Source organism: Apium graveolens, chromosome 3, assembly GCF_009905375.1.
Source record: "Apium graveolens cultivar Ventura chromosome 3, ASM990537v1, whole genome shotgun sequence".
Classification (NCBI taxonomy): Eukaryota; Viridiplantae; Streptophyta; class Magnoliopsida; order Apiales; family Apiaceae; genus Apium; species Apium graveolens.
This window is the reverse complement of record NC_133649.1, coordinates 112,308,005-112,452,183: the sequence shown is the minus strand read 5'-3', so window position 1 is coordinate 112,452,183 and position 144,179 is coordinate 112,308,005. Positions and strand designations below refer to the sequence as shown.

Genomic DNA, 144,179 nt, shown 5'->3' with positions numbered 1-144,179 from the left:
TTAATCCATCAGAGTTGACAGTATCAGGACTTAGACTATCAGGATTTACTGTATCAGAATTTGAGTCTTCATTTTCAAATCTCAGTTGATCATGGTCAATGAAATCTTCAAGACCAGTAATCTTTTTGTCATCAAAAGAGACATTGATAGATTCCATGACCACTCTTGTTCTCAAATTATAGACTCTGAAGGCTTTTGTGGAAAGTGGATATCCAACAAAGATTCCTTCATCAGCTTTTAGATCAAACTTTGATAGCTGTTCAGGATGAGTCTTGAGAACAAAACACTTGCATCCAAATACATGAAAATATTTCAGATTTGGCTTCTTTTTCTTCACCATCTCATATGGTGTTTTTCCATGCTTATTAATGAGTGTTGCATTTTGAGTAAAACAAGCAGTCTGCACAGCTTCAGCCGAGAAATAGGTTGGAAGCTTTGCTTCTTCAAGCATTGTACGTGCAGCTTCAATGAGAGTTCTATTCTTCCTTTCAACAACTCCATTTTGCTGTGGAGTTCTAGGAGCAGAAAATTTCTGCTTTATTCCATGGCTTTTGTAGAACTCTTCCATTATCAAATTTTTGAACTCAGTGCCATTATCACTCCTTAAAACTTTCACATAATCTTTGACCATTTTATCCAGATGTTTGATATGATCAATCAAGGTTGATGCAGTTTCACTTTTTGTATGCAAGAAATACACCCATGTGTATCTGGTGAACTCATCCACTATGACCAACGCATACTTCTTCTTTGCAATAGACATGACATTTACTGGACCAAATAGATCAACATGTATTAGATGATAAGGCTCAAGAATTGATGATTCAGTCTTGCTCTTGAATGAAGATTTTCTTTGTTTGGCTTTCTGACATGAATCACAAAGACCATCAGGAGCAAATACTGTGTTTGGCAATCCTCTCACAAGATCTTTCTTGACAGTTCATTTATATTGTTGAAATTTAAATGAGAGAATTTCTTATGCCAATTCCAGCTTTCTTCAATTGATGCTATACTCATTAGACAGATTGCAGAACCATCAGTACTTGTTGAAAGCTTAGCTTCATAAATGTTACCACGCCTGTATCCTTTCAGAACAACTTTGCCTTTAGATTTACTCACAATTTCACAGTGTTCTTCAAAGAAATCAACATGATAACCTCTGTCACAGATTTGACTTATACTCAGTAGGTTGTTTTTATGTCCTGAGACTAGAGCTACTTGTTTAATTATGACATTTCCAAGATTGATATTGCCATATCCCAATGTTTTTCCAATGTTGCCATCTCCATAAGAAACACTTGGGCCAGCTTTCTCCACAAAGTCTGATAGCAGGGCCTTATTTCCAGTCATATGTCCTGAACATCCACTGTCCAGAACTAGAATATTTTTCCTGTTGCCCTGCAATCACAAAGACCACTAATTATTAATTTTAAGGACCCAGACTTGCTTGGATCCTTTGGCCTTATTAAGTTTGTTAACATTTGCAGCGGATTTAGCATCAGAGTTTATGTTAATATTTTTCTTATCAGAACTTACACTATCAGACTTTGAATCAGAATTTACACTAGAAGGAACAATGGAAACTTTCTTCAAAGAAGGTTTTATTTGATAATAATCATAGTACAAACTATGATATTCCTTACAAGTATAAATGGAATGCCATAAACTACCACAATGAAAACAAGGATTTTGTGGTTTGTATCTAACAGACTGACTCTTAACTCCTGATTTTGAAGGTAAGGAGTTAATATTCTTATTCTTCCTGTAAAAAGAAGCCAGATGGTTAGAACTTCCACAGTTATGACATGTTTTCCTAGGAGCATCAGGGACAGGTTTATAATCATTGCTTTTATTCACACCTTCCTTTCCATTCCTATTTTTCCTAGGTGATTTTACCTTGTTTGCATTCTTGACATCTTTCAACTTATGCTTAAGCTGCTTCTTTGTCATTAAGCCTATGTTCACTTCAGCTGTCTTTTCCTGTTTTAGTTTGTCAGAAGTTGATTCCTTTGTAACTTCTGATTTTTCATTTTCAGACTTTACAGTTACAAACTTAATAGGTTTTAACTTTGGCTTTTGCTTATCAACATACTTAATTTCTTCTGTTCCTTTATCTTTCTTATCTTCTCCATAACCTAAGCCCTCTTTCCAGTTTCCACTACTTAGCAAATTTTGAGTTGTTTTGCCAGAGTTAGTCCAAGTCCTGATAATCTCTCTTTCCTTTTCTAACTCAGTTTTTAGAGATTCATTTAATTTTAGCACTTCATTCCTAACATAAAAAACATCATCTCTATCCTTCTGAGTTTGATGGAACATGACTAACTCTTTTTCTAAGAAATCATTTCTTTTCTTAAATGCAAGATTTTCAGAAGTTAATCTTTCACATGTTAAAGTTTGATCTCTGTAGCTAACAAATATGGTTTTAAGATATCTTCTCAACTCATTAATATCATCAGTATGAAAAGCATAAGTAGTCTGAGGTACCTTTGTTTCAGCAGCTTCAGAACTGCTCTCAGCACTTTCTTTATCAGCATTTGCCATCAATGCATAGTTTTCCTCACTTTTAGAGTCTGAGGTGTCTGTCCAGCTTTTCTGCTTTGTGACAAGAGCCTTGCCTTTGTCACCCTTTACCTTCTTGCAGTCAGGAGATATGTGGCCTTTCTCACCACAGTTATAGCATTTAACATTGGTGTAATCTCCTCTGTCAGACTTTCCTCCTCTGCCTTCAGATCTTCTGAAATTTTTCTTATCAGAACTTATGCCTTTCCTGGAAAACTTCTTTCCCTTCCTGAACTTCCTGTATGCAATCTTTGTGATTCCTTTCACCATAAGAGCACACAGCTTCATCATCTCCTCATCAGCATCAGTCTCAGGCAAGCTTTCAGAATCTGAGTCATCATCACTCTCAGAACTTGATGACTCAGTATCAGACTTTATGAAAAGAACTTTACCCTTGTCTTTCTTTGAGGAAGCTGCTTTGGGGAATTCTTCTTCAGCCTTAAGAGCAACTGTCCTTGACTTTCCTCCTTTCCTCTTGCTTCTTTGTTCCATCTCCAGCTCATGAGTCTTGAGCATTCCATAGATTTCGTCAAGAGTTGTTTCATCAAGATTGTAGTTGTCTCTTATTGTCGTTGCCTTCAAATCCCAACATTCAGGAAGAGCTAACAGGAACTTAAGGTTTGAATCTTCAAGATCATACTCTTTATCAACCAATGACAAATCATTCAAAAGTTTGACAAATCTATCATATAAATCATTCAATGACTCATTAGTCTTTGAGTCAAAGTGTTCATACTCTTGAGTGAGTATTGTCTTCCTGTTCTTCTTAATTGTGTCAGTTCCCTGACACCTTGTTTCCAGAGCATTCCATATCTCCTTAGCAGTCTTGCAGTTGATTACCCTGTTTGACATTACATTATCAATGGCACTATGCAGTAAGTGTCGTACCTTAGCATCCTTAGCAATTGATGCTATGTCTTCAGCAGTATAATCACTCTTCTCCTTTGGTACGGTCTTTGCTGCTTCACCTGCAACTGCAACAGCGAGTTTGGTTGGTTTGTGAGGGCCTTCCTTGATTCTATCAAGGTATTTTGGATCTGTTGCTTCCAGGAACATGGTCATCCTTACCTTCCATATGGGATATTCAGATGGTCTCAGTATGGGAACTCTGATGGTCTCATATCGACTCTGAATTTGTGTCTTTGGTGGTTCCTCAGTTTTGGTAGGCTTAGTTGGAGTTTCTGTGTCCGACATGATTGTGTTTGGATCTTTAACTGTATGTATGTTAACAGATAGGCTCTGATACCAATTTTTAGGTCACACACACACTGTAGAGGGGGTGAATACAGTGTATAGTACACTCAAATCGAACTTTAAGAACTTAAGTAACAGAAAACAAACTTTATTGAAACAATAAACTCTGTTACAGTATGGAACTGTTACCTCTCAGTGATGAACAAATATCACGAGAGCTGCTAGGGTTACAATGAATAATCTTTTCTAATAATGATAACACTTATAGTGTAAACCCTATATCTGTGTTTATATACTACACAGTTACAAGATAATCGCTAATTGATATGGAATATAATTCTGCTTCCTAAAATATATCAATCAGATATCTTTTCTTCCAAGTATTCCATTCTTTACAGAATTCCTTCTTCATGCATATCTCTTCTTAAGTTTATCTTGATCTTCTTTCCTTTAATCAGCTACTTTCCTTATCTAATTATCCTTCAGCACTTAAGTTCTGATATCTATCTTCTGACGATTATCTCCTGATAACATATGTACTGATATCCTTAAGTCCTGACTTCCAGTATAAGTACTGATCAACAGTTAAGTACTGATTTATCCTGTTCAAGTAAGATCTGAAAGCTAAACATAAAACATATTAGCCATGACATTATCAAATATATCTAACATTAAATAAAATTAGTTGGTAAAATTAATTATGAAACGGAAAATGCGAATAAAATAAAATACGAATAAAAATACAAGTAATGATAGTAATTAACCGAATCGGAGTTTGGGATTTGTGGATTGGTTGTAATTGGATTGTTGTTGTGAATTTGACGTTGATTTGATTTCGACGGGTAGGCCGATAAACAAAGGAAACGATGCCCGATTTTCGGAAAATTAATTCCGAAAATACGGAGACGTAACCCACAATTATCGGAGATGTCGAACGAGAATAAATATATATATATATATATAAAGTTATATTATACGAAACCAAATTACGTGTTGTGATGAAATATTTCATAAATACTCGATTACCCTTTTTTCAAAATGACGAGTATACGAATTTTCTGAAAATAAACATCGAACCGAGTTTTGAGGATGTGAACCATAATTGCTATGTGTATTTCAGTAATACATATAAATATGAGTTGGGCCATGAAATTGTAAGGGTAGGATAGGATAGTGGTGTCATGTTAAGCGAAATAATTATCTGAATTAGGGTATTTCGACCCTATAGGTCCAAGTCGGAAGGCCCGAGACGTGACGTTGGACTAGGAATGACGTGACGTGACGTGAAGTTAGAGAAATTTCCGCTGCCAGAGGTTGAAAAAGGTAGAAGAATATGACAAGAGCATTAGTACCAAGGTATTTACACTTGTATTCTAGTTGTTGCGAGTTGTAGAAGGTTAGATTCTTGTTTCATACCATAAACTGTAAACGATCCGGATTCAAGGGGTTAATTGAATATTCTTTTGTTTTATGTAAAGATTGTGTAGTGACACCAAATCTTGACCCCGGATTTGGGTTGTTACAGTAGTTGTCAGAACTTGATCATCAGTATTTGAAGTATCAGCATTTGTGATCAACAAAGGAACATCCTGATCTGTAGGCTTCTATCCTTCCTTATTCCTCCCTTACATAGCAGATCTATTAGAGTTCTTTCTACCAGACATTCTCTGATGAGAACTTGTCTGTTGAGTGGGAATTCTGCTCAGCTGCTTCCCTTGACTTTAACCTCTACTCTTTTCAGAGTTTCCCTGGTCATCTCCATGATCATCCTTTTTCTTCAGTGTTTGGCTTGGTGAGCATTTGGACTTAACTACCTTCTCCCCCTTTTTGGCATCATCTGTCAGGAGTAGAGAAAGAAGGAGTTTCACTGAAGATTGGATCTCATTTAACTGAGTCTGTTAAGCAACTTGATTTTGTAATACCTCATCCAGTTGGGCCTACTGCTTGGTTTGAACAAGCTCAATAGCATCCACTTTTTCTTGAATTGGTCTGATAAACCTCTTCTTGTCTAGTTTGTGCATCATGTCTAGCTTATCAGCTGTTTTCTGAAGTTTATCAACCTTTGCATGAGTCTTGGAGTGTTGACCTTGTAGATTTCTTATACTAAGAGCAGTGACCTTTAGTTGATGCTTGAAGTCAGAACTTGTCAGCAACTCATCAGCTTTTGAGACATGTTCTGTCAGAACATGCGGGCTGGGAATAAAATTAGTATCATTCCATTTATATATCCACTCATCCCCTTTAAAGGTTTCCTCCCATGAAACCGGAGCAGCCTCTTCCTCAAACTGAAATAATGCCTCTTTTCCTGTAGGCACTAGAGTGTTTACTGGAGCTGACTCTCTAGAACTTGCTAGAATCTCCTCATCTTCAGATAACACCAAGGTGTGTAGGGCTGTAGGAGACTCTGAATCAGCTTTGTCTAAATTCTGATCTTCAGTTCCAAGATCAAGAATTGGTGTTGTTGGTATCTCAGGCTGTAAAATTGGAGAAGTGACAGGAGTTGGCTATTTTGTAGTTGGAGTTTCCAGATATAGAACAGTAGGTATATTCAAATTATGAATATCTATTTCAGGACTTGTCTCTTGTTCTTCAACATCATCTGTAGCTTTGATTGGAGAGTGAGGTGGAGAAATCACAGATTCTTGTACAGATTCTGATCTGTGGACTTCAGGAATTTCAGATTCCTGAATCAGAACTTCTTCAGCTGCTGGCAGGGCTTCAATCACAATAGGTTCTGATGAGATCAGAGATTCCTGATCCCCTTCCTCAGCATCTTCAGTATCCTCAGATTGAGTTTGTGCAATATGCACACCTGCTCTTGTCTTCCTCAATTTTGATTTTCTAGATGGAGGGGTGACATGATCTGTATCAGAATATGAAGACCTCTTTCTTTTCTGAATGCCACAGGCTTCAGCTGCTTTCTCCTTCTGAAGAGTTGACTCTTCAGCTTCTTTTGTCACATGTTCTGATGCAGGAACCTGGACCTGTTCTTCCTCATCTGATTCATCTCAGAATCAGCCTTCTCTTTCTCCTTAGTTGAGATTGAGGAATATATTTAGCTCTTGAGGTTTTGGGTATGGAGGATGTGTCAGATTTTATAACTAGCACCTTTTGAGAAGTACCAAAGGTTGGTTTGGTTTTTGATTTGGGTCTGGACTGTGAAGTGCTGATAACAGGTGCTGATGTTGGTGGTTGTGAGGTAGACTGTGGTTGTTGAGTAGTGGATGGTTGTGATGGTGCTACATCAGGGAATATGGCTGTGTAAGTGTCTAGGATAGTGTTGACTAAGAACTGTTTGACTGATTGGGGTATTTGGAGAGGTCTTAGTACTTTCTTCTTGTTATCAGTAGATAACAAGTCAGTAAATTCCCTTTTATGTAACTTAAAAGGTTCCATTAGGTCACTGAACACTTGTGGCTTATCAGAACAACAATGACTATAAATTAATTGACAGAACCTAGCAAAATATACTACATTTGCATCTTCCTTCATTCTGTCACCAATATAGCCTAACACAGCAGATGCATAATCAAATTGAGTCTGATTAAGAAGTGCATACCCTATTTGTTGACTCATGATTGGAATGGCATCGAAATTGGAGCATTTGTTAGCAAAAGTATTTATGATGCAATCAAAGAAGAAGCTCCATTCCCTCCTGATGTAAGGCCTCTTCAACTATCCTAGCTTGGACAAGCTTTTCTCATATCCCAAGCTTACCATCATGTTCTGAAGAATAGATTCTCCAGGTGCTGAGTTGTAAGTGCAGTTTTCAGGAAGATGAAGAGCCTGCCTCACTGTAGTAAGAGTTAACATATACTCATCTTCTCCTGATGAGAAGATGATGCTTGGAGATCCAGTTTCACCTCCATCATCATAGATTCTAGTCTTCCAGAACTCTAACACTTGTTTACCAGAGATTGCTTGAGGTTGGGTCAGAGCATACCCAATCTCACTGTGAGCCAAGAAATCCTGAACAAAGTGAAGTTCTGAAGGAGCTTCATCCTTGTTCAAGATAGAAGAGTAGTTGTTTGGGACAAACTTAGCTCCATTAATAATAACATCCTTTGGTGCCATTCCTGTTGAAAAATCAAGTGAAAATTTTGTATTTGCAAAGTGTTTGATAAAATGCCTGTAAGAGAACGTCAGAAAATAAGAGTGTAAGAAAATAAGAGAGAGAGAGAGAGAATAGAGTAAAAGAGTGGGTAAAAGATTGTATAATCTTTTATCTCTGATATTTATACTCTGCACATGGTAACATCTCTTTTGAATTAGAATCGGCAGTTTTTACACTTGGCAGCGTGTAATCAGTTAAAACATAAATAGTGGGCATGGTAAACATGCAGTAATTATTGCACACCTACATATACCAAAACCAACACGCAACCCACTAACAAATAATTATGACTATTTTAATCTCACCTAATTATTTTTCTGAGAAATATAACCGTTACAGTAAATACCAAAAATAAGTCAAGTAAATAAATAATGCCTCGCAAGCATCAGGATTTGCATCAGAACTTGACTAGTTTCAGAATTTAACGATCATCAGAACATGGCTTCTGTACTCAAAAAGTGAATGACTGTTTTTGTGTTTTTTCACACAAATACTGACTGATTTCTTCAGAGTTTAATCATCAGAACATAATCAGAACTTGTCCTCAAAATTTATGCAAATAATACTTAACTGTTTATCAGAAACAACTTCATCACCACAGTAATTTTCATCATTCATATGGAGTAATAGTATGTGTATGTGCAAATGATCAGATAAAAATTAAAGTTTGATAAACTTCAGTATATCTTAGAAATAAGGCATAACTAAGAAAAATGCTTAAAATCTATCTTGAATTGTGAAGTCTACTGTAGAATAAAGTTATGCAAGAATCCACCTCAACTGTTTCTGCTTATTTTATGCATCTTTTGAAATTCATTTGACAAAGGCTTCTTAGTGTAAATGAGTTACAATTGCCATCAGAATTAATGCTGTTATCAGAATATTTCTCCAGTAATCAGAGAATGTGAAAAGTCACCAAGAAAAATTAATTTGCTTTTCTAATGCATATTACTTAATACCAGCAATGCACTTGGATCTTTCCTTTCACATATTTACTCTAGATCTCAATGGAGTACCTGATTTCAATTTTTCTTTTCTTTTATTTTCTTCAGATAAGTGAGGCTTATCAAGCATGTAGTTCATCTTTAAGATTTACTGACATCAGAATTTGACAGATAAGAAGCAATAATCTAGTTTGTGACTTAGTAATAAGATACAGGAAGTAAATTTGACTAAGATCAAAATTAGAATTTGCTTGTGTTATTGATTTCCACATAAATAACTAATTCAAACATATGATACATAGTTTGTTAAAGACTACTAAGTCTGCATCTAACAAAATAATCCTCATTGGATTGAATAGTCACAGAACATTCAAAACACTTCCAGAGTTTATAGAATCACATCAGATAATAAGCAGTGTTTAATATGTTACAATTTAAGCACATATTACATTGAGATAAGAAAATCTGTAAAAACTGATCATAAAGTCTGATGTATGAGAAGAAAAACTAAACAGATTTTGAGAAAGAACCTAAAACCATTCCAAGTTCATTTACCAGTCTTGTAAAAGTAGCTTCACATAGTGGTTTTGTGAAGATATCTGCTAGTTGTTGATCTGTTGGAACAAAATGCAATTCCACTGTACCTTCCATCATATGTCGCCTTATGAAATGGTACCTAACGCTGATGTGCTTTGTCATTGAGTGTTGAACTGGATTTCCTGTCATAGCAATAGCACTTTGATTATCACAGTAAATGGGTATTTTAGAAAGTTCTAACCCGTAGTCCAGTAACTGATTCTTCATCTATAGAATATGTGCACAACAGCTTCCTGCAGCAATATATTCTGCTTCTGCAGTTGATGTGGAAATTGATTTCTGTTTCTTGCTAAACCAAGAAACCAATTTGCCTCCAAGAAATTGGCAGCTTCCACTAGTGCTTTTCCTGTCTATTTTGCATCCTGCAAAATCTGCATCTGAGTAACCTATTAGCTTAAAATCTGATTCCCTAGGATACAACAATCCTAGATCAGCTGTACCCTTGAGGTACTTGAAAATCCTTTTCACAACTATTAGATGAGGTTCTCTTGGATCAGCCTGAAATCTTGTACAAAGACAGGTAGCATACATGATATCTGGTCTACTTGTAGTTAAATAGAGTAAAGAGCCAATCATACCTCTATAGTTAGTAATATCTACTGATGCTCCTGTATCTTTATCAAACTTGGTGGCAGTGGCCATGGGAGTTGATGTAGTAGAACTGTCTTGCATTCTAAATTTCTTGAGTAGATTTCTGGTGTACTTGGATTGACTGATAAAAGTACCTTCTTCAGTTTGTTTGACTTGAAGTCCCAAAAAATAACTCAACTCTCCCATCATACTCATTTGATATTTTGACTGCATTAACTTGGAAAATCTTTCACAAAGTTTTGTATTTATAGAGCCAAAGATAATATCATCAATATATATCTATACCAAAAGTAAGTTCTTTCCATGGCTGAGGTAGAATAAAGTCTTGTCAATTGTGCCTCTTTGAATAAAGTCTCATACCATGCTCTAGGAGCTTACTTAAGGCCATAAAGTGCTTTGTCAAGCCTGTATACATGATTTGGAAATTTTGGATCTACAAAGCCTGGAGGTTGTTCAACATATACCTCTTCTTCCAAATATCCATTAAGAAAAGCACTTTTCACATCCATTTGAAAGACTTTAAACTTCTTGTGAGCAGCATAAGCCAAAAAGATTCGTATGGCTTCCAATCTAGCAACTGGAGAAAATGTTTTCTCATAGTCAATACCCTCCTGTTGAGACTAACCTTTAGCATCTAGCCTTGCTTTGTTTCTTGTAATTATGTTATCACTGTCAATTTTATTTCTGAACACCCATTTTGTACCAACAATTGATCTGTCCTTTGGTCTTGGTACTAGGGTCCAGACTTTATTTCTTTTAAATTTATTTAACTCTTCATGCATTGCTTACACCCAATCAGCATCTTGAAGAGCTTCTTCCACTTTCTTTGGTTCAGTCTGAGATAGAAAGGAATGATAGAGACATTCATTTGTTGTTGCTGTTCTAGTTCTGACACTTGCTTCAGGATCTCCAATTATTAAGTCAGGTGTGTGTGATTTAGTCCACTTCCTTGCAGATGGAAGTTGATCTCTAGAACTGGATCCTCCCCCATGATCCATGATGTCTCCATCAGCATTTTCTGATGCTAGCCCTGAAGTTATGCTCTCTGAGATTCCAGAATTTGAGTTGGATCCTTCAGGAATTGAAGAATTAGTGTTTCCAGAATTGTCAGAATTTGGCTCATCAGATTTGATGAATCAGAACTTGAAGAGCCAGTGACTGGTTCTGATGTTTCTTGAGAGTCTTGAGATGTAATATGATCATCATCTTGCTCCCCCTGAACATGTGCACTTTCCTTTGGAGCAGTTACCAAAATTTCAATGACATCAGAATTTAATCCGTCAGAACTTATAGGATCAGAAATTAGGTCATCAGAATTTACAAAATCAGAATTTACATCTTCATTTTCAAATCTCAGCTGATCATGATCATTAAAATCTTCAAGTCCAGTAATCTTTTGATCATCAAAAGATACATTGATAGATTCCATGACAACCCTTATTCTTAAATTGTAGACTCTGAAGGCTTTTGTGGAAAGTGGATATCCAACAAAAATTCCTTCATCAGTTTTTAGATCAAATTTTGACAGCTGTTCAGGATGAGTCTTATGAATAAAACACTTGCATCCAAATACATGAAAGTATTTCAGATTTGGCTTCTTTTTCTTCACCATCTCATATGGTGTTTTTCCATGCTTGTTTATGAGTGTAGCATTCTGTGTAAAATAAGCAGTCTGCATAGCTTCAGCCCAAAAATAGGTTGGTAGGTTTGCTTCAGCAAGCATAGTTCATGCAGCTTCAATAAGAGTCATGTTCTTTCTTTCTACAACTCCATTCTGCTGTGGAGTTCCAGGTGCAGAAAAATCCTGCTTTATTCCTTGCTCTTTGCAGAACTCTTCCATGATTGAATTCTTGAACTCAGTGCCATTATCACTTCATATTATTTTAACAGAATCTTTGACTAACTTATCCAACTGTCTGACATGATCAGTTAGAGTGGATGCTGTTTCATTCTTCTTGTGCAAGAAATACACCTAAGTGTATCTTGTGAACTCATCCACTATAACCATGGCATATTTCTTCTTTGCAATAGACATGACATTGACTGGACCAAATAGATCAATATGCAGTAAGTGATAAGGCTCAAGAATCGAGGATTCAGTTTTGCTCTTGAACAAAGATTTTTTTTGTTTTGCCTTTTTACATGAGTCATAAAGACCATCAGGAGGAAATATTGATTTCGGAAGTCCTCTCACAAGATCTTTCTTCACTAGCTCATTTATGTTGTTGAAATTTAAATAAGAGAGTCTCTTGTACCAATTCCAGCTTTCTTCAATTGATGCTCTGCTTAACAGACAGATTGCAGAACCATCAAAATTTGTTGAAAGTCTGGCTTCATATATGTTACCATGCCTGTAACCTTTCAGAACCACTTTACCTGTAGAATTACTTACAACTTCACAGTGTTCTTCAGAGAAATCTACATGATAACCTCTGTCTCAGATTTGACTCACACTTAGCAGATTGTGTTTAAGTCCTGAGAAAAGAGCTACTGATTCAATTATGACATTCCCAAGATTGATATTGCCATATCCCAGAGTCTTTCCCATGTTGCCATCTGTATAAGAAACTCCTGGTCCAGCTTTCTCCATAAAGTCTGATAGCAGGGCTTTATTTCCAGTCATATGTCTTGAACATCCACTGTCCAGAACCATGATGTTTTTCCTGTTGCCCTGCAAACACAAAGACCACTATTGATTAGTTTTAAGGACCCAGACTTGTTTGGATCCTTTGGCCTTGTTAAGTTTGTTAGCATTTGCAGTGGATTTAGTTTCAGAGTTGATGCTAACATGCTTTTTATCAGACTTTATATCAGACTTTGCATCAGAATTTACACTAGAAGGAATTACACTAATTTTCTTCAAAGAAGGTTTTATTTCATAATAATCATGGTACAAACTATGATATTCCTTACAAGTATAAATAGAATGCCATAAACTACCACAATGAAAACAAGGATTTTGTGGTTTAAACCTAACATAATGACTCTTAACTCCTGATCTAGGAGGTAAAGAGTTTATATCTTTATTTTTCCTGCAAAAAGAAGCAAGATGGTTAGAGTTTCCACAATTATAGCATTTCTTTCTAGGAGCATTAGGAACAGGCATATAATTATTACTTTTATTCACATCTTCCTTTTCATTCCTATTTTTCCTAGCTTCCGTTACCTTGTTCACATTTTTAATCTCTTTCAGCTTATACTTAAGCTGCTTCTTTGTCATTAAGCCAATGTTTACCAAAGCTGGTTTATCCTGTTTTAATTTGTCAAAAGTTGACTTTTCTTTGACTTCTGTTTTAGAGTCTTTCATCTCTTCAGAATCAGACATAACAGTTTTTGCAACAAATTTAACAGGATTTACCTTTGGCTTTTCAGTCTATTTGATATCAATTGGCTTAATTGGCAAAGTCCCTTTCTCACTTTTACCATATTTATAACCTAACCCCTCTTTCCAATTTCCACTACTTAGAATATTATGAGTTGTTCTGCCTGAGTTAGTCCAAGTCCTAATGATTTCTCTTTCTTTCTCTAATTCAATTTTTAGATAATTATTTTGTTTAAGCAATTCATTCTTAACATACACAGCATTATCTCTCTCTTTCTGAATAGTGTTCATCTTGACTAACTCTTCTTCAAGATAGCTATTTCTGTTTTTGTACTTTAGATTTTCAGATTTTAATCTTTCATTCTCTAAAGTCTGATCTCTATAGCTAATATAAATATTTTTCAAAAATAATCTCAGCTCAGTAATATATTCTGTATCAAAAGCAAGAGTTGATAGAGGTACCTTTAGTTCAGCAGCATCAGAATTGCTATCAGCATTTGCCATTAAGGCATATTGCACCTCTTCTTCAGATTCTGAAGTGTCTGCCCAGTTTTTCTACTTTGTGATAAGTGTCTGTCGTTTGTCACCTTTTCCTTTCTTGCAATTAGGAGAGATGTGGCCTCTTTCACCACAATTGTAGCATTTGACATTTAAGTTGTCCCCTCTGTTAGACTTTCCTCCTTTGCCTTCAGTCTTTCTGAACCCTTTCTTGTCAGAACTTCCACCTTTCCTGGAAAACTTCTTACCCTTTCTGAATTTCTTGTAAGCTATTTTTGTGATACCCTTCACCATAAGAGCACACAGTTGCATCATCTCTGCATCAACATCCACTTCAGATAAATTTTCAGGTTCTGAATCATCATCATCAGAATCTGATGACTCTGAATCAGACTGTATGATGAGAGCCTTTCATTTTGCCTTCCTAGAGACAATTGGCTTTTCTTCAGTCTTTAAAGCAACTGTCTTAGACTTCCCTCCATGCCTCTTCTTTCTTTTTTCCATCTCAAGTTCATAAGTCTTGAGCATCCCATAGATTTCATTAAAAGACATATCAGCAAGTTCATAGTTGTCTCTTATTGTAGTAGCTTTCAAATCCCACTTCTCAGGATGAGCTAGTAGGAATTTCAGATTTGAATCTTCTGGATCATATTCCTTATCCACTAGTGACAGATCATTCAACAACTTTATGAATCTGTCGTATATATCGGTTAATGACTCATCAGATTTTGAGTCAAAGTGCTCATACTCCTGTGTGAGTATTGTCTTCCTGTTCTTTTTGATGGCATTGGTTCCTTGATATCTCACTTCCAATGCATCCCAGATTTCTTTTATAGTCTTGCATCCAATCACCCTGTTTGACATGACATTGTCAAGTGCACTATGAAGCAAGTGTCTTACTTTTGCATCCTTGCCTAGTGAAGAGATGTCTTTAGTGGTAAGTTCTCTCTTTTTTTTGGGAATCATCTTCTGTGGGTCATTCCCAACTGCAACAAAAAGCTTTGTGGGCTTGTGTGGACCATCATAAATTCTGTCTAAATATTCTGGATCTGTAGCTTCCAGAAACATGGCCATCTTCACACTCCATACAGGGTACTCAGACACCCTGAGCATAGGAACCCTGCCGGTTTCATATCTACTGGTGTTTTGAATGGGTTGAACCTTTGCAGGTTCTTGAGGGTCTCATGTTTTTGATTGATCAGACATGATTGATTATTTGTTTGGATCTTAACTGTTTGTAAGCTTAACAGATTGGCTCTGATACCACTTGTTATGCGTCAATGATACTATCAAAGGTGGTTGAATATAGTATCTACAATCAATTCGACTATAAACACAAGTATGTAACAGAAAATAAGTTTATTCAATATATCAAACTCTGTTACAATAGGTTTAATCTACTCTCTCAGTGATGTATGATATCACTAAGAGCTGCTAGGGTTACAATGAATAATATTCTCGTGAATGATAACACTTATAGTGTAAACCCTAATCTGTGTTTATATACTACACAGTTATAAGATATCTCCTAATTGATATGATATGTTCTGTTTCCTAAAATACATCAATCAGAGATTATCTACTGTAGTCCTTTAGTTGTATAACTCTCCAAGCATATCTTCTTTTGTTTAATCCAGATCCTCTCATGTAAATCGACCGCTTTTCATCCCTGAAGTGTATCCACACTTAAATTCTGATGTAAGTCCTGATGGCTAAGTTCTGTTAACTTCCTGTCTTCAGTAAGTTCTGATTTCCAGTTAAGTTCTGATAGTAAGTTCTGAAACTAAACAAATCAGATTAGACATGACATCACAAATATATCTAACAAGACACACCAATTCGATTAAGCAGTTCCAAGTCACACAACCTTTCCTCAAAAATAGTTTTGGACAGCATCTTCGAGCCACTAGCCTTTGCATGTACCGGAGATGACTCTTGTGAAGCATAACTGGAGACTTCAGATTCAAGCTTTCCCACTTGACAATATTTAGAACCAGAGGCGCCAGTGTTTGGGGTTTGGTGAGCGGCAGAGCGCGATCGGGTGTTGTGGGTGTTTTGTCGAGCCATTGGGTAGGTGAAAGAGAAGGAATTAGGGTAAAGAAAGATTGGGTATAGAGAGATGTAGGGTTGAAAGAGTATGAAAAGAGAATAAAAGAAATGAACAAATGTATTTAAAGAAAAAAAGTTAAAGAGACGGAAGTTGAAAAGGAGATGAAAAGAGAGTACAAATAGAGATGAGATGCACTCAAAAACCAGCAGACATGCATGAGAAATGAGGAGAGAGGGAAGTGATAAGTCATATCAAGAGATATGCAAAATCTCTTTACATGCAACGCGGTAAAATACGCCAAAATAAAATAAATAAAAACACGCAACCAGAAAACATTCTCAAATTAAATAAAAAGAAAGAAAATAAAAAAAATAACAAACGAACTAAAAAACAAGAAATGAATATAACTAAAAACACAGAAAAATCACAAGGAACACATACCTAATTCGCGACGCATTAAACAAAAACGATCCTCAACCAACGGTTTAGTATGTATGCACGTTGTCTCTCAGTTGATATATAAATAAGCTCAATATTACCCTTAGAAACATTATCTCGTGGAAAATGGTGACGAACGTCAATATGCTTAGTACGAGAAAGTATGATAGGATTTTTAGAAATATTAATTACAGAGGTATTATCACAATAAATAGGAATATTTGAGTAAGAAATACCAAAATCCTGCAATGTTTGTTGCATCCACAAAATCTGAGCACAACAACTACCAACTGATATGTATTCACCTTCTGCAGTAGAAAGAGCTACATATGTTTGCTTTTTACTATGCCATGCAACCAAACAATCATCTAAAAATTCACAAGCACCACTTGTGCTTTTTCCAATCAACCTGTGACCCTGCATAGTTAGCATCTGAAAAACCGATTAAATCAAAGGAAGAGGAGTTTGGATAAAACAATCACAAGTCACTCGTACCTTTTAAATATTTAAAAATATGTTTAACGACATTTAAATGAGATTTTTTAGGTTGAGACTGAAAACGAGCACACAAGCATATACTATACATAATGTCTGGGCGAGAGGCAGTTAAATACAAAAGAGATCCGATCATACCTCAAAATTTAGTGACATCTACATGTGTACCTTGTTCATCTTTAGTGAGCTTAACTGAAGTACTCATAGGTGTAGCCTTTGGAGTAACATGTCCAAGAGAAAATCTTTTGAGTAGATCATTAATGTATTTGCCTTGGTGAATAAAAAATTCTGCAGAAGACTGATTAATATGCAATCCTAGAAAGTACTGTAGTTCACCCATTAAACTCATATCAAATTCCTTATATATGCAGTTAGAAAATCACATACACAAAGATTCATTAGTAGATCCAAACACAATATCATCCACATAAAACTGAACTAAAAGAAAATGATCACGTTTATAAAAAATGAAAAGAGTAGGATCGAGTGTACCACGAGTGAAACCATTGTTTACAAGAAACTGATTGAGACGTTCATACCAACACCGAGGAGACTGTCTCAATCTATAGACATATTTCTTAAGCCTATAAACATAGTTAGGATACTTTTCATGAAAAAAACCTGGAGGCTGCTTGACGTTTACTTCTTCTTTGAGATAGCCATTTAGAAAAGTGCTCTTGACGTCCATTTGATAAATCTTGAACTTCTTGTGAGCTGCAAAAGCCATGAGAATGCGTTTGAGCTACTGCAGCATAAGTCTCGTCGTAATCGATTCCTTCCTGTTAATTATATCCTTGTGCAACCAATCGAGTTTTGTTTCAAATAATGTTGCCATCCTCATCCTTTTTATTCTTGAAAACCCAATGAGTACCAATGACTTTAGCATCATTGGGAGGTGGGACGAGTTCTCAAATATTAAAACGTTCAAACTGATTCAGTTTTTCCTGCATTGCAACTGACCAATGTTACTCTACAACAGCTTCTTGAGCATTCTTGGGTTCGAAATCAGCAACAAAAGCACATAAAGCACATAAATTGTGAAGCCTGCTTCAAGTTGAGATTCCTTGATCTAAATCTATAAGAAGATTATCTGGAAGATGATTCTTCACAGTTCTGGAAGACTTTGGAAGATGAATATTACTCATTTATTCTTCATTAGAATTGTTTTCCTTGAAATTAATGGGAGTTGTCTCATTCAAAAGAGACTGTCTCATTTCCGCTTGTGAAGATTTATCTGATGAAGAAGAAGTGAATTCTCTTGTGAGATTATCAGGAGTCTTTGGGGAACCAGAAGAATTATCCGAACCTTGAAGAGAATCTGGTGAATCACCAGAAGATCGAGATGAACTGGGAGAATTTGACTGCATATCTTGTCTGAAGGAGACTGACTCTTTTGAGAAAGAGACTGTCTCATTTGAGAATGAGACGATAGATCAACAACATCTTCTTCAGTTTGAGAAATATTATGAGTAGATTCATTGAAGGCAATGTTGATAGATTCTTCTACTTTGTGCTTGATTGATTTACAGACACGATAATCCTTGCTTGTAGTAGAATACTCCAAGAAAATTCCTATTTTCGACCGTGGATCGAACTTACCTCGATTATTCTGAGTATCTAAAATGAAATATTTTGAACCAAAAACTCGTAAATAACTGATGTTAAGAGTCTTTTAATTAAGCAATTCATAGGGAGTTTTAAGAATTATAAGACGAATAAGCACTATATTTAAAGCATAACATGAAGTGTGCACCGCCTCAGCTCAAGATTTCCGTGGTAGCTTACTCTCATAAAGTAGAGTTCTAGCTATTTCCTGTAGAGTCTTGTATTTATGTTCAACAACTTCGTTTTGTTGAGGAGTACGAGGAGCTGAGAATTCAGGAGTAATCCTTCTTGATTTGCAGAAGGTTATGAAGTCTTTATCGAATTCACCTCCGTGGTCTCTATGAATTGTTTTGAGTTTAAAAGAATACTTGATCTCAAGATTAGTAATAAGATCTTTAAACTTAACAAATACTTCATCTTTAGTACGTAAGAATAATACCCAAGTAAAATGAGAATATTCATCATGACAAATACATAATTCTTACCACCAAGACTTACATATCATTCAGGACCAAAAAGATCAAGATGAAGTAACTGCAAAGGGTCAATTGTAGATACTCTATTCTTAGCAATAAAGGAAGTTTTCACCTATTTATCAAGTTGACATGTCGAGCAAGGTTCCACCTTTTTGTAAATAAGCTTTGGTAGACCTCGTACCAGACCATGAGATGATATCTTTCGAAGCAAATCCATGTGTACATAACCAAGAAGTCTATGCCAGAGATTCTGTTATTGTTATGACCGGCATTTTGTGTAATATTATTTGAGAACTTTGTATAATATTTAAATCGAATATAAATATACCTATTTGATTGTACACTTGTGTGAATAGAGTTGCTGCATTATAAATTGCTTTATTCAGAATATGAATTTTTCAAAGCGATAGTTTTATTAATTGCTCCTATTTTTGATTTATAAAGATTATTCTTTACCATGGAAAATTATCTTTTAAAAATTATTTCATTCACAAATTTCAAAAGTGATCTCATAAAATTTCTAAAAATCCAAGTTATTTTATGGTATAGATTTTATAATTTTTGAACTTTTATTTTATTTTATAAAAATAGATCTTTGAAAATTAGTTGTTAAGTAATTAGAAAATTACATGAATATCCTTGCATGCAAATACCCTCCCATTCAACTAAAGGGCTAAAAAGACAATTCCAACCCCACTCACTCTCATTCTACTAGCCAATTTACCACTTTGTCCTTGCATGCAAATTTACCTAACTCTAGCTAGAAGGTTACTTTGGTCATTTGCTAAACCCACTCACTTTTGGTTAAAACAAAGGCATAAAAACAAAACACAAGTATCATAGCACTCCATTTTTCACTCCACCATTCCACCACTCACCTCGCCTCCCTCCCCTCCCTCTCGGCTCCTCCCTCTCGGCCTCTTGGCCGAAGCCCTACCCCTCCCCTTTTTCTTCCTTCTTCATTCAAACACCTAACTTCCATTCAAGTAAATGTTACTTCCTATATCTTGATCATATGTAATCCAAAGAGTTTTGAGTGAAAAGTTTATGTTTTGATCTTGCATGTCATAGTTTTAGTTGGAACTCAAAGTACAACTTGATTCTCATGGATTTAAGGTTGTATTATTGAGGGAACTACAAGGAATGGTGAAATGCCAAGTCAAGAGAGTGAAGCACTTGTTTTAATGGTCATTTCCCTTCCATTTCATTCGGCTATGACCATAAGGGAGCCGAATGAATGGTTCTTGATGGTGTTTTGTTGCCTTGTTTCATTTTTGTATGTTTTGTGATAATAACAAGAATTTTGTAGTATAAACTTGATAAAACCCTTTACATGCTAAGTGATCATTTAGTATTAGTCTATGTTAGGCTTGCATGTTGATTTTATGATAAAAATTATTGTGGAAATCATATTGTTTTGGCTTGAACATTCGAAGGCATGCATGCATGTAAACAACTCTTGATTTTTGGAAGTTTTTGATCATTGGATTGATAATTGTTAGTAGGCTTTAATTTCAGTTTAGTTAAGGTATTAATCTTGATTTGTGCTCCTTGATATGTGATGTTAATTCGTATATATTTATAAAGAAGATATAACTTGTTGTTTTCAAAACTTGATGACTTGTAATTAGTGTAGTATGTTAACTTTTGTTTTACTATGTTGCACCTTAGATACGGATGATCTCCAATAAGTCAATATTGAGTGTAGGAGAGTTAGTTCAGTACATCACCTTGGTTGAGGTTTGGTTTGGGTTTTTGGTTGTTGTTGGTTGGATTTGTCAAGTAAGAATTTTGGTGAAAGGAGAGTATTAGTTTCTGCAGAAAATCAGTTTGGTACCCTGAGGTTTAGAGTGAGATTTGACCTTGTCATTGTTCTGCACTTTGAGGCCCAAGTCACCAGAAGCTAGCAATAGGAGTATACAATAGATTTTAGGCATTTGTTGGAGGTTTGTAAGACGTTTGGTTAGGTGCACGAGTAGAAACACCAAATCTGTCCAGCAGGGTACAGTTTTGTTGTAACTTAGAAATGGGAAGTTTTGACCATGTCATAGGTAGGCCCTCATTAGGCCCTGTTGGGCCTTAGTTAGAGGGAGTGTCAGAGGAGTTTTTCCAGCCATAGTTCATAGGATTTGAGTTAGAATCATGTGTCATAGGTTAGTTCAAATCAGGACCCTTTTCTGCCCAGAAAATTAGGGGAAGCGTAGACTTTAAGCTTAGGCCTAGGGAGGCCCAAGCTAGGCCCTTGAGCCACATCAGGTTTGGGAGTTGGATTATGATCAGGAGAGTCTAGTGTAAAAGTTTTGGAGGTAAACTTGAAGTGTAAGAGTATCAAATGCACCCAAGAAATCTTAGATGTAATTCTGAAATTTACCATAATGAGCACATTCACTTACCGCATAGTTTTAGAGCACTTAGGAGTGAAGTTTGGTTGACCACCATAGTTGCAAGATAGCATAAAGTCATTAGAGTGAAAGGCCCAAGTTAGGGTCAATCGGAATTGGATGGTTTAGTAAAGGCACATCGAGTTAGGAGGCCAAAATTTGGAGATTTTGTCTAGTTTAGCGACCAAGTGACTTAAGTAAGTGGAGCGAGATCATCCAAGCGTAGTGTTGCAATATGGTGTGTGTGATATTATTTGGTACTTAAATATGGTATGTGAGCATATGTGGATATGTTTACTATTATGATTATAAGGTGATTGTAAATTGTGTGTATATAGGCCTAAGTGCCATTATGTTTAAATTTTGATTTACAAATAGGTTGAGTTGGTAAGAATGTATTATAATGAGGTTATTATTATTTATGTAGGATCTCGAGACGAGGGTAGACTTTCCATTAAGGTCGAGTAAAGCTTCCAGTTGCTCCTACCTGCCAGTCAAGTCCAGCCTTTCTCAAGGTAAGTGATTCAACCTGCCTCTTTCATTTACACTGCAAGTGTATGATAACTAGTTCATATATATGATGCAAGTATTTTAATTAACCATGATATTCATGAACCAAGTGGTTTCGAATCTATATCCGTAGTATATGAAAATGACATGAACCCTCAAGCATTTATTTCAAGTAGTCTAACTTTACTTGAAGATTGCTATGCAAGTAAATCCAAAGTCCTATCATGCTAGTATACCAAAGTAATTATGATGTTGAACCATGTGCAAGCTATACCCAGTAACCTTGTCTTGATACCTAAAAGTCAGTTCTTCCTTAAAGATTGTTCATAATTGTTTGATAACCCTATCCTTACCCTAAAACATGATACTCTATTGTACCTTGAGCTGATGCTCACTTTTTCTATATTTTAATACCTAAATCTTATCTGGAACCATTAATGATCACTTTATTTATACTTTAATACCTATGTCTTATCTGGAGCTACTACCTTGGACCTAGTTTGACCTTCTTCCTTCATACTATCCGATAACCTTGCTAAATCTCACTATCAAAATCCTTGTATATAGAAACCTTGCAATTCCCTTGATGAAGTATAGTCTAGTTGATCATGGCCTTGAAATTTAGTGGACCTTTTCCCTGTGCTTCAAAGTTGATCTAGAACCCTTGATAAAGATGCTCACTGTTTAAGAAATTAACCGTCACTTGGCATCAGTTTTTAAAATAAAAAGTTAAAATTTGGATTTCCAGTCCCAAAGGGGGACAAATATTTTCTTTAAATAGTGGATCTGGACTGAGACGCTAATTTGTAGGCTTAAAAGTTGCCTAGGGATCCCATTAATGTTCAAGAACCCAGCAAGGTTCGGGATTACTTCGCGGCTGATCACCGACGGTAATCCGTAGCGTCATAAAATGATTTTTGATAAAGAAATGGTTTGAATGGTTTTGTTACAAATAAATGATGCCATCACTCAAAAGTTTATCTCTTGCTATTATTAGCTCTACCTTCACATTGTTATTCTTATATTTCGATTTATGTTTTGTATTGTATTGTATAGCACTTGTTGAGCATTTGACTCACTACTTGCTTTCACCCTGATATTTCAGCTAGCAGTTATGGTTAGATTCAAGCAGATAGCGCGTAAGACTTGTGATGCCGATGCATATGTTCGAGCTCAGGTAGATTATTGATCGTTTTGTGTGAGGACTCGATATTAGAAATCAGGTTGAAATAGTTAATAATGTTGGGCTGTTCCCAACCCTAAACTGTAAGATCTTGGATTCAGTTGTATTTACTTTCTTTTTCTAACTATTGTAATAATTTGTATAATATATTGTTAAGTCGGGGCGTGACAGTTATTCTTGAACAGAAGCATGACATATTTCTTCATACTGTTCATTAAAGTCTAAGATAAAGATATTTCCTTTTCTTTTGGCAACTAATGCAAACTCGTTAACTTTAGTACCAATATAACATAAATCTTTATCAAAATTAACCTTATGACTAGCATCAATAAGTTGACTTACACTAACCATATTATATTTCAAACCATCAACTAAATAAACATTAGAAATAGCAAACCTGTCATTACCAATGGTGCCTTTTCCAATGATACAAATGGTGTTACAGTCATCAAGTGTAATTAGACCTCCCTCTTTAGCTACAAGTGAGAGAAACTTGGAGTTATCACCAGTCATATGGAGAGAGTATCCACTATCGATTATCCATTTATTATGGGTTACATGGACCTTCAAGCAAACCTGCAAAAATTGCTTTATCTCTTAGGTACCCATTTAACCTTGGGTCCTTGTTTGCTAGTATCATAGATCTTATATAAGTGTCTATCTGATTTCTTAATCCACATATGAACAACATTAACAGATGCATGGGCAAATTTATATCTAGAAGACGTTTAATAAGATGAGTTAGTAAAGTGGCCCTTGATACCACATAATCTTGATTCAGAAGTAGTGTGACCAGGTTTACCACAATCTCAACATTTTTCATATGACATCTTGTACTTTATTAGAGTCCACTTGTAAACTCTTTGAAAAGCACGCTTCTTGACTGATTCACATCCTATACCTTCTTTATTGAGAGAAGATTTTTGTTCAACAAGAAGAGCATTCAGAGTTGCTTCTCCATGAAAACACTTTGCTAAATCCTTTTATAGCTGAGTGGCTTTTTGCTTTAGTTCAGGAACCAAAGGGTCAGAAATATTGTCTTTTTTGACAGTTTCTGGATCAACAGAAGCTGACTCTTTCTTCAATGCTTCAAGACAGACATCTTTCATTTCGATCTCATTCTTGAGATACTCATTTTCTTCGGTCAATTTAGATATCTTATCAACTAAATATTGATTTTCAGCAGCCAATATTTCATCCTTCATAGGATCATCCATTTCACCGAGAACTTCACTTAATGCTTATTTTAAATAAGCATTCTTTTCTTTTAGCTTTCTATTGTGAGCCTGCAAGGTTAGTACATTTGAAGATATATTTGAATGTTACCATATGGAAAATTATGTACCTCATCGTTGTCACTAGAGCTGTCTCCTAGTCCACCAAAGCATAGTTGAGCAACTTCATCATCTGAGTCTATCTCCATATCAAAATCATCATCACTCCAAGTAAGAAATGCTTTTTAAAATGGCCCTTTTTCCCGCATTTGAAGCATGAATCCTTGCTTGAATTAGTCTTGTTTTCTTTTCTGGAATTGGACTTGAAATCCTTCTTTGGAAACTGAGATTACATAGTGTTATGGATAAAAAACCAAGGTATTACTTGCTGTATTTAATACTAAGATTCGGGAGCTCAAGGCCTTTAATGGCTGCTCTCGTGTTTCGTGACTCAATCTGCCTTTACGAGATGCCTACGTATCTCTGTGAATTAGAGAATCAAGCCAAAAAACGTAGTTCTGATTGGTAGGGGTGAGACCCCTTATATAAATGTTGGGAGTCCTTGAATTGGACTTGGTATAGGAGACTTGGTGGGCAAGTCTCATAATTAGAATGGACTTTGGAGTCCTAGATAGTAGGAAACTGATTCCTTATCCTTTTAGGTCCCCTTGAGGCTAATCTCCAAGGATTTATATCCTTATCGGGACTCTTTTCAACATCTGATTTGTCCCTTATTAATTAATTACGAAATTAATTAATAATCAGGGCTTTTGGGCCTTTTTTATTCCATCAGGCCTGATCTGGTCCATCAGGCTTAACCTTTCTGGTCTGAGTATCATATATCTTTTTATTGGGCCTGGCAGCCCACAGTTTGTACAATTAATGCAGTATTTAATTATACAAACATAATTTATTTATCCCTATCATTTGCCCCCCAACTTTTGGGAAACATTGATTAGGTTTCGCAGAAGTTAAGTCTATTGGTTCCCTTACAGGGTCTCGTTTTTCCGTAAAGTGTGGAGCGACCTACACATTTACAACGAATTTTTCCTTTTATTCAGGAATTATCTTAATTTCCAGGAATTTTTCCCTTATTTCCGGGATTTTTCCCTTATTTTCTGGAATTTTTCCCTAATTTTCTGGGATTTTCCCTAATTTTCTGGAATTTTTCCCTAATTTTCTGGAATTTTCCCTAATTTTCTGGAATTTTCTGGGATTTTTCCTTATTTTCTGGAATTTTCCCTAATTTTCTGGGATTTTTCCTTATTTTCTGGAATTTTCCCTAATTTTTCCTTATTTTCTGGAATTTTCAAATTTCCAGCCCTTTTTTCGACCAGGATCCAGGTCGAAATTTCGACCAGGATCCTAGTCGAAAAATGGGGCCAGCCTTGTCATCCTGGTCGAAGGAATTCGACTAGGATCCACGACCTGGAATTCGACCAGGATCCTAGTCGAAATTTCGACCTGGATCTAGGACCTGGAATTCGACCAGGATCCTAGTCGAAAATTCGAACTGGATCGAGGTCGAAAATTCAACCCCCCCTTTTTCTTTTCTTTTTTTTTATGAGCCTATCGACTAGGATTTCGACTAGGATTCTAGTCGATATTTCGACCTGAATCCTGTTCGAAAATTCTTTGGTTTTCTTGCTTCCTGGTCGAAGGATTTCGACTAGGATCCACGACCTGGAATTCGACCAGGATCCTAGTCGAACTTCGACCTGGGTTTTTAATCCCTATTTTTTGAAAGATGCTTGGTTTTATTCGACCTCATTCCTGGTCGAAACTTCGACCTCAATTCAGTTCCTTTATTCCAGCTATTTTCGGGTGTCTGCTCGAAAGATTTCGGGCAGGATTCACGACCTGGAATTCGACCTGGATTCTGGTCTTTTTTGCCCGCTATTTTCGGGTGTCTGCTCGAAAGATTTCGGGCAGGATTCACGACCTGGATTTCGACCTGGATTCTGGTCTTTTTTACCCGCTATTTTCGGGTGTCTGCTCGAAAGATTTCGGGCAGGATTCACGACCTGGATTTCGACCTGGATTCTGGTCTTTTTTACCCGCTATTTTCGGGTGTCTGCTCGAAAGATTTCGGGCAGGATTCACGACCTGGATTTCGACCTGGATTCTGGTCTTTTTTACCCGCTATTTTCGGGTGTCTGCTCGAAAGATTTCGGGCAGGATTCACGACCTGGATTTCGACCTGGATTCTGGTCTTTTTTACCCGCTATTTTCGGGTGTCTGCTCGAAAGATTTCGGGCAGGATTCACGACCTGGATTTCGACCTGGTTCCTGGTCTTCCACTAGCCTTCTTTATTTAGCTTTAATTTAGGGTATTTGTATTTTCCAAATCCTAATTGGATTTGGGCCTAGCCTTTTTTGTTGGGCCTTATTAAATTTTTCTGAGCCTCTATTATTTGGGCTTTTCCAAATCTTATTGGGCCTATTTTATTGGGCCTTTTCAAATCTTACTGGGCCTCTTTTATTGGGCCTTTTCAAATCTTATTGGGCCTCTTTTATTGATCTGGGCTTAATACACCCTGTTAAGAATGCTCTAGAATTCCTTGGAATATTCTGGAATATTCTTTTTTCTGGGCTTTTTCTTATGGGCTTTTGTCCTCAATGGGCTTTTCGTCCCTTCAACTTCCTTTTCCTCTTATATAAAGGAATGAGGAAAGGCTATTACTCCTCACTTTCTCATTTCTTAGTTTTCTTCTTCACCTTCCTGCTAAGATTCTCAGAGGAATAACAGCAAGTCGGAGCTCAAAGCCTTTTTTCAGGAGTGCTTCTTCAGGTAAGATTCCTCCCTTTGCTTTTCATTATTTTTCCATTGTGTGCCATTTTAAGATAGCCTATTTACGTGCCTCATACTTTTTTTCAGATGGCTGACAAAAGAATGACTCGTTTGGCCAAGATGAACGTGGCTAGAAAGTCCAATGATTTTCCTATTCGATCGAGGTATACTTCCTTAATCGACATGATCAACACTCGAGGGGACGAGTATCCGTCTGATGCGCATCTGGACGCGCACGATCATATCAGTGCTTTACGGGATCCCAAGGAGCTGGAATAGTTGAGCAGCTGCTTCAAAATCAAGGAGCCTTTTAAGCTGGTTCTTGCGGGTCCGGCCGACAGGGCCTGTCAGTGGAAGAAGGACGCGCTATGCGTCTATAGGGATACTCTGAGGGCAGGTATTAGACTCCCTTTTCATCCATTCATTACTTTGCTACTGGCTGATGTGGGCATCAGCCCTTGCCAACTTCCCCCTAATTCCTGGAGGTTGATTCTGTGTTATCTGTCGCAATGCGCCAAGCACAACGTCCCCACATCTGTTGCTGTCTTCAGGAAGATTTTTCAATTTAAAAACAGCCCAGATAAAAGTCCGGGTTGGGTTTCTATCAACCAGCGCCCCACTATCCCCCATATGGTAAATGGGAAGTCCATCCCTGACAACAACTTGGGGTGGAAGAAAGATTTTTTGTTTGTTATTTGGGAAGGTGGAGATTGGGGCTCCCTGTTTCGATCATCCTTTGGGATGGCCGTAGACGGGAGCCCGAATGACATAACTTTGTCTGAGGAGGAAGCTAGAGGTTTCAACCTCCTTACGCAAGACAACGGCACTTCCCATTGTTGGGACCTTATCCGGGAGACCGTCCTGGTAGAACGCGGCCTTTCGCCCGTTAATAAGAAAAGTAAGTTCCCTTTCTTATCTCCTTTATTTCCTGCACTTTTATTTCATTGATTTTCAACTGACTTTGTTTCTCGCAGTGGCTGAGAAGATTGAGGAGGCTACCAAGCCGAAGGACCTGGAGACAACCAGGATGAAGAGGGCCGGGAAGATCTTTAAGGACCCTCGACTGGGTGACCGCTTCCCGGAGTTCCTTCTTCAGGCGACGGAGCCAGATGAGGAAGGCCCCAGCCAAGTTCTGCGCACCAAGCAGAGGCCAGGTGCCTACTTTCAACCTGCTTGGGGGATCCGGGGCAAGGACTCAATTGTGGGCAGCACGGCCCTGTCCAAGGAATGGTCTAAGCATTCCATTTCCCCGGTGGATTATCAAGATTTTGTCCTCCAACAGGACTTGGAGGGGAATGAGCTGTTTGGAGCCCAAGCTCTGGCGACGGTATGTACTTTACTTATGCTTTTTGCAATTCTCTTTTCTTTCTTTTCTAAACCTTTGCTGTTTTCTCCTGCAGGCTAACGCCCATTTTCAAGGGGCTATTCACCAAGCCAAGGCTTGGAAGGTTGGCCTGGAAGATGCCAACAAGAAGTTGGAGGAGGCCAATCAAAAAATTGAGGCCCTTGAAGCTCAATTGGCCTCTTCCACTTCTGACCTGGAGATGGCCCGGGCTGAGAATGTCATCTTGAAGGCGCAGAAGGAAAAAGCCTTTGATGGCTGGATGGACACTCAAGAATTCAAAGACTTGATGGTGGAGCATGACGCCCTTCTTCATCCTGTTAGCTATAAGGAAGGCTGGGACGCTGCTGTGGAGGCCATCCAGGATGAGTTTCCCGAGGTCCTTGAGCAGTTGCCCTTTCCTTGCCCAGTACGGGTTCCAGAGCTTGGAGGTGTTACTGAAAAGCTTGCTGGTATGATCAAGGATGGAGAGGAGGAAGATTCCCCCGAGGAGGAATTCGAGCCTGTTGCTAAGAAGGCCAGGGTGGAAGAATCTCCCAAAGCAGCGCCTCAACAGCCATCATCTTCTGCCGAGGGAACTTCTACAGGGACTTCGGAGGGGACGCCCGAGACGTCCGAAGAAACGACTGAAACTTCCGAAGAGACTTCGGATAGTGGTTCTGAGGAATCTCATCCTTCCAAGGCCTAGCTTTTTATATATCTTCTTTTTGAACTTTATTTGTATCAGAACTTGTTACCCTTCGGGGTTATGTTTTATACGTTGCTTTTCTTGCCTTTTTCTGTTTTATCTTTACCATCTTAATATGCATTTGAACCTTAAACATCCTTAGATAGAAATAATTTCAAACTCTTTAATATGAAGTCTGGTTTTCCAAAACCTTACATAGCATGGGTTCGACCCTAATCAACAATAACTAGACAATGTAAATTCTACTGGAATATAAAATCCTATGCAAGCAAAGCTTCAAGGTGCTTTTAAACCTACTTGTCAATGACAAGTGAGAATCATACTTCTCCAATCTTACACATAGTAAACCTTCAGGTTTTGTGCGTGCCAGGTCCTCGGGACTTCAAAACCTTCCATAGTTTCCAGCTTGTAGGTTCCTCTACCCTGAACGCTCTTGACTCTGTACGGCCCTTCCCAATTTGGGGCAAGCTTTCCTTTCTGTCCAACACCAGAAGCCTCTATTTTTCTCAAGACTAGATCTCCTTGTTTAAAAAATCTCTCTTTAACCCTTAGGTTGTAATAGAATGAAGCCTTTTTCTGATATTCTACTATCTTTGCATGTGCCTCATCTCGCACTTCATCAATTAGATCCAGGGCTAACCTCTGCCCTTCCTCATTTTCTACAACATTGAAAGTCTGAATCCTTGGAGAGGAATGCGATATCTCCACGGGAACTACTGCTTCTGCCCCATATGCCAACATGAAAGGAGTTGCTCCTGTCGTGACTCTACAGGTGGTCCTATAGGCCCATAATATTGGAAGTATCTCATCCACCCAATTATTTCTTGACTTCTCGATCCTCTTTTTTAGTCCATCCAGGATTATCCGATTTGCTACCTCTGCTTGCCCATTGGCTTGCGGGTGAGCCACAGAGGTGAATCGTAACTCAATTTCATTTTCTTCACAATACTTCTTGAATTCCTCATTGTTGAATTGTGTTCCATTGTCAGTGACGAGGATACGGGGAATTCCATATCGGCACATAATGTTTTCCCACAGGAATTGTGCAACCTGCTTAGTTGTGATTTTGGCCAAGGGTTTGGCTTCGATCCACGTGGTGAAATAATCAATGGCTACAATCAGAAATTTCCTTTGTGCCGTGGCCATAGGAAAAGGCCCTAGAATATCCATCCCCCACATGGCAAAGGGAATAGGTGAGTTGATAGAGGTCAGCATCTCGGGGGGTTGTCTAACAACTGGTGCATGCTTCTGACAGCGATCACACTTCTTCACATATTCTTTGGCATCAGCCATCATTTCTGGCCAATAGAAGCCTAAACGAGTTATCTTATGAGCCAAGGCCCTGCCCCCCAAGTGTTGCCCATAAATACCTCCATGCACTTCTTCAAGAGCTAAGCGTGCCTCATCGGGCCTGAGACACCTCAGGTAAGGAACCACGAAAGATCTTTTATATAGAATCCCCTCTATCAAAGAGTACCTTAGTGCTCGAACAGTTAACTTCCGTGCCTCAATTGCATCGCTTGGCAACCAACCGGTTTGAATGTGAGCCTTGATGGGATCAATCCATGACGTCCCCAAGCCTACGGGAGCCACAAGCTTAACATCTATGCTTCGTGTTTTTAAAACACGGAAGTACACACTTCCTGAACTTTCTTCAATCTCAGATGAAGCAAACTTTGATAGCGCATCTGCTTTAGCATTTTCTTCCCTTGGAATGTGTTCAACATGGCATTCATTAAATTGGGTCATCACAGCCCTTACTAGGCGAACATACTTAGCCATCGTATCATCCCTTGCCTCAAATTCTCCCTTTACCTGGGATATGATCAGCTTCGAGTCTCCACGGACCTTTAAGTTTTTGACTCTAAGTGTCCCAGCTAGGCCAAGGCCAGCAATCAGGGCTTCATACTCTGCCTCATTGTTTGTTGTTGGGAAGTCTAGCTTCATGGCATACTCAATTAAGAATCCATCAGGGCTTTGCAAAACCAACCCTGCTCCACTGGAATTTGTTTTTGATGCTCCATCAAAATAGAGAACCCAATATTCTTTCTCCTTGTCCCCATTGTCGACTCCCTTGTCTTGAGGTATGGTATCTTCCTGCCCCCCGACTTCTTGGTTGGGTATGGTACATTCCACCAGGAAGTCAGCTAGTGCCTGGGCTTTTATGGCCGTACGTGGCTTATACTTGAGATCGAACTCTCCCAACTCTATTGCCCACTTAATCAGTCTCCCACTTGCCTTGGGACTGTGAATGATATTTCTCAGTGGCTGATTTGTTAGCACTTCAATTTGGTGAGCTTGAAAATAAGGACGCAGCTTTCTTGAAGCCATTACCAAGGCTAAAGCGAATTTCTCAATGGCTGAATAATTCAACTCAGCACCATGCAAAATTTTGCTGACATAGTATACGGGTTTCTGGACTTTCAGTTCCTCCTTAACCAACACGGCGCTCAAGGCGCTCTCTGAAACAGCCAAGTACAAAAATAAAACTTCATTCAGAACTGGCTTGGCCAACAATGGGGCCTGGCCCATATACTTCTTTAACTCTTCAAATGCCTTCTGATTTTCCTCATTCCATACAAAGTCTTTGATGTTCTTCAGTGACTTGAAAAATGACAAGCACTTGTCTCCTGACTTGGAGATGAATCGTCCTAACGCAGCAACCCTTCCTGTGAGCTTCTGAACATCCTTGACAGTTTTGGGGGGTTCCATATCCAGGATCGCCTTTATTTTATCGGGATTTGCCTCAATTCCCCTCTTCGAGACCATCAATCCCAAGAACTTTCCAGATCCTACGCCGAAAGCACACTTCGTCGGATTCAACATCATCTTGTGGTACCTCAGGACCTCAAAAGCTTCCCTTAAATGGGCTATATGATCAGTCTTTACTAGACTCTTGACTAACATGTCATCAACATAGACTTCCATAGTCTTACCAATAAGATCCTTAAAAATTCTATTCACCAACCTTTGATAGGTGGCTCCTGCATTCTTGAGACCAAACGCCATAACAAGATAACAATAAACACCAAAGTCAGTGATAAATGATACCTTTGGAATGTCATTCTTATGCATTTTGATCTGGTTGTATCCGCTAAACCCATCCATGAAACTCAGCATCTCATGTCCAGCGGTAGCATTAATCAAAGTATCAATTCTGGGCAGCGGAAAACAGTCTTTGGGGCATGCATCATTCAGATCGGTGAAGTCTATACACATCCTCCACTTTCCATTAGCCTTCTTCACCATTACAGGGTTTGCTAACCACTCCGGAAATTGAATCTCCTCAATGAAACCAGCCTCTAAGAGCTTTTCCACTTCCTGCTTTATAGCCTCTTGTCTTTCCGGGGCAAAATTTCTTTTCTTTTGTTTCACTGTCTTCCGGCTTGGATCCACGTTTAACTTGTGAGTAATTAACTCCGGGTCTATGCCTGGCATATCAGTTGCTGACCATGCAAACACATCACTATTTTCTTGCAAAAATTTCACTAACTTCCCTCTAAGGGGCTCCTCTAATGTGGCTCCAATGAAAGTCATCCTCTCAGGATTCTTGGGATCTAAAGGAACCGAAACCAATTCTTCTGCTGGCCTTCCTCTATTCTCATCATTTTCTCGAACATCCATATCTTCAATAGGAAGAACCTGCCCCCCGACTCCATCTGCCCTCAAAGAGGCCACATAACAGCTTCTAGCCATTTTTTGATCTCCTCTCTCTTCTCCAATCCCGTTTCGGGTGGGAAACTTCATGACTGAATGGTAGGAAGAGGGGACTGCCTTGAAGGCATGTATCCCTGTTCTCCCCATGATAGCATTATAAGTTGAACTAGCCTTTACCACCACGAAATCCAGCATCTGAGTCGCTTGCCTTGGCTCCGTACCTATGGTGGTTGGCAATTTAATTATCCCTTGCACAGGACATTCTACTCCAGCAAATCCATATATCGGCATGTCGGTTGGTGTCAACTGGGAGTCGTTATACCCCATCCTTAGAAAGGTGTCGTGAAGCAAGATATCCACAGAAGCACCATTATCCACAAGGACCCTCTTAACCGGGCTATTTCCTATTATCGGCGTTATGACCAGCGGGTCGTCATGAGGAAACTTCACACCCTCTAGGTCGGAATCATCAAAAGCCAATGTTACTTCTGTCCTGGCCCTCTTCGGGGCTTCTCCGACAATATGCATAACCTCTCTAGTATATGCCTTTCTGGAATTTTTGGACAATCCAGCAGCAGTTGGACCTCCAAAGATCGTGTTTATCACAGGCCCTCGAGGTTTCGGCCCTCCATAAATGGTGTTTATAACTGGTCCTCTAGGTTGGGGATTCCGCCCCTGATCATCTTGGTCCCTCCTACGATCTTCAAAGTTCTTCCTTCCATTATTATTTCTGTCCCCTCCATCTCCAGTATACTTGTTCAATCTTCCTTTTCGAATCAAAAACTCAATTTCATCTTTCAACTGCCTACACTCATCGGTGTCATGGCCAACATCTTTGTGAAACCTGCAATACTTGCCCTTATCTAGCTTGGCGGGATCAGCCTTCAAGGGCTTAGGCCAGCGAATATCTCTATCTTTCTCAATCTCCATCAAAATCTGACTTCTGGGAGCATTCAGCTTAGCGTATTCAGTGAACTTTTGCCCAGGTCCTCCCTTCTTGGGGGTTGAATCAGGGTTTTGTTCGGTTCTAGGATATTTGTCCTTAGCGATATACTCCAAATCAGTTTTTCGTTTCTTGCCTCCAGTGGGCTCATTACTTACTACGGTCTTCCTCATACTTTCTTCAACCTTGATATACTTCCCTGCCCTCTCTTGGAGCTGCAACATGCTCTCAGGGGGTCGTTTGGCCAAAGACATCTTAAAAAACTCATCCCTAGTTCCTTGTTGCAGTGCTATCATGGCTACCTTATCATCAAGGTCTGGGACTTTTAAAGCCTCCTTTGTAAAACGATTCAGGTAATCTCTTAAGGATTCCTTAGCTCCCTGCACAAGACTCATAAGAGATGCTGAACTTTTCTCATGGACTCTTCCACTGATGAATTGCTTAATAAAAGCCTGACTTAATTCTCTGAATGATCCAATAGAATTCGGGGGTAGGCGACTGTACCATCTTTGAGCCATACCCGACAGGGTTTGAGGAAAGGCCCGACATTTTATAGCATCGTTCACGGGTTGCAGCAGCAGTGCATTAGAGAATGTCCTAACATGATTAGCGGGGTCTCCCGTGCCATCATAGGCTTTGATAGTGGGCATCTTGAATTTCCTTGAGATATGGGCATTCATTATCTCTTCTGTGAAGGGTGGAGTTGGATCATCAGGATCTCCAAGGGGAAGGAGATTGCTTGGATCAGTTCTTGGGACAGCAGCCCTTCTTCTTACCGGACCATCCAGGTCTATGATAGGAGGAGGATTTCTCCCCCTAGGTGGTATGTGGGTTCTGGTGGCTTGGTGAGCCTCCAAGTCACGCCTCAGCCTTTAGATTTCAGCCTCATGAGCCCTGATCTTTTCCTGCACTTCTTGGGGATTCGCCCCTGGGGTGCTTTGGGGGCGTTGCCTTCCATCGGCCATTGGCTCTTTTCCAGGACGCCTCCTTCTCGGGGCCACTTCATCATCCGAAGATTCGGAGTCTCTCTCAGTGTATGGACCAGAAAATTCCCGATCCTCAGGGATAGGATCCAAACCTCGTATATAGGGGGCGACCGCCCTCGTGCTTCACTTCGCCCAGCATATCCGCTTCCTCCAACCTCAGGGTGAAGGGGCATCCCATAAGGGGGGTTAGTAGTAACAACAGTTGAATATTCATACCCGACGGGTCGAGAATTCACAGGTATATGTACTTGTTGAACTTGAGGATTCGTACCTTGAATAGTCGGGGGAGTTGTCCCTTGTGGCTGAGGTTGAGTTGCCCCTGTCTGGGCTTCCCCCTGAGTAGATGCATAAGTTGAATGGGGAGGAACCTCCACGGTTGATGAAATCACCTGGGTTGTCCCTGATGGTGTTCCCTCCTCTAGAGTGCTGGTTGTTCTCCGTGTTCTCGCCATGGTTGTTGTTCCGTGTATTCCCACAGACGGCGCCAAATGTTATGGATAAAAAACCAAGGTATTACTTGCTGTATTTAATACTAAGATTCGGGAGCTCAAGGCCTTTAATGGCTGCTCTCGTGTTTCGTGACTCAATCTGCCTTTACGAGATGCCTACGTATCTCTGTGAATTAGAGAATCAAGCCAAAAAACGTAGTTCTGATTGGTGGGGGTGAGACCCCTTATATAAATGTTGGGAGTCCTTGAATTGGACTTGGTATAGGAGACTTGGTGGGCAAGTCTCATAATTAGAATGGACTTTGGAGTCCTAGATAGTAGGAAACTGATTCCTTATCCTTTTAGGTCCCCTTGAGGCTAATCTCCAAGGATTTATATCCTTATCGGGACTCTTTTCAACATCTGATTTGTCCCTTATTAATTAATTATGAAATTAATTAATAATCAGGGCTTTTGGGCCTTTTTTATTCCATCAGGCCTGATCTGGTCCATCAGGCTTAACCTTTCTGGTCTGAGTATCATATATCTTTTTATTGGGCCTGGCAGCCCACAGTTTGTACAATTAATGCAGTATTTAATTATACAAACATAATTTATTTATCCCTATCACATAGGTTTCTTTGATGTATTACTTTTAGCAAGAAATTTATGGAACTTCTTGGTCAGGAGTGCGATTTCCTCATCTGAATAATCATGAGATTCATCTGCATCTGCATTAAGTGCCAATGTCTTTTCCCAAGGGACATCATCTTCTTCATCATATTTGCGAAGCTGATTCTTGAATTCTTCCAGTTCACTGAAGAGAGTAAGAGTGTCCATAGTATAAAGAAGAGTTGAATCATACGGTATGGTGATCTTAGGAGCAAATTTCTTTGGCATAACCCTGAGAACTTTCTGATTGATTTCGGATTACAGAATAGTCCTTTCCAGAAGAGATATAAAATTCATCAAGGTCAAGAACCTTCCTTGAGCATCTTTGACACTTTCATCTCTTTCCAACCTGAAAGTGTTTTTCCTAAATCCAATCATGTATGATGAGTTAGGAAGAACTTTCTTGTATTCCTATTTGATTTCATTAATATTAATAAAAGACTTGTTTTGGTTTTATTATGGGCTTTATCTATTTAAAGTGTTTTAAATAAGATGCTCCATAGTTTAGAGTAAAGTATCTAGAATTATAATGAGATTATAATAGTGAGATCTAGAAGATGATAACTCTAGACTTAAACAGTTCCTGATCATAGGATAACTAATCGGATGTTAGTGGATCTGCAAAGATTGATACATACTATGCTTGCTCCCTTCAGGAGGATGTCTGTTCTCATAGGCATTTGTATGGTGACACTATAGCTAGTATGTAGGTGCTTATTAAGGAATAAGTTCACTAAACATGACTCGATAAGTTGAACAACTAATGGAGATTACTCACGTGTCAATAGTTATTCACTGAGTGATAGTTGTACAAGTGTCTTTAGACTTGAGATCGTTAAAGTTATCTTGTATATAATGAACTGTGCTTTGGTTTAGTCCTTAGTCTCAAGGACATCCATTAGGTCTATTCTGGGCATAGGAATTTGTGTATAAAGATAGTTAACGTCAATAGAGGATCTACCCCTTCCAGTATAGGAAGAGAATATCCTATGTTATTCTTAGTATGCGAGTTCTGAAATCTATGGCTAGAGTGTATGAAATTAGAAAGGAGTTTCTAATTTGCATTGATATGAACTTTGGATTATGAATAAGAAGTCATATGATTAAATTTGATAGGCCTGACACGAGATCCATGCCTAGTATTTAATCGGGATATTGTAAGGGTAGAAGGAATTCATTGTACGGTAACTAGTCACTGACAAGTTCTTGGTATTATAAGCAGTGAATTCATATTATCCGGATAGTCGCGATATGTTGAGAAGCATCACTCACGATGTAGAATTAATATAATTAATCAGTTAATTATATTTAGTGAATTTTAGTATTCATTTAAATAATTAATAAAAGTTTATTATTATTTATTTCTACTATATATATAAATATATATTATAAAACCCTAGGAGAGACCTATAAATAGAATGATATGGCTCATTCTAAACATATACATGGTTTTGTGAAAACCCTAGCCTCCATCTTCTTCCTCTCTCTCTCTCTCTCTCCCAAAAACTCCATTTTTATAAAAGCTTGGTTTTATAAAAAGCTTCATCGAAGAAGATCATTCTTGGTGGATACCGGTAGAGTGTTTCACACACTGAGGAGCAACTGCTAGCAACCATAATTATAAAGCTTCGATTTTCAAGGTATGGTTACGATTCCTCCGTTTTTCTGCTCACCCGTAAATTCCTTCATTGGCATCAGAGCTAGGTTTTGCATATAGAGATTCATATAAAAAAAATTCAGATTTTTTTATGCATGTATGGATTTGTTACGATTTTTGCAAGTTTATTTAGATTTAATTATGAATTAATTCGAAATAATTTTTGCATAAGACCTTGACTACTGATCTGGGTTCTACAAGTGTTGTAGATCATCTAGGTTTTTTTTTCATAATTTTGTGATGTGTAGATTATTTGTTATGAATTTTTTAAAATTGTTTTAATTAAAATTCATGAAATAATTATGCATGTGAATAATTATGATTAAAATTTGCACAAGGACCCATGGCTGATTTGATAATTTTCTGCTACTTCCTGATTTAAAAAATTATATTATTTTGATTTTTAAAAATTTATTAATTAAATGTTAATTAATTTATTAATAATAGAATTAAAATAATAAAATATTAATAAAGGTTATTAAGTGAGGGAGTAAAGAAAGGGGGTTACTCCTCTTTTTTTTTATAACAGCAGTAAGCAAACAAACGGACAAACGGCTGAGAAGAAAGAAAACAAAATAAAAAAAATTCTGCAAGGTCGGCTGTGCCAGGCGCGTGTAGCGCACGCGGGGTTGGGGGGGTCGCACATTCCGTGAATGCATTACACACTGTTGCGTATTTACGGAATGCGTTACACACTTAAAAGGCTCAATAGTGTTGTAACGCATTACCGGAATGCGTTACAGCCCCTGTAACGCGTTCCTGTAATGCGTTACAGCCCGTCTGTCCACATTAAATTTGATTTTTTGGGAGTTTCGTAACTCCGTTTTGGGCGTGCAATATATCGTTGGATTCGTTTTTTCGAGACGGATCTAATGGGGTGGTCAAATATTTTTTATATAAAAGTTTTGAACTGTTTATATTCCCGAAAGTGTTTTAAAGCATGTTTTAATTGTTTTAATTGCTTTTAAATGCTATAATAAATCCATACATCATTATATCAATGTGTGACATGATATTACTTGCATGATTACTTGTTTATTTATTTTTATATATGAGATATATACCTATGTTTACCATGCGATGATAGATTTAGGTGAACTTAAATCAAAATAAGGCGTGCTCTAGAAAATCTAGAATATGAATCGTTTCTTGTCTTAACAATAATAATATGAATAATCATGAGATTATTGTGTTTATGAAACACGTAATTAAATATGAATTTTTAATTTTGAGAGAAAGGATGATTCTCTCAAAAGCAGATTTCGATATGTAAGAAAGGGGTATTAAGTGACGCCTCTTGACAATGCTCCCCCGATTTGGGAATCATCTGATTATCGATTATTGATTTGAAATATTTAATTTAAAAGGAAGAATCTCTTTATAATATGATTATGATTGTAACATAATATAATCCCTCTAAAATTAAATAATATCAAGTAGTAATTGGCCAATGACACAACGAGCTTGTGTCGGTCAAAGCCTTCCAACATGGTAGAAAGTAGTTCTTATTTTTAAATCATTATCGTTTCGTGCTACAGCCGAGGGCTTTGATTTCAAAATAAGAAATACTTGTCTATTACATAGAGATGTGTACATTGAATTAGAATCTAAAGGTCTTTACGTGCTGTAGCCGTGGACCATTGGAGACTGATTCAATTGTACGAAATGTTGGGTTAGACTTGACTTAGAATATTGAGTCTGTCATGCTACAGCCGTGACTCAATTATTCAAGAGGCTAAAGTTTTATTAGGAAATAACATAAGATGTAATTGACAAGAGTTGTCTGCCTATTGAACATCACATGACATTTCGTGCTACAGCCGAGGTTGTATGATGGAATGTAGGATCCCTATTCCCACTAGCATTATGAATGCTTAATTTTTCACTTAAGGGGGTTGTATAAATTAGATAAACTAGTGGGAGCCACTTATGAATAAAGACCTGATTCATATAGTGTTTTGAAATGAAATTGAATATTTTCTAAGTGTTGTTATGTGTTCATCATTTACTGATTTACTATATACGTTATGTCTTCTGCACTATCACTCCGGAGCATACTAGATGCTCACAAGTTTACTGGTCCTAATTTTGCTGACTGGCTTCGAAACTTGAGAATTATTCTCAGGGTTGAGAAGCTGGAATATGTGCTTGACTCACCTAAGCCTGCTGAACCTGCTAATGATGCACATAATGATGAACATGTTGTGTATCGTAAGTGGATAGATGATGCAAATGTTGCTCAATGTATCATGCTAGCTTCCATGAACATTGAGCTATAGAAGCAACATGAGCATATGGATGCTCATACTATCCTAGCACATCTACAAGAGTTGTATGATGTGGCAGGAAGGACAGCTTGATATGAGATATCGAAGGAGCTGTTCGATTGTAGGATGTCTGAGGGATCATCTATGAATGACCATGTACTTAAGATGATCAATTTGATTGAACGTCTTGGACAACTTGGTTTTGCCATAGATGGGGAGCTGAGCCAAGACTTGGTCTTGCAATCACTTCCGGGTTCGTTCTCGCAGTTTGTTATGAACTTTCACATGAATAAGCTGGATTTCAGCCTGGCTGAACTCCATAACATGTTGAAGACTGCAGAATCGAATTTTCCCTCTAAGAAGAGCTCTATTCTTCTAATTGGTGTAGGTTCCAATCCTAAGAAAAGGAAGAAGAACCCTTCCAAGAAGAAGAAAGTAGGTGAGAAAAAGCCTGTTCCACCAAAAGCTGAAGACCCCAAGAGTAAAGCTGTTTGCTTCCACTGTAATAAGGTGGGGCACTGGAAAAGGAACTGCAAGGTTTACCTTGCAGAATTGAAGAAGAAGAAAGGTAGTGAGACTACCACTTCTGTTTCAGGTATGTTCATGATTTAAGTGAATATGTCATTAAATCAAATTTCTACTTGGGTATTAGATACCGCCTGTGGTTCTCACATTTGTAATTCGTTGGAGGGACTAAGGAGAAGTAGGACTCTTGAGGAAGAGGGGGTAATTCTACGGATGGGAAATGGAGCAAGAGTTGTTGCTGAAGCTGTAGGATCATTTCATTTACATATGCCTACAGGCAAGACTATTGTTTTAAATAATTATTATTTTGTTCCCTCGATTGTGAGGAATATTATTTCTATTCCCATGTTAGACTTGGCTGGATTTTCGTTTGTTATTCAGAATAATAAATGTTCAATTCTTAGAGATAACGTTCTTTATGGAAGTGGTATTTTAAATAATGGTCTGTATGTGTGTGACGTAGAGCATAATTTACTACAAATTGAACGTACTAATAAAAGAAAAAGGGATGATGAAAATCTCACCTTTTTTGTGGCACTGCAGACTTGGTCATATTAGTGAAAATAGACTGCGGACATTGCATAAGGAAGGGTTACTTGACCCCTTTGATTTTGAATCATATCCTACATGCGAGTCTTGTCTATTGTGTAAAATGACCAAATCTCCATTTAGTGGACATGGAGAGAGGGCTGCGGATTTGCTAGGATTGGTACACACAGATATATGTGGACCAATGTCTATGCAAGCCATGGGTGGATATTTATACTTCATTACATTCATAGATGATCGATCTAGATTTGGATATGTGTATTTGATGAAACACAAGTCTGAAGCCTTTGAAAAGTTTAAAGAATATAAGCATGAAGTGGAGAAACAAACCAAACATAGTATTATAACTCTTCGATCAGATCGAGGTGGTGAATACTTGAATGGGGAGTTTCTAGATTATCTCAAAGAAAATGGTATAGTCTCCCAGTGGACTCCTCCATATACTCCACAGTTGAATGGGGTATCTGAAAGGAGAAATCGAACTTTGTTAGACATGGTTCGGTCCATGATGAGCTATACGAATCTTCCAGTATTCCTGTGGGGTTATGCATTGGAAACCTCAGCATATTTACTGAATAAGGTGCCTTCCAAATCTGTTCCTCAAACTTCATATGAGATATGGAAAGAAAGGAAACCGAGTCTTAAACACGTTAAGATTTGGGGATGTCCAGCTTATGTCAAGAAAGTTGACCTAGATAAGCTGAAATCTCGATCCGTAAAATGTAGTTTTATGGAATATCCTAAAGAGACTTTATGGTATTACTTTTACACCGATCATAGAGTGTTTGTCTCCAGACATGCTACCTTCTTGGAAAAGCAGTTTATCCTTGAAGGAAACAGTGGGAGCAAAATTGAACTTGATGAAGTTCAAGAAGCACAAACTACTACGGTTTAAGTGGAAACACCTATTCAGACTGAACAACCTTCTGTGGAACAGCCCATTCGTAGGTCAGGGAGAGTGTCTCGCCAACGTGAGAGGTATTATGGCCTTGTCATTGAGATGACAATGAGTTATCAATCATTGATGATGACGACCCTATGACCTATAATGAGGCTATGATTAGTGTTGACTCAGAGAAGTGGCAAAATGCCATGAAATCCAAAATGGAATCTATGTATACCAACCAAGTATGGACTTTGGTTGAAGCACCTGAGGGTATGAAGCCTATTGAGTGCAAATGGGTATACAAAAGAAAGATTGGAGCAGATGACCAGGTGGAGACCTATAAGGCCAGGCTCGTGGAAAAAGGATTCAGACAAAGGCAAGGGATTGACTTTGATGAAACTTTTTCGCCTGTAGCCTTGTTAAAATCAATTTGGATTTTGCTTGCGATTGTTGCTTACTACGACTATGAGATCTGGTAAATGGACGTGAAAATGGCCTTCCTCAATGGGAAACTTGAAGAGGAAGTGTATATGACATATCCAGAGGGTTTTCTTTCCAAGGGAAATGAACACCTAGTGTGTAAGCTGCTGCGAACCATATATGGTTTAAAGCAAGCTTCTCGTAGATGGAACATCCATTTTGATGAGACAATCAAAGAGTTTGGTTTTATCAAAAACATAGATGAACCATATGTCTACAAGAAGGTTAGTGGGAGCACGGTAACATTTCTTGTATTATATGTGGATGACATACTTCTTATAGGAAATGATATACCGATGCTGCAATCAGTCAAAGTGTGGCTATCGAAGAACTTCACTATGAAGGACTTGGGAGAAGCATCCTACATTCTCGATATGAAGATCTATAGAGATAGATCTAGAAGAATGATAGGTCTTACCCAGGGTACATACATCCAGAAAGTGCTTAAAAGGTTTAGCATGGAAAACTCCAAAAGAGGTCTCATACCGATGAGCCATGGAGTATCCCTTTCCGAAAAGATGTCTCCTAAGACACCTGAGGAAAGAGAGCGTATAAGTATGATTCCTTATGCTTTAACAATAGGATCTATCATGTACACGATGTTATGTACTAGGCCTGATGTTGCTTATTCAATTAGCGTGACGAGCAAATATCAGTCCAATCCAGGTGAAGACCACTGGAAAGCAGTGAAGAACATCCTTAAGTACTTGCGAAGGACTAAGGATATTTTTCTTGTTTTTGGTGGTGGATCTGAGTTGAAAATAGAGGGTTATACTAACTCTAGTTTTCAATTAGAAAGTGATGATAGCAAATCCATGTCAGGGTACGTGTTTACTCTGAATGGTGGTGCGATTAGTTGGAAGAGTTCCAAACAGTCTACAACAGCTGACTCCACAGCGGGAGCAGAATATATAGCTGCAAGTGAGGCTGCAAAAGAAGCCGTTTGGATGAGGAAATTTGTTTCTGAGTTGGGAGTTGTTCCTAGCATTGAGGAGCCTATTGTGTTGTATTGTGATAACAACGCAGCAATAACACAAGCCAAGGAACCTAGGTCTCATAAAAATTCCAAACATGTTTTGTGACGCTTTCATTTGATTAAGGAAATCATTGAAAGAGGAGATGTCAAGATTGAGAGAGTTGACACACATAACAACGTAGCAGACCCACTCACAAAGTCAGTATCTCAGATTTACTTTGATCGTCATAAAGAGAAGATGGGTGTTAGATACCAGGGTGATTGGCTTTAGTTCAAGTGGGAGATTGAAAGTGTTTGTCCTAAATCCAATCATGTATGATGAGTTAGGAAGAACTTTCTTGTATTCCTATTTGATTTCATTGATATTAATAAAAGACTTGTTTTGGTTCTATTATGGGCTTTATCTATTTAAAGTGTTTTAAATAAGATGCTCCATAGTTTAAAGTAAAGCTTCTAGAATTATAATAAGATTATAATAGTGAGATCTAGAAGATGATAACTCTAGACTTAAACAGTTCCTGATGATAGGATAACTAATCGGATGTCAGTGGATCTGCAAAGATTGGTACATACTATGCTTGCTCCCTTCAGGAGGATGTCTGTTCTCATAGGCATTTGTGTGGTGACACTATAGCTAGTATGTAGGTGGTTATTAGGGAATAAGTTCACTGAACATGACTCGATAAGTTGAACAACTAATGGAGATTACCCACGTGTCAATAGTTATTTACTGAGTGATAGTTGTACAAGTGTCCTTAGACTTGAGATCGTTAAAGTTATCTTGTATATAATAAAATTGTGCTTTGGTTTAGTCCTTAGTCTCAAGGACATCCATTAGGTCTATTCTGGGCATAGGGATTTGTGTATAGAGATAGCTAACGTTAATAGAGGATCTACCCCTTCCAGTATAGGAAGAGAATATCCTATGTTATTCTTAGTATGCGAGTTTTGGAATCTCTAGCCAGAGTGTATGAAATTAGAAAGGAGTTTCTAATTTGCATTGATATGAAATTTGCATTGAATAAGAAATCATATGATTAAATTTGATAGGCCTGACACGAGATCCATGCCTTGTATTTAATTGGGATATTGTAAGGGTAGAAGGAATTCATTGTACGGTAACTAGTCACTGACAGGTTCTTGGTATTCTAAGCAGTGAATTCATATTATCCGGATAGTCGCGATATGTTGAGAAGCATCACTCACGATGTAGAATAAATATAATTAATCAGTTAATTATATTTAGTGAATTTTAGTATTCATGAAATAATTAATAAAAGTTTATTATTATTTATTTCTACTACCGTCAATATATTGAACCTACAGGGTCACGCCATAAATGAATATTTTCTTTGATAAAATAATGAGAGAGAGAGAATAATTTTTTAAATAGTTAAGAAAAAGAAATAATGATTAAAATAGTTTGAATTATTATTAAAGCATTTTATAAAGATAAAATGTGGGGCTAATATATATATAATGATATATTATAAAACCCTAGGAGAGCCCTATAAATAGAATGAGATGGCTCATTCTAAACATATACTTGGTTTTGTGAAAACCCTAGCCTCCATCTTCTTCCTCTCTCTCTCTCTCCCAAAAACTCCATTTTTATAAAAGCTTGGTTTTATAAAAAGCTTCATCGAAGAAGATCATTCTTGGTGGATACCGGTAGAGTGCTTCACACACTGAGGAGCAACTGATGGCAACCATAATTATAAAGCTTCGATTTTCAAGGTATGGTTACGATTCCTCCGTTTTTCTGATTTATGCATTTTTCTATATTTGCGATACATAGTTTTTATGGAATAATTATTATATCACGCTTCCGCTCACCCGTAAATTCCTTCAAAACCTTCATAATCACTCATTAGCATACTAAGTTTGATTTCACGTACCATGGATATACCTTCATGGCTGACTTTTATAGTATCCCAAATTTGTTTAGCCATGGTATAAGCTGATACTTTACGCAACTCAGTAGCCACCATTTCACTTAGAAGTGAATTCATAGCTTTAGCATTAAAATTCATAGAATTGAGTTCTTCAGGAGAAAGTTCCTTGAGAGACATGGGCTTGCCATCTTTCATTGGGACTATAAAGCCATTTTTGTGACGCCCTCCAAACCCGAGTAAGAAGTTTGGGGTTCGCCACACACACACGCACACAGTATAAACCTGCTTATGAAAATAAAATATGCAATGGCCGAACTTACTATAACCATGGATCGTAACAGATTAAAGTATTCACACAAGCCACAACCTTATTTACATTACAAACATACCAAATCCTAATTAGTTTAACTTATATATGAAAATTAAACATTCTTACAAACTTTCAAACTCAAAACTAAAACAAAAGGCTTCAGCTAGCTTATTCCGTCTCAACCTAGAATCATAGATCGCACACTTTTTTGGGGATCCTCGCTACCAACAATTTCCTTTTTAACTGGAAAAGAACATAAACAGATTCGCAAGAGTGAGTTAACTAGCTCAGCAAGTCACAGTGACCATACTGAGATTAAAAAATGATCAAATGAAATGATTTAAGGAATTAAGTTTCTTGTTAAGCAATGATTAGAATTGGATATTAATTTTTATATTAAAAACCAAGGTTAGGCTGTTGATCAGTCACGCACTAACCCAAGCAAGGAACATAGCTCTGCTCTATATACTGGATCCAAGACACACATTGGCCTAATACGACCATGAATCTGGTCCACATTAAAAAACAATCCAATTCTATAACAATAACAGAATAAACAATATAAATCAATAAATAAAATCATAAACAACATTCGTCTCAAAGCATAAGGTGATTTATAACACCATAAAGGTATAACAAGATGTGTACAAGGATTGGCTTCCAATACTATAAAAGAATCATATAATAGAAGAATAAAGGTTTGTTAGTCTCTTAACAATATAACAAGAATTACAGAAGGGGGGTTGAATGGAATTCTTGAAACTTTTTCTTGAATAAAAATTGTTCTAAATCAATTATAAATATCAGTGTGAATTGATTAGCAGAATGCGGAATAAGCACTTGAAATGAATCAAAACACAATTAATTAAAAACAAGAGTCTTTAAAAACATTCTGGTGGATTTGAATGATTCCACCGGAGATATATAATATATATCGAGAGAACTCTGTGTGCAAAAAGCTCACACCTGCTTACAAATGAACAACTAAGAATATAGAGAAATACTGAGAATTCAGCTTACAAATGCTTCTCTCTTGGTTGCTTAGTTTTTTTAGTTCGTTATTTTATTTGCTGCTTCTTGGTTTATATATCACCAAAATTAAAAAGCAATAAGACAAGATAATAAAACAAAAACTATCGAGTCTATTACAATGCTACTTCATTACTCTATTCCAGCATCTTTGAATATCTGCATACACATTATGTTGTCACTGTCAACATATATTTGAATTCTTTATCCGTCGGGTTCATGATCTTCCGTCGAGTTAATGATCATCCGTCGGGATGTTGATCATCCGTCGAATTCATTGTTGTTTATCCGTCGGGTAGCAATCAGGCACTAGACTTCATTTCATTTATGCATAATTACAAGACATTATCTATCTACAATTAATCAACCTATTCTGCATATCTAGTTAAAGTCAACATGACTTAAGTCCTACTACAGATTCTAAATAATATGTATGCAGAAATGTGCTACACACTTATTGTTACATAAGCTACTCACTCGATGGATAATAAATCATCATCCGTCGGGACTATAATCCTTATCCGTCGAGTGCTACATTTTCACTAAGTAAAATCTACAAAGGTGTTTTGTTAATGAAATCATCAAGTTCACAACATATACACAACAATCTCCCCCAATTTATGTTTACTGGAATTGTAGCCATAAATTAAGAGATACTTGATGATAACAAAACACCCTAAAAATACAACTTTAAAAGTAGATAGATAAAACTGTAAAGTGCTTCAAATAACAAAATGTACAAAGTTTTGCTCACAGTCATTTTCAAGATGCTCCTCTAGCCTGAGCAGATTTATCTAGTTCCTTGAAGGTCTGGATCTCTTTCCAAGCTTTCTGTTGTTTTCTTCAATCTGATTTGGAGCTGCTTGTGGAATTCCAGTTCATCAGATTCTGAGAGATTTAGCTTTTCTTGCATTTCCAAGAGAGTCTCATTGCTAGAGATGCTCAGTTGGTCTTCTAATCTGGAAAGTCTTCTCACTCCTTTGTCATCCATGAACTTCATCAGCCAGTAGGGCCTTAGATGCACTCTTCTCCCTGTGTAAGGGATAATTAGAGTCTTTGGGAGTGCATCTTTAGCTCTAACACTCCTTAGTTCTTCAATCTTCTTTAGAACCAATCTTCTTGTAGTAACATTGAACCCAAAGTTCTTCTTGAAAGATGAATAAACCTTAATCAGTACAGCTTGGCTTTCGTGAAGGATCCTGTGAAGTGGCCATTGAATCTCCTTTCATCCCTTGTACTTGAAAACTAGCATTTCAGGTAGGTTTCTGTATGCATCAATCCCTCTTACTTCTTCTAGTTCATCTAGATAGAGATTTAGATCAGAGAATTCCTTGATGTCACACAAGTACATGTAATCTCCCTTATTGACTTTATATTGAGCTTTGACTAAAGATTTGGATTTGAGAGGTGACAACTTCACTTTCTTGATTGCTCTTGACTTTATTCTCTTTGGCTTGTTAAGGATTTGCAAATTAAAGTCGGGAATTGGTATGTTCTCCCATTCTATTGGTTCATCCTTAGGCACAATAGGTTCACCATAAATGTTCCTGTAAGGATCCACCACCTTGATATCTTCAAATACCACAGAGGGTTTTGATGCTTGAGTTGTTGTTTGAGTGCATTCCTTGGGAAACTGATTCTCCAATTCCTTATCAACAATGTCCAGTTTCTTTTTGGTTCTTTTAGCCAATTCCTTGATTCTTGGAGATTTCTTCTGTTCTTGTTGAACTTGCTTCTATGGGTCTTGAGATTCAGTGATTCCAGATGGCTAAGAAGGAATCTGTTGTGTTGGTTTCACAGCTTGTAGCTTGGCCAAGATAGCAGTTTGCTCTTTCTTTTGCTTAGCCTTTTTGGCATCTAGAATAGCTTGCTTCTTTTCTTGCTTCAATCTTGCCTTTTCTTCTCTCTTTGCTTGAGCAAATTGAGGATGTCAAGCAACCACACAGATTTCTTTCCCATTCCTGAAAACTTTAACAATTCTTTTTTTTAAAGCTGAATCAACAGGATCCAATTGTTAGTCCCTAAACAATATAACAAGAATTACAGAAGGGTGGTTGAATGGAATTCTTGAAACTTTTTCTTGAATAAAAATTGTTCTAACTCAATTATATATATATATATATATATTAGTGTGAATTGATTAGAAGAATTCAGAATAATCACTAGAAATGAATCAAAACATAAGTAATTAAAAACAAGAGTCTTTAAAAACTTTCTGGTGGATTTGAATGATTCCACCAGAGATATATAATATATATCGAGAGAACTCTGTGTGCAAAAAGCTCACAGCTGCTTACAAATTAACAACTAAGAATACAGAGAAATACTGAGAATTCGGCTTACAAATATTTATCTCTTGGTTGCTTAGTTTTTTTTAGTTAGTTGTTCTATTTGCTGCTTCTTGGTTTATATATCACCAAGATTACAAAGCAATAAGACAAGATAATAAAACAAAAACTATCGAGTCTATTACAATGCTACTTTATTACTCTATTACAGCATCTTTGAATATCTTCATAATAGCATGGAAATGGCAATGCTTCTTTGTTCTCGAAAACCCAGTTGAATAGGCTACCACATTCCATTTACATATACTCGACGCATGTGATTATGTTGTCACTGTCAACATATATTTGAATTCTTTATCCGTCGGGTTCATGATCATCCGTCGAGTTAATGATCATCCGCCGGGTTGTTGACCATCCGTCGAATTCATTATTGTTTATCCGTCGGGTAGCAATCAGGCACTAGACTTCATTTCATTTATGCAGAATTACAAGACATCATCTATGTACAATTAATCAACCTATTCTGCATATCTACTTAAAGTCAACATGATATAAGTACTACTACAGATTCTAAACAATGTGTATGCAGAAATGTGCTACACACTTATTGTTACATAAGCTACTCACTCGATGGATAATAAATCATCATCCGTCGGGACTATATTGAGTCATCCGTCGGGACTATAATCCTTATCCGTCGAGTGCTACATTTTCACTAAGTAAAATCTACCAAGGTGTTTTGTTAATGAAATCATCAAGTTCACAACATATACACAACAATCTCCCCCAATTTATGTTTACTGGAATTATAGCCATAAATTAAGAGATACTTGATGATAACAAAACACCCTAAAAATACAACTTTAAAAGTAGATAGATAAAACTGTAAAGTGCTTCAAATAACAAAATGTACAAAGTTTTGCTCACAGTCATTTTCAAGATGCTCCTCTAGCCTGAGCAGATTTATCTAGTTCCTTGAAGTTCTGGATCTCTTTCCAAGCTTTCTGTTGTTTTCTTCAATCTGATTTGGAGCTGCTTGTGGAATTCCAGTTCATCAGATTCTGAGAGATTTAGCTTTTCTTGCATTTCCAAGAGAGTCTCATTGCTAGAGATGCTCAGTTGGTCTTCTAATCTGGAAAGTCTTCTCACTCCTTTGTCATCCATGAACTTCATCAGCCAGTAGGGCCTTAGATGCACTCTTCTCCCTGTGTAAGGGATAATTAGAGTCTTTGGGAGTGCATCTTTAGCTCTAACACTCCTTAGTTCTTCAATCTTCTTTAGAACCAATCTTCTTGTAGTAACATTGAACCCAAAGTTCTTCTTGAAAGATGAATAAACCTTAATCAGTACAGCTTGGCTTTCGTGAAGGATCCTGTGAAGTGGTCATTGAATCTCCTTTCATCCCTTGTACTTGAAAACTAGCCTTTCAGGTAGGTTTCTGTATGCATCAATCCCTCTTACTTCTTCTAGTTCATCTAGATAGAGATTTAGATCAGAGAATTCCTTGATGTCACACAAGTACATGTAATCTCCCTTATTGACTTTATATTGAGCTTTGACTAAAGATTTGGATTTGAGAGGTGACAACTTCACTTTCTTGATTGCTCTTGACTTTATTCTCTTTGGCTTGTTAAGGATTTGCAAATTGAAGTCAGGAATTGGTATTTTCTCCCATTCTATTGGTTTATCCTTAGGCACAATAGGTTCACCATAAATGTTCCTGTAAGGATCCACCACCTTGATATCTTCAAATACCACAGAGGGTTTTGATGCTTGAGTTGTTGTTTGAGTGCATTCCTTGGGAAACTGATTCTCCAATTCCTTATCAACAATGTCCAGTTTCTTTTTGGTTCTTTTAGCCAATTCCTTGATTCTTGGAGATTTCTTCTGTTCTTGTTGAACTTGCTTCTGTGGGTCTTCAGATTCAGTGATTCCAGATGGCTGAGAAGGAATCTGTTGTGTTGGTTTCACAGCTTGTAGCTTGGCCAAGATAGCAGTTTGCTCTTTCTTTTGCTTAGCCTTTTTGGCATCTAGAATAGCTTGCTTCTTTTCTTACTTCATTCTTGCCTTTTCTTCTCTCTTTGCTTGAGCAAATTGAGGATGTCAAGCAACCGCACAGATTTCTTTCCCATTCCTGAAAACTTTAACAATTCTTTTTTTTAAAGCTGAATCAACAGGATCCAATTGTTAGTCCCTAAACAATATAACAAGAATTACAGAAGGGTGGTTGAATGGAATTCTTGAAACTTTTTCTTGAATAAAAATTGTTCTAACTCAATTATATATATATATCAGTGTGAATTGATTAGAAGAATGCAGAATAATCACTAGAAATGAATCAAAACATAAGTAATTAAAAACAAGAGTCTTTAAAAACTTTCTGGTGGATTTGAATGATTCCACCAGAGATATATAATATATATCGAGAGAACTCTGTGTGCAAAAAGCTCACAGCTGCTTACAAATTAACAACTAAGAATACAGAGAAATACTGAGAATTCAGCTTATAAATATTTATCTCTTGGTTGCTTAGTTTTTTTTAGTTAGTTGTTCTATTTGCTGCTTCTTGGTTTATATATCACCAAGATTACAAAGCAATAAGACAAGATAATAAAACAAAAACTATCGAGTCTATTACAATGCTACTTTATTACTCTATTACAGCATCTTTGAATATCTTCATAATAGCATGGAAATGGCAATGCTTCTTTGTTCTCGAAAACCCAGTTGAATAGACTACCACATTCCATTTACATATACTCGACGTATGTGATTATGTTGTCACTGTCAACATATATTTGAATTCTTTATCCGTCGGGTTCATGATCATCCGTCGAGTTAATGATCATCCGCCGGGTTGTTGACCATCCGTCGAATTCATTATTGTTTATCCGTCGGGTAGCAATCAGGCACTAGACTTTATTTCATTTATGTAGAATTACAAGACATCATCTATGTACAATTAATCAACCTATTCTGCATATCTAGTTAAAGTCAACATGACATAAGTACTACTACAGATTCTAAACAATGTGTATGCAGAAATGTGCTACACACTTATTGTTACATAAGCTACTCACTCGATGGATAATAAATCATCATCCGTCGGGACTATATTGAGTCATCCGTCGGGACTATAATCCTTATCCGTCGAGTGCTACATTTTCACTAAGTAAAATCTACCAAGGTGTTTTGTTAATGAAATCATCAAGTTCACAACATATACACAACAATCTCCCCCAATTTATGTTTACAGGAATTGTAGCCATAAATTAAGAGATACTTGATGATAACAAAACACCCTAAAAATACAACTTTAAAAGTAGATAGATAAAACTGTAAAGTGCTTCAAATAACAAAACGTACAAAGTTTTGCTCACAGTCATTTTCAAGATGCTCATCTAGCCTGAGCAAATTTATCTAGTTCCTTGAAGGTCTGGATCTCTTTCCAAGCTTTCTGTACAGCTTGGCTTTCGTGAAGGATCCTGTGAAGTGGCCATTGAATCTCCTTTCATCCCTTGTACTTGAAAACTAGCCTTTCAGGTAGGTTTCTGTATGCATCAATCCCTCTTACTTCTTCTAGTTCATCTAGATAGAGATTTAGATCAGAGAATTCCTTGATGTCACACAAGTACATGTAATCTCCCTTATTGACTTTATATTGAGCTTTGACTAAAGATTTGGATTTGAGAGGTGACAACTTCACTTTCTTGATTGCTCTTGACTTTATTCTCTTTGGCTTGTTAGGGATTTGCAAATTGAAGTCAGGAATTGGTATGTTCTCCCATTCTATTGGTTCATCCTTAGGCACAATAGGTTCACCATAAATGTTCCTGTAAGGATCCACCACCTTGATATCTTCAAATACCACAGAGGGTTTTGATGCTTGAGTTGTTGTTTGAGTGCATTCCTTGGGAAACTGATTCTCCAATTCCTTATCAACAATGTCCAGTTTCTTTTTGGTTCTTTTAGCCAATTCCTTGATTCTTGGAGATTTCTTCTGTTCTTGTTGAACTTGCTTCTGTGGGTCTTGAGATTCAGTGATTCCAGATGGCTGAGAAGGAATCTGTTGTGTTGGTTTCACAGCTTGTAGCTTGGCCAAGATAGCAGTTTGCTCTTTCTTTTGCTTTGCCTTTTTGGCATCTAGAATAGCTTGCTTCTTTTCTTGCTTCAATCTTGCCTTTTCTTCTCTCTTTGCTTGATCAAATTGAGGATGTCAAGCAACCACACAGATTTCTTTCCCATTCCTGAAAACTTTAACAATTCTTTTTTTTAAAGCTTAATCAACAGGATCGTTGTAGAAGGCAATTGACCTTTATCTGCTTTAGCATCAAACTTCCCATTTTGATCAGTTTGATTTCTCAGAATATAGCATTTGCAGCCAAAGACATGAAGAAAATTTAGAGTTGGCTTCTTGTTCTTAAACAATTGATAGGGAGTCATGCATCTTGCTTGATTAACCAGGGAAATATTCTGAGTGTAGCATGCAGTATTTACAGCTTCAGCCCAGAAATATGTTGGCAGTTTAGATTCTTCAAGCATTGTCCTGGCAGCTTCAATAGGTGATATGTTCTTCCTTTCCACTACTTCATTCTGTTGTGGAGTTCTTGCTGCTGAAAACTCATGCAAAATCCCATTTTCCTCACAAATTGCTCTCATGACAAAATTCTTGAACTCAGTTCCATTATCACTCCTGATTCTTCTAACCTTGAAATCAGGATGATTATTGACTTGCCTTATGTGATTGATGATGATTTCACTATCCTTATCTTTAGGCTTTAGGAAATATGTCCAAGAGAACTTTGAGAAATCATCTACAATTACTAGGAAAAATCTTTTCCTTGAGATGGACAACACATTGATTGGTCCAAACAAATCCATGTGTAGCAGTTGCAAAGGTTCTTCAATTGTTGAATCAAGTTTCTTTCTGAATGATGCTTTGATCTGCTTTCCCTTTTGGCAGGCATCACACAATCCATCCTTAGAAAATCCACTAGAGGAATGCCTCTAACCAGTTCTTTCTTTACTAGCTCATTCATGGTCTTGAAGTTTAGATGGGATAGCTTCTTGTGCCATAGCCAACCTTCATCCTGACTTGCTTTACTGAGAAGACAAGTAACAGATTCTGCATTAGATGAGTTGAAATCAGCTAGGTACACATTTCCTTTCCTCACACCAGTGAGAACCACTTTGTTGCTTCTTTTTTTAGTCACAACATAGGCTTCTGAGTTGAAGGTTACTGAATTGCCTTTATCACAAAGTTGGCTGATACTCAACAAGTTATGTTTGAGACCATCCACTAAGGTAACCTCATCAATGATGACATTGTCCTTTGAAATCAAGCCATATCCCACAGTATAACCCTTACTGTCATCTCCAAAAGTAATACTCGGGCCAACTCTCTTCTTGAACTCTGTGAGCAGGGTAGAATCACCAGTCATGTGTCTTGAACAACCACTATCCAAGTACCAAATATTCTTTCTTTTTCCCTGCACACATCACAATCAAATCAAGTTGATTTTGGTACCCAAGTTTCCTTGAGTCCTGCCTTGTTAGCTTTTTTTTCTGTTTCTTAGGCTTTATCTCATTTGACTGGGGGATATTAGATTCATCCTTATTCATTTGAGTTGGACCTTTGAAACCATTCATTGCAACAGAATTATCATGCATATTATAATTAATAGGGAATGACATGCTACTAGTGAATATGTTATTCCAGTAAGGCATACTAAATGGCATTTGTGGCATACTAAATGCAGCATAATAAGGATTAGGTGCAAATGGCATATTAACAAACTGTGCATTCATATTCTGTGTAGGCATAGCATTCATAGGCATAGGAGGCATGGCATTCATGTTGGGAGAGTGAGGTGGCACAAACATGGAAGTAGGCATGGCAGATTTGCAATTAACAGACAAATGATTTACACTACCACACTTGACACAGATTTTTCTTGGAGCATATTTATCAGGTGTGTAGTTATTGTGTTTGTTAATTCCTACTTTACCATTTCTATTATTTTTCTTTTTAGCCTATGTTTTAACCTCAATCTTTTCAAGTCTATCACTTAATTGTTTGACAGTCATGTGACCAACATTAGCCTTTTTCCCTTTCTTAACTTGACTCGATTCTCCTGGAACAAAGTTCTTGGAAACAGATCCATACTTTTCATTCAACTTAACAAGTTTGGCTTTACTAATAGGCTTGCTTACAGTCGACGGATGAGGATTTGCATCAGTCGACGGATAACCCTTTTTGTTATCCGACGGATGACCCTCATCATCCGTCGAGTCTACATCTGTTAGCACTCCATCCACCAAATTTGGTTCTAGTTTTTCCTTGTTCTTTTTCTAGGCTGCATCACAGAAGGACTCGATTCCTTAAACTTTGGTGATTTGAGCATTGACATCTCTAGATGTTTTCCATGCTTTAATCACCTCCTGTTCACGCTCGAGCTGCTTCTTCAAAATTTCTTCTTTCTTCAAGGACTCAGTTAATTCCTCCTTGGCAATCTTACACTCAATTCTTAATTTTTCAAAATCAATGAACAGAGACTCTAGCACATTATTTCTCTCACTCAAAACAAATTATTTTCTTTGATTTTAGCATTTTCTTTAGTAAGAGACTTAAGTGTAACACGCAAATGATATAACTCTGTGGACATGTCATTTATAGCATTATTACACTCAGCTTTAGATAAATGTGCAAGGTTTATAGTAATTACCTGATTACTTGAAGAACTTGTTTCTGTTTCATCAAACTTGGCCATTAGGGCTAGATTGACATAGCTGACATCTTCATCTTCATCCAGACCATCTGCTGCCCAGTCATTTTCTTGTGTAATGAAAGCCATTTCCTTTTGTTTGAGCAGCTCAAAGTATTTTTGCTTATAATCCACAAGCTCAAACTTTTTCTTGCTGGAATATGACTTTCTACACTCACTGGAAAAGTGCCCTTCCAAGCCACATTGAAACATTTGAATTTTGATTTATCCACCATGTTTCTATTTGGCTTGGCTGCTCCAAAGTTCCTTTTGAACTTGAGCTTGGTAAATCTTCTGGAAAGAAATGCTAAATGTTCATCAATGTCTTCCATGTCATCTTGGCTCAAAGAATCTTCATTTTCTACTGCAAGCCCCTTGTTTTCACAGACCCTTGAAGTTGATTCAACAACTTCCATCTTCATCTCCTACTCCTTTTCTAACTCAGCAAATAGTGCAATGGACTCTCCTTTCTTCTTTCCTCTCTCCATCCTCTCATCTTGCTCTATTTCAAGCTCATATGTTTTCAGGATGCCGTACAGTCTCTCCAAAGTAAACTCCTTATAATCTTGTGAATTTCTCAATGAGACTGTCATTGGTTTCCATTCCTTTGGAAGAGATCTAAGGAATTTCATATTGGAGTCTTTTGTCTAATAGACCCTTCCATGCAACTTTAGAGCAATTAGTAGTTTTTGAAACCAACTAAAGATATCAGTGAGAGACTCACTTTCTTCATTATGAAAATGCTCATATTGCTGAATCAGTAGCTGCATCTTGTTTTCTATGACTTGTTCAGTGCCATCACAGATAATCTGTATTGTGTCCCAAACTTCCTTTGCAGTTTTGCAATTGATGATGTTGTCAAACATATCACCATCAACTCCATTGAACAGAATATTCATGACCTTTTTATCCTTCCTGACTTGTTCAATGTCAGGATCAGACTACTCATGCTTTGGCTTGGGGACAGATGGCTCATTTCTAGTTGCAGCTCTCATTGGTACATGAGGGCCTCTTTCTATACAATCTACATAGGCTCATCTTGAGAAAGCAAATGAAGATGCATCTTTATCTTCCAATGATGGTAATTATCTTTATCGAGAAAAGGAATCTTGACTCCAACATCCTTCTTGTTCATTTTGCTGTATTGTTTTGATCTTTAAACTCTTTGTTCTTCAAGAGCTTGCTCTGATACCAATTGTTAGTCCCTAAACAATATAACAAGAATTACAGAAGGGTGGTTGAATGGAATTCTTGAAACTTTTTCTTGAATAAAAATTGTTCTAACTCAATTATATATATATATATATATTAGTGTGAATTGATTAGAAGAATGCAGAATAATCACTAGAAATGAATCAAAACATAAGTAATTAAAAACAAGAGTCTTTAAAAACTTTCTGGTGGATTTGAATGATTCCACCAGAGATATATAATATATATCGAGAGAACTCTGTGTGCAAAAAGCTCACAGCTGCTTACAAATTAACAACTAAGAATACAGAGAAATACTGAGAATTCAGCTTACAAATATTTATCTCTTGGTTGCTTAGTTTTTTTTAGTTAGTTGTTCTATTTGCAGCTTTTTGGTTTATATATCACCAAGATTACAAAGCAATAAGACAAGATAATAAAACAAAAACTATCGAGTCTATTACAATGCTACTTTATTACTCTATTCCAACATCTTTGAATATCTTCATAATAGCATGGAAATGGCAATGCTTCTTTGTTCTCGAAAACCCAGTTGAATAGGCTACCACATTCCATTTGCATATACTCGACGCATGTGATTATGTTGTCACTGTGAACATATATTTGAATTCTTTATCCGTCGGGTTCATGATCATCCGTCGAGTTAATGATCATCCGCCGGGTTGTTGACCATCCGTCGAATTCATTGTTGTTTATCCGTCGGGTAGCAATCAAGCACTAGACTTCATTTCATTTATGCAGAATTACAAGACATCATCTATGTACAATTAATCAACCTATTCTGCATATCTAGTTAAAGTCAACATGACATAAGTACTACTACAGATTCTAAACAATGTGTATGCAGAAATGTGCTACAGACTTATCATTACATAAGCTACTCACTCGATGGATAATAAATCATCATCGATCGGGACTATATTGAGTCATCCGTCGAGAGTATAATCCTTATCCGTCGAGTGCTACATTTTCACTAAATAAAATCTACCAAGGTGTTTTGTTAATAAAATCATCAAGTTCACAACATATACACAACAAGGTTTAATGGTTAAAAGAATTAGTCTTCTAGTGTACAAGGTATAAAGGTTTGTTGGTTAAGCAAATCCAGATCAGTGAGCTGTATGTGGTATATATGTATTTGTGGAGTAGTATCGTATATCTGTGGTTCGTATATAGGAATTCAACAATCTATGATCTATAAAGAATAAGGCTTACATCTCAAAGATCAATAAGTAGAATCAGGGTTTAGGGTTAAGTACTTCAAAGCACTTGCAATATAAAATATAACTATTTCAAATATGTATCTAGATGGTTCAAGAATTACTTATAGTATCTCAACTGGCTTCACTTCACTTGCTCTCGTCTATCATTCTATTCACTAACTATCTTCTTTCCTTTTCTATGCCTCAATTCCTCTGTTAGGAATTACAAGTATCTATCAATACTCATTCTCACTTTATTCTATTTGTTACAAGCATCTATCTACCCTTCGTTTCACCCTAATCCGACGTACGAATTAAAAGTTATGATAAAACCATCAAACAATATACACTTAAGCATATTGTACATCAATCAGATCACATATAGCACATATCACGTAAGATATTCGATAAAAATAATTTTTCAAAGAAGATTCGGGGTTAAAATGATTTTCCGGGTATTTAATACGAATTTTTCAACATTTTTCGGAATTAAAATGGGTCAACGAATCATTTATAAACAGTTAACATGGTTCGAATACCCGAATCTGACTTTAAAATTATTTATTAATAATTATCGAGCCTTGACATAATTTAAAATAATATTTGAAAACTCAAAACTATTTTTCGGAATTTTTAAAATAAAAGAAATATTTAAATCTAATTAAATAATCAATTAAAATTAATTAATTACTAATTAAATCAATTAATCAATTACTATTTAAATTAATTGACCAATTAAATAATTAATTATCAACTAAAATTAATTATTTAAATAATTTGGATTTATTTTTGAATTAAAAATAATTTTCGGAATTAAAAATAACGATTTTTGGAATTTTAAATAATTAAAAACAATTTTATGGAAATAAAATAAATAGAAATATAATTTTTAGAAATTTTTAAAACATAAATCCTGTTTTTGCAAGTTTTTTGTTACAGCCCAAATACGGGGTCAAGATTTGGTTTCACTAAACAATCTTTATATAAAATAAAATAATATGTAGATAACCCCTTGAATCTGAATCGTTTACAGGTTATGGTATGAAACAAGAATCCAACCTTCTACAATTCACAATAACTACAATACAAGTTTAAATACCTTTATCCTAATGCCCTTGTCTTATTTTTCTAACATCTTCGTCCTCTCGCAGCGGAGATCTCTCTAACTTCTGGTGTCTAACGAAAGCTATTTATTATTATCTTTATCTAAATCTGAAAGAAATAAGAATTTACAAAGCAAGAGTGAGCCAAAAATGCCCAGCAAGTATATAAGTGATTTTCAAGTGTCAATATCAAAAGAAAATTTCCGGACAAAATATTTGAGCAATCTTGAATAATTCTATTTATTTGAGGAAGTTGAGCGAATAAATATTGACTGTTACCAGCCTTTAATTATAAATCCAAAAGTGACAAGCGATTCCCAGATTCCTCTCCAGAATCAGGGTTTCGTCCAGTTTTGGAATCGTAAACTTTTCGAGAGAGAATGCTGTTAATGGCGATCAACAATAAATTAGACTGGACACTAGAACCAGCATATGCACGATACCCTGCTGATCAGTCAGGAAAGAATGCAGATCTATACCCAACTTCATAGACCCACCAACATATAGGGTACCTAGGAACTATGGCCCAAGGGTCCGGTCCATCCCCGGTCCATAGGATCCAGCTCATCACTGGTCCTCATAATAACCGTCCAACCCGTAGAGTATTTTGATGTCAAATCATTTTGATTTTAACACATCCCAAATCAGGGTTCGCAAATAACCCGAAAGAATGGGTATTTGCTCAAGAGAGCAATCGATAACATAGGAACAATAATGAAAGGAACTTGCATAATCAAGAGTAAATTGCAGCAAAATATAAAACAGATAACTATTCTGAACTTAGAATAGGAATGAAGTAAATTGCAGTATTTTACGAGAAAAGTAAAGAATACTTGCCTTAATTGATAACCCTCTGATCTTTAACTATCTTCCATATCACTCAGTCTTGATGTATCTGCATTTCCATTGATAGGCTACTTGACCTTTCTTGTCATTCATCCTTTTAGGTTTATCTCGATTCTGAATCCACTCGTTTCATTACTACACGTAATCAGACTTTATTTTTACAATCTCTGTCTGGCCTTGAATGCCTCGAACTATGTGTATCTATCATAAATAATACTATACAATGAACTGACAATATATAATTGCCTAGTTTATCCTAATCGTCTACCCACCCGATCATAACAAGGATCATATCTCAATCAGATAACGTTTAAAAGGTACGTGGACTCATTATTCACATAACACGTATACATAAAGCATGGAATCATATTATTCATATAACACATAACCAAATAATTCATGTAACACATAAGTTGAATCATCAAAAGATAGGTCTCAATACTTTTAGAAGTGAAATCAGGTCAAAAAGGGTATTTATCGATCAATAGTTGAGTCAGAACTATTCGCAAAATAAATGATCTTTTGATATAAAAGAATTTAGGGTTCGAAAGTATTTTTATTGGAAGCGAAATAGTTTTCTGAGTGTAGAGGCGTTCGTTTCATATTAAACGGGTGAACGGTCTATTTATTATAAATTAAATAAGAATAATTCAATTAATAATAATACTAATTAAATTTTTAAATGCCTTTATATAATTTTTAAAAGCTTAAAAAAAATAATTTTTTTAAAATTATTATTTGGCTTAATTATAAATAATTATATTTTATTTAACTATTTATAGAATTAATTAATTAATTAAATGAATTAATTAATTAATTAAATCCATAAATAATTAACTAAAATAAATTATAAATAATTAAATCAAATTTAGATTTTTGAAAATAATAACATAAAATAATTTCCCAGAATTAAAAGTAATTGAGCTAATTGTTTAGAATAATTAACTGAATTTATTTTGAATTTAAAATATACTTTTAGAATTTATAAATGATTTTTGGAATTATTTTTAAATCAGAAATTCATAAACAATTTTCTGTTTTGGTTTTGGGGACTGGAAGGATTAAACCCGGGTCTGAAATCGGGTCAACAAAGAAGGAGCCAGGTCGCATCACCGGAATCTGGGCTGCCCAGAAAACCGGCGGCGTTCCGATCGCCGGAAAAACGTCCGGCTGCCCCAGAACTGAACTGTTTGTTTCAAAAATTTCTGCAAACATGTCCCTTGCATAAACAGCAACCAAAAACATTCAACCACAGTCCATAGTAGATTCCGATCAAAATCGTAGACATCTCCGACGAACACATCGGAAAACCGACTTCCCCGATGATTCGTAAATATGGTCGTTTTTCAAAGTTCATTTTCTTCGAAAACTAACAGCGTTTACATACACTCATTTGTTACGTATAATCATAATATCAACTTCGAATCTCATTTTCTCATGCACAACATAGTGTGGTCTAAAAAGTATGTAACCCTAATTTAACTCCTAAATTTGAATCCCTAAATGCACAATATCTCTTATTCAAAAAATAATTATGTAACCCTAATTTAACCATAATTTGACCAATATTTCTTACTAGTGTTTAGTCCCATACCGATATTTCGTTTTTAAAAAAAAATTATAAATGTTCCAACCTTATGTAAATATCTATATATTTCAGTGATATGATAAAAAACTTAGAAAGAAATAAATATATTTGGTTTGCTATTTTAACAGTGAACTAGTAGTTTGAGTACTACTTCTTACTGGTGTTTAGTCTCATACTGATGTTTCGATTTTTTAAAAAATGCTTATGAATGAATCAAAATCGGTCTTAACCGGGTCTGAAATCGGGTCAACAAAAAAGGAGCCAGGTCGCATCACCGGAATCTGGGCTGCCCAGAAAACCGGCGGCGTTCCGATCGCCGGAAAAAGGTCGGCTGCCCCAGAACTGAACTGTTTGTTTCAAAAATTTCTGCAAACATGTCCCTTGCATAAATAGCAACCAAAAGCATTCAACCACAGTCCATAGCAGATTCTGATCAAAATCGTAGACTTCTTTGACGAACACATCGGAAAACCGACTTCCCCGAGAACTCCACTAAAATCAGAGTTTTATACATGGATTAAAAGCTTATCATATGCACAATCAAACCCCTATATGTATATTAACAGCCAATCAACCATACAAACAACAAATCAAATCAAACTTTAAGCAATACCTATAAACTCGATTTCAGTATCCCCGGGGTTAAAATCAGCAATTGTTTATACCAATCAATTGGAAATTCAATAACAAAGCTTAATCAAGCATCAAAACCATCAAACGATTCATGAATCAAAAATCCCCAAATTCGAGCATAAACCCTAAAATCGAATTTTAAAATCCACTAACCTGAGATGACTTTTGATGATACGATTGGATTGTACTCATCAAGAGCTTCAAAATGACTATAAATATGATATGATTTGCTTCTCAGATTATCGCAAAATCATTGATTGATTCCCAGATCACCAAGAACAATTTGCAGAGAATTTTCATATTTTTGTTTATTTTTCTGATTTTTGTATAATTAAATAATTGATAAATGATATTTATAGTTATATAAAAATAATATCAGTTGGATCGTGTTGGATTGAAAAATAGGTTACTTAACCGCTAAGTAACTACAAAAACGATCCAATTCGATACTTGTTTTAGGATAATTATTAAAACCGGGCTTCATATAAAATACTTTATACGAAAATAATGTAATAATATCCCGTCTTTCAAGAGTACGGTTTTTATTGATCTATAAAAATGATTATTGTATCGAAATTTTTTACGCTGGGACTCGTACAGGTCAAACCGTACCCCGGATTTAAAAAGTCAGAACACGGAAAGTCTTCAGAATCATCTGATTAGGTTAGGAAGGAGTTTTCGAAAGAGTTCCGGGTTGCAAAACGCAAAAACGGTTGAAGTGGGACGAATCCTGATTCTAAAAAGTGATTTTGTAATTATGTAAAAATAATCATTACTAATTCTGTAAAACCGTATAAAATCATATGATAATCCAATAATTACTAGAAATATACCAGAACTATCTATATCTTATTCTGGATAACTAAATATAAAATATCCTAATTTTATCATATATGAACACCCAGATATTAATATCAATTATCAAATAGTTCACAAAAATTCACATAATAATCACATAATAATTATTTATTGATAAAAATAATTACACGGTATTTCCCGGATGTTACATTCTCCCCCCTTAAAAGGATTCTGTCCTCAGAATCATGCTAAGGAACAGACAATGATATATTTTTTTCCGAATATCTCACTTAAAATTTCTCAGAACTCATCACTTTAATCACCATTCAACAGTTTCCTACCGATATCAGAACTATCAGTTGCTCATACAACCCAACTCAATATTTACTTCATACCTTTAGAGCTAAATTACTTTCCCTGGTTGTACACATGTAAATGTCTTGTGAACTCTATACCTGTAACAACAAGGTCAACTGATTCGTAATCGTTCTTTTTATTTCATTTACTTAAAATTTCTCAGAACTCGTCATTTTAACTACTACTCAACGGTTTCTATCGATATCAAATCTATGAGTTGTCCATGCAATTTGACTCAAACCTCCATTTTATACATATAGAGCTAAATTACTCTTTCCGGTTCTATTTTACTTTCCATGCCTCTTCCTGCTCGATTAGCCTGACCTATGATCGTTTTCAATCGTATTCGAGAACCTTTAATCGATCTTCTATACTTTTCATCCATCTGTGAATCATATGCTGATCTTCTGGCGTCTTCGGTTTCTAGAGATCTTAAGTCTATTCTAAAATTTAAAGTTAAAAAGAAAATCTCGACAATTGGATTTAACTCACCACTTAGTAATATACCTCAATTTCTTTTTAATCACTATCGGGTAGACTTCATCGAGCGAGAATTTTTTACTATCCGGAAGAAAACATATTAATTTTGGGCATCTTTGACCCCATACTATAACCTGTTTTATCATTTATTTAATTCTAGGGAATCCCGAAATAAAATTTTATTGCAATGCTTTTCTTGGACGTTGCGCCACATTACCCAAAAGTCATTTCTATCTGTATGTCTTGCATCATATTCTCGGAGTAACCTAATTTTCCCGAGTTGCTATAATTTAACCAACCTCTTTCAGAACAAACCTCTTGATACTAATACTCATTTTGTTGTCATATCAAATTAGATATCAGTACGAACTTTGATGCTCACAACATCCCATGCTGTAAGCAACATCAATCATCTATACTAATACCACCTTTGATATTTAACAACAAAGTAAGTATCAGCATAAATCAGGAACTGAATCAAAACCTGACCTTTAATTTCTAACTTTTCCAATTCCTTTACCCGTTCCCCAACATTCTTAATGATATTCACTCTTCATTTTCTGCTCAAGACATATGTCCCTAAATGGACCTTGCCTGGTTGGTAATTAACCATACTTCTATAGCTCATAATTAATTATGACCAGAATTCATACCTTTGAAGCCTGGAACGCAGTTGCTACCTTTCACCCTTCGTAGGCATATCTTCAGGTGTTTAACTTGGTCTTCCTTAGTCCTTGAATGGGCGAGGATGTTATGAATAAATACAATTACACTATCCAAATACTCCATAACATTATGTTCATTTAATTCTCAGGAACGATGGTACATAACATCATTAGAACTCATAATATCCATACCTTACCCTAAATACAACTTTTATTGTGACCTCAGGCTCACAACTTCTGATGATCAATGCATGACTTCACACCTCCATTCGTCCCTTCTATGACCACATTTGTGCATAACGCGATATATTTCTTACCTCATTATTCCTTCATCCCACAATCCTGAAACTTCCTTAACTAATTACTTAATCCCCACTAGGCCATATGATATAGGGCTTTTGACACCAGCTCGACTCTGTGCAGTAACCAATGAAAAATTCTACCTTATGTTTCGAGGTAACTTTGGCAAATCATTTATTAGAACCTTCGGGACTTCATTTTAATTCTAGAGAATTCCGATATGAGATTCATTATAACGTTCTTCTCTAACAGTTCTCCACGAATACCGTTGTTTAATCTTCCCTGTTTACGCGCATTCTTTTGAATGAAATTCCTATCTTCAATTATCGACATTTCACTCCATTCCCCTATCAGTTCTGGCATAACTGATGGTCACAACTTGCATATCCTGGACTATTTTATAAAATTTCTTTATCATCCTTTTGATTCCACTTCTTGTCTTAATTAGTTCTCCATTCTCATTATTCATTATCTTTTTTAAACATAAGAAATCTCTTTTTTTCTTGATAATACTAATTTGTTCATTATTCGAGAAGACATTTTTTTTCCAATTGATTAACATTTCTTTTTCCTGAATTCACATGCGGACTTCGTCAGTCTCTGCCTTACATTGGATACTTGAATTTGTGAGCTTCCCACTATTTTACAGCAACTTCCATTCAATCGCCATTCGACATAAGTATACATTCATGTCTTTCCTGGAATGTCATTACATATGATAAAATCTCTTTATTTTGTCTTACATCTTCAGTTCTTGAAAACGCGCTTCTTGTTAATTGCAAAGGCCTATTCATCTAGATAAAACTTCGCACCTGCCTGCAGTAACATCACGCTAATTCTACTAAACTTTCAATTTCTGCTAATGCCATTACTTCCTCCAAATTGCTAATCTCTTTGATTTCGGTTCTGAAAATCATGTCAGAGTTTGACTTAATCTAATTGGGATCGATTTCCATTTAACTGACCATTAGTTGGTAAAGTTAATCAATTAACTCTTTTAATTGATCAATTAAGCCAAGTGATGACTAGCTAAATGAAATCAAAAACCAATTACATAAAGTCGGTGTGGTCATAATAACTTTCTCAAGAACTGAGATCGCAATCGCTTGGAGTACAACTGGGGATGAGAATATACTTCTTTATTCTTAAAAGTAGAATAATTTCTGAAAATTTGGGCAGCACTTCCCCTATACCATCGACTACCAGTCAGACTCAAGCCAACATTATCAATCAACCAAATCATCCACAATCATATCCACCCTCTTTCATTACCAAACTTATTAATTCACCATAATTTAGAATACATCATGCTGATAATCATACGTACAACGGACATAACGTATATTTTTTATTGGAATAGGGTCTTAAACCAAAAATGATTAACATAACCATGTTCTTCTCAGTTCTTGCAGAAGATTACAAAATATTACTAATGAGCTTAAGATTATCTTGTTGTTTCTCAAAAATTTTATTTCGCGAGTCTTCTAACTTATTTCTTACCATTATTAATTGTGTATAGTTACTTCTATGAATATACCGCATCCTTCAATTAATCACATCAATCCTCTATTTTTGACGATACACACTCAATTTTATTAACTAATCTGTTTATCTTTTAATAATCACGCATGGTCTTAATTATCACCATCACAATCTGGTGAAAACTTAATCATTAGATCATTATTTCTTAGAAGGTTTCACAGTCGAGTCACCATTGCTTCATCTCCACTTATGTTCCCATATCGAACTTTCGTTACTGATCCTGTTATGAGTATTAAATTCACCATAATTTATTAACTCAAGTTAGGGAGCCTCACAATTTCTCGAAGAACACGTTCGAAATTTGGTTGCAGTTAAGATTTCTTCTATCTTGAATCTTCACGACCAGTATCTTCCCGCGATGAAGGGATGCTTCACGTATTAATTGCCTGTCTGAGTCATTGTTCAGAATTCCCTTGATCTTCGATTGTCGTCCCGACACTCGTTCGCTTTGTCTGACACACACAGCTTTACTTCCTTATTTTATAACTAATTTCTTGCTTGCAGTACACTAATTATTTATTTCACGTCGAAATCTTCTGATTTGAAGCGCATCGCATCAACGCAACCTACCGTACTAATGAAATCCTCATAACAAGAACATCCGTCTAATTTGATGTATTTGTAACGACCACGATATCGGTGAATTCGTTCTTCATTGCCCGCAGATGTTCACCATTTATCGGCTTGCAATCTTATCCACCTTCGACATGTAATTCTACCGGTCACACGGGACTATTCCATTTCTTTTGTAATCGTCAAAGAACAGACTCTACGCAAGAGGAGAGTTTGTCAATATGATTTTGATTGAAAAACTGGATAAGGAATAACAATGCAACAACCAATTGGGAGGATCTGTAAGTCAATAAGTTGAAGGAAGAAGAATGAGGTAAAAATGAGACAACCATATTTGTACTCAAGATAGCCAGTCTTTCATACTATATGGCATACAGCACATGATTTAGGTGGCGTCCCACCAGACTCTTCGTCATTTTGACAAAGCATCACCTCCCAACACTGTTTGTCCCAATCAGGAAGCAATATTTTGAGAAGAGAAATAAATCAGAAGGAATACAATAAATTTTCTTTCATTTCTGCCTCCTATAATTTATCAATATCAGAAGCTCATACGTATTCAAGAATCAAGAAGAACATATGCTATTGTATTAGAGGAAAGAATGTCAGTGTTGGTCACCTTCCACGCTTCACTTACATACGCCTTTAGGAATTACTTGGATAAGAGATTCACAATTTAAGTCACATTATAACTTTGGAATGTCATCCGAAAATGCCTCCATATTAAATGCCTTGATGATTTGATCATAATCACGTCCCTACAAAATTTAGAATCATTGCTTCCGATTTCATCTATGCCGCACAAAATAACCATCAGTCACGCAACGCCTCAATTTCTTCGGTAGAAATACGATTCTTCTCCAATCATCTAGAAGATTCTTCCATTTCCTTCGATCATCCTATGTCTGTTCGAATCACGAATCCTGTTAAATTTTTATAATTTAATAAATTGGGTTGATAATGTTTTAACATGTTGATTCAATTATTGATATTATTAAGCAAATTTTACGTTTGTCTTTCACGGAAAAACTTTAAACTTTCTTCCTGTTAGTGGGTCTACTTGGTCCTCTAAACTAACAACACTGAGTCTATATCCATTATCCTTTTAGATCATTCTTTACTTATAATAACAAGAACTTAAGTAGTAATTCGACAACCAAATTATGAAACTCATTTTAAAATTTTAAAATCAAACATTTGGTCATCATTACTATATAAGTTACTCGCTATTCTTATACTTCGCTAATGAAGATATCTAATTAAAAGAACGCCCATGTACGGGTCTCCCTATTTTGGTGTATTTCCTATTTCTCCTTGGGTTCCGTTCGCATTCATTAGTCAACGAAACTTCATTTACCATTGTGTATCATTCTATCTATAACTCTACCCCAACGCTGATGTCTGGTATTATCTTTGACGTTCTCGTCGTCGTCCTTGACGTTATACTTACAATCCATTCAACGTTCTTCCTGTAGATAAGGTCCCATTTCCTTTCTAGTCTTTCTAATACCTAATAAGGTAGATACCATTCCTCGCGCAGCGCCCGATAAGTGATAAGAACTATCTCGTAACGGTGGTGCCTTCGCAGCTTGCAACTTTGGCTCTTCATCAGCTTCCATCAACTCGTTTTCTCCGACGTGGAGCTCGACCTACTACCTAATTCTAAGTTAAATCATACCAAAACTCATAAAGTTCTCACAAGACTCAATTGCATTTTTCTTTAAATTCACATGAAAAGTAGGGTAACATACCCAGTCTCCGTCGATCTATCTTACTCATTCCATATCGGATCTGCTAACCCTAATTCACACTCAACTCACTTAACATGAGCATGCTTAGCTATTTCCTATCTTATATGGCCTATCACTCCTATCTTACCCTCACATGTTCTTATTTCAGTGACCAATAACCTGTTGCTCTGATACCAACTTGTAACAGCCCAAATCCGGGGTCAAGATTTGGTTTCACTAAACAATCTTTATATAAAATAAAATAATATGTAGATAACCCCTTGAATCTGGATCATTTACAGGTTATGGTATGAAACAAGAATCCAACCTTCTACAATTCACAATAACTACAATACAAGTTTAAATACCTTTATGCTAATGCCCTTGTCTTATTTTTTTAACATCTTCGTCCTCTCGCGGCGGAGATCTCTCTAACTTCTGCTGTCTAACGAAAGCTATTCATTATTATCTTTATCTAAATCTGAAAGAAATAAGAATTTACAAAGCAAGAGTGAGCCAAAAATGCCCAGCAAGTATATAAGTGATTTTCAAGTGTCAATATCAAAAGAAAATTTTCGGACAAAATATTTGAGCAATCTTGAATAATTCTATTTATTTGAGGAAGTTGAGCGAATAAATATTGACTGTTACCAGCCTTTAATTATAAATCCAAAAGTGACAAGCGATTCCCAGATTCCTCTCCAGAATCAGGGTTTCGTCCAGTTTTGGAATTATAAACTTTTTGAGAGAGAATGCTATTAATGGCGATGAACAATAAATTAGACTGGACATTAGAACCAACATATGAACTATACCCTACTGATCAGTCAGGATACAATGCGGATCTATACCCAACTTCATAGACCCGCCAACATATAGGGTACCTAGGCACTATGGCCCAATGGTCTGTTCCATCCCCGGCCCATAGGATCCAGCTCATCACTGGTCCTCATAATAACAGTCCAGCCCGTAGAGTATTATGATGTCAAATCATTTTGATTTTAACACATCCCAAATCAGGGTTCGCAAATAACCCCAAAGAATGGGTATTTGCTCAAGAGAGCAATCGATAACATAGGAACAATAATGAAAGGAACTTGCATAATCAAGAGTAAATTGCAACGAAATATAAAACAGTTAACTATTCTGAACATAGAATAGGAATGAAGTAAATTGCAGTATTTTACGAGAAAAGTAAGGAATACTTGCCTCAATTTATAACCCTCTGATCTTTAACTATCTTCCATATCACTCAGTCTTGATTTATCTGCATTTTCATTGATATGCTACTTGACCTTTCTTGTCATTCATCCTTTTAGGTTTATCTCGATTCTGAATCCACTCGTTTTATTACTACACGTAATCAGACTTTATTTTTACAATCTCTGTCTGGCCTTGAATACCTCGAACTATGTGTATCTATCATAAATAATACTATTCAATGAACTGACAATATATAATTGCCTAGTTTATCCTAATTGTCTACCCACCCGATCATAACAAGCAAGGATCATATCTCAATCAGATAATGTTTAAAAGGTACGTGGACTCATTATTCACATAACACATATACATAAAGCATGTAATCATATTATTCATATAACACATAACCAAATAATTCATGTAGCACATAAGTTGAATCGTCAAAAGATAGGTCTCAATACTTTTAGAAGTGAAATCCGGTCAAAAAGGGTATTTATCGATCAATAGTTGACTCAGAACTATTCGCAAAACAAATGATCTTTTAATATAAAAGAATTTAGTGTTCAAAAGTATTTTTATTGGAAGCAGAATAATTTTATAGAGTCTAGAGGCGTTCGTTTCATATTAAATGGGTGAACAGTCTATTTATTATGAATTAAATAAGAATAATTTAATTAATAATAATACTAAGTAAATTTTTAAATGCCTTTATATAATTTTTAAAAGCTTAAAAAATAATTTTTTTAAAATTATTATTTGGCTTAATTATAAATAATTATATTTTATTTAACTATTTATAGAATTAATTAATTAATTAAATGAATTAATTAATTAATTAAATCCATAAATAATTAACTAAAATAAATTATAAATAATTAAATCAAATTGGTTGAAAAAACGTAAAAATGATTGAAGTTCGGACGATTCACGATTATATAAATTGTTTATAATTACTCTGAAAAATAATTTATTAAATCCATAAATTATTTATAAAATCATATAACAACATATAAATTAATAGGAAAATATCAAAATTATCTATACTTTATTTTGGACATATAAAAATTAAAATACTCAAATTTTACCACATTTAAACATTCAAACACATATACCCTTCAACAGGTAATTTACCAAAATTCACATAATAATCACAAAATATTTGTTTATTGACAAAAATAATTACACGTTATATCCCAGATATTAAAATTTTCTACAGCATCCCATTCAAAAGCATCACGCTGGAGGAAGATTTTCATGCAGAATTTCAAGTCGTTGTAATTTTCAGCACCATGGAGCAGTGGCGGGTAATTATTCGAATACCTATCTGAATGAGCCATGGATCGCTAGAAAAATAAACACTAAACATAGAATTAAATGCACCTGCTCTGATACTAAATGAAATTCAAAGGCACAATCTATGTCACAATCCCAAAATAACACTAACAAAATATAACTGAATAAATACAAAGTTATTACAAACGGCTGTTAACAACAGAATCCAAGATCGTAAAGGTTCAGGGTTTGAACAGTCCCATACTAAAAATATTACAACCAATATTTAAAGCTACCAGTCCTCACACAAACGCTAACTATACTACTTGAGCTCTCACATAAGCCTCAGCATCTCCACCGGTAGACTTACGAGTAGTCTGCTTGAATCTAACCATACTTGCTAGCTGAAATGACATAAATGAAAAGCAAGAAGTGAGCCAAGCGCTGAACAAGGTATATCATAAAACAGAATTTAACATCATAGCAATTTATATCTGGAAATTGAGGTGTATGGCATCATTATTCAAGTCAAAAACATTTATAACCAAATCAATGCTCAAAATCATTTTAGGACGCTACGGATTACAGCCGATGATCAGCCACGAAGCAATCCCGAACCTCGTTGGGTTCTTAACAATTTAATGGGATCCCTAGGCATCTTTTAAGCCTAACATAATAAGTGTGAAAGGGACTTGCGTCTTAGTCCAATTCACCGAAAACATTCTTTTATTTTAAGAGCAATTAACTTTTATAAAACTGATGCCAAGGAGAACTTTATAAAGATCTATATAAAGGAGTTTATATCATCAATCAAGGATTTCGAGTTAAGAAACTCTTATCAGAATGATGTGACTTCTCACTAGCAGGGTTTTCAAGGATAGTCAGCAATAGTTTGATAACCAAGGAAGAAAGTATTGAAAAAGAGTCATCACATTGTTCCACAAGATAGAGGTCTCAAATTTGAGGGTTATATGAGGGATATATCTAGGTATGATGGTAAGGATTTATATAAAGAGTTGGTAACTCAGAGGTGTAAGAGTAAAAAGAATAGCAGTTAATCAAGAGAGATCACATATGAGGTTTTATTGTTTATAAGGGTATGATTTTTATAAGCGTATACACATCATTTGCAAAATCTCAATCTAAAATCAGAATATTTACAATAATATATCATGATGACAGCAATATTAAAAAGATCAATATATGAGCATTCTATCATAATTCAAAGGAGTGGTTCAGAACATTTGCAATATATCATAATAGTTCAGAATAATTCTCAATATATATCTCGAGAGGGTCAAAGGACACTTGCAACATATCAAGAAAGTACGGGAACACTTGCAATATATGGAATTGACAAGGGTAAAACACTTGCCTTAAGAAGGCTAGACTAACTCTCGTCTTGATCGTGGAAACAACCGGGAGCACTACTCGACTTTGACGGCAAGATTACTACCTTCTCCTGAGCCTACACAAAATATTAGACCTCATCAAGATACACTCTCACGAAAACTCCATCCTGATTAAAGATTTCAAGAAATATTGGCACTTAGGCCTAACTACACATTCGACTCTTTACTAATCACTTATTATGCTCAAATAATAATTTAGGATCACATAACACATTTAATCACATAATATATAACTTTGATATAATGGTGCACTATTTAGTATTGAATGATCGGACTCAACCAATACGATTGACTCGAAGTGCTACCTAGTCTAGTGCAACCCAACTAGCTCTCCAAGTTTTGAAGTTCCTTTACTAGCCAAACTCCATTTCACTTAGCCACACCTATGGCCTAAACTTCTTCTGGCCTCTTACTAACCATTAGACTCAATGATCAACTCAGGCCTCACCTTTAAGGATGCAAAATCTAAGTGCAAGGACAATGTGTTCCTAAGAGCAACTATTAGGTGACACTGAATGGTACTAAGTGACAATGAATCCCTTTCCACTCAAGGTTTGACACTCAAATTACCACAATGGAATCTCAGGTCCTAAATCTAACTTGTGCACTTGGAATGACACCAAGGCTCAACCTAGGCCTCCTTGGGCCTATTCTCAAAGATGGCTCTCCCCTGTCCTAGTGACACTCAAATTGCTCTGATTTGAACTCACTTTATACTCTTGGTTTTAACTCTAAACCTTTTAACTATTGATTGAAAAACTTCCCACAAACTCCCTAGTATCAATTCTAAGCAAGGCCTAATGAGGGCCTTCCAATGACACTACTTTCTAAGCTTAAAAGTGCTCATCACTCAAACTGCCTCTGTTCTGACCTGAAGTCATGATTCGACTTGTGCACCTATCTAAATGAGTTGATTTCTTACATTTAAAGCTTCTGGGATCAACTATAGGTTAAGTCCTAACTTCTGCTGTCTTGGGCCTCCAAGTGCCCAACGAATGCCCATTCAAAACTCTCCTACAAACTAGTGCAACATTCTGGAAAAAAATAAACCTTATACTAACCCTTCCACCTTAACTCCCACTTATAAACCATGAACCTAATATTTAACCAAGCATAATTACTAACCTAATACTCGCATCTAATCCACTAACACGTGGTGGAGATCATTCATACTCTAATGCACCATAACCAAATTATACAAAGAAAGTAGCAAGACTAACACTTAAATCACATTTTCGAGTACTCATGCACAAAATGAATATCCATAACAACATGCAAACACAATACCAATTGAATATACTCTTTAAACCACTGTAAAAACTATATTTTGTCATAATAAAGCACTTTCCCAGAAAATTATAGTCATTTTTTTAGCAAATCAAGTTATATCTAAGGCATATAATCGAATTTGAAGCCCAAAATCAAGTATATAGTTTAATTTTTAACATGCACTCCTAGTACTCTAAGATTTTGAGTGTAAATTCAACATGCAGTCATTTAAATACAATATCCCAAGTATTTCATGACATGCAAGGATTTTAAAGATCATGATCCATAAAAAATTTAGCTTTATAGCAACATGTAATCAAGACTTCTTCATATAACATCTAATCACAAATAAAGAACACAAAACTTTACTCCATTCGGCTCTTAAAGAGTCATTTCCGAATGGAAAGGCGTGAAATGATCATACTAATTGCAAGGAAGTCCCTCAACCATTGATCATTTCCACTCTTGATGCTTTGCCTTTGTTTTGAACCTTAAACTCATAAGAATCAAGGTTTTCAACATTAGGCTCACTCAAAACTCAACATGCAAGCTTAAATCAAGTAGTACAATTAATATTTAATTTACTAAACAAGTGATCAAATCTTAGAGGGCTGATTTCTTGCAAGAATTTTTTGAAGAAAAGATGGAAGAAAATGAACAAAGGGGGGGGCTTGGCTTCGGCAGAGAGAGAAAAAAAGGAGGGGGGAGGGTGAGTTTGTGTGTGTAAGTGGTGAAAATGACACAAGGTGATGATATGGTGGTGGTTTGATGATAGTGGAATATCAATTTACCATTTTATCCCTCTTCAAAAGCTAACAAGATTTGCATGCAAGGGCAACTTAGGAAATTGACTAGTTAAAGTGAAGTTAGTGGGGTTGGATTTGACAACATTACCCCTCCCTTCAATTGAGTGGATTTTTGCATGCAACGGTATCATGGTAAATAAAAAATTATTAATCTAATTAATCAAATATCATTTTAGAGAAAGGATTTTATAAATAATATAAATCTATAAATCACAAAAGTCGTACCATAAAATAGTTTAGGATTTTAGAAACTTTTTGAAATCACTTTCAAAAATTTTAAGGAAACAAGTTTTTATATAAAGAATTTCCATAAACTAATATCTTTAATAATATGTCACAAAATACTCAAATAAAGGCATTTCTTTTCTCAAAATTTTCCAAATAATTATTTAATTTACAACTCACAAAATATGACTCTTATAACTCATACAAGCACATAATTGACTCACTCTTGATATATAAACATATATACACATAATTTAACTAAAAAATATACCGGTCGTAACAATCTATATATTCGATATACTAACTGATAAGATAAATGAGACAGTTTCTTATGTAAATGGGGCAAACCCTTTAAGAATGAGACATACAATGAGACAGTCTCAATTAACTCTGCAGAATATAAATTACTGAAATGTAAATACAGTAATATGGAAAATGAACAATACAGAATACCAAGAGTTTTCACTTGGTTCAGCCCTTAATCTTCGTCTATGACTTACATCCAAGTCCTCATGCCACCTAGCATAGAGAATGTATTATATTAACTTCGATAAAAGAACTTACAATCTTTTTCTTGATTACAAAGATAGCCATACAAGAACTATTTCCCTAGCACACTTGCTATCTAGCACACCTGCTATATCCTAGCCCACTAGCTACCTTGGCTATTCTTCTGAAAGCAAGCCCTTTCCACAATCCAGCATAAGTTGATATAAATACACGTTACAAAGAATAAATATCAAAGATTATAACTCAACTAATTTCTTCTCGACTGGATATTCAAGATGTAAAACAAGAAAGATGTTTCAAGATAGAATGTGGCAGTGTTGTGTCGCGTATAAAATCTAAAATAATGAGTTGTACAAATAGGAAATGTTGTAACAGATTTGTTTTCCAAATTCCGGATAAAATAAACTGATTTCATTTGAAAAAACATTTGAATAAGTCTTTATAGATAATCTGTTAGTTTGTTTCAAAGAGATAAACCTAGTCAAAGATAAGTCTAGAATAGTTCAAACAAGGTTTATCAAATAGGGTTTGTTTGCGATAAGGTAGAAGTAGTTTATCCAGTCAAACAAGATATACATAAACCCTCACAGATTGTCTTCATCAAAACTGCATTCTCAGAAACCATGTTGTTGTGTTCTCGGATGAATGTCTGAAATAAGATCATCATAAACCTGTAAGTTAACAACGGGAGCGCACCAGTAGCATGAGGCCATGACATGAAGCTTCTTTTTGTTGTTTTTTATGTGATAATTTAATAAAATATAACAACTTTGCTACATATAGAGTTTTTATGGCGTTACATGTTTTTGCTATTTCCCATTTTAGGGGTTTTCACTATAAAAAAACATCTTCATGCAACGGCCGATATATAACGTATAAATAACTTTCGTCCTAAAAAACATATAACGGTGTTTTGATTTCACAAAAAAATAGTTGTGTAAACTATGAACAAACAATGGTTATCCATCATTTTTTAAAATATTGTCTATATGGTATCCTCTCAGCGAGTCAGACAACAGTTTTTAAAGCGCACGGTTATTTTAAATCATTAACACAATGCTAAAAAACCTTTGTTACTATGGTACATTATAGTGACTTAAGACAACGGTTTTAGACGTTACGTTGTGTAATACAAAAAACTGTTACACATAAGTGTTGTCTTATAAAGCATTAAACAATGACATATGTGGAAAAACTTTCACCTGGATTGCTGAGGTGGGTAACTGAGAGCCCTTGATTGCAATGAAATTAGATATTAACCTTTGAATTTAAAAATAATTAATGCTCGTACACAACAATTTAATGTTACATAAAGTATTATCGTAGTTAATCTCATACAACATTTTTTAATACAAACCATTGTCTATAGACCTCGTTCAAGAACCTTCTAGAAGCTTTGTTAAGGGTACTAGTAATTCATTGTGTTTATCAAACTACAACAAGGGTTTTATTCATAAAACCATTGTTGTTAAGTATTGAGACAATGGTTCAAGATTTCAAAGAGTTGTCTCTTTCATCTTGTTAGATATTGAGCGCAATAAAATATAACACAAAGGGGGGGTGAATATGTTTCTTGGATTTTATTTGACTTTTAAAACTGTTTGGCTTATGGATGAACAAAATAAATAAGAATTGTAGAGATATAATTCTTAACAATAAAATCACAAGACAACATCCAAAAACAAATTAATTGTATTAATCAAGTTTGTTTTGTTATAAATCTGTGTTCTTAGAAATAAGAATTCATACACAAATTTTGAGAGAGAATACAAGATTTTTCTAGATCTGTTTGTTACTTTTAAACTAAGGACCCGTGCATGCTTTATAGACCGACAACACGGGATTACAAAACTTGCACTAAAATGTACTATCACATTTTCTAAAGTTATCTTATCTATTTCCTTTTCTGATGTTAGTAAATCTGTACAGAATGTAGGTTTGTGACCATCCTTTGTCCAATGAATCTTGGCCCTTGATCTTGTATTCTTCAAGTTACTTTTGTACTCTTTCCAATTTAGTGAATGAATTGTTTGTTGACTGATAATCTTCAATCTTGAACTTGTCTGTATTCTGAATTTGAGATAATTTGTTGAGATCTCATTTTGTTCTGTAGAGAAGTGACATATCAATAAGTAAAATGACTTATTGATATCTTAAGTTCTCTACATGTATATTTGACTTGTTGAGGTCTCTAGTTCTCAACATGTAGAATGACTTGTCGACATCTCCAGTTCTCTATATAGCTTTTGACTTGTCGACATCCTGAGTTCTCTACATGAAGATTTTGACTTGTCGATATCTTTAGATCTCTACATGCAGATATGACTTATCGATATCTTTGAGATCTCTACATGAAGAATTTGACTTGTCGATATCTCTGAGATCTCTACATGAGGAATTTACTTGTCGATATCTCTAAGATCTCTACATGAAGAAATGACCTATTGATATCTGTGATCTCTACATGCAGAAATGACTTGTCAATATCTCTTGGGACTAATCTACAAGTCATTTTGGACTTCTCGACAGACTTCTCGATATCCCTTGATCTGTGACTTGTTGATATCTGAGTCATAACATTTTTCCTAGAACATTATTATTCAAATCCAAGCTGCTACACTTCTCTCTGAGGCATGATCATAATTTGATATTCTTCCAGAGTTTATTCCTTAGCTTAAAAGGCTATTCACAGAAAAATCCTCCAATCTAATCTACTAAACATTTTTACAGACTCAAGGCATATAGTTATAAAATACAAATATAGATTATCATACAACTTAATCTTAGGGCTGTCAATATGACTTTATCTTGTTATGTATAGACATGTCTTGCACAACACATCTTTAAACAAGTATTGATAAGTTGGCATAAAATAATTGTCTAAAATAGTTCTTTTAGAATTTTAATGGGCACCACTGGTGAGGTGGCACCATATGATAGGGGTAAACCTTTCACCTAGATTTCCGGGTGGGGAAATGAGAGCCCTTGATTGCAATGACATTAGATTCCAGCCGTTGGATTTAAAAATAGCTAATGCTCTAACACAACGATTTAATGTTAAATAAAGTATTGTCTTATTTGATCACATATGACAGGTTTTATTAAAACTAATTATCTATGGACCTCGTTCTAGAATCTTCTATAATCTTTGCTTCTCGCACAATAATTTTCTTACAAAACTGTTGTAAGAAGGTCTTACCACAATAGTGTTTTGAAGAAACTGTTGTAAAAAGTACTACTACCTAAAATAAGAGATTCGTTCCCGATTAACGAGATAATTGTATTAATGTTTTTTCCGACGATCCAACCATACGGATGTTAAGATATTTCAATTTTAGTCATTAGAAAATATTACAAAAAAAATCAAATATATCTTGCACGTCAGGAATATAAAAGACAAGAAAAGTTCTAGTCCCTCGAACGAGATTCTTTCCCGTTTAACCAGATAATTATTTAATATAATTTTTTCGAGGATCCAACCATACGGATGTTAATATATATCGGTTTTACTCATAAGAAAAAATTACAAAAATATTCAAATTCATCTTGCATGTCAGGAATATAAAAGTCAAGAGAAGTCCTCCTCCCGAAAAAGAGATTTGTTCATGTTTAATCAGATAATTTTTTAATATTTTTTTTGATGATCTAACCGTATGGATGTTTAAGTATATCAATTTTAGTCATAAAAAATTATAAAAAAATTTCAAATTCATCTTGCATGTCAGGAATAGAAAAATCTAGAAAAACTTCAACTCCCAAACACGAGTCCCGTTCAACCATAAAATCTTTTTAAATGGTTTTTTCGAAGCTCCAACCGTAGGGATGTTAAGACATATCGATTTTAGTCATAAAAAATTCAAAAAACTTACAAATTTATCTTGCAAGACAGGAATAGAAAAATCTAGAAAAAGTCTCACTCCCAAACATGGGATTTGTTCCCGATCAATAAAATAATTTTTTAAACAATATTTTTGACAATCCGACTGTATGGATATTAAGATATGTTGATTTTAATCATTAAAAAAAATTCTAAAAAGATTTCAAATTCATCTTGCATGACAGGAGAAAAAAATGTAGAAAAAGTCCCACTCCCAAACACGGAATTTGTTCCCGATCAACAGAATAATTTTTTAAACAATTTTTTTGACGATCCAACCGTACAGATGTTAAGATATATTGATTTAAGTTATATTAAAAAAATTATAAAAAAAATTGAAATTCATCTTGCATGACAGGATTAAAAAATCTAGAAAAATTCCCACTCCAAAATACGGAATTGTTCCCAAGAAACCACCCAATTTTTTAAATGATTTTTTCGTCGATCTAACCGTACGAATGTTAAGATATATCGATTTTAGTCAGAAGAAAAAATTATAAAAAAAATCAGATTCATCTTGCATGACAGGAATAGAAAAATCTAGAAAAAGTCTCACTCCCAAACACGGGATTTGTTCCCGATCAACAAAATAATTTTTTTAAACAAATTTTTTGACGATCCAACCTTATGGTTGTTAAGATATGTTGATTTTAGTCATATGAAAAAATTATAAAAAAATTCAAATTCATCTTGCATGTAAGGAATAGAAAAATCAAGGAAAGTCATACTCCCAAAAACGAGATTCGTTTGTGATTAAACATATAATTTTTGAAAATTATTTTTTTATGATCCAACCGTATGTATGTTAAGATATATTGAAACTAGCCATAAGAAAAAATTACAAAAAATATCAAATTAATCTTTCTTAAGGGGAATATAAAAATTGAGTAAAAGTTCTCTAAAAATTGAATAAAGGTTTATTTTTGATAATTTTTCGATAACTGTACCATACAAATTTTAAGATATATTGATTTTAGTCGTGTATATGAAATTAAAAAAAAAATCTTTTTATAAAGAAAATTTAGTAACTTTTTTACTTAAATATATAATAAATTAAAAAAGTTTATTTACCCATTTCACTCACTTTATCGTTTCCCTATCCTTTAATTTTGGTTTCCCCCTTCCCCAAATTTCATTTCCCCCTCATGTCTGCTGCTTTTGTCCGACTTAACACATCTCCTTTTAATTAAAATTTTGTATTCCCCCTTTTCCCTTTCTCATCTCAGACTCCCATCGGCTCTTATACTCTTATGTATGTCTCTACTACTTTTCTCTCTCCAATTTTTTACTTCGATTTGTTCAAAATCACATCCATTAATTGTGTATTGTAGATGTATTAAAGTTTTTGAGTTTTCAAACCTATCATACAACCAAGATTTCTCTTCATATTGTCCATTAACCCGTTTAATCGACCTCTTTCGTTTCTGGTTGGATCTCAGACTCCGTTTGTCGACCACTTTTGTTTCGGACCGGATCTCAGACTTTCGGGCATGGGAGGGTATAATTGTAGTTTTATGTTTAATATGTGTATGTTTATGTTTTAAATTGTTTGCAATTTCAATACATATTGTTCAATTGGTTCTAATAGTGTTGTATATAACCCATTCCTGATCTATTTGTAACCCATTCCTGATCTATTTATAACCCATTCCTGATCTATTTGTCCAGCAAGAAGAGAAAATTTCATCCTTAATTAAAATTTGGGGAAATGAACTTATAACATTCTCTCTTCAATTGATGTTTTTGTCAATAAGATAAACCCCGGGATTGGATTAAGTATATAAAAATGCACAGTTCTGTTTAACTGTGTTATTAATAGATTTACGTATTATTGATTTTTATGTGTTTTGGGTGAACTTATTGTTCTGTTTGAATTTATGTAGTCTTGAAAGTTTGTGTAGTAGTATTTCATAGTTCAAGTAAGTTTAACTCTGTTTATTTAATTTGGTTTTCTTTTGTTGATTTATTTTTTACTATGTGAGCCTAGCAATTATTTGTCTGCTTCTTTTGTGTACTACAAGAAATTTATGACATTTATATCTTTGTTTTGTAAGTAGTATTTGAGTTTGCATATGATTTTCTTCTTTTAGGCATCAACGTTTTACGGAGTCTAAATGGTTTTCTTGGTACCTAGAGTTTTTTTTGAATAATTTATTCTCCACAATTATGTTTGGTTCACTGACCAGAGCTTTTTATTAGAAGGTGTTATATCATTATTTAACTGCCATTTCTTTTACTAAAAGTTTTTAATTTCTAAATTTGGATTCTCTTTATTTTGATCAAGGACATTAGCCAATGACATAAAATTTGTGTTGTTCTTTTTAGTTAGATTTTTTCCTTGTATCTATATGCATCTCTTGCCTCATGAGTAATTTATCATTAAGTAAATATTGATAGTGCTTGTTCTTATATTGCAGGAGCAGCAAAATCCGGGAAGTTCAATCAATCTGAGGGGTCATATAAAAGGTTTATGCCCTTGTTTCATTTCAGGATGACTATACAAGTAAGTCATCTACATTGGTAGCAATAGGCACTCAATAGACACTCCTAAATATTTTGGTGTAGTAAGTTGTTCAGTGTTAAATAATGAAAATTAACGAATTTGATTTATGAGAATTCAAGTGTGTCATATGCAAGTAAGCATTTATGTATTTTTTATTTTCTTTCAATAGGTTGGGACTCCTTTTAATAACCTAGGTATTGGAGGAGAGAACATGGAAGTAAGGTATGTAAATAATATTCTAATCAAATATAGGGCTTTCGAAATTATTTTAGAATCTGCCGAATTTTTATCCGTGTCTAGATGAAAAAAGATTTGTCTTTCATTTTATTATTATATACCCGAGTATGTTTTTATAGTGTTGTGTTACTTAAATATTTTGTTATTTGATACAGTCTAGCAACTTGTTATAAACTTACTATTTTTTTATATATAATTTTTCTTATAAAAAAATTCAATTTTTTGCTCAAACTAAAGCTTATTAATGCATATGCTCCGAGCAATCATTTTAATTTTAGTACACTAGGCATGTTGATTGTTTAACTTAGCAGGAGCACATATTATTTTTAAACATGGATATAAATTTACTAGTTCAAATTGGTTTTTGTGTTGTTTAAATGAAATCAGGAGCATTACCATGTTAAAAGAGTTCCTGAAGACAGACAAAACAAGACTGGATTTAGGATTTCACCTTTCTGGATGGATGCTATGAGAGGAATTAACTTTGTATTTTGAAAGAAACTACTTTAATTGTGACGGCCTCAACCCCGGGGTCAGGAGTTGACGTCATCAACAACAACCACAAGATAAAACAATCCAATAGTAAGATATAACTACAACCCCTTTACCAAGATCTTTGCCAGGTTTAAGTATGATTTAGATTATAACTATTACAACACCAACTTACTACAATTTATCCTGATGCAATTAACCTCATACAGCAACTCAACAAACCATCTTTGGTCCAGCACAACTACCTCAGAGGAGCTTGACACCAAAAGGAACTGGAACTCTGCCCTGACTACCGCAGAAGAATCTCCTAAGCTTCTGCAATATATATAAATCATTCTGCAAGGGTGAGCAACCAATTGCTCAGCAGTACCACTATATGAATAACAAGTAAAACAGTTTATAATAAAGCAGTGATATGAACAGAATTCATAGCTCGTTAGAAAACAAGTAAACGTTCATAACTGGATATTAAAATTAGCATACTCCGAGAAACAACAATACTAGTCGTGTGCTGTGTATAAATACCAGAGTTCAATTCTTTTAGCATGCTATTTTCATTTTCAAACCTTCCGTTCCATTACAAGAACCATAAAACCATCTGTCCCGTTACGGGGACCCAAAATCATTTGTTCCGTTACTGGAACCACAAAATCATCTGTCTCAAACACGTTGATTTGTTAAAAAATTTCAAAACTGAATCAATCAAAACTATTGGACGTTTAACGAGTGAAGATAGCTGATCAGTCTACCCTCACCGGACAGCGACTAGCGGCCATCCAGAAATAGATTGTGTTCCGGAACTTAGGAAAAGACTAGCTAGGTCTTTCCCCCCACGCTGGACTAATCGGTTAAACAGAATGCACAACCCAATTAGCCACTTACGCAACCACATGCTGGGCCGTTACCAAATAACGGGCATCTTACGCAACTCCAATAGATCAACTGAATTCCCTTTTCGCCTCTTTCCAAAATTCCACGACATAGGTGGATCAAAACCTTCCACGACATAGGTGGATCAAAATAGTCTCTTTATCCAGTTTCCAAAATCATTGTCACTTATCTCTTTTTAAAACCATTATGTCACATCACACTATTCAAAAATCTTTTTATTTAAATCACGTTTAGAGATAGGTGTTTCCAGAAGTTACTTTCCCCAAAACATAATTTTAAACAACATTTTCAAATACAGGGGATAGGTAACTTAAAGCATTTATGTTCCATTACGAGATTAAAACATTAGCTATTCACATATACTGAACCATAAAAGAATGGTCAGGGGTACTTGCCTTGCAGAGCGTTAAGACTATCTCTAATTGACCTTGAACTAACTTGGACACTCGGATTTATCGCCTTATTATCAGACTATCCTGGATCTGACTTCAACATTAAGGTCTTTCGCTTAGAATCTTGACACGCTTGTCGACTGATCACTAGGTTATCTTAGTTCGATATCAATTCTTGAGTCCTTCAACTAGAACCTACAGAGCCGAAATACCCTACGTTAGACGACCAGGTATGCTTGACATATCCTCAATAACACATCTACCCATTCGATATCAAATCCCGACTCGTAATTATATAGATTATAATAACATGTGCAACAATTAGGGTTCACAATCTCAGAAATCGGTTCGGTGTTTGTTTTCAGAAAATACGTATACTCGTTATTTTGTGAAATTAGGGTCATTGAGTTTTAACAAAACATTCACCACAACATACAATCACGTTCCTGCACAGAATATATATATATACTTATTTATACTTGTTAGACGTTCCGATAATTACAGGGTATGTCCCGAATTTCTGAATTTAATTTCCAAAAATTCGGTCAGCACCTCCACTGTTTATCGGCCTACCCGTCGAACAACTCGACGTCAAATCACAACAAACAATCCAACAATTTATTCCACCAATACAACCGAAATCCATTTCACAAATCCCACACACCGATTTAACCAACTAATTATTATTACATCTTATATTTATACTCGTATTTATTTTATTAATTTGTAGGACTTAGAACAACGTCATCACCGCCCACTGTTCCCTCGTTAAAAGTCATCGTCAACAGCAGCAAAATTTATTGGTACCCGACAAAATTCAGGTTTCCAAATAAACTCTACCGATTAAAATAATTTGTTTTGCAAATAACATAAAATTTCATCAAAATTAACTGCAAAAAAATCAGAAATTGCAAAGCCACCGGCCCACGCGCACACGCGCGGCCGGAACAACAGAAATCAGGCGGTACAACAATACACAGATGGTACAACACACACAACAAACCCCTCCATTCAACTGATATATACACACAACATGTATATATACATCAATTAAGCAGACAGTCGAAGCAAGCAACAACGGCGGCCAGAAAAACCAAAACAGCGACCGAATACTTACCAGAAATGGGAATACGAATCAGGGGGAAAGAAAAGAGTGAAGGAGAGATTGAGAACAAAGGAGAGGTGAGAGGACAAAGAGAAAATCGAGAGAGACTGCCAAGAGAGATGATAGATTGAGAGGAGAGATGAGAGAATATTGTGTGTTTTTGTTTATTTATTTAATTTTTTTTTATTTTTTAACAAATAACGAAGCTACTGCCACACGTCTGTAATTACACAAAAATTGAACACGTATACTAATTTTTGACACATACTCCTGCTACGCAGCCTGGTTTCTGGCCCGCGTTTCACAATTTTAATGACTAAACGCGCGGGTAAATAAAACCCGAATAATTACCAAACAAATTTTAAAATTCTCATAATAATTTAAAACTAATAAAAATAAGTTTACGTAATTTTTAAAGAATTTTTGAATCACACAATATACCCGCATTTCTCAAATAAACGAATCGACGCGCGGGTAAAATTAATCCTGAGAATTCCCAAAATAATTTTAAAATTCTCGGAATATTCCAAATTTAAATAAATATGAGTTTCATAATTTTTGAAGAATTCTGGAATTAAATACAGATTTTACAGATAAATGAAATCAGAAAAAATTATACAGGTTTAAATAATTGATAAAATATTGATTTCTCAATTTTATAAAGTCCTAAAAATAATTATTGAAATTATAAAGTCATAAAAATAATTTTAGAGACAATTCACATGTTTACACAAATAAACTTGCATTAAATCCACTTTTAAAAGCGAAAACAATTCAGTATACTTAATAATTAATTACACGAACAATCTTGTACACCATGATCACCTACATAGATAAAAATAAAACAACACATAGCTTGTAACACCCCCATATCCGGGGTCGGGGATCCGGGTCATCACGGTCTTTCTTTCCACAATATCACTTAACTTAATTAATAATAAATAACCTCATGCTGTGACCCTACACTAACACACACCACAACCCGTTATAGTCTCAGAGATGAAATTGAAATAAGTACAAGTTCTTAAATCCACAATTTAAAAGTTATTAGAACCCAAAATGATTACTTGATAAGTTTACAGTTAATTGCCATTATCTGCCACAAGTTATAATTATACAATATTTGGTTCCCAAAAGTAGAATGCCTGATCCACCAATAGATCTACCTCTGCAGCTATAGCAGCTACAACATCAATGGGAAGACGCGGGACGTTTCCCACGCACTTGCGCTGGGTCTGCTTGAGTCTGGCCATCTTTCCTAACTGTTGTTGTGTGATTAAGAAATAAAGCAAGAGTGAGCATTACAGCTCGCAAGATAATATATATAGCGTAAACAATAATGCAAGTATCTAAATGGATAACTTACTAGAATCCTTTATCAAGTGTAAGGTAGGTACTTACTGGATATAAGCTTAAAGGAAGATGAAGTTACCAATTACTTCTTTATACTTATACCATTTTATAAAGCTACTTGAACTACCACTGTTCAAAGTATTATAGGTTTCAAAAGGTCATCCCATAGATGAGACCACAAGTTAAGACTTGAATAGATTAAATCTTAGAAATATGATTGAAGGAAATGAAGTTAAGAGATACTTCATTAAGTCCCGATATATATCCACATATATATATCTCTTATACATTTCCTGGAGACCTCTGTCATGTAAAGTATGAACAGAGTTTGTAACATCCAATGAATTTTTGAAAAGGAAAAGAATTTTGGCATAAACCCGATATCTTGCTGATTAGGCAAAGATACCAATAAGTAACCTTTTCTACTGTAGATGGATGAATTCCTCACCGGTCATCACCCTGGTCGCATTAGGACCTCGCGCTAGACCGTTACCCGGTCACTCACGCGTGGATGGACTGTCACCCAGCCCCTTACACCTTCATAGACCTTACCCCGGCCTGTCGCTTATGCCGACTCAATCAGATGGACTTACTTCCCGAACATTGGGCAAGTAATCAAATTGTTTTGTCAAAACAGCAACCATGTTGCGATTATAAAATACACCACAGAGCCGGATCCCTTAGATTTTTGAGCAAGTATTCAAGTCCCCTTTGAAAGAAAGATCTTAAATTTGAAAACGAGTTTTGGGATCCGCTCTAACTTTTAAAATTATTTTGAAGACTCGAAAACATTTTTAAGAATGTTTGGAGTAATGCTGATTTAATGAAATAAATCAGTCCCGATATATTAGAAAATATCTGAATATTATTATTTAAATAATATTCCCATAAGGATAATCCTTATAAAAATAATTGAAGTAAAAGTTTTAAAACTCATACTTGAAATGAATATTAATAACCAAAGATATACTTATACGAAAGTATGATCTTTATTTGAATAATCGAAAATAAGTTTGATTATCGAAACATTATTTTTTAATAAAATAAAGAATATTAATTAGTAAATAAACGGAGTCATAAGTCCTCGAATAAATATTCAACAAATAATCATTAATTAAAATAAACGGAGTCATAAGTCCTCGAATGAATATTCAACTAATATTCATTAAATAAAATAAAGTTATCGAATAAAACATGTTTGATTAATAGTTTTGAAAACTATATCAATATATATATAAGTATATATATATATAATATACTCGGGAACATCGACTCCCGGTTTTAGAAAATGTTCACCTTTGGGTCCCCTATACTAAGGGTATACGCAACTACTGCTTATCTCTAGCATAGGTATTATGCAACTTATAAGCAATAGAATCAACAATATATATATCAAGATTACGAAACAGACATGCATATATACCATATCACATGCTCCAATATATCGCAAGATTTGCTAATTAACCACCATGCATCTATCACAAGATAATGCATATACATATGTATACATCACAACAACAGTATAACGGGTAGAAAACTTGCCTGAGTGACTGGGGGTGATAAATGGCTTGGGACGAGTCTGGTAACCTATAAACAACATATAAGTTAGAATTAAACCAAAGTCGCTTATGAATCTATACTTTAACCAATTAGACTATAACACTCGCTTTGCGCTCAACGATTCTCTTAAGTCGCTCGAGTACCCTCGGCTCCACCATTTTTAATAAATGAACCATTAAGGGTTTTAAGGCGATTCTTTCGCAAGTGCCTTACCAACTGCCTAATACAATTTACATAAATGATTCATACTCCAATTAGTCATTTAAGGTCTTAAACCTATGTTTCAAAGTAAGGCGAGGGGTAATGGTTCGTTCGCGAAACGCCGTTACTTAAAACAGCCGTTTCTCCTAAACCGTACATCGGATTCAAACGAACCACATATCAAAACGAAGCTTGTAACATGAACTATCTAATCATGGCAATGGTCAAAACCTAACAGTGAGTCCTCGGGTCCTGATTGTTAAGAACAAAATAGTCTAAAGTAAATCGGACATTACGACGGCTATGTTTACGCGATTACCAATATTTTATCCTACTCTAAATCAACCACCAATCAACCACAATTCAACCATACAACCAAACTCCATACTTACAATGCTAAAACAGCCCCAACAACTCAATATTTCTAAATTTATACTACTTCCCATCATGAACTAAAAGCTTTACTTAAGTTCTTTAACTAATCAACAAGATTTACCACTCCAAACACATCACAAAACCAACACATATCTAAATACTCAATAATCAACCTTCTCATGAACCATACTAAACACAAAAGCTCTAAATATACAAAAGTAGGGCTAGGGTTTGAGATTATACCTTCCTTGGTGAGTAGGAGTAACTAATTAGCTTGGAATCACCCTCGAAAGTCCTTACCCAAGCTTAATCTAAACAAAAACTCAAGAATAAAATTTTAAGGTCTTGAAAGACACTATTCACCCTCTTCTTCCATGAATTTAAGGAAGAGATTGTGAAGGAATTTGAAGCTTAAACTTATAGGATATCTATATCTATGCATAAGGAGTCTTAGATAATTACCTCACTAATTAATGAAGCTTGGAACTTGGATTTTGGTTTTTTTCTTCTTAAAATGGAAAAGAGGTCGAGAGCTTTTCTTGAAGAAAAGTGAAGTCAACTTGTGTTTTGGTGAAATGATTTGTTTGTTGGTTGTTTTTGGCTTTTGTTTTAATTATTTACCTTTTAACCATGGTGATTTTTGTGTGGTTCTTAATCAACCAACAACACACTTCTCTTTGGTCATGCTTAGGTCATCAATCCTATGTCATATTCCCATGCTTGTCCTCTTCTTATTGGTTTGATGACATCATCCTCACTAATCTCTTTGATTAGCTTCTAATTACTTGGCTAATGACCGCTGATCTGTTATACGGTTTGCTTAACTTTTGTTTTCGTTTATGGTTTGAGGGATCATACTCGGGATCTTATTACTTGGGTTTCCTTAACCTTTCTCAATACATTATATTTCTTTAATGATCCTCTCTTATAATCCTTAAATTTAAATCCTTTTTATCCCGTTACCTTATACTCAATTCTTTCGGTATCTGGTGGATTTTCGAAAAAAAATCAAAGTGTTTGAATTTGGATTCTGACGATCTTTACATACACTTATATATCATATAGAGTACTAATAAGATCTCAGAATAACAATAAAAGAACCCCTACATAGTGTGGCATGAAAAGTTTTCTTATTCAGCAATATCAGCAAAAACACTATTCATAAGGGTTACAAAAAGTTCAAAATTTTGGGGTTATTACATAGCTGAAAGAAGCTATACACATATATTACATTTAATCATTCCATAATTACGCATTTAAATAATACCAAAAATACACGAGTCGTTATATCCTTCCCCCCTTATAAAGATTCTGTCCTCAGAATTTGATCTAGCTAAATAAACGAGGATATTTGTCAAGCATATCCAACTCTAATTTTCAGGTAGACTCTTTGACTCAAAAATTTATTCAAAGCTTACTTATTAGGGATATAAACTCCTTTCTAAGGACTCGCTCTTAATGATCGAGGATTTGGTTCAATCATTTCACGCAAAATAATTTTGGATAAGAGCCCATTAGCTCCTAATCAATGACTTGGTTCGAATCAGATACATATTACCTTAAAATTAAGACACGGAACACATTATATACATATACTGCAACTGCAGCGGCAACCTCAACTCATGGGCAACTTTACTTATATTTACTTATACCTCTAACGGTTCAATACATTTAGGACTCTACTTGCCCCTTCTATTCAAACTTAACCAATCTCTTCCAAGGTAAAACTTTTGCCTATACCACGATCCTCATTCTATATATTCACGTTCATTTCTTCTCTTCTATTCAAGACATCAGTCCCTAAATGGACCTTGCTTGGTTGGTAGTTACTCAAACAACCAGGCTCCTGACCAGAACTTCATACTTTTAAGGTTTAATATACAATTGCTACTGTTCAACCCTTCGCGGCATTTCTTTAAGTTTTCAACTAGGCCTTCTTTAGCCATTAGATGGGCGAGGATGTTATCAATAAATACGATTATACCATGCAAGTACTCCTGATGCACCATATTCCTTAATTCCTTATAGACAACTGATGCACTCGTTACACCGCCTATTATCACCAAAACTTACAGCGCTCATAACTCATTCTAATCGCAACCTTTGGTATGTCCTCAGGCTTACCTTTAGCTGCCAGTAGTCTGATCTTAGGTCTTCCTCCAAGAACCAACACATTCCTTTCACAAATAATCAATTCTATGCAGGGTTACTTATTCATATTCGTCAACTTTTCCAACTTCTGATAATCATCACGTAACTTCATACATCCATTCTTTTTTCCTATGGATCACATCACTGCACAACACAGAATGCACCTTGTCTCATCATTCTTTCGTCCCACAATCCTGAAGTTTACTTCTTAATATCCCTTATATGCGCTAATTAAGCCTTATCTTCTTGCTTATGTCCTTGAATACTTATCCTAATATTAGCTTCCGTAGAGATTATCGTTTACTTCTTCCGGTAATCAATTATTTACCTGGTTCCTTATCAGGGTCCTGAGCAGCTAAAAATTTAATCATATTATAAGTCTTAGCCTTGGTTGTACTGGACGTCAAACCTTTTAATGCACTACCGCCAATGCTATCTCGGGAGGTACTTCTACAATTCTTGGCAACATGCCCTACCTTGCCACAGTTATAACAGACGACTCCTGGATTTTCCACCTTACATTCTGACGCATAAAGTCCCTTCTGACTACACCTAAAACATTCAGTATTTGCCTTACACCTTCCATCATGCTTCTTACCGCATTGCTTACACTCCAATATAGGCGACTTAACCAAATTGGCCTGATTAGAGCTGGCTGAGGTGTTACTAATTCTATTTAAAGAGATACTTTTCTCTCTAAATTCTTTATTCTTACTCCTTCCGACCTTTTTATGAGACTTCTGACTGGATCCTTCTTGATCTGATGCTTCTTCCATATCATCAATCTTTCGCTTCTTATCTTCTTTTTCTCTAGCGGCTAACTTCTGATCAAATTCAATTACTAAGGCGGCCTGAACTACGGAAGGATACATCCTGAGTTGCAATGCCACCACTCCACTACGAATTTCAGGCTTCAATCCTTGTCGAAACCTTCTTGCCTTCTGAGCTTCAGAGCACACATAATCTGGTACAAACCTATCCAACTCTGTGAACTTAGTCTCATACTCAGCTACACTTCGGTTACCTTGCTTCAGTTCTAGAAACTCAATTTCCATTTGATTCTTCACGCAGTCAGGAAAATACTTTTCCAAAAATAACTCAGTAAACCTAGCCCAAGGAACAGGGCCTTCTCCTTCTAATGCCCTGGTTGACTCCCACCAATAATTCGCTTCATTTTTCAAGAAATAGCTTGCATACTCAGTCTTAAGATTCTCACTTACTTGAACAAGATTAAAAGCTTTCTCCATCTCATTTAACCATGCTCCAGAAGCTACTGGATTAGGTTCACCTTTAAACTCAGGAGGGTTAACATTCTGAAAGGATTTGAAACTAGCACTTTAGTTCACTCCTTGTTGTTGCTGCTGCAACAGTAGTTGCTGCTGCAACAGTAGTTGCTGCTGCAACAGTAGTTGCTGCTGCAACAGTAGTTGCTGCTGCAACAGTAGTTGCTGCTGCTGGCTGCTGCTGAACCTGTTGGATTAACTGCAACTGTTGTTGCTGTTGCTGGTGCAACAAGTCTAAAATTTCATTTATAGCTGGACCCTCCGCAAAACTACTACTATTTTCTTTAGACTGGGTAGCTTTCTTGGGTGGCATCTTCCTGAAATATATAAATGAGTTCATTCAATAACAAAAATATTTGACAAAAGGTATCACCGTTTAAACGGTGCACCTGTATCAGGAAAATGCTGCCCAATCACAGTACCCATGTCTTTAATATCGGGGTCCATTTACAAAATAAATTTAGATTAGCAGCATTAGCAACAATAGCAACCATGACAGTTGCAGAATCAACAATAATACAGAAAGACGGAAATATAAAAAAACTAATCACCGTAGCATGGCTCCTCAATATAACAGCAACTGACTAACTTCCCGTCACTACTCAATTACCACACCCACTTTAATATACTACAAGACTTGGCTGGCTATATCAACCACCGATTACATTGAACAAACCCATAGATCAAGTCAATTTAGGAAACACTGGGCTCTTCTAGGCACCAAAGTCTAAATTTCAACCAATCATTCCTCTAATGATAATTTCTTATCATCCACAAGCGATTCATCAATCATTGATTTACTTTTCCCGAAGCTATCACTCCATCATTAGATTCTAAACTCTCGTGGTTACTATTATTCTTAAATGATATCTTGATATAGGACTCCTATTCTTCTCGATAGCCGCTCTTACTTGCTTTCAATAACGAGGACCATCTAATCACAGAATTTCATTACCATAGAAAATCAAATAAAATTTCCGGCTCGAGGCAATCGAATAAGAAGAGACAGTGAGGAAGATGTAGGTATGACTGGGAGCAACCATACAAGTACATAAGATGGCCAGTCTTAGTACCATACGATCACAACACATAACTCGGTGGCGTCCCACCAGACCCTTTTGCCACACAGACAAATGGTCAATTCATATGCATTGTTTGCTCCAATCAACCAATAAAATTTTCGAGAGAAGAAACAAGGTTCGAAAGAAAATTCACAAATAGGAAGGGGGTGAATCTGATTTGTAATGAGATCAACATAACCCTAAGTAGCTTACTTCGGGTTCACAACTTTCTCACAGGAAAATAAGTAACTTAAGAAATAGGAAACAATTACTCTGGAAACAAAATAGGTCTCAAGAAAGAAGTATAAGGAATCAAAATATACACCACCGTACTGATCCCCATTCACTTTGAGACTTAATTGTTATAGCAGCCGCTAACGATTGTCATTCCATTCAACTTACCGAGGTCACACAATCGGCCAATAACATTCCTTGATATAGAAAAGGCGATAATTAGAAATAACATTGGCGTCTTCTCAACTGATACAACAAGGGCCCGCTCAATGCTGAATCCTCGCAATCAGACTCGAATTCTCGAGAGGGAACTAGAAATCTTTATCGAACATTACTAATAATACATATATGAAGGAGACGTACTCTAAACTAGGGCAGTTCCAGTCAATTCTCAACAAACGTCAGGGTTACGCTTCCGAAACCCTTGACTAAACTCATAGACTTGTTCCTCTAGTTGAGTTGCTGACTCACATCTATATATGAACCTTCCTATACTCTTTTGACTCTATTCCTAACCTAAATCAGAGACTCAAACCTGTAGCTCTGACACCAACTGTGACGGCCTCAACCCCGGGGTCAGGAGTTGACGTCATCAACAACAACCACAAGATAAACAATCCAATAGTAAGATATAACTACAACCCCTTTACCAAGATCTTTGCCAAGTTTAAGTATGATTTAGATTACAACTATTACAACACCAACTTACTATAATTTATCCTAATGCAATTAACCGAATACAGCAACTCAACAGACCATCTTTGGTCCAGCACAACTACCTCAGAGGAGCCTGACACCAAAAGGAACTGGAACTCTGCCCTGACTACCGCGGAAGAATCTCCTAAGCATCTGCAATATATATAAAACATTCTGTAAGGGTGAGCAACCAATTGCTCAGCAGTACCACTATATGAATAACAAGTAAAATAGTTTATAATAAAGCAGTGATAGGAACATAATTCATAGCTCGTTAGAAAACAAGCAAACGTTCATAACTGGATATTAAAATTAGCATGCTCCGAGAAACAACAATATCAATCGTGTGCTGTGTATAAATACCAGAGTTCAATTCTTTTAGCATGCTATTTTCATTTCCAAACCTTACGTTCCATTACAGGAACCATAAAACCATCTGTCTCGTTACGGGGACCCAAAATCATTTGTTCCGTTACTGGAACCACAAAATCATCTATCTCAAACACGTTGATTTGTTAAACAATTTCAAAACTGAATCAATCAAATCTATTGGACGTTTAACGGGTGAAGATAGCTGATCAGTCTACCCTCACCGGACAGCGACTAGCGGCCATCCAGAAATAGAATGTGTTATGGAACTTGGGAAAAGACTAGCTAGGTATTTCCCCCCACGCTGGACTAATCGGTTAAACAGAATGCACAACCCAATTAGCCACTTACGCAACCCCATGCTGGGTCGTTACCGAATAACGGGCCTCTTACGCAACTCTAATAGATCAACTGAATTCCCTTTTCGCATATACTGATCCATAAAAGAATGGTCAGGGGTACTTGCCTTGTAGAGCGTTAAGACTATCTCTGATTTACCTTGAATTAACTTGGACACTCGGATTTATCGCCTTATTATCAGACTATCCTGGATCTGACTTCAACGTTAAGGTCTTTCGCTTGGAATCTTGACATGCTTGTCGACTGATCACTAGGTTATCTTAGTTCGATATCAATTCTTGAGTCCTTCAACTAGAACCTACAGAGCCGAAATACCCTACGTTAGACGACTAAGTATGCTTGACATATCCTCAATAACACATATACCCATTCGATATCAAATCCCGACTCGTAATTATATAGATTATAATAACACGCGCAACAATTAGGGTTCACAATCTCGAAAATCGGTTCGGTGTTTGTTTTCAGAAAATACGTATACTCATTATTTTGCGAAATTAGGGTCATTGAGTTTTAACAAAACATTCACCAGAACATACAATCATGTTCCGCACAGAATATATATATACTTATTTATACTCATTCGATGTTCCGATAATTAAAGGGTATGTCCCGAATTTCTGAATTTAATTTCCAAAAATTCGGGCAGCACCTCCACTGTTTATCGGCCTACCCGTCGAACAACTCGACGTCAAATCACAACAAACAATCCAACAATTTATTCCACCAATACAACCGAAATCCATTTCACAAATCCCAAACACCGATTTAACCAACTAATTATTATTATTACATCTTATATTTATACTCGTATTTATTTATTAATTTATAGGACTCAGAACAACGTCATCACCGCCCACTGTTGACTCGTTAAAAGTCATCATCAATAGCAGCAAAATTTATTGGTACCCGACAAAATTCGGGTTTCCAAATAAACTCTACCGATTAAAATAATTTGTTTTGCAAATAATATAAAATTTCATCAAAATTAACTGCAAAAAAAATCAGAAATTGCAAAGCCACCGGCCCATGCGCACACGCGCGGCCGGAACAACAGAAATCAGGTGGCACAATAATACACAGACGGTACAACAGACACAACAAACCCCTCCATTCAACTGATATATACACACAACATGTATATATACATCAATTAAGCAGACAGTCGAAGCAACCAACAACGGCGGCCGGAAAAATTAAAATAGCGGCCGGATACTTACCAGAAACGGGAATAAGAATCAGGGGGAAAGAAAAGAGTGAAGGAGAGATTGAGAACAAAGGAGAGGTGAGAGGACAAAGAGAAAATCGAGAGAGACTGCCAAGAGAGATGATAGATTGAGAGGAGAGATGAGAGAATGTTGTGTGTTTTTGTTTATCTATTTAATTTAATTTTGTTTTTAACAAATAACTCAGCTACTGCCACACGTCTGCAATTACATAAAAATTAAACACGTATACTAATTTTTGACACGTACCCCTACTATACAGCCTGGTTTCTGGCCTGCGTTTCACAATTTTAATGACTAAACGCGCGGGTAAATAAAACCCGAATAATTACCAAACAAATTTTAAAATTCTCATAATAATTTAAAACTAATAAAAATAAGTTTTCGTAATTTTTAAAGAATTTTTTAATCACGCAATATACCCGCATTTCTCAAATAAACGAATCGACACGCGGGTAAAATTAATCCTGAAAATTCCCAAAATAATTTTAAAATTCTCGAAATATTCCAAACTTAAATAAATATGAGTTTCATAATTTTTGAAGAATTCTGGAATTAAATACAGATTTTACAGATAAATGAAATCAGAAAAAATCAACAGGTTTAAATAATTGATAAAATATTGATTTCTCAATTTTACAAAGTCCTAAAAATAATTATTGAAATTATAAAGTCATAAAAATAATTTTAGAGACATCCACATGTTTACACAAATAAACTTGCATTAAATCCACTTTTAAAAGCGAAAATAATTCAGTATACTTAATAATTAATTACACGAACAATCCTGTACACCATGATCACCTACATAGATAAAAATAAAACAACACATAGATGACAGAAGCTATACACATATATTATTCATTTAATCATTCCATAATTACGCATTTAAATAATACCAAAAATACACGGGTCGTTATATTAATCATTAGTAGGATTTATTTTTTGTATACTAGGCATGTTGATTTTTAACTTAGTAGGAGTGCTAGAGTTATAGTTGTAATTCTCTTTGATAAATTTTATTGAATTTCAATTGCAATTATAGAATTATTGTATGATTATGAGAATACCGTTATTATTGAATAATTTACTTATATTTTAAAAAATAGTTTAATCTTGAAAAAAATTATGTGAAAGTCACTTAACTAATGATTAAAACCATGGTATGTCTCATTGCACCAAACAATTTTTGTAAATAAACTGTTGCTTGTGACAATGTAGGATAACATTTTTTTCAATAAAACTGTTGTTGAATAGTTATCTATAAAATACTTAATTAAAGAAACCATTGTTTGAGAAAGACTGTAACAAAAGTTTAAAAAGATTGGAAACTGTTGTTTGACAAGGGGTTGAGTAAACCGTTGGGTTTATCAAACTTTTATAAATGTTTTATTTATAAAATTGTTATTTTTAATTTTTCAGATATTGGTTCATATTTTCAAATTGTTGTCTCTTTCATCTTTAAACAAGTATTAAGTCAATGGTTCGTATTTTTAAACTGTTGTGTGTAACTAACTAGAATAAAGGTTCTTTTATAAAACTATTGTCGTTTAGTATTGATACAACGGTTCTTATTTTTAAACTGTTATCTCTTTAATCATTAAACAAGTGTTGAAAAATAGTTGTTTTAAGTTGCTTCTAGTAACGGTTTAAGTAACCGTTGTATGAGCTCAGTCACACGGCACCTCGATAGATGACGGAAAATTTTAGTGGCTGACAACGGTGCAAAGTGTTATTCCCAAATAATGCAACAAGAATTACAAAAGGGAGGGGGAGTTGAATGTAATTCTGGCTTCTTTTTCTCATTTATAAATTGTTCTTACTAAATATATAACAGTGTTTGATTTTACAAGAAGTGTGAAATGAAAGTAAACTAGAAATCAAACACAAAGCAATAAAACACAAGGCTTTAAAACTTTCTGGTGGATTTGAACTTATCCACCAGAGATATATATATAAAGTAGAGAATTCTGTGATGCTTGAATAGCACACAGCTGCTTACAAGTGAACTTACAAACTTACAGAGAAATTCTTAACAGATACAGCTTTTTCTATCTCTCTGAAAATTGTGCTTACTTGATTAATTGTTCTACTTGCTACACTTGGTTTATATAATACCAAGTTACATGATAGTAAGACAAGATACTAAGACAAACTATATCTAGTCTGACTTCATGCTACTTCATTACTCTATTCCAGCATCTTTGAATATCTTCTCAATTGCATGAAAATGGTAATGCTTCTTTGTTCTCTAAAACCTGTAATTATGCTGCCACATTCCTTTTGCATTCAATCGACGCATGTGACTGTCAAGTCACTATCAACTGCTCTTTTGAATTTAAACATCCGTTGAGACTTTATTGAAACATCCGTTGAAGCTGTAGTTGATCATCCGTTGAAGCTTTATCTGAGCATCCGTTGAAGCTTGACTAATCATCTGTTGAAGCTTTGTGACTTATCCGTTGAGACTCTTTTCTTGACAGTTAACTCCATTTAATTTATACAAGATTACAAGACATCATATATTTACAATTCACCAACCTATCTTGCATATCAATCTAGTAGTCAATATGACTTAAACTTTTCTCAAAGATCTAGTTCACTAAGCTATTCAATATGCAGAAATGTGCTACTTAATCTTATTTTACATAAGCTACTCTTTTAACGGATTTTGAAAATGATCATCCGTTGAATGCTACAAATACTAAGTTAAATCTACTAAGGTGTTTTGTTCAACTTATCATCAAGTTCACAACATATTCCTAACACAAAGCCATTATAGAAAGTTATTTTTCTTGTAGTGTTTATTCAAATTAGAGACCTTCAGAAGTGGATGCCAAAATATCATGTAGTGTAATGTGACATAATACTCTCATTGACCACCTTCAGAGGTGGATGCCAAAAATAGCGTGTCACACCCCCAAATTAAACAGCAAAATAAATATAGCTATTACAACATTTTAAGGAAAGAATACACAACCAACTCCAAGATCTTACAGTTTAGGGTTTGGAACATCCCAGCACTACCAACTATTACATCTGATTACAATTACCGAGTCCTCACACAAACTATTATTACTTATTCTACCTGAGCTCGAACATAAGCATCAGCATCACAGGTCTTACGGGCAGTCTGCTTGTATCTAACCATAGCTGCTAGCTGTAATATCAGGGTAAAGCAAGAAGTGAGCCAAATGCTCAACAAGTGCTAACAGTACGATACAAACATAAATCGAGATATACCTTTAAGAATGACAATGGAAAGACTTAACCAATGATAACGAGAGATAAATCTATGTGAGATGGCATCATTTTGCTTGTATCAAACAATTTTAAAATCATGTCTTAATCAAAATCATTTTATGACGCTACGGATTACAGCCGGTGATCAGCCGCGAAGTAATCCCGAACCTCGCTGGGTTCTAAAACATTAACGGGAATCCCTAGGCAACTTTTAAGCCTAATATAAGTGTGGAAAGGACTCGCGTCTCAGTCCAGATCCACTATTCAAGGAAAACATTTATCCCCCTTTGGGACTGAAAACCCATATTTTATTTATTTCAAAAACTGATGCCGAATTATAACAAAATCTCTTTTAACAGTAAACATTTTTTTTATTAAGGGATTATAGATCAACTCGAAACACGGGAAATATGGTACTAAATCTCAGGGCCACGATTCACAAAACTATACTCTATTAGGGTATCCGAATGGTTTTCATGTATCAAGGTTTGGACAAGGGAATTTAGTGAGGCTATTGGATATTATGAAAGGAAGTGCCAAATTGGGCTTAAAGCAATGGATTCTCGTCAAGGTACAGGTGTTGGATCATTAAGAAGATAAGCTTCATGAATACTATGGGTGTTAAGGTACGAAGAAATGATTCTTTAGCTCAGGATATATCAGAGTTGTCAAGCTTTAAAATAAGAAAGAGGGGTATCAATCAATGAGGGATCACTTTGATAAGTTTCTGACTTTCAGGGTTCAAGGTAAGGTTCTATAGGGACTCAAGTATCAGGATGAGATATCAATACTTAGGAATCATCAGCATGTTAATCAAGAGGATCAATCAAGTAATATATCAACTCTTCATTTTATCATGGCATTTAACTATCATGAAAAGGCTTTTGAACTACTTGCAATACATACTCGAGGGTTCATGGTATTTCCATATAATTCAAAGATAAACAAAAGATACGCTTGATTTAAAACATATCAAATGACTGAGGATAATTACATTAATATATATGAACTGTTTACAGTAAATACGAAGGTCAAGTTGAATCACTTGCCTTGAGAAAGGCTGGTCTGGTCTGACTGGTAGGAGCAACAACTGGAGCCTCACTCGACCTTTATGGCAAGTTTTCCCTCGTCTCGAGATCCTACATAAAAAATAATCATCATTATAATATATTCTCACTAACTTAACCTATTTACAACCCAAATTTAAACACGGATGGCACTTAGGCCTATACGCACTCAATTTTTTATTCACTTTTAAATTACAAAAGTACACACATAGCCACATATTCACATATCATATATTAACACCAAATAACACCATATATACCATAATGCAACACTAGGCTTGGATGATCTCGACTCACATCTTAAGTCACTTGGTCGCTAAACTAGATAAGGTCTTCTAATTTTGGCTTCCTAAGTCGATGTGCCTTTCCTAAATTATCCAAAACCTATTGACCCTCACTTGTGCCTTTTTCTCTACTGACCTTATACTATCATACAACTATGGTGGTCGACCTAATACTCACTTCTAAGTGTTCTAAAACTATGTGATAAGTGAAAGTGCTCACTGGTGCAAATTTCAGAATGACAACTATAGTTTCTTGAGTGCATTATACACTCTTAAACTACAAGTTTTCCTTCAAAACTTTTACACAAGACTCTCCTGACCTAAGGGCATCTCACAAACTTGAGGTGGCTCAAGGGCCTGGCTTGGGCCTTCGTGGGCCTAAGCTAAAAGTCCAAGGTTCCCCTATTTTTCTGGGCAGAAAATGCCCTGACTTGAATTAACTTGTGACACATGGTTCTAACTTATATCCTATGAACTATGGTTGGAAAAACTTCTCTGACACTCCCTCTAACTAAGGCCCAATAGGGCCTAATGAGGTCCTACCCTTGACATGGTCAAATCTTCCTATGTTTAAGTTGCAACAAAACTGTCCCCTGCTGGACAGATTTTGTTATTCTACTTGGGCACCTAACCAAATGACATGCAAACCTCCAACCAACTCCTAAAACCTTTTATATACTCCCAATACTAACTTCTGGTAGCTTGGGCCTCAAAGTGCACATCAATGACATGGTCAAAACTCACTCTAAACCTCAGGGTACTAAACTGATTTTCTGCAGAAACTATAACTCTCACTTTCCAAGGTTTTTGACTTGACTAACTCAACTAACAACAACTTAATACTTAAACCAAGACTTATACATGGTAATCTACTGAACTAACTACCTTATTCTCAAAATGCCCTTGGGTGAGATCATCCTTACCTAAGGTACAATTATGGCAAAACAAAAGAAGCTACACTTCACAACTCACAAATCTTCATGCTTTTGTAACAACAAGGTATATAATTTTTTTATAAAAGATAACCATGAATTATTACCATGCAACAAGAAGCATAAATCAATATTAAGACATTATTTCTACTGAAATTAAGGCTCTCTAACAAAATCTTTCCAAATGATCAAAATCTTACAACAAACTAAGAGAATTCCACATGCATGCATGCCTTCGGGTTTTTCAATCCAAAATAACACATTTTCTACATATGTTCTATCATAAAATTGACATGCAAGCCTAGCATAAGATATACCTAGATGATCACTTAGCATGCAAGGAGTTTTATCAAATTTTTACCATAAAATTCAAGTCATTATCACATAAACATGCAAAAATTGAACAAAACAACAAGAATTATCTCAAGGACCATTCATTCGGCTCCCATATGGTCATGGTCGAATGAATTGGAAGGAAATGGCCATTTAATCATCAAGAGTTTCCTTCTCAAGACTTGGCACTTATCCATTCCTTGTAGTCCTCTCAAAAACAACCTTAAATCCATAAGAATCAAGATTGTATTTGGAGTTTCACTAAAACCTTTACATGCAACCTTTTAAACTTAAACTTTCTACTCAAAACTCTTTGAAATATGAGTGATCATGGTATGGGAAGTAGCATTTACTTGTGTAAAGAGTGGAATCTTGGTTTAGGATTGAAGAAAAAAAATGGGGAGGGGGTTTCGGCTTTTAGCCGAGAGTGAGAGGGGAGAGCCGCGAGGAGGGGAAAAAGAAGGAGGGAGGTGTGGAATGGTGGAGTGAAAAATGAAGTGGTAATCATATTTGTTTGGTTTTTATGCTTTTGATTTGACCCCAAGTGAGTGAATTTAAGAAATGACACAAGTATCCTTCTAGCTAAAGTTAGGTAGATTTGCATGCAAGGACAAAGTGGTAACTTGGTTAGTAGAATGAAAGTGAGTGGGGTTGGAAATGTCTTCCTTGCCCCTTAGCTAAATGGAAGAGTATTTGCATGCAAGGATAGCTATGTAATTTGCTAATTATAACAAATAAAATTTGTAAAGATTTATTTTTATAAAATAAAATACAAGTTCAAAAATTATAAAATTTATACCATAAAATAACTTGGATTTTTAGAGACTTTTTAAAATCATTTTCATAATTTGTGAACAAAACACTTTTTAAAAGAAAATTTTCCAAGACTTAGAATATTCCTTATAAATCAAGAATAAAGAAATTAAATAAACTCTTGCTTTGAAAAATCATATACTACATAAAGCAAATTTATAGTGCAGAAATTTTCACTCACACAAATGTACAATCATTGAATATATTTTATTCGGCTTTATTATTATACCAAATCCACAAATAATATTACACGAAAGTACCGGTCGTAACATCCTCTCCCCCTTAAGGGATTCTGTCCCCGGAATCTAAGAGAACAGATGAGGATACCGGAAGCGCATATCAGACTCTAACTCCCAAGTCGACTCTTCGACCTTAGGGTTCCTCCAAAGTACTTTCACTAACTTTACTGACTTATTCCTAAGACTCTTTACTTGCCAGTCGAGTATTGAAATCGGTTTTGCTCTACAAATGACAGGTCTGCCTGAATTTCTACAGGTTCATATTCTATCACATGGCTAGCGTCACGATTGTACTTCTTAAGTAACGACACATGAAACACATTATGCACATGCTGATACTGAGGTGGTAAGGCCAACTCATAGGCCACCTTTCCCACTTGACTCAATATCTCAAAAGGACCTATGTATCTAGGTGATAACTTCCCTTTCTTGCTAAATCTCATCAACCCTTTTCTAGGTGACACCTTCAACAACACAGCTTCGCCAATTTGGAATTGAACATCCTTACGCGCTGGAACAGCATACTTCCTCTGTCTATCTTGAGCAGCAAGCAACCTTTTCTGAATTAACTTGACCGAGTCATGCAACTGTTGTACCAATTCCGAGCCGAGAATTCTTCCTTCTCCTATTTCATCCCAATTTGTTGGTGATCTACATTTTCGCCCGTACAAAGCTTCGTATGGTGGCATGCCGATACTGGAATGATAGCTGTTGTTGTAAGAGAATTCAATCAACGGCAAATGATCGTCCCAACTTTCTGCAAAATCAATTACACAACTGCGCAACATATCTTCAATTGTTTGAATTGTCCTTTCACTCTGGCCATCAGTCTGCGGGTGGTACGCCGTGCTCATGTTCAACTTCGTGCCAAGACATTCCTAAAATTGCTTCCAAAATCTCGAATTAAATCGGGGATCTCTGTCTGAAACTATTGATACAGGTACTCCATGCCTTAGTACAATTTCGCGCACATACAGATGAACCAACTTATCCAGTGACAACTTCTCATTTATTGGAACGAAATGCGCCGACTTCGTAAGACGATCAACTATAACCCATATTGCGTCATGTCCGGATTTCGTTCGCGGTAGTCCTACTATAAAGTCCATAGCGATATTTTCCCATTTCCATTCTGGAATCTTCAGGGGCTTAATTAATTCGCTTGGTCGTTGATGTTCTGCCTTCACTTTCTGACAAGTATAACACTTCGCAACCCATTCTGCCACGTCTCTCTTCATATTTGGCCACCAAAAGTTCTTCTTTAAGTCTCGATACATCTTGGTGCTTCCCGGGTGGATTGAAAATTTCGAATTGTGGGCTTCATGGAGGATCTCATTCTTTAATTCAAGTACATGAGGAATCCATATTCTGGATGAAAACCTTAGTGTCCCTTGCTCATCCCTTTGAGTATTAATCTCCTCTCCAGATAACTGATTCTTCTCTTTCTCCAATACTTCTTCTTGACACTTTTTTATCTTTTCCACTAAACTTCCTCGACTTTTCCATAAGCACAAAGTTCCAATTCCAATCTTTCGATTTCTTCAGATAACTCTTTTGATGTTATCATCATATTCAGTCTCTCCTTCCTACTCAGAGTATCGGCCACTACATTCGCCTTTCCAGGATGGTAATTTATCAAACAGTCATAGTCCTTGATCAATTCCAGCCATCTCCTCTGCCTCATATTGAGCTCTTTCTGAGTAAAAATGTACTTTAAACTCTTGTGATCCGTGTAGATTTCACACTTCTCTCCATAGAGGTAGTGTCTCCAAATCTTGAGTGCGAACACTATGGCGGCTAGTTCCAGGTCATGCGTCGGGTACTTTAACTCTTGCGGTTTCAACTGTCTTGATGCATACGCGATCACTTTACTGTGTTGCATCAACACACAATCCAAACCCTTATGTGAAGCGTCGCTGAATATTACAAAGTTCCCTTGATCATCTGGAAGTACCAACACCGGAGCTGTTACCAACTTCTGCTTCAACTCTTGAAAGCTATCTTCACATTCTGCACTCCATTCAAACTTTTGATTCTTTCTGGTTAACTTGGTCAATGGTGTGGCGATCTTTGAGAAATCCTTGATGAATCTTCTATAGTATCCGGCCAATCCTAGAAAACTTCGCACATCCGTACGAGTCTTTGGCCTCTCCCAACTCATAACTGCCTCAATCTTTGCCGGATCCACTTTTACTCTCTCGTTTCTAATAACATGCCCCAGAAATTGAACTTCCTTTAACCAAAACTCACATTTGGTAAACTTGGCATACAACTTCTCTTGTCGGAGTATCTCCAATGCTATCCAGAGGTGCTGCTTATATTCTTCTTCCGATTTAGAATAAATAAGGATGTCATCAATGAATACCACGACAAATTTGTCCAAATACTTCTTAAATACCCGATTCATCAGATCCATAAATGCGGCCGGAGTGTTGGTCAATCCAAACGACATTACTAGGAATTCATAATGCCCATATCTGGTCCTGAATGCGGTCTTGGAAACATCTTCTTCTTTGATCTTTAATTGATGGTATCCCGATCTCAAATTAATCTTCGAAAAGCATTTTACTCCCTTCAACTGATCAAAAAGCTCATCTATCCTTGTAGCGGGTAGCGGTTCTTGATCGTTACCTTATTCAACTCCCGATAATCTATGCATAGACGCATACTCCCATCTTTCTTCTTTACAAACAGAACAGGTGCTCCCCATGGCGACGCACTTGGCCGTATCACTCCCTTATCCAATAATTCTTGTAGCTGGCTCGCCAACTCTTTCATTTCTGCTGGTGCCATCCTATATGGGGCCTTTGAAACTGGTTCCATTCCTGGAGCAAGGTTGATTTCGAACTCAATTTGTCGATCTGGTGGTAAGCCTGGTAGTTCGTCAGGAAACACATCGGAAAACTCGCTAACTACAGGAATATCTTCCATGCTGGGGCTGCCTTTTTCTGAATCCACTACATAAGCTAGGAACGACTCACAACCTTTTCTAAGTAGCTTCTTAGCCTGAACAATTGTAAGAAATAGTTGCTCTTGCCTCTGCCCCTTAAATACTACCTTCTCTCCATTCTTCGTCTTTAAATACACTTTCTTGGTCTTACAATTAATCTGAGCATTATTCTCTCCTAACCAATCCATTCCTAAAATTATGTCAAACTCTCCCAACTTGAAGAGTATCAAGTCGGCTGAAAACTTATACCCCGAAATATCAATCTCACACTTTGGACAAAATTGATTCACAGGAATCTTCTCTTGGTTCGCAATTACCACATTTACTACCTCACTCATAACCATTTTATCACATTGGAGCTTATCAACAAAAAATTCTGATATGAAAGATCTTGTTGCTTTCGAATCAATTAATACTTTAGCTTTGACATTATTGAGTAAAAGTGTACCTGCTATCACCTCCGAATTCTGTACAGCATCCTTCATCTTCAAATCAAATGTCCTTGTTGTTGCTTGCGGGGTTGGTGTAGGTGGTGGAGGTAATGCCAATACCTCAGCTGGCACGCTCGCACTAGTACTTGCCACATTCATCAGAGCTTTGACTGGTCCGGTTGCCTTGCACTCCCTAGCTATGTGTCCAGTCTTCCCACACTTGTAACACGTAACTCCTGGCTTCGGCATCTTACACTCATTCGCCAAATGTCCCTTCTGATTGCACCTGTAGCATGTCATGCTCAGCTTATTACACACTCCGGGGTGCCTTCTTCCGCAGTGCTTGCATTCTGGCCTCTGGAACCTGTTTTCTCCAACTTGCCCTTGGCTTGCCTGATTGTTCCCATTCGATTCTTGCCTTTTACCCAAATTTCCTTTCTTTTGAAAATTTCCGCCCTCTGGGAAACCAATCCTTTTTACATTCCGATCTTGTGAACTTCCGGCTTCAGACTTTTCTCCATAAAATGGAACCTTCCTCTTCTTGTTATCCCTCTCTTTCCTTGACTGCATCCCATTATTCTCAATCAGAGCAGCTTTATGTAATACTTCCGCATAAGTTTCAAGCTCAAATATAGCCACCCTATCTCTGATCCAAGGCTCCAATCCTTGCTGAAATTTCTTTGCTTTTTCTTCCTCAGTTCTGGTATACTTTGTCACAAACCTTGACAACTCAGTGAACTTCTTCTCATACTCCAATACAGTCATGTTCCCTTGCTTCAACTCAAGAAATTTTAGCTCCATCTGATTCTACATGTACTTAGGGTAATACTTGTCCAGAAATAACTTCTTAAATCTCTCCCAAGAAACCTGCTGAGTGACTTCCATAGCTTTTACTGATTCCCACCAATAGATGACTTCTCCCTTCAAGAAGTAAGTGGCATACGGCGTCTTCTGATCGTCTCCTAACTGTACCAACTCAAAAGCCCTTTCCATCTCCTTGATCCATGTGTTAGCTATCACTGGATCAGTGGTATCATGAAATACAGGTGGATCACATTCTGAAAAGCCTTGAAAGTGACAATTTGTCTAGGTGGTACTGGTGGTTCAGGTGGTTGGTGTGGCTCTCGGTTATCTCGGTTTTCAATTTGTTATTGAAGAGTTAGTTGTTGTTGAGCTATAGCATTGGTCTGTTGTTGCAAGGTTTCCAGTAATCGAAGAATGTTTGGGTCTGTGGTGGATGTGGTTGTTGGGTTCTTCTTTTTGGGAGGCATAATCCTGAAATAAGAGTTATGTCAAAACATATATGAATGATAAAATGATTCGAGGGTTTCGCATGGAATTCTTATTTACATATGGGGTCAAGTTTCCAAATTAAGCAGATATGATGATGCATATAAAAACGTAAAATAACAGTTGAGAGCAAATAGAACAATAGAACATAATTATTGAAATTTTAAGGGTCACAGTACATAGGATTGGGACATAGTCTGTTTCTAGGAATAACAGGCTTATTTAAAGGAAAAACGGAAACAACTAGGGATTCCACAGAGTCTGACAGTACAACAACATGAAAGGTAAATGGAAAGAACTAAGGCTCCACTCCATCTGAACGGGGCTTGGTAGTCTTTTCCTCTCGAAGCGTCTTCACAATGCTCTGGAGCTCATCCGCCACCATCTGAATGACATACTGGTTGGTACGGTCCCGGTGTGCTGGCATCTCCTCAAGCTTAGTGTTGACGTACTGAACCAAGGTTTCAAGTCTCGCAGTCATCTGCTCCTTGGGCTTTCCTTCCTAGTTTCGGCTGTCCGGATACACGTTCTTCAGTCGGTTTATCAGTCGGTCGTACTTGCCCTGAAGCATGTCGAACTCGCGCCTCAACTCAGCATACACTGTGAAAGCAATAGTGTCGTCCAACCCAGAGGATGACGAGGAATGCACCCTTTGCTGACAACCAATAAGAGGAGTATTAATAATAATTTACTTAACCTACTCTCTCGCATATTATCTATAACCTACACACATATCCTATAACCTATTTGGGTTGTCCAGGGACTCTAAACCGTAGCTCTGATACCAAAACCTGTCACACCCCCAAATTAAACAGCAAAATAAATATAGCTATTACAACATTTTAAGGAAAGAATAAACAACCAACTCCAAGATCTTACAGTTTAGGGTTTGGAACATCCCAACACTACCAACTATTACATCTGATTACAATTACCGAGTCCTCACACAAACTATTATTACTTATTCTACCTGAGCTCGAACATCAGCATCAGCATCACAGGTCTTACGGGTAGTCTGCTTGAATCTAACCATAGCTGCTAGCTGTAATATCAGGGTAAACCAAGAAGTGAGCCAAATGCTCAACAAGTGCTAACAGTACGATACAAACATAAATCGAGATATACCTTTAAGAATGACAATGGAAAGACATAACCAATGATAACGAGAGATAAATCTATGTGAGATGGCATCATTTTGCTTGTATCAAACAATTTTAAAATCATGTCTTAATCAAAATCATTTTATGACGCTACGGATTACAGCCTGTGATCAGTCGCGAAGTAATCCCGAACCTCGCTGGGTTCTAAAATATTAACGGGAATCCCTAGGCAACTTTTAAGCCTAATATAAGTGTGGAAAGGACTCGCGTCTCAGTCCAGATCCACTATTCAAGGAAAACATTTATCCCCCTTTGGGACTGAAAACCCATATTTTATTTATTTCAAAAATTGATGTCGAATTATAACAAAATCTCTTTTAACAGTAAACATTTTTTTTTATTAAGGGATTATAGATCAACTCGAAACACGGGAAATATGGTACTAAATCTCAGGGCCACGATTCACAAAACTATACTCTATTAGGGTATCTGAATGGTTTTCATGTATCAAGGTTTGGACAAGGGAATTTAGTGAGGCTATTGGATATTATGAAAGGAAGTGCCAAATTGGGCTTAAAGCAATGGATTCTTGTCAAGGTACAGGTGTTGGATCATTAAAAAGATAAGCTTCATAAATACTATGGGTGTTAAGGTACGAAGAAATGATTCTTTAGCTCAGGATATATCAGAGTTGTCAAGCTTTAAGATAAGAAAGAGGGGTATCAATCAATGAGGGATCACTTTGATAAGTTTCTGACTTTCAGGGTTCAAGGTAAGGTTCTATAGGGATTCAAGTATCAGGATGAGATATCAATACTTAGGAATCATCAGCATGTTAATCAAGAGGATCAATCAAGTAATATATCAACTCTTCATTTTATCATGGCATTTAACTATCATGAAAAGGCTTTTGAACTACTTGCAATACATACTCGAGGGTTCATGGCATTTCTATATAATTCAAAGATAAACGAAAGATACGCTTGATTTAAAACATATCAAATAACTCAGGATAATTGCATTGATATATATGAACTGTTTACAGTAAATACGAAGGTCAAGTTGAATCACTTGCCTTGAGAAAGGCAGGTCTGGTCTGACTGGTAGGAGCAACAACTGGAGCTTCACTCGACCTTTATGGCAAGTTTTCCCTCGTCTCGAGATCCTACATAAATAATAATCCTCATTATAATATATTCTCACTAACTTAACCTATTTACAACCCGAATTTAAACACGGATGGCACTTAGGCCTATACGCACTTAATTTTTTATTCACTTTTAAATTACAAAAGTACACACATAGCCACATATTCACATATCATATATTAACACCAAATAACACCATATATACCATAATGCAACACTAGGCTTGGATGATCTCGACTCATATCTTAAGTCACTTGGTCGCTAAACTAGACAAGGTCTTCTAATTTTGGCTTCCTAACTCGATGTGCCTTTCCTAAATTATCCAAAACCTATTGACCCTCACTTGTGCCTTTTGCTCTACTGACCTTATACTATCTTACAACTATGGTGGTCGACCTAATACTCACTTCTAAGTGTTCTAAAACTATGTGATAAGTGAAAGTGCTCACTGGTGCAAATTTCAGAATGACAACTATAGTTTCTTGAGTGCATTAGACACTCTTAAACTACAAGTTTTCCTTCAAAACTTTTACAAAAGACTCTCCTGACCTAAGGGCATCTCACAAACTTGAGGTGGCTCAAGGGCCTGGCTTGGGCCTTCTTGGGCCTAAGCTAAAAGTCCAAGGTTCCCCTGTTTTCTGGGCAGAAAACGCCCTGACTTGAATTAACTTGTGACACATGGTTCTAACTTATATCCTATGAACTATGGTTGGAAAAACTTCTCTGACACTCCCTCTAACTAAGGCCCAATAGGGCCTAATGAGGGCCTACCCTTGACATGGTCAAATCTTCCTATTTTTAAGTTGCAACAAAACTGTCCCCTGCTGGACAAATTTTGTTATTCTACTTGGGCACCTAACCAAATGACATGCAAACCTCAAACCAACTCCTAAAACCTTTTATATACTCCCAATAATAACTTCTGGTAGCTTGGGCCTCAAAGTGCACATCAATGACATGGTCAAAACTCACTCTAAACCTCAGGATACTAAACTGATTTTCTGCAGAAACTATAACTCTCATTTTCCAAGGTTTTTGACTTGACAAACTCAACTAACAACAACTTAATACTTAAACCAAGACTTATACATGGTAATCTACTGAACTAACTCCCTTATTCTCAAAATACCCTTGGGTGAGATCATCCTTACCTAAGGTACAATTATGGCAAAACAAAAGAAGCTACACTTCACAACTCACAAATCTTCATGCTTTTGTAACAACAAGGTATATATTTTTTTTATAAAAGATAACCATGAATTATTACCATGCAACAAGAAGCATAAATCAATATTAACACACTATTACTACTGAAATTAAGGCTCTCTAACAAAATCTTTCCAAATGATCAAAATCTTACAACAAACTAAGAGAATTCCACATGCATGCATGCCTTCGGGTTTTTCAATCCAAAACAACACATTTTCTACATATGTTCTATCATAAAATTGACATGCAAGCCTAGCATAAGATATACCTAGATGATCACTTAGCATGCAAGGAGTTTTATCAAATTTTCACCACAAAATTCAAGTCATTATCACATAAACATGCAAAAATTGAACAAAACAACAAGAAAGATCTCAAGGACCATTCATTCGGCTCCCATATGGTCATGGCCGAATGAATTGGAAGGAAATGGCCATTTAATCATCAAGAGTTTCCTTCTCAAGACTTGGCACTTATCCATTCGTTGTAGTCCTCTCAAAAACAACCTTAAATCCATAAGAATCAAGATTGTATTTGGAGTTTCACTAAAACCTTTACATGCAACCTTTTAAACTTAAACTTTCTACTCAAAACTCTTTGAAATATGAGTGATCATGGTATGGGAAGTAACATTTACTTGTGTAAAGACTGGAAGCTTAGTTGAGGATTGAAGAAAAAAAATGGGGAGGGGGTTTCGACTTTTAGCCGAGAGTGAGAGGGGAGAGCCGAGAGGAGGGGAAAAAGAAGGAGGGAGGTGTGGAATGGTGGAGTGAAAAATGAAGTGGTAATTATATTTGTTTGGTTTTTATGCTTTTGATTTGACCCCAAGTGAGTGGATTTAACAAATGACACAAGTATCCTTCTAGCTAAAGTTAGGTAGATTTGCATGCAAGGACAAAGTGGTAACTTGGTTAGTAGAATGAAAGTGTCTGGGGTTGGAAATGTCTTCCTTGCCCCTTAGCTAAATGGAAGAGTATTTGCATGCAAGGATAGCTATGTAATTTGCTAATTATAACAAATAAAATTTCTAAAGATTTATTTTTATAAAATAAAATACAAGTTCAAAAATTATAAAATTTATACCATAAAATAACTTGGATTTTTAGAGACTTTTTAAAATCATTTTCACAATTTGTGAACAAAATACTTTTTAAAAGAAAATTTTCCAATGCTTAGAATATTCCTTATAAATCAAGAATAAAGGAATTAAATAAACTCTTGTTTTGAAAAATCATATACTACATAAAGCAAATTTATAGTACAGAAATTTTCACTCACACAAACGTACAATCATTGAATATATTTTATTCGGCTTTATTATTATACCAAATCCACAAATAATATTACACGAAAGTACTGGTCGTAACACAGCGTCAAAATATAATGTGATGTAATGTAACATAATATTCCGGTTGACCACTTATTCGAGAATTAGGGGTGCCAACCAAAGAATTTTGGCACCTTTTAGCATTCTCCAAAATGGGAAAAATACATATATTTATACCAAACTTATATAACTTCTTATCTCGTTCTAAAAAATATAATACAGAATATTTTGACAAATTGTTTTCCAATCATTGGAGCAAATATTGTTAAGATATGTCAAAATATAATATATATATATATATATATATTAATAATTGTGATAATTTGACATGTTTAACTATTTTGGTTGACACACCTAACAATCTGCTCAATAAAAATGTAAGTGAAGGTACAAAACAGAGCTAAATTGGATCCATTTAATCATGTACTGAAAACAGGTTAAATATCAAAGTGGTCACTCAACTGAAGGCCATATAGCATTTTAATCATCAAACTTAACAGGATATCATATTAATCACTAAAGTCATAATAAATATTAAACATATACCTCAAAATTTGTGCTCGAGAACTAAAAATATTTTTATGAAATTTTATACACTTTTCTTAAATCCTGCTATAACCAAATGAAAATTTATAAATTAAGATAATTTAGATAATATAGTGAGATTTTTAAAAATTTATCTACTATTTATTTTAGATAATACACTCTCTGAAATCAAAAGTAGCTAATGGGGCAACTTCATGAATATGCAGCCCAAACGTTCTTTACAGAAAATATTTGTGTCCCATAACAATACACATATATCCTCCCAAGCGTGCCTTACTTTCAAACCTAGCGAACTATCTTTACCTGGGATCTAAGATGTTGAAATTTGCTTCAATATTAATTTCTTTATAGACTCAATTTATTATGTATATAATGCAACAACAGGGGTTTTGATGAGCAGTTTATAAATATGACGATTATACCCTTACATTATTATCTATATAATATTTATTTCACCTCATCATTCATTCATTAAAAAATATTAATTGTTGTATAATTAATATGTGCATACATAAATTATTACTTACATACATATACAATAAATATATACATATATATAAATTAATATATGCATACATACGTACATACATACATACATACATACAAATATGCATATATATATACATTTACATATACACACACATACATACATAGATAAATACATACACATACACACATATATACATAGATACATAATCATCTATTCTTATTTGTCATCAATTTAACATCATCCTCCAACACAATGAAATGACCAAATATTATATTAAATTATATGAAATAGAAAATAAAACAAATTATTTTTACACATATGTACGATTTATACATATAAAAAGTAGGGAATATTAATTAAAAATAAGTGTTACTCAAAAAAATCAATTGAAAAATACATAAAAAAACATTTAGCACAATACACATTATTAAAGAAAATAAAAAAAAAGAAAATAGTAAAAGAACGTGCTAGTAAAAAAACTGAAGAACCAATTTAAGGACGTGAACAACGTGATGTTAGAGTTAGAGTTACCTAGTTACTCAGGAAATAGAGTTACCCGCTGAATCCACCCATTATTAGTAATTTATATATAGGGATACTCCACTACAAACCAATTTAAAATAAAAACTAGAAACCAACCCAACCCATTTGAATCAAAGCAGCCCCGACCAAGCCCAATATACATACACTCCGATGTAAACACTTTCATTCATGTTCATCAACAAACACAAATATGTTTCGTCTCATTATTCAATACTCTGGGTGCCACCATATCCATCTTCACATCCAGATAAAATCACCAGATTTAGGAAAATAAGCAACATAATATTAATAGGATGATCACATATTACCACAAACAACGTCATTATTATATCTTCCGTTTAATATTACTATTACCTACTCCATTCAAACGGAAATCACTATTTTGTACACCGAAAATCACTAGATTATACAATAAAATTCATTACTCTATACAATAAAAATCAGTAATATGTATATCCATCGACATGAATTTATGATATGAAAATCATGAAATTTGCTTGTTCCATATATATGTAATCTTTAAAAAACGGTTATTACAGATTTTGTTTGTAGTTGACGTGGCGAATAAAGATGATGGTTCTGTAATTAATGTAATGGTAAGAATTAAAGATCAGGTGATATTAAACTCGTTGGAGGTGCAGATGAAGGAGGAAAAAACACGAGGGGGGTATAACCAGTTACCATTTCGTCAGAATTTTTTAGAAAATTAACGGAGATATACCTAAATATATGTATGTATATATGAATGACGTAGGTGTGATTAATGGGAGGGAGTGAAAACGGAAGTCAAGGAAGAGTGACGTACTAAATTAAATGTGTGGTCCATATCAATTTGAGTTTAAAAAATTAGTGGTTGTAATTAGTTTTTAGTTTCCATTTGATCATCTCCACACACACATATATATATATATATATATATATATTAATACAGGGACATACACACACATATACATACTCCTACATTCTTATTTGTCATCAATCTAAGCTCGTATTCCAACATAATGAAATGGTAAAATATTATATTGAATTCGGTGAAATAAAAAATAAAATAAACTATATATACATATATGTGCGATTTATACTTCACTATTAATCATTATATGACATATATCATATACTCTCACCGTCCCATAGGTTGTTAACATCATTATTAGACACAGAGATTAAAAAAATGAACTATGTTGAAGAAAAGTTAAGAAAGCGGGGGTAAATTTTGGAGCCATTATAAAAATAATATGTTATTTTACGAAATATTAAAAATGTTAGGTCCTTGATACAACTGTAGAGGGGAGTGAATACAGTTTATGCAGACAAATCGAATTAAATACTCAACAGTATAAACAGTTTTGTATTAATTGATAAAAACTAATTACAAATCTAATCTCTCAAAGGATGAACAGATATCCTTGAGAGCTGCTAGGTTACATAAAACGATATATCAATTCGCAATAACTACAGTGTAAACCTAATATGTGCTTATATACTACACAGCTACATAATCAATAAGGAACCCTATTCTATTATAATAAGGAATCCTAAAACATATCCATGTATTGATTGCTATAATAAGTAAAGTCCTACACCGACTTGTATTCTGCAATCCTTTCCTTCTCCGATATCTTTTGACTTTCAGCTGAAGTGATCAAATACTGATGTCAATTACTGATCAGCAAATGCTGATGACAAATGCTGATGGCGTCACTTCTGCTAAACTCTGATATCAAATACCGATAATAAACTATGATAGTTTATAAGCTGATATCATCAATTTTTTCTAACAATATCCCCCAACTTGTGTATTTAGAATATATGTACAAGTTCTAAATTAATGATGTCAAAACTATCTAAATACAGAAATACAAACAAATAATCAATCTTATAACCAGTGTCTTCAGACTTTATCTTCAATATTGAACTTCAGTATAGTCAGAAGCTTCATCAAGGAATTTCTTGAGTAGTTGACCTTCAAGCACACTCACATACATTTCCATTCTATGTTTAATATCCTTGAGCTCCTCTGTTAATTCATCATTCTAATAAACAACAACTCTGAGATCATGCAGATTAGATTCTCCAAGTGCCAAGTCATCCAGTTCCAGAAATCCAATTATCTTACCATCAGTACTGAAAGTTAGAACTTCTCTTCCTAAAGACTTAACTACCTAGACTCCTCAAATAGGCATATCAAAAGAATGTCCAAATTCATGAATATACATTGGAATGTAATTAGACTTGTATGTCATTTCTCGCTGCTTCATGTGTACTAAGAGTTAGTGTTTGTGCCCTAGAGACAACACTATGATGTTTTAGTTTAAGACATTAAGATTAATAATGTTTATGTTCTATCGATTATTCCCATTATAATTTATTAATTCTTAATTTACTGTGATATACATGTTAAATTAATAAATGTCCTTCGAATATGATATGCAATTCTATATCCCTAAGTACGTGACTTAGGAATGAGATTATGAGAATATTATCAATATTCCTAAAGGTCCCTAGTCGAGTATTATTATTAAGGGACAATAATAATGCATTAAGACTGGAGTGTTTGTTGACTGATGATCACATCTCATTGATCATAGGTATAGTGATACTAAAGTAAAAAACACAGGCATATGTATATGTACATGGTGCTGGACATACCCAATGTGAGATTCTACATGTCTATTGAGTCATAAGTAATTCTTACAGTGATAATGATGTAATGGTCCTTAGACCTGAAGTCATTATATTTCTATACGAGAATTAATATACATTGATTCTATTAAAAGTTATCCTTGACCAGGTAATGATAAAAGTGGACATTGGGTATATATTGAATCGTATGAGAAATATGAATGATCTAGATGGGATTTATCCAATTTTAGGAGTGATATTATTGGCCTCTTGTGTGAGCTAGACTATGAAATGCGTAGTCACGCTCAAATATTGATTTGATATGATAGTCTACTCATTGATCAAGGAAACCTGGATTAAACATTGATGAGGATGACACATTACATGCCTCTAGTTTAATCTATAATATTTGGTTAAAGGGATTATATTACATTGTACATTATTCACGAAAGGTTTAATCGATCACCGATTCAATTATTATTACTTGGGTAGCAATGATGTATTATTAGATGTCGCTCATTGTTTACGATTTTAAATTAGATTTAAAATTTATGACAGTACACATTCAATCCTTGCGTTCAAACATTCGTGTGGATACCGATAGATCGTAGATCGCGAGAACGGGATGCATGGTGATTGAACAAGCTTTGGATCTCCATTAGTCAACCAATTTGTAAAGCTTCTTAAGGTAAACAATCTGATCTATGAATTAAATAACTATTTTTCGCATGGATCCTGCGGTGGGTTTCGAAAAATCTGATTTTTCACATTTTTTAATTATTGTTTCTGTTGTGTTTATGTGCTCGAAACCCAACAATGGCATCAGAGCTACTTACGAAAAGTGTTTAATTCGTTTATGTGTTTACTAGTTTTATGGTGATAACATGTATACAGTATTCCATGACTGTTATGTATGCGATTTTGTATGTTTTATATGTTGTTATGTTTATATATGTGTATGTATGTATATGTTTTGAATATATGATATTCATGAGAGTTGTGTAATCATAGGATGATTATATAATCTATATATATACTGATATATACATGTTTTGTGTTTGTTCTTATTATATGAATCGTATTTGATACGATTCTGAATCGGATGCAGCAAATTTGCTGAAATATGGGTCAGGTGTCTGATTTTGGAAAACGAATACGCTATTTTATATGGAATCAAGCGTCTGAACGAAAATGATAACTTATGTTATATCATTGACTTATCTGTAAGGCATTTGACATCGTTAAGACCCTGTAATCAGCGATTTAATATTTTTAAAATTTGATTCTGATTTTTTTGATTTTTTCCATATTTTGTTTTTATGATTAGATCATGATGGGTATGATATGTTAAGATCATATAATGTTTTTTAATATGTTCTTATGTGTTAATTGAGCATGGTGGATGGTTATGGCTTATAACCTTAGGTTAATGGTTTTGGTTTTTTTAAATACGGCTTGCATGTCATTTAATCTTGTAATTTTTAAATCTCGAATGTAACTCGAGTTCTTTTTGTAAGTTCATTAGATTAATTTTTGTATTTCATTCTTGTAATTTACATGAAGACATGAAGATTTGAAGATCAAGGGTAATCCCACATGGAGGCCATCCAAGGAAGCAATACAAGAAAGAAGACATGTAATAGTTAGCCTGTATTTATTTTCCACCTTAGATTGACCTAGATCTTTGTCATTAGCTTGATAAAGATCACATATGATGAATCCATAACCAACCACATTTATTTATTGCACTTTACATATATATGCACATATGATGAATGTATGTGTAGAGTAGTTTATTAAGATGCATGCTTAATTAGATTAAGGATGTATGTATTAGATGCAACACTCATGCCATGCTTGCTAAACAATTTAAAATCTGTAACGACTCAAGATTTTAAAATGTACAAACGATTATGAGATTCTCGTGTTTATGAAACACGGAATAAAATACAAATTTTCTTTATTTCTGATATTGGGCAATTTTGTCAAAAGCGAGTTCTTTGAACATGTAAGAGAGACCGTTGTGACTCCCTCACTACCTGGAAATCAAACCATTGACGAATATTGATTTAAAGTATTTTATTCAAGAAAAAATTAGGAATCTCTTTATGATGGGATCATGATCTTTTTAAAATTAACAAAATCCTAAAGTTAATATTAAGTTGATCGGATGCCTTCCAATAAGTCTAATGCGTTAACCCTAGATCGATAAGGAGTGGGTTCGCCAAAGCGAAGTACTCCCATCTATCGTAGGAAATGTGTTGAAGTATATTGATACTTTTCACTATTGGGTTTGACTTAAATAAGTTACCACAATAGGATTGTGAACTTAGAGGCATAGAGTTTGGCGAGATTTATTAGATAAAGGTGAACAAATGTTGTTTCACCAAGCTATCCAAGAGTTATATAGTTGATATAATCGATAAATGTTATCTACCTAAATAATCATGTTTTGATAGAAAAGCCAAAGCTGACCTAATGCATGGTGAAATATGGATCTTGGCTCACTAGAAAGGATATAGAAGATATTCTTTCCGAATTAATAGTTAGGGCTATTGATTTGATAAAAATAGTGGGAGATATATATTGTGTGTATATATATATGAATAATCACTTGAACATAATTTAATGATCATCTGTAGACTAAGTCATTTTATGCACTTTAATATTGTAGATATCAAATGACAAATAACACAAATAATTTCTCTATGTAATATTCCTTGAGAAGGACAAGATGATATGAAATAATTTCCTCAATTGACATGGGAACTTGAGGATTGTCCTCAGGTTCAAGGATGTCACTCAAACCCCTCCCTTATTTCTTCTAGATGAGAATAAAACATGTGCAGAACAAAATACTTACAAGAAGAAAATTAATTATGCAACTAATATTTCATGTCTCATGCTTGTAATTATGAGTGTTGAGCTTTCAAAGCAACAAGTGCATAATGATGCTTATGATATGATTGATCACCTTCAAAGGATGTTTGAAGGATAGGCTTTTCAGAAAGATTTGAAAATAATAAAGCACCATACTTTTGCATTAATGGGAGAATGATATCCGGTTGGACCACATGTTCTAAAGATGATAGGTATATGTACCTTGATATTTTGGGTTTCAAGAATAGTCTAGAGACTCAGCTTGATTTGATCAAACAATCTTTGAACAACTTATATTCTAAATTTTTAAGAACAAAATGAATGAGATAGACAGAACACTCACTAAGTTGTTAAGCATGTTTAGAACTGCTAAAAATAACACGATAAAGGCATGAATTACGTCCATATTGACGATGTACACATAGAATGCAAATAGGAAAGGAAAATGGATAGGTAAGGTGAAGATTTGGTCTTATGCGGTGCCAAGCCAAAGTCCAATCCCAAAGGGCTTTTGAAGCCTGATAGTGGTGTTGCTAAAGGAGATGATTGTCATTTTTGTGGAAATAACGGGATGACTGGAAGTTAAATTGTCGAGCTTGTTTGGAAGATCTAAAAAGAAGACTAGCAATGGTCAAGCTTCAGGTATCGGGTTAGAATTGGAGCAAAAGTTGTTGCTCTAGTTGAAGGAACTCGATACCTAATTTTGCCTATATAGGCAAGATTGAGAACTTGATAAATTGTTATTACGTGCCTGCCTTTAGGGGATACATTAAGTCAATTTCTTGTCAGGACAAGAAAGGTTTTCATTTTAATTAAATAAACAATAGTTTTTATTTTATTTTAATGATAAGGCTTATAATGTTGCACAATTAGTTAACAACTTATATGTTTTAAGATGACTCAAATCAAACATTACCTCTACCATTGTCGTTAAGCCATATTAACGAGAAACGCATTTCTGAGTTACATATTGATGGATAATTGGATAAGTTTGATTTTGAAACATACGTAAGATGCAACCTTTGTTTCATTGGCAAAATGACTAAAGCTTCTTTTACCTGATCAGGTGAAAGCCTGGCCCATTCCTCGAAAGAAGTTTTTATGTGATCCCTATCTACCAAAATTTTTACTTCTGGTTCCGGTAACACCCCCAGATCCGGGGTCGGGGATCCGGGTCGTCACGGTCTTTCTTTCCACAATATCACTTAACTTAATTAATAATAAATAACCTTATGCTTGTGACCCCACACTAACACACATCACAACCCGTTATAGTCTCAGAGATGAAATTGAAATAAGTACAAGTTCTTGAATCCACAATTTAAAAGTTATTACAACCCAAAATGACTACTTGATAAGTTTACAGTTAATTGCCATTATCTGCCACAAGTTATAATTATACAATATTTGGTTCCCAAAAGTAGAATGCCTGATCACTACTAGAAATATGGGATCAGACATTGGTTCAGAACTGATGTTAAAAAAAATCTGAACCGATGTCTTCGCGTGTGATGTTAAATGTCATCAGCCTTTGACATCGGTTAATAGCCGATGTCTATTACAGTGCTATACATCGGTTTTAAGATTAAATGTGATGTCTTTGCAACAAATTTCAGCTTATATTTCAGTATTTCTAGCTGAATATGGGTATATTTTGAGGTATTTATCCATTAAAACATGAAATCTACAAGCTCTAAACGCCATTTATTAAAATTCTTACGAACAAACCGATGTGAAATGCTAGATCAGACATCGGTTAGATTAGTTGCCCGATGTGAAATATTTGATCAGACATCGGTTAAGTTAGCCCCCGATTTGAAATGATGGATAGGACATGGGTTTTCTTCATGAAACCGATGTTAAATCTTTTTGTTTAACATCAGCCAATTTCTCTAACCGATGTTATTTGACTTAAAATATATTATGTTTCTTTTCAGAACCGATGTCAAATGACTATTTCACATCGGTTTTTTTAGTTCTTTTTCATTTAATATTATTTTACATGATGTCTTTTATACATTTTTTACATCGGTTTACATGTACCATTGTGATGTTAATGTTCTGTAAATTGCATGCCATCTTGGTACTATTTACAGCCATAGGGAACCAAAACAATGCAACATCCCAACAAAAAACATCCAAACCGAAATATAAAGGTATTCATCCAAATTACAAGTCTAATACCAAAATATTACTCATATCATACTATACATACATTTCAAATAAAATACAAGTATTCCATTAGCCAACTTATACTATACTAATTTTTAAGTACCCTATTCTTAAATTCCGACAACTCCATCCAATTTAGCCAATCAACCCAATTCCGACAAACTAAAGAAGAGTTTGACTTCTGCATGATCAAACCAAAGAGCAGCAAATCAACCGTGCAGGCCGATAATGTGTACGTCTGGTTCAATGGTGCCGATGATTTAGACAGAAAATAAAAATAAATAATATCAATCATTACTGCAGAACATTTGATATATAAACTAGAATTAATAAAAAGTTTATGTTAGATGATAATATGATTTCATAAAAAAAGAAATAGAGATATAAAATAATCTTATTACCGTGTGAACAAATTTTATTATTTGATTATTTGAGAATACAATATCACTAATACCTGTACCAAATTCAAATATGTTATCCTCTGTATAGCAGAATCCTCCTCTAGTCGTATAGCAAAACCTGATACAGAAAAATTAACAGAGTGAAAAGTTTGAAATTAGGTTCCAATATAACTGAAGAAAACACAAAGGGGATTTAATGTCTACCGATAAATATAAGGGGTGTGTTTGCAGAATTGTATATAAAAAAGCAACCATCAAACAAGCAGCAGCTAGAGCTTCCAAATTATATTTATCTTAGATATATTGAACAATCTAAACAGACAATCACAGTGAGTGTCAAACACCAACAATAATGTCCAGTCATCAATAAACCACATTCATAAAGCATTTCCTATAAACTAATCAGGTCGAGGGAGACCAACTGTGTTCTTAATAGAATCCTTAATAAAACCAGTTATCAGTCTAGTGGATAAGAGGCCTACATAATGAGTATTTATCATTAGCTCATCATCAGTGTACAATATTTTCAGTAGGATATTGACTAGGTGATGAAAGAGCAGTTTATCTTTAACTGCTGAGATTATATAATCAATATGTAGCCACCTAAAATACTATGGTGCAGGTCATAGACACTTCTTCTCCGGATATAGAAGAGGTTGAATACAGCAATCGGCAGCAAAACTGCATACATCTGTATAATACATGAACATGCTATCAGCAATGCTATCTCTATAGTCCAGACAAATCAACTGGTATTTACACAGTGAGAGCATAAGAAAACAGAGAATGTACTTATATATTAGATAGGGCTATATACATCTTCTCAAATTGAGCGTAACACTGTAAATAGTACCCATAACTAATCCAGGTATCATTGTCACAGTTAAGCAATACTTACAGAACCAACATCTCAAGTGACAAAAGCAGCCAGGATGCACAGCGAGACATTGATTGCAAAATGATACAAGTACAAGCTCTGGATAATTAACTGGATACATATTAGAGTTCTTGAACCAGAAATGACATTAATTTATGTCGTTGAAAGAATAAATTTAATAGTGAGACAGATTCGTTCATTTGGTTCACAATGATTCAATCTTTTCATAATTGCATTTGTTGTCCATACAATCCACAGGACTACCATTTTCTTTGCTAAGCAAAATATGTTGTAAATTGAGGTCTGTATGTTAGTTCAAATAGAGGGAAGGGCAGTTGGATAAATGCTGCAGTAATTTTATAAAGAGATTTAAAAATACAACCCTAGCATTTCATCCCTGATTCATGTGAACAAAAAGTAGTAAATCACATAGACCCCTTAACATATGAAAGACTGGTGGTGAAAGCCTTTCAAGTATACCAAGTGGAGTAAATTAGAAAGATTTATAGTTTCATACTACATATTCACCAGCAAGTCAAGCCTAAAGTAAATACATATACTAAATCTCAAGCAAGTTGTAAAAGATAATATGCAAAAGACTAGCTCTTACCAATAATTGGTGATATATTAGAAAGGGTTATTACAGCTTTTGCACACATGAATAAGAAATTAGTGGCAAAGATTAGATACATTTACCTTTGCAAATTCATATAATCAAACATAATGTTCTTACGTAGTGATTAAAGGATCAGAACTTGCGATTACATAATCAGCAACCCTGTCCAATTATGGATAAAAACTAAATTTAGCAGACAATATATTTTACAACATAGATACTGGATAATGTTAGTAGTTTCAAATGCTGAAGGTGATGGTACAAAAAATAATATCTTTAATAATGAACAGGTGGAAGGAGGGTAATACATATGTAAGACCAAATACATACACTTTGCAGGACCGCGAAGCAGTTTCAATACATCCAACAGATTTCAGTTCTTCCTGAGAAATATAGGTCAAAAAATTAGTATATCGACGTGAAAATATTCATCTTTATAATCACAAGGTGAAACAAGAAGAAGAAAGAGTGACTGGAAAATATACAGGTACCATGTTATACACAAAAAATAAGGTTTGATTATTAACACATTACAGGTACCATTAGAATATATATCATCACTTATCACTTAACAAAGAAAAATGAGACGGTGTATCATCTGAATTACTAAAAACAGTAAAGGATTATTAAGTGTCTGTTTAATTATTTAAAATAACACATATCATATAGATATCACAAAAGAATATTACTGGATCTTGCTAGTTATCTACTTTTCTTATTAAAGATGTCAACAGCAGAATGAGACCTGTTAGTTGGTCCATTTGAGAAAAATTCTACTTATGCCATCTTGTCAGTTCAACACAGAATTAGGTGAGGCATGAATTTATGGCTCTCAACATTATTATTCAAATGTGCCCAATAGACCAGCCTTTTCTTTGGACTATGTAATGAATGTGACAGAAATCACATAAAAAACGGTGCACCCAGAGTTCCTACTCTTGTACATTTAAGATTTACATACAGACCCTCTAAGAAAGACATAAGAGGCGATATATAACTGACCAGTCTGGTACAGATCTTGAGAAAAATTAGTCCTAGAGCCCAATCCTGATACAAAAGGAATGCAGGACTTTCATCTACTGGTACCAGCACTGGCACAATTACCAAAAGTTCAAAGGCAATCCAATCAAAACTGGGATGACAAAAATCTGGGGAGAGAAATCAATGTCAGAGTTGATAAAATAAACTAGATAAGTTGTAATCAAAGACCAGATTCTTACCCATATCGACAATAATACAGAGCTCTTCAGAACAATGCCACACCACTTCCATATATGCTTCAAAAGAACTACAGCTACAACAGTCCAAATGACATAGCTCTCAATGACAAAAGAATAGAGATCTAATACAAAAAATCTAGAGCTAAATGTGTTAATAACACCTAAACTTAATTGCAGAACATAATAGAATAAACAAAACTGAACATACAAATATAAATATACACCGACATATCTATATAAATACACAATGGATGTAAATAAAGCTAAAAGAGAGAGAGAGAGAGAGAGAGAGATATGTTACCGATTGAAGGTTGGTTTCAAGCTCCAAAGCTTCAGACCTATAATAAAAGCTTCATTAAAATCAAAACATAAAATTTTGAAATAAATTTAAAATTTACATACATAATCAAACCAAACATTTGCTTTCTCGGCTCGATTTTAAGCTACTAAATTAAATAAGACCCCCAATTTACATACCGATTTGTAACGGAAAACTCCTTCCCTTTTTCAAACCATCGTCAGTCGCTTTTACCATGGCCAGAATCTTCCACCAAGATCTAGATAGGGAGACGGAAGAGAGAGGAGAAAGAGATGGTAATAGAAAATACAATAGTAGAGTGGAGAAAGAGAGAGCAAATCTTGATTCAGTGATTTTGTATTAGGTTTAAATTGGGTTTTACAAGAAAGGAGCCGTAAGAAAGGAGACAGAGAGAGACAGAAAGACAGAGAGGGAGAGAGGGAGAGAGAGAGAGAGCTGAAGGAGATGAAGTTTAATATTTGAGAGAGAGAATCAGAGTTTTTGAGATAGAGCGGAGGTTTGAGAGAGAATTGCAATCGTGGTCTGAGAGAGAGACAGCAAAGAGAGAGAGCCCTGATGTGTGAGTCGAGGTTTGGGGGAGAGAGGGAGAGAGATAAAGATGGAGATGGAGAGAGATAGAGATGTATGGGTGTGTGAGTAAAGGGGGAAGGGGGAAATAATTTTTTTACTTTTTTGTTACGGGGAAAAATTTGGGTACTTAGCGGGGGAACTGAAACATTTATTTAGTCATTTTTTATTAATGATTATAGACAACGGTTAGCATAAATAACCGATGTTAAAGTGAAAAACATAAATTTGTTATTATTTTAAAATTGAACATAGACAACGGCTACTATGTAAAACTGATGTTAAACAGGCTTTTAACATCGTTTTTTTAAAACCGATGTTAAATATGCTTTTAACATCGCGTGCATTACATACCGATGTCTAAGCACCGATGTCGTATCTACTATTTTTAGTAGTGGATCTACCAATAGATCTACCTCTGCAGCTATAGCAGCTACAACATCAACGGGAAGACGCGGGACGCTTCCCACGCGCTTGCGCTGGGTCTGCTTGAGTCTGGCCATCTTTCCTAACTGTTGTTGTGTGATGAAGAAATGAAGCAAGAGTGAGCATTACAGCTCGCAAGATAATATATAGTGTAAATAATAATACAAGTATCTAAATGGATAACTTACTAGAATCCTTTATCAAGTGTAAGTTAATTACTTACTGGATATAAGCTTAAAGGAAGATGAATTTACCAATTACTTCACTATACTTATACCATTTTTAGAAATCTACTTGAACTACCACTGTTCAAAGTATAATAAGTTTCAAAAGTTCGTCTTATAGATGAGACCACAAGTTAAGACTTGAATAGATTCAATCTTTGAATTAATTTTTAAAGGAAATGAAGTTATGAGATACTTCATTCAATGGAAACACCATTATAACTGTTTGACCCTTGTCAATGCTTCGGCAATCACCCATTCGTAGCCTTTCGATCGAAATGCTCCGGGTAGTGTTGCAGAAATATCCAACTGGATGATGAACTCATTACGGGAGTTTGTCGCGCCAGGAAGACCACTTACGATGATCAGTCGCAGTAGTGCAACCCCACCATTTTCTACATGTAGAGGAGAACCTGTCGGATTTACTTGTTAACCGAACACTGGACTCCTAAGGAATGGACCGTCTTAGTGGAACTTCCGGGCCATTTGGGCCAATATAATAAGGCTGGGCCGGCGCCACTCGACCACTTACGCCACTCCTAGTTAAGATGAAATCCATGACTCTGAAACGTAAAGCTCGTCCCCACTTTCCCCAAGTAGAAACTTGTTGATACGGCTCCACCAAGAAGTCGTATCTAGTTGGAAAGGAAAACTCACCGATATTTCCCAGGCGATGCCTGTTAATGGATTAACTTGTTCCAAGAATTTTACTTCCCGAGTGTTGGGTAAGTAATCAAAAACTCTTTTATCAGAATAGCAACCTTGTTGCGAATATAAAATACACCACAGAGCCGGATCCCTCAGGTTTTGAGCGAGTATTTAAATCCCCTTCGAAAGGAGGATCTTAAATTTGAAAATGAGTTTTGGGATCCGCCCTAACTTTTAAAATCATTTTGAAGACTCGAAAACATTTTTAAGAATGTTTGAAGTGATGCTGATTTAATAAAATAAATCAGTCCCAAAATATTAGAAAATATCTGAATATTATTATTTAAATAATATTCCCATAAAGAATAATCTTTATAAAAATAATTGAAGTAGAATTTTTAAAACTTATACTTGAAATGAATATTAAATAACCAAAGATATACTTATACGAAAGTACTATCTTTATTTGAATAATCAAAAGTAAGTTTGATTATCGACACATTATTCTTTAATAAAATAAAGAATAATAATTAGTAAATAATCGGAATCATAAGTCCTCGAATGAATATTCAAATAATAATATTCATTAAATAAAATAAACGGAGTCATATGTCCTCGAATGAATATTCAAAATAATATTCATTAATAAAATAAACGGAGTCATAAGCCCTCGAATGAATATTCAAAATAATATTCATTAATAAAATAAAGTTATCAAATAAACCTTATTCGATTCATAGTTTTGAAAACTATATCTATATATATATATATATATATATAAATATATATAATATACTTGGGAACATCGACTCTCGGTTTTAGAAAATGTTCACCTTTGGGTCCCCTATACTAAGGGTATACGCCACTACAGCTTATCTCTAGCATAGGTATTATGCAACTTATAAGAAATTGAATCAATAATATATATCAAGATTATGAAACAGACATGCATATATACCATATCACATGCTCCGATATATCGCAAGATTTGCTAATTAACCACCATACATCTATCACAAGATAATGCATATACATATGTATACATCACAACAACAGTATAACGGGTAGAAAACTTGCCTAAGCGACTGGGGTGATAAATGGCTTGGGACGAGTCTGGTAACCTATAAACAACATATAAGTTGGAATTAAACCAAAGTCGCTTACGAATCTATACTTTAACCAATTAGACCCTAACGTTCGCTTTTGCGCTTAACGATTCACTTAAGTTGCTCGAGTACCCTCGGCTCCACCATTTTTAATAAATTAACCATTAAGGGTTTTAAGGCGATTCTTTCATGAGTGCCTTACCAACTGCATAATACACTTCACATAAATGTTTCATACTCCAATTAGTCCTTTAAGGTCTTTAACCTATGTTTCAAAGTAAGGCGAGTGGTAATGGTTCGTTCGCGAAATGACGTTACTTAAAATGGTCGTTTCTCCTAAACCGTATATCGGATTCAAACGAACCACATATCAAAACGAAGCTCGTAACACGAACTATCTAATCATGGCAATGGTCAAAACCTAACAGTGAGTTCTCGGATCCTGATGTTAAGAACAAAAACAGTCTAAAGTAAATCGGACATTACGATGGCTATGTTTACGCGATTACCAATTTTTATTCTACTCCAAATCAACCACAAACCAACCACAATTCAACCTTACAACCAAAATCCATACTTACAATGCTACAACAGCCCCAGCAACTCAATATTTCCAAATTTATACTACTTCCCATCATGAACTAAAAGCTTTACTTAAGTTCTTTAACTAATCAATAAGATTTACAACTCCAAACACATCACAAAACCAACACATCTCTAAATACTCAATAATCAATCTTCTCATGAACCATACTAAACACAAAAGCTCTAAATATAGAAAAGTAGGGCTAGGGTTTGAGATTATACCTTCCTTGGTGAGTAGGAGTAACTAATTAGCTTGGAATCACCCTTGAAAGTCCTTACCCAAGCTTAATCTAAACAAAAACTCAAGAACAAAATTTTAAGTTCTTGAAAAACACTATTCACCCTCTTCTTCCATGAATTTTAGGAAGAGATTGTGAAGGAATTTGAAACTTAAACTTATAGGATAGTTATATCTATGCATAAGGAGTCTTAGATAATTACCTCACTAATTAATGAAGCTTGGAACTTGGATTTTGGTTTTTTTCTTCTTGAAATGGAAAAGGGGCCGAGAGCTTTTCTTAAAGAAAAGTGAAGTCAACTTGTGTTTTGGTGAAATGATTTGCTGGTTGGTTGTTTTTGGCTTTTGTTTTAATTATTTACCTTTTAACCATGGTGATTTTTGTGTGGTTCTTAATCAACCAACAACACACTTCTCTTTGGTCATGCTTAGGTCATCAATCCTATGTCATATCCCATGCTTGTCCTCTTCTTATTGGTTTGATGACATCATCCTCACTAATCTCTTTGATTAGCTTCTAATTACTTGGCTAATGACCGCTGATCTATTATACGGTTCGCTGAACTTTCATTTTCGTTTATTATTTGAGGGATCATACCCGGGATCTTATTACTTGGGTTTCCTTAACCTTTCTCAATACATTATATTCCTTTTATGATCCTCTCTTATAATCCTTGAATTTAAATCATTTTTATCCTGTTACCTTGTACTCAATTCTTTCTATATCTGGTGGATTTTCGGAAAAAAATCAAAGTGTTTGAATTTGGATTCTGACGATCTTTACATACACTTATATATCATATAGAGTACTAATAAGATCTCAGAATAACAATAAAAGAACCCCTACATAGTGTGGCATAAAAAGTTTTCTTATTCAGCAATATCAGCAAAAACACTATTCATAAGGGTTACAAAAAAAAAGTTCAAAATTTTGGGGTTATTACAGCCACCAAACGATTATGACTTATACATAATGATGTATGTCGTCGAATGCATATGATAGAAAGGGGTGGCTTATACTACTTCATAACATTTACTGATGATTTTAGTAGATATGGATATGTGGTTCTTATGAAGAACAAATCTGATTCTTTTGAAATGTTTAAAGAATATAAGGCCAAAGTAGAAAAGCAAATAAGGGAAAAGTATAAAAGTTTTACAATCAGATCATGGAGGAGAATACTTAAACCTCAATTTCAAGAGTTTCTTGAAGGAGTGTGATAGTGTATCATAACTTTCTCCTTCCAGAACACCTCAATGGAATAGAGATTCTGAGAGGAGAAATTGTACCTTGTTGGACATAATGCGATCGATGATGAGTCAAGTAGCTATTCCATTCAGTTTCTAGGGTTATGCTCTAGAAACTGCTGCATATACACTTAACCAAGTTCCGACTAAAGCGGTTCAAAATACTCTGTATGAGATATAGAGTGATAAATGTCATATCATGTCATTTATGAAAATTTAGCCTCTGACAAGCTTGGACCAAAATTAGATAGATGATATTCTGTGGGATACCCAAGTGAAACTAGGGTATAGTTTTAATAATCCTTCTGAGAACAAAGTTTTTGTTGCTCGGGCCACTATATTTCTTGAGGGAGAACTACTTTCTAAGAAAATCAGTGGGAGGATAATACATCTCAATGAAGATCGAGAACCACATAATAACATTGAACCGGAGTTGGAATAAGATCAGGAGGTACATCAAAATGTTGAAAGTAATTATGTCCAAGAAACACATGTTATTCGTAGATCTAGTATGATTAACCATGAGCCCGTGACAAATTATGAATTTCTTTTGACTCAAGATAGTGATGTGATGCTTACGGATAATGATAATCCTCTCACCTACCAAGATGCTATGAACAGTTCAGACTCCGAGAGATGGCTAGAGGCCATGAAATCCGAGATGGAATCCATGTATCAAAATAAAATATTGACTTTAGTTGATCCACTTGAAGGGGTAAAACCTATAGGGTGCAAGTGGGTTTTTAAGAAGAAAACTGACATGGATGGTAAAGTACAGACCTATAAGACGCGACTAGTGGCAAAAAAATGTTTCAAACAAATTCATGGTATAGACTATGATTAATCGACCTATTCGGAGTACATACATTGATAAAATATTGCATCATTTTAGGATGCTGAAGATAAAGAAAGGATATGTTTCGATGTCTCATGGGATAGTAATCTCAAAAGATAATTTCCCCTAAATCATTAGATAATAAGGGCCGTTTGAGAAAGCTCAATATGCTTTAGCAATTGGATCTATAAAGTGTACAATCATATGTATTTATCCTAATGTTTCGTATGCTTTGAGCATGACGAGCAGATACCAGTCTAATCCAGGTGAGGGTCACTGGATAGTTTTCAAAAATATTCTTAAGTACTTAAATAGGACTAAAGATTTATTTTTGGTGTATGGAGAAGATAGGGAACTGGTTGTAAAGGGTTACACTGATACTAGTTTCTGAACCTAATTTTTGGACAAACAAGGATGATTACGAGTTTATGTCTGTTTTGTGTTTTTTCTAAATATAATTGATGTTAGCTTGAATTGTTCACAGCAAGAACATTGATGATTTTATGGAAGCCGAATATATTGATATTTTTTTGAAACAACCATGGAGACTGTTTAGGCATGTCCTTAAGCAATATCTCCTTATTAATGAGATTAATGATTAAGGAGATATAAATGTAAAGTGCATAGTAATGATAGTGTTGCAGACCCACTGACTAAGGCTTTGTTGCAGCAGAAGTACGATGGTCATACTAGTTCCATAAGTATTAGATACATGGGTGATTGGCTCTAGTGCAAGTGGGAGATTGTTAGTGTTTGTGCCCTAGAGACAACACTATGATGTTTTAGTTTAAGACATTAGGATTATTAATGTTTATGTTCTATCGATTATTCCCTTTATAATTTATTAATTCTTAATTTACTGCGATATAAATGTTAGATTAATAAATGTCCTTGGAATATGATATGCAATTCTATATCTCTAAGTACGTGACTTAGAAATGAGATTACGAGAATAGTATCAATATTCCTAAAGGTCCCTAGTCAAGTATTATTAAGGGACAATAATAATACATTAAGACTGGTGTGTTTGTTGACTAATGATGACATCTCATTAATCATAGGTATAGTGATACTAAAGTAAAAAACAGAGGCAGATGTATATGTACATGGTGTTGGACATACTCAGTGTGAGATTCTACATGTCTGTTGTGTCATAAGTAATTCTCACAATGATAATGATGTAATGGTCCTTAGACCTGAAGTCACTATATTTCTATACGAGAATTAATATACAGTGGTTCCATTAAAAGTTATCCTTGACCGGGTAATGATAAAAGTGGGCATTGGGTATATTATGAATCGTATAAGAAATATGAATGATCTAGATGGAATTAACCCTCCAATTTTAGGAGTGATATTATGGCCTCTTGTGTGAGCTAGACTATGAAATGTGTGGCCACGCTCAAATGTTAATTTGATATGATAGTCTACTCATTGATCAAGGAGACCTGGATTAAACATTGATGATGATGACACATTACATGCCTCTAGTTTAATCTATAATATTTGGTTAAAGGGATTATATTACATTGTACAGTATTCACGAAAGGTTTAATCGATCACTGATTCAATTATTATTACTTGGGTAGCAATGATGTATTAGTAGATGCCGCTCATTATTTACGATTTTAAATTAGATTTGAAATTCGTTGCCAACGTAATAATAACCTATAGGGTCACACACAAAGAATGCTTGAAGGATTATTTAATTTAAATTGGATTTAAATTAAATTAAAATAATATGAATTATTATAATCTTAATTAAGTTTAACTTAATTAATTAGATAAATAATGATATTCAAATTTACTAATATTAATTATGAAATTTATTTGTTAGATAATTAAGTGAGACTTAATTATAATACAAATAGGAATTTCGAATTAATAATAACTCCTAATTAGTTAAGAGTTATAATTCCTTTTCTACTCTCTGTACAATATCTCTTGTGTGGCTGATTTTGTATGCAAAACTTTTACTAAAACCCAAGCCACCAAGGGAGAAGATGGAGAGAGCAAGAAGAAATAAATTTGTGCTAGTACACGTTCAATCCTTGCGTTCAAGCATTCGTGTGGATACCGATAGAGCGTAGATCACAAGAGCGGGATGCGTGGTGATTGAACAAGCTTTAGATCTCCATTAGTCAACCAATTTATAAAGCTTCTTAAGGTAAACAATCTGATCTACGAATTAAATAACTATTTTTCGCATGAATCCTGAGGTGGCTTTCGAAAATTCTGATTTTTTACGTTTTTTAATTATTGTTTCCGTTGCATTTATGTGCTCGAAACCCAACACTAAGTTCTTCAAAAAATCAGACCATCTAGCAGTAGTAGAGTTGGTTACCTTGAGTAAAGTAGTGACAAATTCCAACTCCTGCCATGATTTGTTCTTCAAATGCTCTTGAGTAAGCCTCAACCTTCTTCCAGACTCCAGAAAATAAATCAGTTTTCACCAACTAGATCATTTAAAATCTATACTGACACAATTTTTTGCAAATTTTCAAACTTTATATTATCCCCAATTCCTATCAGATTACCATGTTCCCTTAGAATTAAAGCATCTGTAACATAAGCATCAATATTTGGAAGACCCAGGCCACTTCTTCTACTAGCCCTTCTAGACTGTGAATTTCCATTATAAATCTTATTTATATTATCAGAAGAATCTCATACTGGTGCAGGTGTCTTGCTTCCCTATAGTAGCTTCTTTTTTTTTCTTCTAAAGTCAATTCTGGCATATCAGAGTTTAAGTCCTCTGAATCAGGATTTGTGAAATCAGCTTGTATTCTACTTCAGCTGTCAACAACTTGAGTAGTGTCATTGGTTGTGACTAGTTGATCTTCAGCAATTGTTTCTTCTTCAACTTGAGCATTGTCAGAGGTTGTTACCAACTTTATTTTCTCAGCCCAATCAGCTCCAGGAATCATCTTTCTTCTTTTATGGAACTGATTGGCTTCTTCTTCTTGAATTTTTTCTTGATCAGCACTATCATGAGCTACAACTACTGAACATATTGGATCTATCAGTGTTTGAGATTATGAAACTTTAGATGCTGATTTATTCTTGGATTTTGGTTTAGGCTTTGGATTTAATTTTTCACCAATCTTCTCATTCCCCTTATAACTCATGTCAGCATTTAAAATTTTTTGAGACCTTAAAGGCCCTTCAGCATCAGTTTGACTGATCTCCTTGATCACCACTCCTTTTGTAGGTGTGCTACCATGAACATCTTTATAAGGTGAGATAGCATCAGTATTTGATGATCTCAAGGATTTGAATTCTTCCTCCATAAGCCTAAGATGTTCCATATAAACTCCAGGATTTTCCCTTGCAAATATTCTTTTACTCACCTCAGAATCAAATGCTTGAATCTTTGGATCCTTGTAGAATAGAGTTGTTATCTTTCCTTTCACTTTCAGTGTTTGTAGATACTGACTTGCTTCAGCACCAACTTCTATCTCCAGAATGCCTTGATCTTCATCAACATTTGTGACTTTTAGAGTTTGTCTAGATTTAGTCACAGTCATAGCCAGTTCCCTACTTTGCATAGTCTTTGAGACTTGCCTTCCAGATCTCCTCCTCTGTCCACCTGGTCTAGATTGACTAGTGGTTTTAGATGTACCACTAGTACCAATCAGATCTCCACCTTGTTTCTTCAAGATCAACTCCCTCTTACTACCCTTTCTATCACCATCAGGACCATCCTTATCAGCATTTGTCAACTTGAGCTGCTTGCATTTAGATTTCAATATTTTTCCCTCTTTTTGGAATTATCACCAAGTAGGAGTGAAACAATGAGCTCCATTGACTGTTGTACCTAATCCAGTTGACTAGACATCTTAGCTTGAGTAGCTTCCAACTTAGCTTGGTTGGCTTCCAATTTATCTTGTCTAACAAGGATAGGCCTCAATTATTTGGTCAGTTCATGGGAAGCAGTAAGCTTTATTTCCAAAAAAGATTCCTTGAGCTTGTCAATTTGAGAATTAGCCTGAGACTGTGTATTTCGAACTATTTTGATCAATAGTGTAGAAGCTTTGAGATGAGTCAAGATATCAGGATTTGCAATATTCTTCTCTGTTGTTCCAAATGTCTGGAAGCATTAGCAACAAAGATAGGATGTGAAGCATCCTTCCATTTTGAATTCCATTCTTCATCAAAAAACTCTTTACTGTGCTTAACATCTAGCTTAACTAATCTCAATGATTTTTCTCTTTCTGACATGCCTTCAGGAGAGATAAGTTCATCAAGATCTTCATCAGGATCTAATGCTACATTGATATCTTCTCCATCATTAGGCACACTGTCTTGAATGGATTCTTTATCGGAAACTGCTTCCTGAACAAACTGTGCTACTTCATCTTCAGCATCAGCATTTAATAAATCATCAGGAATTGGTACAATATGTGATCCAGCTTCTTCAGAAGCTGCCATACCATCAGTATTTAACTCTATATCTTCAAGAATAGTAGCCATATGAAGTGGAGCTACATCATTTATCTCCAAAACTTCAGTGCATGTAGAGTGTTGTGGTGATTCAGGAATTGTAAAGTGAAATGAGTGGACTATTCTGCATCTACATCACCAGCAGGAACATGGAGAAAAATAGAAGGTGGAATGAAAGATTGAGTGGACTGTTCTTCAGCATGAACAGGGATTATTACAGTGGATGGCATAGAAATATGAGTGGACTGCAGGAAAGTATCTGTACTTAGACCTGCAGGGAGAATATCAGCACTTGGTACATCAAAGTTTATCTGAGGGTCTAAAAACTGTTGTTCAGCAGCTATTTTTTTAATACTCTGTGTACCTATAAAATTTTTAATAAAAGCACTTAAATCTCTATATTATTTTAAAGTAGTCTCACTACTCCTCACACCACTCATCTCATGACTTTTAATTGTCAGAGTTTCCTCACAAGGATTAACTAAATCCTAACTCTCATCTACCTCTCCCTTTGCCAGGAAGGATCCTACCTCTCTTTAATTCTGTTTTTCTCTAAACCTCTTCCCTCATTCTCACATAAAAGGTGCAGATAAATTTGCCCTACATAAATAAGAGGTGGTTGAGAAGAGTTGTCTGTGATCATATGACTAGAGGTATTATTTTGTAATGGTCTAATCACATTCATTTTATCAGGATTTATAGAACTAAAAATAAATGCTGATAATACGGAACCAGTATTTAAATAAATGATGATAAAGATAGATCAGTATTTATACCTTGTGCTTCTGAAGGATTAGCTTTTATGTAGACATCTAAATGCTGAACTGAGAGAAGTTCAGCTGATGTGGGTGTTGAATGAACCCTTCCTTCAGGATCAACAACTAAGATAACTCGATCAGGAGTTGAGCCTTTACTACCACTTTGAGGTAGTGGTTCTTGTGGGGCTGGAGATTCAGGAGTTGCTGGATGACTTTGACATTCAGGTTCTTGTGGACTCCCTCTTCAGATTCAGTTTCTAACTCCTATGCAGCTCCAAGTTTGAAACTAGCTCTATGCTTAAAAGTATGCCTCTCAATAGACTGGAAGAAAATTTTGATCTTGGCAGCTTTAACTATTACCTTAGTAGTTGTTTCATTATGTTATTCTGGAATGGACTTTTCAGCAAGAGGCTTCATTTCTTCAAAATCTGCTAGACTACTTTAAAGTGCAGGTTCTTGTGGGACAGGATCAGGATTTGTAGTAGCTGTTGTATCCCTTTAAGATACTGGTTCTTGTGTGCTTGATCCAAGAAATAATCCTTGTTTCTGTATCTCTTGGCAGATTTCTCTACTTGCTCATGAGTGATCTCCCTCACCCTTTTCTTGTTAGGCTTCATTGGAGAACCAGAAATTATCACAGGTGCATCAGCATTTGACTGTTGCTGAGCATCAGTATTTGTCTCCTCAGGTAACTCATGTTTGATCTTCAGTTTCTATTGAGCATAGTAAGTCTTGAGCAAATTCTTCTTGATCCTTGGTCTCGGGCTTAACTCGGTTTGAACAACATCACCAATTTGAACAGCATTATCAGGGGATGTGCCCTCATCATAATCAATGCCTTCTTGCTATGAATAACCCTTTGCAATCGGTCTTGCTTTATTCCTTGTAATAATTCCCTCACTATCAGTTTTGTTTCTGAACACCTATTTTGTACCAACCACTGATTTGTTATTTGGTCTTGGTACAAGAGTCCAGAATTTGTTCCTTTCAAATTCATTTAACTCTTCTTGCATTGTTGCAATTCAATCAACATCTTGAAGAGCTTCCTCAACTTTCTTAGGTTCTTTTTGAGATAGAAAAGAATGATAGAGACATTCATTCTCAGTGGCACTTCTAGTCTTCACATCACAGTCTTCACATCACTTTCAGGATTTCCAATGATTAAGTCAGGTGAATGCGACTTAGTCCATTTTCTTGAAGAAGGAAGTTGACTTCCTGAAGTAGAACCTCCCCATTGATCCATGAAGTCTCTTGTTTCATTTTGTCTTATAGAAAAGTTATCTTCCGATGCTCCCCCTGAATCAGTATTTCCAGTACTATCAGTATTTGCTTTATCAGTATTAGAGGAATCAGAGTCTCATGGAGTATCTACTGATGTTTCTTCATTTGAATCACTTGACCCTTGATGTGAATCATGTTGCCCCCCTCAACATATGCTTCAGTTCTTCCAGAGTTACCACTTACATGTGGCTTATCAGAGTTTAAAGTGATGTCAGGATTTGCTATATCAGGATTTTTCTGATTATCGGAACTTTCTAACCGTCAGGATTAAACTGTTCAGCATATGGTACTTCATTTTCAAATCTTAATTCTTTATTATCAATTACATCATCTAGACCTTTAATCTTTTTATTATCAAAAGATATATGAATAGATTCCATGACCACCCTTATTCTCTTATTATAAACTCTGAAAGCTTTTATTAATATTGAATATCCAACAAAAATGCCTTCATCAGCTTTTAGATTAAATTTTGTAAGTTGTTCAGGATGAGTTTTGAAAACAAAACATTTGCAGCCAAAAAATTGAAAGTACTTCAAGTTTGGATTCTTCCCTTTTACCATCTCAAATGGTGTTTTGCCATGCTTGTTAATCAATGTTGCATTTTCTGTAAAGCAAGCATTTTGCACAGCCTCAGCCCAGAAGTAGGTAGGAAATTTTGCTTCTTCAAGCATGGTCCTTGCAGCTTCTATGATAGTTCTATTTTTTCTTTCAACAAATCCATTTTGTTGTGCAGTTCCAGGGACATAAAATTCATGTTTGATCCCCTTGTACTTGCAGAATTCCTCCATAGTGTTGTTCTTGAATTCAGTTCCATTATCACTTCTAATGATCTTAACTTTGTGAGTTGATCCTTTTTCCAGTTCTCTTACATGATTAAGAAAAATGGATGGTGTCTCATCCTTGTGTGCAAAAAATACACCCATGTGTATCTTGTGTACTCATCAATAATAATAAGTGCATACCTCTTTTTTGCAATAGTCATTACATTAACTGGTCCAAAAATATCAGTATGAAGCAATTGATGTGGTTCAAAAATTGAGGATTCAGTTTTACTCTTGAAGGATGTTTTCCTTTATTTGGATTTCTGGAATGAGTTACATAAGCCATCATGAGTAAATACTGCATTGGGCAATCGTATTCACAAGTTCATTGAGGTTGTTGAAATTGAGATGAGAAAGTCTTTTATGCCAGTTCCAGCTTTCTTCCACAGATGCTCTACTAAGTAGACATGTTACATAATTATCAGAATTTGTAGAGACCCTGGCTTCATATAAGTTACCATGTCTGACACCAGTCATTACAACCTTGCCATATAATTTAATGACAATTTCATAATATTCCTCATAAAAATTCACATGGTAACCTCTGTCACAGATTTGACTCACACTGATCAAATTATGCTTGAGTTCTGCAACCAAAGCTACATTTTCAATGATGACATTTCCAAGCTTAATATTTCCATATCCCAAAGTCTTTCCTAAGTTACCATCTCCATAAGAAATATTTGGGCCAGCCTCTTCCTTAAACTCTAATAGTAGGGATTTATTTCCAGTCATATGTCCTGAGCATCAACTGTCCAGGACTAGAGGATTCTTGTTGTTACTGTGCAATCAAATTTAACAGTTAATTAGTAATTTTTAAGGACACGGACTTGCTTGGATCCTTTGGCCTTTTTAAGTTTGTTAACATTTGCAGCAGAAGGCTTTGAATCAGAGTTTATGCTAATATTCTTAATATCAGAGTTGTTATTCCTAACAATACAACAAGAATTACAGAAGGGGGGTTGAATGTAAATCTGGCCTCTTTTTGAGATTTATAAAAATATTCTAACTCAATATATATATAAGTGTTTTGATTTGCAAAGAGCGGAATAAAGAATTAAGTAAATCAAACACAAAGTAATAAAAATATAAGTCTTTAAAACTTTCTGGTGGATTTGAATGTATCCACCAGATATATATATATATATATCAATTTGAGAACTCTGTGAAGCTCAAATTGGCTCACAGCTGCTTTACAAGTTGAACAAACAAACTACAGAGAAATTCTTGACAAGTACAGCTTTTTCTATTTCTCGTCTAAATGTGTTTGCTTAGTTATTTGTTCTACTAGCTACACTTGGTTTATGTTAGTCCCTAACAATGCAACTAGAATTACAGAAGGGGGGTTGAATGGAATTCTTGAACCTTTTTCAAAAATTAAAAATGTTCTATCTTACTAATATATAAGTGTTTGATTTGTAAAGTGCAGAATAGGAAGTTAGTAAAATCAAAACACAAGCAATTAACAACACAAGTCTTTAAAAATATCAAGAGAACTCTGTGTAGCAAGATTAGCTCACAGCTGCTTACAAATATGAACAACTTAGTTTACAGAGAAATGCTAAGGATGCAGCTTACAATTGTTTCTCTGAGATAATATTCTTAGTCTTGTTTTTTTTTGCTACTTCTTGGTTTATATATCACCAAGATTACAAAGTAATAAGACAAGATAATAAAACAAAACCTATCAAGTCTAATACTCTGGTGCTTCATTACTCTATTCCAACATCTTTGAAAATCTTCATAATAGCATGGAAATGGAAATGCTTCTTTGTTATCTAAAACCAGTTGAATAGGCTTCCAAATTCCTTTTGCATACACTCGACGCATGTGACTGTGTTGTCACTGTCAACAGATGTTTGAATTGATTATCCGTCGGGTACATGATCATCCGTCGGGTTGCCTTGTTGATCATCCGTCGTGTGGCATTGTTGTTTATCCGTCGGGTAGCTATCTGGAACTTGACTTTATTTTATTTATGCAGAATTACAAGACATCATCTATGTATAATTAATCAACCTATTCTGCATATCTATTTAAAGTCAACATGACTTGAGTGCTACTACAGAATCTAAACAAGGTGTATGTAGAAATATGCTACAGACTCATTATTACACAAGCTACTCACTCGATGGATAATTAATCATCATCCGTCTGGGCTATATTGAGTCATCCGTCAGGACTAAATTCCTTATCCGCCGAGTGCTACATTTTTCACTAAGTAAAATCTACTAAGGTGTTTTTGTTAATGAAATCATCAAGTTCACAACATATCCACAATAATCTCCCCCAATTTATGTCTACTGGAATTGTAGCCATAAATTAAGAGAAACTTGATGATTACAAAACACCCTAAAAAATACAACTTTAAAAGTAAGTAGATAAAACTGTAAGGTGCTTCAAATAACAAAATGCACAAAGATTAGCTCACAGTCATTTTCAAGGTGCTCCTCTAGCTTGAGCAAATTAATCTAATTCCTTGAAGATCTGGATCTTTTTCCAAGCTTTCTGTTGTTTTCTTCTATCTGATTTTAGAGCTGTCTGTAGAATTCCAGTTCATCAGATTCTAAGAGATTTAGCTTTTCTTGCATTTTCAAAAGAGTCCCATTGCTAGATATGCTCAATTGGTCTTCTAATCTGAAAAATCTTCTAACTCCTTTGTCATCCATGAACTCCATCAGCCAGTAGGGCCTTAGATGCACTCTACTCCCTGTGTAAGGAATAGTTAGAGTCTTTGGGAGTGCATCTTTAGCTCTAATACTCCTCAGTTCTTTAATCTTCTTTAGAACAAGTCTTCTTATAGTTACATTGAATCCAAAGTTCTTCTTGAATGATGATTCAACCTTTATCAGCACCGATTGGCTTTCTTGAAGGATCCTGTAATGTGGCCATTGAATCTCCCTTCCTCCCTTGTACTTGAAAACTAACCTTTCAGGTAGATTCCTATAAGCATCAATCCCTCTAACTTCTTCCAGTTCATCTAGATAGATATTTAGATCATAGAATTCCTTGATGTCACATAAGTACATGTAATCTCCCTTGTTGACTTTGGATTGAGCTTTGGTTAGAGATTTGGATTTGAGAGGTGACAACTTCACTTTCTTGACTGCTCTTGACTTTGTTCTCTTTGGCTTGTTAAGGATTGGAAAATTGAAGTCAGGAATTGGTAGACTTTCCCAGTCTATTGGTTCATCCTTAGGCACAATAGGTTCACCATGAATGTTCCTGTAAGGATCCACCACCTTAATGTCTTCAACTACCACTGAGGGTTTTGATGCTTGAGTTGTAGTTGGAATGGATTCCTTGGGAAACTGATCCTCCAATTCCTTACCAACAAAGTTCAATTTCCTTTTGGTTCTTTTGGCCAATTCCTTGTATCTGTGAAATTTGTGTTGATTTCACAGCTTGTAGCTTGGCCAAGATAGCAGCTTGCTCTTTCTTTTGTTTAACCTTTTTAGCATCTAGAGCAGCTTGCTTCTTTTCTTGCTTCAATCTTGCCTTTTCTTCTCTCTTTGCTTGAGCAAATTGAGAATGTCCAGCCACCACACAAATTTCTTTACCATTCCTGAAATCTTTAGCAATTCTCCTTTTCAAAGCTGAATCAGCTGGATCCTTGTAGAAGGCAATGGATCTTGATAACAGTTTCTTCTCATCAGGCTTTGGTGTCTCATACACTGCATCCAAAGGGTTCTTTAGTGATGATTTTGGATAGTTCACCCTTGGCTTCAAAAGTACTTCAGCCTTTGGAGATTTGATGCAGGATGGCTATCCTCTTTCCAGATAGTTCATGCTCATTTCATTCACAGAGATTTGCCTTTCTTGAGAGTGATGAATGGCTGACTTGTCTGGCTCCTTTACCAACCCAAATTTCTTTTGTATATCCTCATCAATTTTCTCCCAGTTGATTGGACTCAACTGCTTCTTCTCAGCTGCTCTTATATTGGCTGCTGCTTCATTTATCAGATCAATACTGTCCTTAGCTGGTGGCTTTGAGAGAGTAATTTTATGCACAATTACTTTGCTAACTTGAATGTTGAGCACTGTTTGCTCCCCCTCACTCCTAGAACTCTCTTTCTCCCCCTTTTTGTTATCATCAAGCTGAGTAGAGGAGGAGGTTTGTGCAGCCACCAGTTTCTGAAGCAAGTCTGTTTGTTGAGCTTGGTGTAGATGAATTGCTGTAAGAGATACTTCCATAGCAAACATTCTTTTATCCAAGGCATCAACTTTGGTGGCAAGATCTGAGTTTTTCTTGAGCTATCTCTTGATGTCTGTAATTGTTGTCCCTGGAAGTCTAGCTTCCAATTTCTCAGAAAAGTCTTTCTTGAGTTCACCAATTTCCTATTTGAGATTGGAGACATTGAGAGTTTGTTGATAGCCTTGAATTTGATGTAGTTGGAGGGAAGCAAGATGTGCTTGCAGAAGCTTCTTGGTGCTAGCATTTGTGGATGATTGAAGTGCAGACTGTGTTTGACTGACTAGCTAGATGAGAGTAGATTTGAAGTGATGTTCATCACATTTCTTGGAGAAGGCCCATGATGGCATGCTTGACCTTGAACTAGGACCAGCTTATCCCCCTAAGTTCAATAGCTCTTCTTCACTTTCTACATCCTCACCTTCAAAGAAATCTTCTGAACCACCAGTCTCATAATTAACATCAACAGCTGTAGAGGGAAAAGCTGTGATGGCATCCTTAACTCTTAGCATTGGCTGTGTGGTGTGCACCAAGTTGAGCATCCTTTCTACAGTGTCATTGCCCTGTTCAGCTGGAAGTTGAAATACTGGAACAGGGTGAGTAAATGTCTCAGCATCAAGGGAGGTAGAATCTATAACAGCTTGAGGTTGCTGAGATAGTCCCTCCCTGTCTACATCCTGGACATTCATTAACTCACTTGCAATGACATCCACCCTTATATATCATGGCCCTGCATTTCTCTCATTATCTCTCTTTTGTTGCATCAAGGTCTCACCTTGGCTCCCCACCCTCACACCCTCACCTTCACCAAATAAGGTGGGACTCCCCACACTCTCTTTTGCCAATCCTGAAGAACTGGATTGCATATTTTCACTCTTTTCCTCTCCTTTTTTTTGGGAGCAACCCGGACTCTCACTCAGTTCACTCCCTTCCCTCAATCCTAGGAGTGATTGTACTACCACTAAGTCTTCTGCACTTGAGATAATTGATGAAATTTGAAGCTGTGCAGAGACACTCGACAAATAAGGGATATCCGTCGGGTTAGCAGTTTGACTATCCGACGGATAACTGCTGTTAAGCTTATCCTTCGGGATACAATCACTACTCGACGGATGAACAATATCCATCGAGAGAGTAGGAATAAATGAGTTTGGAGTGGAGACTATTGTGGACTCTGTGCAGATTGATGAGAATTTTGGCACAGATGTCTCAACAGTTCCAGAAAGAATTGGTAAGTGAGCCAACAAATCATCTAAAAGATGATGCTCACTTGCACTAGATTTTGGCTTCCCCAACAGAGTTAAAGAAGGGGAATCAGGAATTGATGTGTTGATCATATCCATATCCAGAGAATTTGTGGGAGAATTTGGTGTTTGAGGTGCTTCTATAACTAAAGATTTTGGCTGTGACTCCACATTTATTGGAGCCACTTCAAACTGACTTTGAAAAGGTGCAGTGACTGTGTCTTCAGCACCAGTTTGCACAGTGTGTGAACCCTGTGCATCCCCAAGGGTTGTTGGTTTCTTCTTTCTAGTATAGGTTTGGGGTAAGCTTGTGTCCCTTACCCTTTTGGCTTGTGCTCTTAGCTGAGAGCTTTGTTCAATAGTCACATCCTTTTGGGAGGATGCAACTAGTAATGAGCTTATGTCCTTATTAAGCACTGCAGTTTGTTGGGAAACTGCAGTGTGGCTAGGCTGGGAAACACTCACCTCTCCAACCTTATCCTTAGGGTTTCTTTTATGTTCACCCTGTCCCTCACCTACCTTACCCACCTTCACACTCCGCTCTTTAGATTTGGTGGATTTTGCAACTGGCATCTTTTGAGAGACACCAGAGGGGGCTTTCTTTGACTTGGATTTAGAAATTTTTGATGGTTTGGTAGCTTGGGTAGGCAACTATTGGGTCATTGACACAGTTGCCATAGCTACACTAGAATGCAAAGAAATTTGTGAGGTTGGAAGAGTAGAGACAGATGAAATTACCTCACTTACCTGAGGTGCTTCCATTACAGGGAAATAGAAGAGTGGCACCTCTTTTTGATGGTTTGCCCTGTTCAAATATGTAATAATTCTTCTTTCTTGAACCCAATAATCTAATTTGTTGGTTGGGTTCTCAAGCACAATTTCCTCAGAGAGGTGGTTAGCAAGCATCATGAAAAATCTAGCATAGTAAATATTTTTACCCCTCTTATTTAACTCCCCTAACTTAAACCCTAACTCAATTATGATAAGATCACTAAAGTTGAAAAATTTATCAGTAACAAGCATGTAAAGCATGTTAAGCATAGAGATATTGACAGAATCAAAATTACTGATTTTACCAGAAAAGACTTTGGTAACTACATCACACAGATAAC

General features: G+C 35.5%; 1 protein-coding gene across 2 annotated transcripts; it reads right to left on the bottom strand.

Annotated features, from left to right (window-relative positions):
• Positions 1–121,055: 121,055 nt before the first annotated feature.
• Positions 121,056–122,445, bottom strand: LOC141710859 (uncharacterized). Of its 2 annotated transcripts, XR_012571098.1 has the most exons (4): positions 122,315–122,441; positions 122,020–122,107; positions 121,470–121,534; positions 121,056–121,253 (listed from the first exon to the last, which is right to left on the bottom strand). XR_012571098.1 is itself a non-coding variant. In XM_074513373.1 (3 exons), exons 1-3 carry the CDS (start codon positions 122,105–122,107, stop codon positions 121,104–121,106), a joined length of 303 nt encoding a protein of 100 aa, XP_074369474.1. In that variant the 5' UTR covers positions 122,108–122,445; the 3' UTR covers positions 121,056–121,103. The 2 variants fall into 2 exon arrangements, 1 of the variants encoding a protein (XP_074369474.1); XM_074513373.1 differs by having other exon boundaries at positions 122,020–122,445.
• Between the last annotated feature and the right edge of the window lie 21,734 nt (positions 122,446–144,179).

Coding starts and splice junctions, on each gene's coding strand:
- LOC141710859 (XM_074513373.1), bottom strand. CDS start 122,107: ATGTATGCAGTTTTGCTGCCGATTGCTGTATTCAACCTCTTCTATATC. Junction 121,535..122,019: donor CCTGCACCATAGTATTTTAG/GTGGCTACATAT, acceptor TTTCTGTATCAG/GTTTTGCTATACGACTAGAG. Junction 121,254..121,469: donor CATATTTGAATTTGGTACAG/GTATTAGTGATA, acceptor CCATTGAACCAG/ACGTACACATTATCGGCCTG.